The following is a 139932-nucleotide window of genomic DNA, read 5'->3' as shown; positions in this document are numbered from 1 at the left end:
TCAGTGCATTCCCCCTCCCCCATGCCCCTCTACCCCTAGGACTCTATGTCCTTCTGGCTTACTGGGTGGTTGTCATTCTTGCCTTCCTGGCCTCTGTTTCTATGCCCCTCTGGCCCTCTGCCCCTCTAGCCCCCATCTCTATGCCCCTCTGCCCCTCTAGCCCCCATCTCTATGCCCCTCTGGTTCTCTGTTCTCCATCCTCCATCTGTATGTCCTTCTGCCCACTGGACTCACTGGCCCCAGTCTCTGTATCCCTCTTTCCTCTCCTGAAGACTTTTAAAAAAGTACCCATCTTCCCCTACACCCTGTCTTTGAGATAACTGAGGCCCTGAGAGGGGAGGTTTGCTTGAGCCAAATCCACATGTAGAAGAGATAGTTACCCACACACAGCTCCCCAGACCCCTCACCCTGCTGCCACCAAAGTGGAGGCCTCTGGTCTGTGCCTCTCCCTGGATACCCACCCTCCTGTAATCCCCCACACCCCACCTGGCTGGGGCAGGGGGATCCTTGGGCTCTCTCTCTCCATCCTGTTGTCTTGATGAGCTGCTGGTTAGACTTTAGAGGCGGCTGACAGGGCTAGCCAGAAACACTTGTGATGCGGTATGGGCAGAGCCTAGGTTTGGTGAGACAAGGTGGGCTTGGCAGGTCTCCAGCACCACCTGGGCCCCTCAGGCTGGATCTCTACTAGGCAGGACCGAGAATGTTGTGTTTGGTGTTCTGCCAGTGTGCCGTGGCCAGTGCCAGACCTATTTATTCCTCCACCTCTTGGGACCATCTTGGTTGGCATGGTGACTAGCTCTGGGCACGTCCCCTGGACTGTGGGGGCCTTCCCCAGCTACTAAATAGAGGAGCCTAGATTTGAATCAAGGTCAAGTGTTCTCTGAAAATGAGCTTGCAATTCAGTCCTGTGTTCCAAGTGACCCAGGGCAAGTTCCTTAACCTCTCTGCTTAGCCTCAGCTGCCTTATGTGTGAAGTACTGGCAGTACTTACCCATTTTACTGTTCACTAACTCAGTCATGTCTGACTCTCTGTGGCCCCACGGACTGCAGCACACCAGGCTTCCCTGACCTTCGCTATCTCCTGGAGTTTGCTTAGATTCGTGTCCCTTGAGTTAAGGATGCCATCCAACCATCTCATCCCCTGTCACCCCCTTCTCCTCCTGCCCTCAATCTTTCCCAGCATCAGGGTCTTTTCCAATGAGTCAGTTCTTCACCTCAGGTGGCCAAAGGATTGGAGCTTCAGCATCAGTCCTTCCAATGAATATTCAGGGCTGATTTCCTTTAGGATTGAGTGGTTTGATCTTCTTGCAGTCCAAGGGACTCTCAAGAGTCTTCTCCAGCAGCACAGCTCAAAAGCATATGGAGAGGGTTATATATTTATGGAGTGATTCACCCAGGGGTGGAAGTAGGGGTACTAAGTACACATTCAGAAACACAGGGGAGCAGAGAAGTTGGGTTTGTGACCACTTCGCAGAGCCTGATCACAGTAGGTGCTTAATACTTGGATTTTGTCTTGTCCTCCCTACTAGAAAGGCAGCTGCTTGGTCAAATACCCTGGGGTTCAGGAACCTGGCTTCCTATCCCTCCTCACTCTCCAGCAGCTGTGTGACCTTGAACAAGTCTGATGACCTCTTCTTGCCTGGGCAGGCACAGCCGTGGTAGAGTGCCAGGGATGATGCTGGAATTGCAGAACCCTGACTCCTATTCATGCACCTGGGGGACCCTCCCGCCCCCGCTGCCAGGTGCATGGGGGTGTGTCTGGGGAGGTAGAAATGCTAGCCGTTTTCTCAGCCTTGGGCAGCTCAGGGGTGGCTACAAGGGCCCTCCATGCCGGTTGGAGGGGTTTTTCCACTGTGGGCCACTGGCTAACATTTGTGGATTTTCAAACCTAAAAATATGCTCTTTTAGAGTCAGAACCCAAGAAATCTGATCACCGAATAAAGCCGTCAAGACATCACAGTGGAAGTGTGTCCGTGGTTTTTGTAGCTGGAGAGCTTCTGCCTCAGTTTCCCCAGGGGCTGCAGCTATGAGTCTGCCAGTCTGCTCCCCTGTTGTTCAGTTGCTCAGTTGTGTCTGGTTCTTTGAGACCTGGTGGGCTGCAGCATGCCAGGCTTCCCTGTCCTTCACTCTCTCCCAGAGTTTGCTCAAACTCATGTCCATTGAGATGGTTGATGAGTCAATCATCTCATCCTCTGTTGCCCCCTTCTGCTCCTGCTCTCAATCTTTCCCAGCATCAAGGTCTTTTCCAGTTGAGTCAGTTCTTCTCATCAGGTAGCCAAAGTGTTGGAGCTTCAGCTCCAGCATCAGTCCTTTCAATGAATATTCAGGGCTGATTTCCTTTAGGATTGAGTGGTTTGATCTTCTTGCAGTCCAAGGGACCCTCAAGAGTCTTCTCCAACACCACAGTTCAAAACCATCAATTCTTTGGCATTCAGCCTTCTTTGTGGTCCAGCTCTCACATCTATATATGACTACTGGAAAAACCATAGCCTTGACTAGATGGACCTTTGTGGGCAAAGTAATGTCTCTGCTTTTTAATATACTGTCTAGGTTGGTCATAGCTTTTCTTCCAAGGAGCAAGCATCTTTTAATTTCATGGCTGCAATCACCATCTGCAGTGATTTTGGAGCCCAAGAAAATAAAATCTCTCACTGTTTCCATTGTTTCCCCATCTATTTGCCAGGAAGTGATGGGACCAGATGCCATGATCTTAGTTTTCTGAATGTTGAGTTTTAAGCCAGCTTTTTACTGTCCTCTTTCACTTTCGTCAAGAGGCTCTTTAGTTCCTCTTCACTTTTTGCCATAAGGGTGGTGTCATCTGCATATCTGAGGTTATTGATATTTCTCCTGGCAATCTTGATTCCAGCTTGTGCTTCATCCAGCCCTGCATTTCGCATTATGTACTCTGCATATAATTTAAATAAACAGTGACAATATACAGCCTTGACATACTCCTTTCTCAGTTTGGAACCAGTCTGTTGTTCCATGTCCGGTTCTAACTGTTGCTATTTGACTTGCATACAGGTTTCTTTGGAGGCAGATCAGGTGGTCTGGTATTCCCATCTCTTGAAGAATTTTCCACAGTTTGTTGTGATCCACACAAAGGCTTTGGTGTAGTCAATGAAGCAGAAGTAGATGTTTTTCTGGAACTCTCTTGCCTTTTCTATGATCCAATGCTGTCTAGGTTCATCATTAGCTTTTGGTCCCCTGGTCCCTCTTCAAATTAAAAGCCTCTTGGGTTTCTGCAGAATGCCCAGGGCTGGCAAGCGAGACCACCCAGCTACAGATTCCAGCATCTCTGTTTGAGCATCCAGCTTGATTTCCCATTGAGGCAACCCCCCTGAACCTGGGGTCTTCCTCAGTGTGGTTGAATATCCCAGGGAGCTTACTAACAATGCCAGTGTTCAGTATGGGACACTATTGCTTGGCATGAGCCCTCCTTCTCTGGGGTAATTTGGAAATCTTGGTTTATTACCTCTTGGTTTAAACTTGGTTTAATCCTGTCAGTGAGGATCGCCCATGTGCCAGATAGAGTGCACTCTGCAACATTTTTCTGATATGAGTGCCCTGAGCATCTCTGGTCCGTGGATGGTGAAACTGAGGTGCAGAGAGGCAAGGAGGTCTGTCCTGCAGATGGTGCTGGTGGAGCTGGGATGTGCAGCCTGGTAACTGGTCCTCAGGGTTTCCCAGGTGACTCAGCAGTAAAGAATCTGCCTGCCTGCCAATGCAGGAGATGCAGGTTCGATCCCTGTCTGGGAAGATCCCCTGGAGGAGGGAATGGCTAGCACTCCAGTATTGTAGCCTGGAGAATCCCAAGAATAGAGGAGCCTGGTAGGCTACAGTCCATGGGGTCGCAAAAGAGTCAGACACGACTGAGCAGCGACTGAGCACACATGAACGGTCCTCCCTACCCCTCCCACCCCGCCCCCTGCTGCAGACCACCGTGCTGGCACTTGCTTCTCGGTGCTGATTGCAGGCCGCTGTACTGGAGACCTCTCAGGCCACTACACCCACAGGCAGTGCTGCTGTGACAAGGGCAGGTGCTGGGCGGCTGGCCCAGCCCCTGAGCTGTGTCCTCCACGAGGCTCTGGTGAGTGGCTGGGGGTGCCTCCCACCTTCCTCTACCCCAGAGCTCAGCCTGCAGGGTGGGGACCCAGGGGTACAACCGAGGCTTAACTTCCAACCCCACTCCCTTGCAGATGAGTTCCAGCGACTGTGTGCCCTGGGGCTCCCGCTCCTGCCTTCCTATCCAGGCCCCTTCCCCAGCCTCCCTGGCTTCGGATCCAGTGGTGGTGTGGGTCCTGGCCCAGGGCTGGCACGGCACAGCCCCCACGGCTCCAGTGGTCGTCAGGTTCCCAGCCTGGGCCTTGGAGATGGCAGCATTGGTGAGGACTTGGGAGGAGGGGTCCAAGACCCCTCCAGTGGAAAAGGGGATCCAGGCCTCAGGGTCTGGACTGGGCTTTGGAGTGGGGGTCGTGGCCTGGGCAGTGGGGATGGGAGTACTGACAGTGGTCTGGGGGTGGGGGCAGATTGGAGATCCCAGCCTTCAAGGCCAAGTTTGAGCTTTGGGTGAGGGTCTAGGGCTGGAACTGGAGAAGGAAATGACAACCCACTCCAGTATTCTCGTCTGGAGAATCCCTTGGACAGAGGAACTTGGCGGGCTACGGTCCAGGGAGCCGCACAGAGTCAGAGACGATTGAAATGACTTGGCATGCACACTAGGGCTGGAATGGGGGTCCGGGGTCTCAGGCAAGTGGAGCGTCTGAATTTAGGGCAGGACGCTGGGCTATAATGGGAGAGCCTGGCCATAAGGGCTCTGAGTATGTGTCTGAACCCAGAGGTGAGGCCCACACCCAGGGGCCCAGCCCTCAGTCAGGCACCCGCCCCCCTCCGTCGGCTCCACCCGCAGGCACAGCCACACTGAACCAGACCATCGACATCTGCCGGCACTTCACCAACCTGTGTCTCAACGGCCGCTGCCTGCCCACCCCTTCCAGCTACCGCTGCGAGTGTAACGTGGGCTACACGCAGGACGTCCGGGGGGAGTGCATTGGTGAGCGGTGGCTGGGCGGGGGTGGGGGCGCGCCCTGCCAGACTCGGGCTCAGAGTCCTCTGCCCGCAGATGTGGATGAATGTGCCAGCAGCCCCTGCCACCACGGAGACTGCATCAACACCCCCGGCTCCTACCGCTGTCGGTGTCACGAGGGTTTTCAGGCGATGCTCACCAAGCAGGCGTGCCTGGGTATGGCCGTCCCTTGGAAGTGGGGGTGCCAGGGGGCCTGGCTGGTGGAGCCTGCATCTCTGGCCCGAACTGGAGTCTTGGGGGTGCTGGGAGGACGCCTGCTGACCACCCGCCTGCCTTACCCCCCACCCCCCAGACATAGATGAATGCATCGCCAGCAGTGGCCTCTGCCATCACGGCCGCTGTGTCAACACGGAGGGCAGCTTCCAGTGTGTCTGCAATGCAGGCTTTGAGCTCAGCACTGACAGCAAGAACTGTGTGGGTGAGTTGAGGGTGGGCAGGTGGGGAGGGGGCTTCTGGGCCTCAGTAGCTGCCTTTTAGTGTCTCCTTACCTCTTTTTAAGAAAAAAAAATATTTATTAATTTATTTGGCTGCAGCAGGTCTTAGTTGTGACATGCAGGATCTTTGGCTGTGACATTCGAACTCTTAGTTGAGACGTGTGGGATCAGTTCTCTGACCAAGGATCGAACCCAGGACCCCTGCATTGGGAGGGAGCTTGGAGTCTTAGCCATGGGACCACCGAGGGAGTCCCTACCTTGCTTCTCGCATCTTGCCACTCCTGCTCCATTACTCCATCCTGTCTTTGGATGGAGCCTCTGCTTCCCTTCCTGAGCCCAGCCAGCCCATCTGAGAGCCTTCCTGTGGTCTGTCCACTCTCTACCCATGCCTTCATTCTCCCCTTCCTTGGAGTCAAGTGACTCCCAGGAAGAGGCCTCTGGGGTAAGACTGTGCTGTCTGCTTCTGCCCCTGACAAGCCCCTCATCTGCCTCCAAGAGAGGTGGGTCAGGACCATGGAGAGCTCCTTGGTCTCAGATTCCCTGTGGGGTATGGGGGGTGCCAACTAAACTCCCCATAGCTTGTGGGGGCCACTAGGGATCCCCTTTGTCCTCTTCTGTCACCCTGTCTGAGACCTGCCTTAATCTTCCCTCACTGGGAAGGATTTTTTTCCTTTCTGTATTCATTCTTTTTTTTTTTAATTTATTTTTTTATTGAAGGATAATTGCTTTACAGAATTGTGTTATTTTTTTGCAGAGTGTTTACTTTTTATTATTAGATAGATTTAGAAAGTTGATTATCAAATGAGCTGTTTTCTTAGCATTAATGTGAAGTACAGTAATTTATTTCCACGCATAAATCATTATTTTTATTTACATTGTTTTTTATTAGTTAGATATCACCTACTGAAATTAATTTTTATTTATTTTTGGCTGTGCTGAGTCTTCATCACTGGGCACAGGCTTTCTCTAGTTGCAATGAGCAGGGGCTGCTCTAGTTGCTCTGCATGCACTTCTCATTTCAGTGGCTTCTCCTGTGCTCTCTCTGTGGAGCACGCGCTCTAGGGTGCACAGCCTTCTGTAGTTGCAGCACATTGGCTCAGTGGTCGTGGCTCCCAGGCTCCAGAGCACAGGCTCAGTAGTTGGGGTGCATGGGCTTAGTTGCTCCACGGCATGTAGGATCTTCCTGGACCAGGAATTGAACCTGTGTCTCCTGCATTGGCAGGCAGATTCTTCACCACTGAGCCACCAGGGAAACCCTGTACTGAAATTAATTTTGATTAATTCTAATGATTAATTCATTGTTTCACATTTTACCATCAGATCTTTAATGTTGCCTTCAGATCTCTGCATAGTCTGTAACCAGTAAGAGTTGATGAAATCATTAGTTTGGTCTTTTTATTTTCTTTTGATACATATAAACTTTTTCATTAATTTTTTAAAGTATAGGTGATTTACAGTGTTGTGTTAGTTTCAGATGTATAGCAAAGTTTCAGATTCTTTTTCTTTATAGGTTATAAAATACTAAGCAAAGTTGCTTGTGCATTCATTCATTTTTAAAGACCCTTTTAGCTTCTGTATAGCTATGTAACTCTCATACCATAAAAGTAGCCTCTTAAAGTGTACATTTCAGTGGCTTTTAGTACAAGCATGACCACAGTCTAAGTTTAGAACCTCTTCATCACCTCCTCTGCATTGGCAGTCATTCCAGAATCATCTATCCTCCTTCCCTGCCCCCACCCCCACCCCTCAGCAGACTAGTCTACTTTGTGTCCCCATGGATTTGCCTGTTCTGGGCATTCTGTATAAATGGAATCGCACACTCTGTGGCCTTTTGTGACTGGCTTCTTTCACTGATGCATCACATTTTCAGGATCCGTCCATGTGGTAGCACGTGTCAGAATGCCATTCCTTTTTATTGTCAAATGCCATTCCATTATATGAGCAGACAACATCTTGTCTCTACCGGCTTCAGCTGGTGGCTGTTCGGGTTGTTTCCGCTTTTGCTGTTATGGATAGTACCGCTGTGGAAGCTCACCTGCACAGTTAGGTGTGGACCTTTTATGTATTCATTATGTTTTTTCCCTCCCTATCTCCATTTCTCCCTCCCTCCCTTTCTTCCTTCTTCCTGCTTCAATCCTTTTTTATTTAACACTGTACTTTGGTAAACAAATCATTTCTGCACTGCACCGACTGCCGCCTTTTAAATTAAACTATTTTTCAAGAGGGGGTTTTTGGAAAAAAATGTTTATTTATTTGGCTGCATCAGGTCTAAGTTGTGTCATGCAGGATCTTTCGATGCCGCAGACAGCCTCTTGGCTCTGGTGCATGGGCTTCTCTCTAGTTGTGGGATGTGGGCTCCAGAGCACGCAGGCTCCGTAGCTGTGGCACTCCAGCTTGGCTGCCCCACCACAAGTGGGATCCAAGTTCCCTGATCGGGGTCTAACCAGAGTCCCTGGCATTGGAAGGTGGATTCTTAACCACTGGACCACCAGGGAAGTCCCTAGACTATTTTCTTGTTAGCTGATGGGTTTTGCCCTTTCCTTTTTAAATGCAGGTACGATTCACACAAGATAAATTTAATCATTTAAAAGTGAAAATCTCAATAATTCCCAATGTTGTGCAACCACCTTTCTTTGTTTTTTAAATAGCATTTTTAAAGGTTTTTAAAAATAACATGTATTTCTTAAAAGTTAACACTTGCACAATAGGAAACCAAAAAACACAAGCAAAAAGCTAAAGTCATCCATCAGTACAAGCAGTTTACTGTTTGCTGTGTCCTTCCAGGTCTCATTTGTGTATTTACACAACTAAGCATCCATGTTTATGTATTAAAGATCATACAGTTATATATTAATAATGAATATCATGATGTGTGAAACAGCATTTTTAAGTGAACAATTTGGTGGCATTTAGGATATTTCCAATGTCACGCAACCACCATCTCATTTATGCAATTCTTTTTTTCATTTTTAAGAATTATGGGACAATTACACAGTGTAAAATTGACCATTTTAACTCTTTTTTTCCATTACAGTTTATTGTAAAATATTGAATATGTTCCCCGTGCTATAGCGTAGGACCTTGTGTATCTATTTCATATAGAGTAGTTTGTATCTTACCCTTTGTAAGGGAACAATTCGGTGGCATTTTTGTACATTTGTAATGTCATGCAACCACTACCTAATTTTTTCAATTTTTTTGCATTTTTTATCGTGGCGAAATATACACAACTTTTTAATTGTTTTGGATGCTCTAGCTTTTCATTGCTGCTCACAGGCTTTCTCTAGCTGTGGCGCATGAGCTTCTCATTGCAGAGTATAGGCTGTAGGCACTCGGGCTTCAGTAGTTATGGCACATGTGCTTGGTTGCCCCTTGGCACGTGGGATCTTCCTGGACCAGGGATAGAACCTGAGTTCCCTGCATCGGCAGGCGGGTTCTTTACCACTGAGCCACCAGGGAAGTCCCTACATAACATGTTTATCGTCTTAACCATTTTTAAATGAATAGTTTGGAGGCATTTAGTGAGATGTTGTGCAGCCACCACCTGACTTATTTAAAGGACTTTGAACACCTATTCATGGAGCACCTATGTGTGCCAGGAGGGAAGATGCAGATATGAGCTAGTGGTGCCAGTTGGCCCCAGGGGAGTTCACAGTCCTGCAACCTAATACCCATGCCAAACTAGTCTCTGACAGCCATGTCTCATCCTATCAGGCTCCCACAGCCCCGGGAGCAGTTCCTGGAAACATGAGGGCCGGGCTGGTCTACCTGGCAGGACTGGCCCAATGAAAGGGTGGGTGCCAGGACCCTGCAGGGACCCAGCCTCTCCTGGTATCCCCAGACCACAACGAGTGTGCAACCACCACCATGTGTGCCAATGGAGTGTGCCTGAACGAGGACGGCAGCTTCACGTGTCTCTGCAAACCCGGCTTCCTGCTGGCACCTGGTGGCCGCCACTGTGTGGGTGAGAAACTGCAGGCTGGACCATAGGGGAACCCATGGGGATGGGGAAGAAGAGGAGAGGGGAGGTAGCAAGGGCGGGTGGGGGGTGGGGATGCAGTGGCTGGGACCCATTGCAGTGCCCCCTGCACGACCCCTGCAGACATTGATGAGTGCCAGACGCCAGGCATCTGCATGAATGGTCACTGCACCAACACCGAAGGCTCCTTCCACTGCCGCTGCCTTGGGGGGCTCGCGGTGGCCGCCGATGGTCGAGTGTGCGTGGACACCCACGTGCGCAGCACATGCTATGGGACCCTTGACCAGGGCTCCTGCGCCCGCCCCTTCCCTGGTGCTGTCACCAAATCTGAGTGCTGCTGTGCAAGCCCGGCCCATGGGTTTGGGGAGCCCTGCCAGCTGTGTCCCCCCAAGGACTCTGGTGAGAGCCTCAGCTGCCCCACCCCCATGAACTTTCCACGGCCCCGCTTTCCTTTAGTCCTTGCTTGTGGTTTATAACTGCGGGGGGCAGGAGGGGACAGTGGTGGTGGGGGGCTTGGCTCCCATGGGGTGGGGTGGATGTCTCTCCCCCAAGAAGAGACAGAAGGAAAACTGTTCTTCCCACTGGAGCAGGCGTCTTAGTCCTAGACCCTTGCCCAGCCCCAAGGGGCCACGTCTTGGGCGTGGCTTGGCTTCAGCAATGGCCAATGACCGCCCCCCTCTCCCTGTTCCTGCCACCACAGCTGAGTTCCAGGCCCTATGCAGCAGCGGTCTTGGCATCACCACAGATGGCAGAGGTGAGCGGGTTGGGGCTGGGACTGAGGGCCAGGGACGTGGTTGGGAACCCGGTCAGGTCACCGGGTTTCACAAAGTATTACAGGCTGGGAGGGCATTCTCCCATAGCTGTGGAGGCTAAGTGTCCCAGATCAAGGTGTGAGCAGGGGTGGCCTCTTCAGAGGCTGTGAGGAAGAGTCTGTCTCACACCTCTCTCAGTGTCTGGCACTTAGCTGTTAATCCTTGCTTGGTCGAAGCATCTCCCTGATCTCTGCCTTCATCCTTTTTTTTTTTTTTTTTTAATTTACAATGTTTCTGGTGTACAGCAAAGTGATTCAGGCACTATATATACGTATGATATGTATAATTTTCAGTATATATATATATTTTAGTATATATATACATACATACAGTTTTTAGATTTTTGCCCTTATAGGTTATTATAAAATATTGAATTTAATTCTCATGCTATACAGTAGGCCCTTGTCTGTTTTCTGTTTTATATAGGGTAATGTATATATGTTAAGGACTTCTTCCCTGGTGGCTCAGTGGTAAGGAATCAGTGCAGGAGTCATAGGAAATGTGGGTTTGATCCCTGTGTTGGGAAGATCCCCTGGAGCAGGGCATGGCAACCCACTCCAGTATTCTTGCCTGGAGAATCTCATGGACAGAGGAGTCTGGAGGGCTATAGTCCGTGGGGTTGCAGAGTCAGACACTACTGAAGTGACTGAGCACACATGTAGGCACATATATATGTTAATCCCAAACTCCTCTGCTTTCCTCTCGACACAGGGTTCGCCCTGTGTGTCTGTGCCCAGACCTCCACTTTTATAAGGATACAATCATATTAGAATGCACTGTATGTCCATCTCCAAATAAAGTCACGTGCTGAGGTGATCCTGGGGATGAGGACTCCAACCTATGACACCATCCTTTCCTGTTACAGCCTTCCTGCCTGAGCAACAAATAAAAGGATTTAGGATACAGCCAGGTTTCCCATCCACCACTGGGTCATGGGGGCAGGGCAGATGTCCAGCGCCCCTCCCTCAGTTAAAGGGACAGATTCTGGATCCAAATGCCTGGGTTTAAATCCCAGCCAGCATTCTTTTTTTTTTTTTTTTTCATTTTTGATATATAGGGCTGCCTATTCCTCCCCCCTCTTTGGCTGTGCCATGAGGCTTAGGGGATCTCAGTTCCCTGACCAGGAATTGAACCCACGCCATGGCAGTGAAAGTACTGATTCCTAACCGCTAGACCACCAGGGAACTCTCCAGGCCCTACTGTTTACTGATTGAATACTGACCAAGTTACTCCCCATCTCTGCACCTCCTTTTCTGTAAAGTGGATATACTCGTAGGTCCCATTTCAGGGACGTTGTGAGGACCAAATAAGTTAATATACTCGGCACAAAACAGTAAGCATTTTATAACATTAGTGATTATGATTGTGCTTTAAAAGAAATTGTTGCTGATGTAATAACGTCTGTTCCATGAGTTCCACACTGGGGACAGTTTGCCACCTCCCAGGTGCCATTTGGCAATGTCTGGACAAATATTGGGGAGGGCGCTCTTGGCATTTCATGGGTAGACGCTGGAAATGTTGCTCAACATCTTACATTGCACAGGTTCCCCCTTCCCCCTGCACAAAGCAAAGAATGATCCGGCTCCAGTTATCCATGATGTTGAGAAACCCTGGTTTCCAGGGAAAGGAGGCAGGGTCTAGGTTGGAGCTCTGGCCCTGGAGGACCTGGCTTCTGGAGCCTCCAGGGAACCAGGGCAGCTGCTGATGCCATCTTCCTGCTGCAGACATCAACGAATGTGCCCTCGACCCCGACGTCTGTGCCAACGGCATGTGTGAGAACCTGCGGGGCAGCTACCGCTGCATCTGCAACCTGGGCTACGAGGCAGTCGCGGATGGCAGGGAGTGCACTGGTGAGCATGCCGGGCGAGTGGACGGGCGGAGGGGTGCCGCCCCCACTGCACACCCCTCACCCCACTCTCTGGCCCCATGCCCGCCTTGCAGATGTGGATGAGTGCGCCCTCAACAGCCTCCTGTGTGACAATGGGCGGTGCAGGAACAGCCCAGGCAGCTATAGCTGCTCCTGCCCTCAGGGCTTCAGCTTCCGGCCAGACACGGAGACCTGCGAAGGTACAGGGTCCTGGGGGGCACACAGACACGCACACACACACAAGTACTTATGCACACTGCATGCTCTGGGTACACACATGCTGCCAGATGCATGTATACCTGCATTTACCCACACAGACACGCTCAAAGCCATACATGTATTCATAGTCTCACAGTTACACTCTTCGGTACACACTCACACAGTACCCACATTCACACTTACTCTCACTGATGCGAAGAGCCAACTCATTGGAAAATACCCTAATGTTGGGAAAGATTGAGGGCCTGAAGAGGAGGGGGCAACACAAGATGAGACGATTGGATGGCATCACTGACTCAATGGACATAAATCTGAGCAAACTCCAGGAGATGGTGAAGGACAGGGAAGCCTGCGTGCTGCCGTCCATGGGCCACAAAGAGTCAGACATGACTAAGTGACTGAACAATTCTCACTCTTTACACATATACTCATAACCAGAGTTACACCCTCAAAGGCACACCCTTATACAGACACTCTGACATTCACACACTTGATGATCACTTGATTACACACACCAGTAGTCACACAAAACAGACTTACACACCCATATTCACACTCATAGTCACAGTCCCACACATCATACACTCTCATGTGCACACTCTCAAAGACACGTGTGTGTCCACATTTTTACCCTTTCGCACACTTAGGCTCACAGCCACACACACTAATATGTGCAGATACCACATACCCACACAGTTGTGCATTCACACACTTAAATATACTCACACACAGGAATATGTGCCCACCCGCCCTCACACACACTTTCTTGCAATGACCTTGTCCATTACAGACCCCTGGGCACTCACAGATACCTGCACGAGCAAGCGCGTGCACACACACACACACACACACACACACACACAGAGTTAAGCGCAAGCCTCCGGCAGACTGCCTCCTCTCCCACCACAACGAAGTCTCCCCGTCTGGGTTTTCCTCCTGCCTCTCACTCTCGGCCTCTCTTGTGCCATGAGTGACCCTTGCAGGGCCACCGTTCCCCACCGTGCCTGTCCCTGTACACTTTCACCCGTGCGGGCTCCCAGGATCCTGCGTGTCGGCGTGCACGCGCAGGTGCACTGCACAATTTAATGCAAACACGCGCCTCTGCGCCTGCCCAGTCCGTTCCCTCGCCTTCTGACCGCATGCGCCCCCTGCTGTTGGACTTTGGCAGCGGCGGAGGGGAGGGGCCTCAGGTCGCGTGAGGCTCCAGTTCCTGCAGCTCAGGGATCTGACGGGGGTCGGTGGCTGGTTGTCTTTGTAGACATCGACGAGTGCCTGTCCAACCCGTGTGTGAATGGCGTGTGCCGCAACCTGGCCGGCTCCTACGCCTGCGAGTGCGCCCCCGGCAGCCGCCTGGGACCTTCAGGCACCATGTGCCTAGGTGAGAGGCCCCACGGAGCAGCGGGGACCCCGACGCCCGCCCCGGGGAAGTCTGGGTCTCTGCGGGTTAGTGTGCAGGTGTGGGCCTGTCAAATGACACAGCCGGCCCCTTCCTGCAGACAGCACCAAAGGCACCTGCTGGCTGAAGATCCAGGATGGCCGCTGCGAGGCGAACCTGCACGGAGCCACCCTGCGCTCCGAGTGCTGCGCCACGCTCGGCACTGCCTGGGGGAGCCCCTGCGAACGCTGTGACATGGGTAATGCCCTAGGAGGGGCGGCTCTGGGGGCTCCCTGGCCATTGAGAACCATGCGGGGGAAAGGTCCCCTGGATCCGGGTGGAGAGAATGACTCCTCTCCCCAATCACAGACCGCGCCTGTGCCCGAGGCTTCGCCCCCGTGAAGGGGCTCAGCTGCGAAGGTAACTCCCCACCCTGTGCACTTCACCACCACTCCCCCACCACCACCACCAGGAGCAGGCAAGTGTCATGGTGGCTGCCTAAGGCCCTCTCTAAAGTCATTGGAGAGCTCCCTCCTTGGTATCCGGGTCTTCCCCACAATCCCCCAGCCCAGGAGGCTGGCACTGCCTCTTCCCACCTCCCCAAGAACCACGTGGTGTCCTGAGCCCATAGGGAGCCAGCTCCCTGGGAGCCTCCAGCTCTAGCTTCTCCTTGCTTGCTGCTGCCTAGATGTGAATGAGTGTGAGGTCTTCCCTGGAGTCTGTCCCAATGGGCGATGCATCAACACTGCAGGCTCCTTCCGCTGCGAGTGTCCAGAGGGCCTGATCCTGGACACCTCCGGCCGGCTGTGCATAGGTGAGTGTGGGCCTGCAGGGTCCGGTGCAGGGCCTCCAGCCCTTCCTTCACTGCCTCCACTCCCAGCAGCTGGAGGCCCTTCCTAGGGACAGGTGGAGTCTTGGGGGTCCTCTTGTACTCTGCCCACCCCCTTGCTAATGTGTCTCCAAAGACATTTGTTTTTTTGGAGGGGTTGGATCCCCTTAATCAACTGCCCTTCTAATGAAGCTCATTGCAAATGGTACGGTCTCTTGGAATGTTATCTGCCACCTTGGTATATTCTTTCTTGCTACCAAACAAGGTTTACAGGAGGTGGATTTGAGCACGAGGCACCTGCCTCTGTCATGAGTGGTAATTCATGCCTGCAGCCCTTCCTCAGCATCCAGGGCTCAAACCCTCACCCTGAATGGCTTGCTCTTAGGCTCAAAGGCTCTGAGATATTTTCCCCCTCAAGGAGGGCTTCTTGCTTTACACCATCAACATCTTGAACAGGACATTTCTTGGCCAAGAGCATCTGCCAGCCAGCAGGTAGGGCTCTGCATTCTATCAGTTTTTCCTCCCATAGTAACATTGACCCATTAGTGGCCTCCTCGGTGGCACCATGGAGCCTGGTCAACAGAAGGCAGATGGGCCCTGATGACTCTTTTCAGCTTTGATTTTCTTCTAAACTGAGCTTCAGGTGTGCATCAGGTTTTCTTGCTGATCCCAGAATGTGAGCAAGGAAAGAAAGTAGCCAAGTAAAGAAAAAATAAAAATATTACTGAATTCACAGCCAGGTGAAATGCTGTCTGAGCAGCCCTGGACCAAGGCATCGGGTACCCAAGAACTTAAGACGGAGCCCTGTGTGTCGTGGCACTTCTGTTTATCTTTATTTTTTTCTAAAGGTTCTGTAACAGGGTCTCATTTTCAAATGGATCCACTTAAACATATGTTCCTTTTGCAAGAGGTGAAAAATTGTCCTAGTCTAGGGATCAGCCAGTTGTTTCTGCAAAGGGCCAGAGAGTAAATATTTTCAGCTTTAGGAGCCTCAGAATCTGTTGCAGTTACTCAGCTCTACGTGTAGGACAGACATAAATGAATATGACTATGTCAATAAAACTTTATTTACAAAAACAGCAGGCAGTTGGCACCGTGGGCCATAGTTAACCAGCCCCAGTCTTAGACCATCATGTCTGGTATTGAAAGAAGCCTTATCCATTGCCAGATTATTCTGAGGAGATTTTAAAAATTAAACACACACACTCTGGAACCACGTGGCGTAGTTTGAATCTATCTCTACCTCTTACTGTGTGGCCTCAGGCCAGCTACCTAACCCGTCTCTGCCTCAGTTTTCTTGCATGTAAAATAAGCATGATGATAACCATTTTCCTCTTGGTGTTATTTTAAAGACTAAATGGGTTGATGAGCTTAGAACAGTGCCCAGCACAATGGCACCCCACTCCAGTACTCTTGCTTGGAAAATCCCTTGGATGGAGGAGCCTGGTAGGCTGCAGTCCACGGGGTCGCTAAGAGTCGGACACAACTGAATGACTTCACTTTCACCTTTCACTTTCATGCATTGGAGAAGGAAATGGCAACCCACTCCAGTGTTCTTGCCTGGAGAATCCCAGGGATGGCGGAGCCTGGTGGGCTGCCGTCTATGGGGTCGCACAGAGTCGGACACGACTGAAGCGACTTAGCAGCAGCAGCAGCTTAGCAGCAGCACATAGCAAACACCTAGCAGTGCAAGTTATTATTAAAATGTAACTTTGGGGGATTGCCCTGGTGGTCTAGTGGTTAAGACTTTGCCTTCCAATCCAGGGGGTACAGGTTCCTTTCCTGGTCCCGGAGTTAAGACCCCACATGCCTCTCGGCCAAAAAGCCAAAACATGGAATAGAAGCAATATTGTAACAAATTCAATAATGATCTTAAAAATGGCCCACATAAAAAAAAAATCTTTAAAAAATTTTTGTTTTAAAAAAATGTAACTGTTGGGTTATACCCTATTCCAGTTTAACTGTTGGGAATTCCTTGTGGTCCAGTGGTTAAGACTCAGCTGTTTTTATTGCCAATGCCCTGGGTTTGATCCCTGGTCAGGGAACTAAGATCCCACAAGCCCCACAGTGTGGCCAAAAAAAAAAAAGGTCACTTGGAGGACATGGAGTGTCAGCTGAGAAATTCAGTCTCCCCACTGGGGAGGACGTTTTGGACGACACTGCCTGTCCTGGCAGCCAGAGTGTGGCAGGGGTGGGACCGGTGACCACCCCTCCTTGCAGACACGCGCCTGGAGCTTTGTTTCCTGCGTTGGGAGGAGGACGAGTGTGGGGCTGCCCTGCTGGGCAAGTACCGGATGGATGTCTGCTGCTGTACTGTGGGGGCCGCATGGGGCACCGCATGCGAGGCGTGCCCTGAGCCCGAGTCCCCGGCTTTTACCAGCCTGTGTCCCCGGGGGCTGGGCTTTGCCAGCCGGGACTTCCTGTCAGGCCGTCCCTTCTATAAAGGTGCGTTTGGGCTTGGGGAGCCTGGATGGAGGATGGGAAGAGGGCAGAGCATGGGCAGAGGCCTGGAGTGGGAAGCAGGTTTGGGAGAGACCAAATATCTGTGATCAGAGGGGTGAACGCTCAGGAGGCAGGGGACTCAGGGACATGGAGTAGTGTGACGTTTTGTACTCCCGTGCTGCAGATGTGAATGAGTGCAAAGCCTTCCCTGGGCTGTGCGCCCATGGCACATGCCGCAACACTGTGGGCAGCTTCCGTTGCTCCTGTGCGGGGGGCTTCGCCCTGGATGCCCAGGAAAGGAACTGCACAGGTATGTACCTGCCTCTGCCTCCTTGGCAGGTGCCTGCAGGGATGGGGGACCACAAACTAGAGGCGCCTAAAAGGCAAGAACTGGCCTTGTTCCTCCTGCCTGTCTGCTGTGTGACCCAGGGCAGCTCAATACCCTTTCTGGGCCTCCAGGATCCCGGCTATAAAAGGAGGGGCTAGCAAAAGGTGGCATTAGTGGTAAAGAACTCTCCTGCTAATGCAGGAGACATAAGAGACACAGGTTTGATCCCTGAGTCAGGAAGATCCCCTGGAGAAGGGCATGGCTACCTACTCCATTATTCTCATCTGGAGAATCCCATGGACAGAGGAGTCTGGCGGGCTGCGGTCCATAGGATTGCAAAGAGTCAGGCATGAATGAAGCAACTTGGCATGGCAAAGTAACCTCCGGCAACTTCCCTGGTAATCCTTTGCTAAGACTCCGTGCTTCCAATGCAGGGGTCCTGGGTTCAATCCCTGGTCAGGGAACTAGATCCCACATACCTCAGCTGAAAACCCTGCATGCCTCAACTAAGACCCAATGCAGCAAGTAAATAAATTGATTAATTTAAAACTGATCTCTAGGGGCCTGCGGGCTGGAAAGAAATTCCCTCCTCTCATCTGGGGGTGCAGTCACAGCACCTCCATTTCCCTGGCTCTGTTCAATGCCTTGGGTCTCCCCTGTGGCCCTGGGTGTCTGCAGACATGGAGGCCTGGCCCATGCCCACTGTCTCCACAGACATCGACGAGTGCCGCATCTCCCCTGACCTCTGTGGCCAGGGCACCTGTGTCAACACCCCGGGCAGCTTTGAGTGCGAGTGTCTCCATGGCTATGAGAGTGGCTTCATGCTGATGAAGAACTGCATGGGTAGGCAGCCACCCCAGGGCAGGGTGGTGCCCGTGGGTCTTGGGGCCGAGCCGAGGAATGGGGTGGGAGGACATTGCTGTGCTGGATGTGGGTGGAGGGGGCAGAAGTAGAGAGAAGCCATGATCCAGCTGGGACAGCAGGTGTGAGTGTCGTCCCTGAAGACTGCCGGACACTGGGTCTGGCATTCGGAGGAGAAGCATGGGGACCAAGATTTGGGCAGGTTCTCCCAGGGTCGGGGTAGCATGAAAAGAGGAGAGGGCCCTGGAGAGAGGAGCCTCTTCCCTTTTCATTTTTCTCATTCATTCAGTGAACGTTTCACATGCATCTACTCGGGGGAACTATGGAGAGCTCGGATACAGGAGGCCATTTCCTTGGAGTTCAGGACCTAATAGGGAGGATAAAATAAATCCCTAGACAAACAGAAAATAAAGAGCCACTGTCAGAAGCACTTGAAAGGGCTGTGTGGTGCAGTGTGAGCTGAGAACCCCAGGGATGTATCCCATTCTGTGGGGCCAAGAGAGTGGGAGTAATTGTGGTGAAGAAGGGCTGAAGAGTTGTATGGAGAAAGAACAGTGTGTGCAAAGGCCCTGGGGTGGATGTGAGGGATGGAAGGAGCTGCTGTGGGGAGGAGGGAAGGTGGAAGGGGGGACCGTGTGTGCAAAGGCCCTGAGGTTGACATGAGAGATGGGAGGAAGCCCCTGAGGCTGGAGTGGGAGGAGAGTTGTGAGATGAGTGGTGAGGCCCCTGGTTCCATGTACTAATGCCCAGTGGGGCTGGTCCTTGCCTTCCCCCTGTCACTTCTGGGGTGGGGAAGGGGTTCGTCAGGGCCTCCTTTAGCTCCAGGAATGTCAGCCTGTGTCCCTGAAAACTCTGAGAATTCCAGCTTCCCTCCCATTCTGACTCCCCTGGGTCATCCACACCCCAGGGCTCCAGACTCTCTTGGCCTCAGCCAGGGCAACAGGGTTGGGGGATGGGGGCAACAGGGGGGAGCTTCCATGAGCCCCATCACACCAACCTGGATCAGCATCTCACACCTCTTCTCTCTCTCCACATGCCCAGATGTGGATGAGTGTGCCCGGGACCCGCTGCTGTGCCGGGGAGGCACCTGTACCAACACAGATGGGAGTTATGAGTGCCAGTGTCCCCCTGGACATGCGCTGGCAGCTGAGGGCACTGCCTGCGAAGGTGAGTGCAGCTTGCAAGAGGGAGAGGATACGAGTATGTGTGTTTGTGCATCTCCCTGAGTACATACTTGTGTATTTGTGTGCATGAGTGGTCACATGCATCAGGTATTGGGAGAGCACATTTGTGTGTGTTTCTGTGTGAAAACAGAAAATCGAGTGTGTGAGTGTGGGTCAGTGTGCACCCATGTGAAGTGTCACTTGTGTGGTTGTGAGATGGAAGGAGTGTGTATTTGTGTGTCTGAGCATGCAGGTGTCTTTCTGGGAATGCATCTGTCCAAGAGTAAGTGTGTATTGGTGTTTGTGTGAGTCTGTGAGTGTGTAAGTGTTTACACAAGAATGATTGTTCTTATGTAAGGCGATGGAAGTGGTTATTTGTGTGTCTACATAAGGTTGTGAGAGAGTGTGTGTCTAAGTGTGGGGATGTGTTTGCACACGGGTGTGTTTGTGGAGGGGGCTGTGTGCATGTAGGTGTGTCTGTTGAGCGTGTGTTTGTATGTGTGTACACAGGGGGTGGGGCTTCCCCGGTGGCTCAGCGATTAAGAATCTGCCTGCACTACGGGAGACATAGGAGATGCAGGTTTGATCCCTGGGTCGTGAAGATCCCCTGGAGGAGGGCATTGCAACCCACTCCAGTATTCTTGCCTGGAGAATCCCATGGACAGAGGAGCCTGGGGGGCTACAGTCCATGGGGTTTCAGAGTCGGACACAACTGAAGTGACTTAGCACACACGCACACAAGGGTTCTTTGTGAGTCTACCTGGGTGGATATGAAAATGTGACACAAGGGCAAATCCAATGCAATGCAAGGTGTGCAAATATGTTTATGAGTGGGCGTGAGGTGTGTTTGTGAGTCTGAGTGTGCATCTGGCTATGCAGATGTGTGTCTACTGAGGGTGATTGTGTTTGTTTGCGAATAAGTGTGAGGGTGTGCTGCTGTGTGAGCTGTGTGCATGTGGCTGTGTGGATCAGGTTGTGGGTCTGTCTGCTGAGGGTGAGAGTGTATCAAGGGTGGGTTTCGGGTGTCTTGTTAGTGTGCACCTGGGTGGATGTGTGAATCAGGGTGAGGTGCCCTTTTGTACTGGGCTTCCCCAGTGGCTCAGCGGTAGAATCCACCTGCAATGCAAGAGACAGAAGAGACACAGGTTCAATCTCTGGGTCAGGAAGACCCCCTGGAGGAGGGCATGGCAGCCCACTCCAGTATTTTTGCCTGGAGAATCCCATGGACAGAGGAGCCTGGAGGGCTGCAGTCCATGGGGTGGAAAAGAGTTGAATATGACTGAAACGACTTCACGCATGTGTTTGTACCAGGGTGAGATGTAGACTCACACCCATGGCGGGGGGGGGGGGGGGGTGGGGGGGGCGGGCATAGATGCAAGAGTGTGAGTGCATCATCGTGCATGCGTGTGTCCCTGTGCAGAAGGCGGCTGGGCACAGGCCCATCCTTTCCTGGGGCCCCTCCGCCACCTGCTGCCCTTACCAGCCATCCGATTCCCCCGTAGACGTGGACGAGTGTTCCCTGAGTGACGGCCTGTGTCCGCACGGCCAGTGTGTCAACGTCATCGGTGCCTTCCAGTGCTCCTGCTATGCCGGCTTCCAGAGCACACCTGACCGCCAAGGCTGCGTGGGTGAGACCGCGCCCGCCCCCAGCCCCAGCCGCGGCCCCCGCCGCCGCTTCAGTCTCTCCTGGCCTCAGTCCGAGCCCCTGCCTCTACCCTTGACCACCTCCGCCCCGACAGTCAGCCCCCTGCTTGATGTGCCTCCGCCAGGCCCTCACCTCGCCCAGCCTCCCACTTCCACCTTGCCCCGCCTCCCATCACGTCCTACCTCTTACCACACCCTCACTATGCCCCGCCTCCCGCCTTGCCACGCCCCTGCCACGCCCCCAGCTCGGCCTACCTCACCCGGCCTCCTGCCACGCCCTCGCCATGCCCCGCCTCCTGCCTTGTCACGCCTCCGTCACGCCCCCCACCTCGCCTTGCCCTACCTCCGGCGGTGCCCCCTACCTCTTCCTGCCTCCTGCAGATGTGGACGAATGCCGCACCAGGAACGGTGGTTGCCACGTCCACTGTGTTAACACTAAGGGCAGCTACCAGTGCGGATGCGGACCTGGCTACTCTCTGATGCCCGATGGGAGGGCGTGTGAAGGTGGGTGGGTGCGGCACCCTCCCTCCGGCCTGGGATGTGGGAACCCACCTGGCCCGGCCCAAATGAAGCCAGCCACACCCTAGCCAGGCCACTGACCCCGCAGAAGTGTCCCTGGGGTTCCCCCTCTGTCCCTTCCCACCTGCAACCCGACCCCTACCCTGGTCCCCCAGATGTGGACGAATGTGAGCAGAATCCGGACATCTGTGACGGGGGCCAGTGCACCAACATGCCAGGGGGTCACCGCTGCCTCTGCTATGACGGCTTTGTGGCCACGTTGGACATGAGGATGTGTGTAGGTGAGGAGTTGGGACTATATACAGGTGGAGGAGGCAGCTTCACTTCACTCACCAGGCCTTCCACAAGGAGACAGGTGGGCAACGCAGACGCCAGGCCCGTTCCCGGGACACGTGGGCAGGGGAGAGGCAGGTTTGTTCTTGGTGGTCTGCTCCTGGCCACCTGCACCCCGAGGCCCTGCACCGAGACCTGCGGGATCTTGTTCACAGCAGCAGAGACCCCCCCAAACCTTGTTCTTTTGAATACGCTTATTAAACACCCACTGTGTACCCAGCACATACAGCCAGGTGCGTGCCCGGCTTTGAGAGTCACCTTATAAGATCATCAGAGACCAAGGGGTTTATGCAGAGGAAGGTGTATGAGATAGAAGGACGCTGTGTTCTCTGAGCCCTGCTTTGGGACCTTGTCTCTGTCGTCTCTGCCAGGGTCACTGCCATCTTCTGGTGGGGGCTGGTTGGCACAGGCCCTGGGGAGCAGATGTGAACTGGTGACTCCATCAGGGCAGAGCTGGGGCCAGAGTACAAGGATATGAAAAAGGGAACCCTCCCAGGGAGAGGTGTCCAGCTCAGTGCAGCTTAAGCATTCCAGATCACAGCAATCTTAGGAAACACTGAACAAAAGGGGCTTGGGACCAAGTTAAGTAGGAAATGCTGCCTCCTCCATCCCTTCTTGCAGATCCACATCGGCAATAAAGGCTCTGAAAAGGCCTTCAGGCCTTAGCTTTAGCTTAGCATCTTCTTAATGTATTGGTGTAAAATCTTTTTGGAAATGTTTGTCCGATGTGTTCCATGGAATATGAACTATAGAATGTTGACTGAATTCTCGCAGCTGCCCAGGGGTGGAATGGGGGAGCTATAACCAGTAGTGGAATCAGGGGAGCTCCCTGCCCTTGAAGATGGGCAAAAAGAACCTGGACACGGGACCCACGTGGCAGGGCACGCAGCCATGCTGCTATACCCCACCCTCACCTGCTTCTTCTCCTGTCACCCCATAGACGTGGACGAGTGTGACCTGAACCCCCACATCTGCCTCCATGGGGTCTGCGAGAACACCAGGGGCTCCTTTGTCTGCCACTGCCAGCTGGGTTACATCGTCAGGAAGGGGGCCATGGGCTGCTCCGGTGAGCTGGTGGTCAGTGGAGCAGACGCAGAGGGGCGCCCCTGAGGGACCAGCTCAGGGTCTTTGGGGTCCACCCCATCCCTTGGGGCAGAGCAAGGCCAGACCTCATTCTTACACATTTCCACTGGTGGGCCCTCGTGCTGAAGCAAAAATAGGATCTGATCACATGCCCGTGGGGCTCCCTTGATGGCTCTGCAGGGGCAACTCTGGATCCCTTAGATCCACAGCAGTTCCTAAGGCGTGTAAGCCTGATGCTTTTAAGTGTCACAGCGATGAACATTCAAACATGTCAGTCGTTCATGACCACAGACCTGGTGCCTCAGAACCACAGATGTCTCCTCTCTATAGAATGGTTCTGGAGGGCAGAGTCTGAGATCAGGGTGTCAGAAGGGTTGGTTCCTTCTCAGGGGCCCAGAGGGAGAACTGGCCCATTCCTCTCTCCTCATCTCTGGTGGTAGCCACAGTGCTTGAACACATCACTCCAGTCTCCATGTCTGTCATCACGGGATGTTCTTCCCTCTGCGTCCAAATTTTCCTCTTCTTGTGAGATCACTGGTCATTGCATTTAGGACCCCCTGTAATCCAGGAGGACCTCATTTTAATTTGGTTACATTTACAAAGACTTGGTTTCCCAAAAAGGCCACGTTCAGAGGTTCTTAGAGTCAGGATTGAAACATGCTTTCTTGGCAGGGAGAACATAATTCTATTTGCCATCATTATGTAGTTATTTCAATGCATAGTAGAAGCAAACATTAGAAAACAGAGCATCCAAACCATGATTTCTTAGAGATCGTTGTTATACGTTTTTCTTCTAAAGTACATTCACGTAAGTAAAAATGGGAGACAGCGTAAAGAAACTTTTAGCGAGGACTTCCCTGGTGGTCTAGTGGCTAAGACCATGTCCTTGCTCCCAGTGCAGGGGACCCAGATTCGATCCCTGGTCAGGGCACTAGATCCCACGTGCTGCAACTAAGAGTTCGCATGCCACAGCTAAGACCTGGTGCAGCCAAATAAAATTCTCACAAAGGAAAAACTTTCAGGGAACGGTAGCTCACTTAGGTGGTTGATGAACATCGCAGAGATGATAAGGCTGATGCAAAACTGGCTGAGGGTTAGACACTGTGGTTTAGAAGGAAATCCTGCTTTAGAGGGAGAGTGTCTTCATTAAGACAGTGACTTTTTTTGGCTGTGCCATGTTAGTTCCCCAACCAGGGATTGAACCCAAGCCCTTTAGTGAAAGCCAGGAATCCTAACCAAGGACAGTTCCTCTTATTGTCTACCCTGAGTCTCTCATGCTGCCATTTCAGACCATTTCTGGGGCATGCTGGGAGTCATGCCCTGTTGAGTTTGGGGGTTTTCCTTTTGGGCTCTGGGTGAGGGTGGAAGCTCCTGCAGTGGTGAGGGGCATTTCTGGGCCCAGTCCTACCCTAGGGAAGGTCTTTTCTCCTGCTCCTGCCCTGAGTCTCCCCACTCTGTACCTGAAGCCCTGTTTCTACTAGGCCCAGGCCTCTTGGGGGGTCCTCTGTCCTCCACCCCATCTCCTGGTCCTGCCCTTCTATGCCTGGGTCCCTCTTCTCTCAGATGTAGATGAATGTCAGCTTGGGGGACACAGCTGTGACAGTCATGCCTCCTGCCTCAACACCCCTGGGAGTTTCAGCTGCAGTTGCCAGCCAGGCTGGGTTGGGGACGGCTTCAAATGCCGTGGTAAGTGTCTGGGGGCCAGAGGTCTGGACAGAGAAGCAGAGGTGGGTGGGGTGAGTGGGCAGGCTACAGCCGAGCAGAGGTGTCTGGGTTCAGGCATGTCCATGGGGGAGGGTCAGGGTTGGGATTTGGAGGGTCTGCCTCCCCACAGCCCCCCAGCGCACACACCTGGGGGACCCTGGGTTCCGTCTCCTGCAGACCTGGATGAATGCGCCTCCAAGGAGCATGGGTGCAGCCCGAGAGCTGACTGCCTCAACGCCCCCGGCTCCTACCGCTGTGCCTGTCGCCTGGGCTTCTCTGGGGATGGCTTCTCTTGTGAAGGTGAGGTCGGGGCGTGGGATGGGAGGGCTGGAGGGGTCCAGAAAGGATGGCCAAGGGGGCTGGATTCCGAGGTGCCCACGACTCACACTGATCCACTCACTGCTCTGTGGATGCCAGAAAGGATGTACCTTCAGCCCTTGGGGCCAGAGGCCAGGCCCTGAGTCCCTTGAAAGTGCAAGTGAAAGTGAAGTCTCTCAGTCATGCCCGACTCTGCGACCCCATGGACTGTAGTCTACCAGGCTCCTCTGTCCATGGGATTTTCCAGGCAAGAATACTGGAGTGGGTTGCCATTTCCTTCTCCAGGAGATCTTCCGAACCCAGGGATTAAACCTGGGTCTCCCACATTGTAGGCAGACACTTTACCATCTGAGCCACCAGGGAAGTCCCAGAGTCCCTTAGGGGCAGTCTTCTCCCCTGGACTCCAAATGTGTAGAGTTTTCTGGGTGTGGGGACAGGAATACTTGCTTTCTGTTGGCCCTCCACCCCAGATTGTGAGCGACCATGACCCCTGTCCTCTCCCTGGCTCTGACTCAATCACCTGCCCACTGAGTCGGGGTCTGAGTCCCCCCAGGCTACTTGCCAGCTCCCTAGAACTCCAGGTGACAGTGAAGGGTTCGAGTGATCAGGGCCGCCTGCCCCCACCATGTGGGTCCTCACCTGCTGACCACCAGCCCCCCTCCTTTGAGTCCCTTTAGACAGGGACGAGTGTGCAGAGAATGTGGCCCTTTGCGAGAATGGGCAGTGTCTCAATGTCCCCGGCGGGTACCGCTGCGAGTGCGAGATGGGCTTCAGCCCCACCAAGGACCAGCATGCCTGCCAGGGTGAGGTCTGGGGCGGCCGGGGTGCGGGCAGAGCAGGGGGTCCCTGGAGTCGCTGGCGCTGGGGGCAGCAGGAGCGGGATGCTGACCAGGCTGTGCTCACCTGGGCTCCACTCCTCCTCAGATGTGGATGAGTGTGTGCTCGGGAACATCTGTGTGTTCGGGAGCTGTGAGAACCTGCCGGGGATGTTCCGCTGTATCTGCGACGAGGGCTATGAGCTGGACCGCGGTGGTGGCAACTGCACAGGTGTGGGGTCCGCAGGGTTCAGGGTGGCAGGCTTGTTCCATCAATTCCCATAGATCTCTTCTCACATGTCCTCTACAGAGTGGGGGGAGTCCTTGTCTGACCCCACCTCCAATAGTGCCCCTCTCCATTAACCTTCATCATCATCATCATTTATCATCCCCCAAATAAATCCAGTGAATCAGGGAGACTTCTCTGGCAGTCCAGTGGTTAAGATTCCATGCTTCCACTGCAGGGGACACAAGTTCGATCCCTGGTTGGGGAACTAAGGTCTCGCATCCTGCATGCCATGCAGCCAAAAGAAAAAAAGGATGCTGTAAATCAATGAAGTCGAGCTCCCTCCACCGCAACCATCAAAATGGTCTCCCACCTGTCTATCCCAAATGGGAGTCAGCAGACTTTTTCAATGAAGGGCCAGCCAGTAAATATTTTCAGTTTTCAGCCATACAGTCTTTGCCCTGTAGCTTAGAAACAGACATAGGTGATAAGTGAATGAATGGTTGTGCTTGTGTACCAGTAAAATTTTATTTACACAAACAGATAGGGGGCCGGATTTGACCCACAAGTTGTAGTCTGCCAGCCCCTAGCTTGAAACATGTCCTCAATATTGGTTTTTGTATGTTAGCTCGTGGACTCTGCTGGCAAAGGCAAACCTCCAGGCCAAGCAGAAAAGAGCAGAGGAAAGCAGGGGGTTGCCTGGGACAGGCTACTGTCCCATCAGGCTTTCTTCCCAGGGGCCTTGTCCTTAAGACCAGCCCCCAGCAGCCAGGTATTCGACTCCCCAGGAAAAAGGCAGGAGGGAAGTGAGTTGAGAGGGGGAGGATCTCTGCTGATGCTGCCCCCACCCCACAGATGTGAATGAGTGTGCAGACCCTGTGAACTGCATCAACGGCCTGTGTGTCAACACCCCCGGCAGCTACCTCTGCAACTGCCCGCAGGATTTTGAGCTGAATCCCAGCGGCGTGGGCTGCGTGGGTAAGTATGCACTCTGCTGCAGGTGGGGTTCTGGGGTCCACGCGCTGGATGAGGCCACCTGCTCCCGATAGACAGGCCCTTGGCCAGAGCAATCATCCCTGTCTTTTGCGATACAGCCTTTGGGCTCTAGACTGACAGATGGTCAGAGTCACATATGCACACAGACACATGCACACACAGACATACATAGAGTAATACACAGTTACACATACAAGAGGTGCAAACACACACACAGACACACCCACCCTATTTCTCCCCCACCACTTGCTAACCACCCCTTTCTGCCTGTTTAGATACCCGGGTCGGGAACTGTTTCCTGGACACACAGGATCGAGGGGACGGTGGCATTTCCTGCAGTGCGGAGATCGGGGTTGGCGTCACCCGGGCGTCCTGCTGTTGCTCCCTGGGTCGGGCTTGGGGCAACCCTTGTGAGCTGTGCCCGCTGGCCAACACCAGTGAGTCCCTGAGTGGAGTGGGGGCTGGAGAAGACAGAGACCTAGCCCTGGTCCAGGCTCCCTTAGGGCTTAGGGGGTCATCTCTGCTAAGGGAGGGACACTGGGAACCAGAAAGGGAGAAGGACTCGGCCTGGGTCACACAGCATATTCTCAGCAGTTCATCATCTCGACCTCTCCCCAGAATCTCCTCTGTCATCTCTTCCTGCAAATTCTTTGTATGTGTACATTTACTTGCCCACTCAGTCAGTCAACAAACACTGAGAAGTCCTAGGGCAAGGAACCCAGAGAAGGATGAAATACAGCCGCTGCACCCTGCCCCCACCCATAAACCAACAGTCCCTGGACTGTTGAGAGTAGAACTATTCTAAGGGTCTGTTTGAGACATAGTGATGGCCAAAGAGGAAGCCATGGAGAGGAAGTGGGTAAGGGAAGTCTTCCCAGGAGAGGACTTGAATGAGGTTTTGAAGAGTGAGTAGGAGTTTTCTAGGCAGTGTAGGGGGAAGGATGTGTGGTGCAATGGGAACAGCATGTGCAAAGTCCTCAGGTGTGGAGCAGGGAGGCATGTGTATACCTATTCCGGGGCATATGTGTGTGTGAATGTACATGCAAGATCTTCCTTTCATGGGGTAAACTTGTGGTCACATTAGAGTCTGGTTTTGGATCACAAGAATCCTTCCTCCCTACCCCCAACTACCACCACAAAATCCATCTGCTTACATGTTGAAGGTGAGCAAGTGTTTATACACACACACACAGACACCAGATCCTCCATGATTGTACCAGTTTCTAGGCTCCAGAGGCTGAGGAGGTAAAGGGATGTAGTTTCTATGGTAACAGGATGCCAGGCCCATTCTTGAGGCCTTTTTAGGGGACCTCCCCTCCTGTGCTTCCCCTAAGCTTTGCCCAAATGCCTCACCCCACAGCCCCTCACAAGAGCTTCTTTGCCTTGCAGCTGAGTACAGAACCCTGTGCCCAGGGGGTGAGGGCTTCCGGCCTAATTCCATCACTGTCATCCTGGAAGGTGAGTTCCTGGTAGACTATCCATCCGTGTACCCACTGATTGACCTTCCTTTCATGTCCCATCACCAAGGAGCAGAGTTGGGCAACTTTGGGGTGGGGGGCAGGTCCTCTCAGCTTTTCCACCTATTGGTTTGTTGATTCATCCTTCTATCCAGTCCCCATCTACCCATCCATATATCCATTCCCCATCCATCCTTCCACCCTTTCTTCTTTCCTTCCTTCCATCCATTCATCCATATATACATGCATATAAGTACGTTTATCCATCCACTTACCTACAATCCATTCATCTACTCACCTACCCGCCCACCCATCCATCCAGTCATTCTTTTCATCCATTGACCCGTTTGCTTATTTGACCCGTTCTCTGCTTTTCATATCCACCTATCTGCCCATTGATACATCTATCCTCCCATATCCATCCATCCACACATCCATCCATCCACCTACTCATTCCTCCTTTCATTTATTCATCCGCCTACTCACCCACCTATTTATTCACACTCATGTTCTTGTCCATTCACACTGTTGTTTATTCCCTCATCCACTACTTTTCATCTCTGTCCATCTGCTTACCCACCCACCCATCCATCTATTCTTCTATCCAAAGTGGATAATGAGATTGGGAATTCCATCAAGAGGGAGCTTTGTGAAGGATAGTTGGATGGATGAGAGGATGGATGATCCAATGAAGGGAAAGAGGATGAATTCACAGTGACATTGACCCAGGAGAGTCTGGGTACAGCCTCTAAATATCCAACAGCTCTTGGGTGTCCTTAAAGAAGCAGGAGGTCCCAGGGGAAAGCATGGGTGTCCCCCAAGTACTCTGCTTGGGTATAGCTTCCAAGCACAGCTTCCTCACTTCCTGACAGACATTGACGAATGCCAGGAGCTGCCAGGGCTGTGCCAGGGGGGCAACTGTGTCAACACCTTTGGCAGCTTCCAGTGCGAGTGCCCACCTGGCTACCACCTCAATGAGGATACCCGCATCTGTGAGGGTGAGCTTGAGCCCTCTCCTCCCTGCCTGCATTTCTGCCCAGCCTCACCTCTTCTTCAGGGCCTGGGGGCTCACATGCCCCACTCCAGAGTCTGCTCCCTTGCCTTGCTGCCCAGGGCCCACTGGAAGGGCTGCGAAGGCTTCCTTGGAATGCCCCGATCTACCCTCTGCTCCATTGCTTCTTCCCCATCTCCCCATTGCCTGACCTCCAGCCTCCTTCCCACTCAGAATTGATCTGGGTTTATCTCAGCAGCCATGCCCTTCCTCAGGGCAAAAGCTGACCAAGGCCCAGAGCTAAGAGAGGAAGGAAACAGACACCTAAAGAGCAGTCACACCTTTCCTTTAAGCATCCGCTTCATTTGTCTTACGGTCCTCTCTTGCATCTTAGTAACAACCAACAGTTAATTGGTGTCTGTAATTGAGTATCACCACGGAGCTGAGCACTTGCCATTCATTCATTTACCAAAACAGCCTCATGGGGGAGATGTTCCTACTATGACCCCATTTTTCGGATTCAGAAACTAAGGGAGTTAAGTCACTTGAGTGGTGAAAGTGAAAGTGTTAGTCATTCAGTCATGTCTGACTCAGCAACTATAGCCCATTAGGCTCCTCTCTGTTCATGGGATTCTCCAGCCAATAATACTTGGAATGGGTTACTATTCCCTTCTCCAGGGGATCTTCCTGACCCAGGGATCAAACCCAGTCTCCTGTATTGTAGGTGGGTTCTTTACTGTCTGAGCCACAAAACCAGCCAGTAAGTGATAGAAACTGGGTCCCGGCCCAGCCATCCTGATCCTTGAGCCTGAGCTGTTTTCATACAATGTATCAAATTCCTTCCTTCATCCATCCATCTGTCCACCAACCCATTCCTTTTTTTCTTTTCAGCAATATTAACTGAGCACCTGCATGCAACCAGACACCAGCATCAGCACACTAGGACAGCAGACTGTCCACTCTGAGCAGCACGCTTTAGTTGTTCAGTCACTCAGTCATGTCCTACTCTTTGCAACCCCATGGACTGCAGCACGCCAGGCTTCTCCTCTCCTTCTCTATCTCCCAGAGTTTGCTCAAACTCATGTCCGTTGAGTCAATGATGCCATCCAACCATCTCATCCTCTGTTGCCCCCTTGTCTTCCTGCCCTCAGTCTTTTCCAGCATTAGGGTCTTTTCCAATGAGCCAGCTCTTTGCATCATGTGGCCAAAGTATTGGAGCTTCAGCTTCAGCATCAGTCCTTCTAATGAATATTCAGGGTTGATTTCCTTTAGGATTGATTGGTTTGGTCTCCTTGCTATCCAAGGGACACTTAAGAGTTTTCTCATGCTTTAGAGACTCAAGGAAATGGTGAAGGCTGGGAGAGATCTAAGCTCGAAAGCTCCTTTGTATGTGTAGGTGGGAGCTGGCAAACCAGAATCAGAACCCAAAATGCTTGAAAATTATTTTATCCTTCCCTGCTTCTCCTATCCCATAGACTATCAAAAGAAAAGGGGAAAACTTCTGTCATCAAATATGGCAGTGTGCTGCATTTTTTGACTATCACAGGGCAGAAAGATTTCAACCTGAATGTTGGCCTTGGCTGTGGAGCCTTGCAGGGTCAGTTCGTGCCCTTGAGGGCTGCAGTCTTGCAGTACTTTCCAGCTTTCGGGCTCAAGGGCCCTCTACTCCGAAGCCCCCACTCCCCAGCCCTGTCCACTTAGTTTAATGCTCTGCTCTTGCCATCTTGAAATTCTTCATATACTTTAAACAAGGGTTTTCATTTGCGCTGGGCAAATTCTATAACCAGTCCTTGTTGAAAATTTTATCTGACTCCTAGAATCACTAAGTCACATGGTGATTCTGTGTTTGACTTTTCTGAGGAACTGCCAAACCGTTTTCCACAGCAGCTGCACCGTTTTGCATTTTCACCAGCAACATACGAGGGTTCCAATTTCTCCATGTTTGTTATCAACACTTGCTATTTTCCATCATTTAAAGTAATATTATCCTAGTGCGTGTGAGGTGGTATCTCATGGTTTTGATTTGTGTTCCCCTAATGACTAATGAGGTTGAGTACCTTTTCATGTGCTTATTGGCCATTTGTGTATCTTCTTTGGAAAAAATGTCCTTTCAGGCCTTTTGCCCATTTAGAAATTGGGTTGTTTGTCTTTTTGTTGTTGAGTTGTAAGAGTTCTTTATATATGCTGGACAAGACTCCCATCACCTATGTGATTTGCAAAGAGTTTCTCCCATTCTGTGGGTTGTGTTTTACTTTCTTGATAGTGTCACTGATGCACGATAGGTTTAAATTTTTATGAAATCCAGCTTATCTGGGTTTTTTTGTTTGCTTTTTGGTTTGTGCTTTTGGTGTCGTATCTAAGAATCTATTGCTAAATACAAGGTCTTTAAGATTTACCTCTGTGTTTTCTTCCAAGGGTTTTATGTGTTACCTCCCCTGTTTAGGTCTTTGTATTTTGAGTTAATTTTTTGTATTTTGAGTTAATTTGAGTTTTGTATTAATTTTTTTGTATTTTGAGTTAATTTGAGTTTTGTATTTTGAGTTAATTTTTGTGTATGGTATGAGGTAGGATCCAACTTCATTCTTTTGCATGTGGATATCTAATCGTCCCAGCACCATTTGTTGAGAAGCCTCTTTTTTCTCCATTGAATAGTGTTGTTGAAAATCAATTGACTATAGATGTCTGGGTTTATTTCTGTACTCTAAATTCTATTCCACTGATTTATAGGTCTATCCTTATACCAGTACCACACTCTTTTGATTACTGTAGCATTGTAAGTAGTTTTAGAAATGGAGAAGCCTGACTCCTCCAACTTTTTTTTCTTTTCTCAAGATTGTTTTGGCTATTTGGGGTTTCCTACAATTCCATATGAGTTTTAGGATCAGCTTTTCCATTTCTGCCAAAAAAAGAGAAGTCATTGGGATTTTGATTCGAATACATTGAATCTATAAATCACTTTGGGGAGTACTGACATTTTAACAATAATGAGTCTTTTAATTCATGTCTACAGGATGTTTTTCCATTTACTTAGGTCTTATTAATTTTTCTTAGGAGCGTTTTATAGGTTTCTGCGTACAAGTCTTTCACCTCTTGGGCTGCACTTACTCTTAAATATTTTATCTTTTGGATGCTAAGTGGAATTATTTCCTTAATTTCACTTTTAATTACTTTTTGATAGTGTGCAGAAATACAACTGAAATTTCTTGGTCAGTGTTTTGTTGATCTTGTATGCTGCAATTGTGCTGACCTCATTTATAGTTTTAATAGTTTTCATTCTGTGGATTCTTTAGTATGTCCTCTATGTCGGGTTCCCTGGTTTTGTAAGGTTTTGACTGGGTCCCAGAGTCCATCAAAAGTTGATTTTGTCGGTCTTGCCCAGCTCTGTAGCTGCTTTTTGTGGAGGAGTAGAACTTCAACATTCCCTACTCTGCCATCTTTGGAAATGTCACTCCTAGTGAAATAAACTACTGCTTGTTTTTGTGTAGGCCATTAGGAATGCTTTTTACATTTTTAAAAATTATTGGGAAAAAATCAGAAGAATAATATTTTGAGCCACATGAAAATGACATGAAACTCACATGTCAGTGGCCATAAATCAAGTTTTATTAGCGCATCGCATGCTAATTTGTTTACGCATTGTCTTTGGCTGCCTACACGCTCCTTGGCAGTGTGAAAAGCTCATCAGAGACCATTGTTGCCTGACAATGCGAAAAAAAAAAAGCCCTGGTGGCTTAGTGGTAAAGAATCTGCCTGCAGTTCAGGAGATGGAAGAGACATGGGTTTGATCCCTGGGTTGAGAAGATCCCCTGGAAAAGGAAAGGCAACCCACTCTAGTATTCTTGCCTGGAGAATCCCATGGACAGAGGAGCCTGGTGGGCTACATTCCATGGGGTCACAAAAGGATTAGACACGACTAAGCAACTAAGCAGCAATTTGCTTTGCAGAAAAAATTTGCTGCCTCTGGACTAGGGGATTGATCTGATTGAGAATCAACTTTTTTCTTTCAATAATATTTTATTCGAAGGACTCTTGCTTCCTATTGCATCACACTGGGAAGCACGGGATTGCCCCACTCTTGGTGATAATATCATTCATTTGTAAGCTCTGGGCTGCAGTCCATGGGGTCGCTAAGAGTCGGACACGACTGAGCAACTTCACTTTCACTTTTTACTTTCATGCACTGGAGAAGGAAATGGCAACCCACTCCAGTGTTCTTGCCTGGAGAATCTCAGGGACGGGGGAGCCTTGTGGGCTGCCGTCTATGGGGTCGCATAGAGTCAGACATGACTGAAGCGACTTAGCAGCAGCAGCAGCAGGTCATATTTTTTCTTTTTTCTTAATAGAGCAGGGATCATAGTAAACTGTTTTCCCCACCTAACACCATGCTGTGTCTTTCCACATCACTAAGATATCTGTGCATTTGAAGCTGATCTTGAAACTAGACTCAAGCACATAGTAAAGTGGTTCTGGCAGACCTGGGGTGGGGAGTTATCCAGATGATTCCTGGATACAGACAATTCCTCCCTCCCTTGCAGACATCGACGAATGCTCTGCACACTCAGGCATCTGTGGCCCTGGAACCTGCTATAACACTCTGGGGAACTACACTTGTGTCTGCCCTGTGGAATACCTGCAAGTCAACGGTGGCAATAACTGCATGGGTATGAAGTATGATGATGAGAGAGACCAGTAGTTGTGAAAAAAGCACTAGTCTATGGGAGGGGCTTCTGGAAGTCTCCAACCCTTGAAAGAGTGTGGAGAGGCATGTTTATTGGGGGAGAGATGAAGGGTGAGTGTATTTGAAATGCTGCTAGGCAGCAGTGAATAAGGCTGCAGGCTCAGGGCTGCCATGAATGGTTGTCCAGGTTGTGCACTGCCCAAGAAAGGTCAACATGTGAATGGCACTCTTCTGTGTGTTGCCTCAGAGAAGTCAAGCCAGTGGTTTTCAAATGGATTTGTGAATGAGCTTCTGCCTCTCTGGCTGTCTTCCTCTGGTGTCTCTTACCTACATCCTTCTCCCCAACCCAACTGCAGACATGAGGAAGAGCGTCTGCTTCCGGCATTACAACAGCACATGTCAGAATGAGCTGGCCTTTAACGTGACCCGGAAGATGTGCTGCTGTTCCTACAACATTGGCCAGGCCTGGAATAGACCCTGTGAGGCCTGCCCGACCCCCGCCAGTCGTGAGTGCCCCTCCCCCGCCTTCTTTCAGTCTGGCCCTTTTCAGGGCAGTGTTTAAGGCAGCCTGCTGCACTTAGGACTCCTGGATGAGTCGTTGTTTTGATTAGAGCCAAAGAGTTGAAATTCCATCCTGATCAGTGTATGGGGAAAATCAATGCATCCTGATTTTGCAGACTTGTGGAATTCAGGGTGGATCAGCAAGGCTTTCATCTGGGTTAAAGAACTTTGAAGACTCACAGATTATCTAGGGGTGGAGGGGTGTCAGTGAATGCGTGGGGCCAAGAGCGAAAAACAGAAGTGGTCAGAGACACCAGGGCCCCATGAACTGGGAAAGTAGCGACCTCACAGAAGCTCTGGAAAGGATTACAGAAATGTCGATTGGGATGAAGAAGGGTGTTCCAGGCAGGGGACAGCAGGAGAAAAACCCTAAAAGAAGGACTGAGCAGTAGGGGTGAGCTCTATTAGAAAAACTTATCAGCCAGCTGGGCATCAGAAAGAGCTGCAGGAATGGAGTGCCCACCAGAGAGAGCAGCCGAAGATTAAAGTGTATTGTTCAGTCTCTCAATCATGTCTGAATCTGCAACCCCATGAGCTGCAGCGCACCAGCCTCCCCTGTCCTCCACTATCTCCCAGAGTTTGCCCAAACTCGTCCATTGAGTCAGTGATGCCATCCAACCATCTCATCCTCTGTCGCTGCCTTCTCCTCCTGCCCTCAATCTTTCCCAGCATCTGGGTCTTTTCCAGTGAGTTGGCTCTTCCCATCAGGTGGCCAAAGTATTGGAGCTTCAGCATCAGTCATTCCAATGAATATTCAGGGTTGATTTCCTTTAGGATTGACTGGTTTGACAAGCGTATTAGTGCTATGGAATGAATGCTTGTGTCCCTCATCCCAGATTTCATATGTTGAAGCCCTAACCCTCAGTGTAATAATAGTGTTTGGAGGTGGTGCCTTTGGGAGTTAATTAGGTCATGTGGATGGAGCCCTCTAAATGGGAGTAGTGCCCTTATAAGAAGAGACACAAGAGTTGCTCTGTGTTTGCCATGTGAAGACACAGCAGGAAGACAGACAGGAAGACTTCTCACCAGACACCAGATCTGCCGGTGCCTTGACCTTCAACTTCGCAGCCTGCAGAATTATGAGAAGTAAATGTTTGTTATTGAAGCCACACTGTCCATGGTATTTCCTTATAGCAGCCTGAACTGAGACAATGAGTTCCCTAGGGTTGTGGCAACAAATACCACAGACTTGGTGGCTTTAAAAAAAGAAAAATATGGGGGACTTCCCTGGCAGTCCAGTGGTTAAAACTCCATGCTCCTATTGCAGGGGTGGTGGGTTCAATCCCTGATCAGGGAACTAAGATCCCACATCCTGCCCAGTGTGGCCAAAAGCAACCAACCAAACAAACAGAAATGTATTTTCTCACAGTCATGGAGGCTAGAAGTCAGAAGTGAAGGTGTGAGCAGCGTTATTCTTCCCCAGAGGCTCGAGGGCAGAATTCCTTTTTGCCTTGTCCATCCTCTGGTGGCTTCTTTGGTGTTGCTTGGCTTGTACCTGCATCATCCCTGTCTCTGCCTTCAGCTCACATGACCTCTCCTCATGTCTCCACCCATCTCTCCTTTTCTTATAAGGACACCAGTCATTGCACTGTGTGTGGGCCTAGCCACTCAGTCATGTCTGACTCTTTGAGACCCCATGGACTGTAGCCCACCAGACTCCTCTGTCCATGGGAATCTCCAGTCAAGAATACTGGAATAGGTAGCCACTCCCTTCTCCAGGGGGTCTTCCTGACCCAGGGATTGAACCCACGTCTCCTGCATTGCAGGCAGATTCCTTACCATCTGAGCTACCAGGGAAGCCCAGTCATTGCATTAGGGCTACCCTGATCTAGGATCACCTCAACTTGATTAACTCTGCAAAGATCCTATTTCCAAAAAAGGTCCCAGAAAGTCTGGGTGGACAGGAACTTTGGGGGTGGGAGGGTCATTGTTCAACCCAACACAATGGAGTGGGGAGGGGGTCATTATTGGGTATCTCTGGGTGCCAGACCCTGTTCTGAGTTCTAGAAAATAAGAATATGGTAGACCCAAGCTGTGCAGTCTGGGAGGAAACTGCAGACGGCCAAGTCTGGTCATGAGATCATCAAAATAGATCAAACGTCAGTCACAGATTATGTGCTGGGACTCGGGTACCTGCCTGAATTGTGTGCACCTGAATCTGAGCTGCAGGTCGAATACCGATGAGGCGGAGGTCCACACTAGGCTCAATGGCCATCATGTCCCATCATGATGCAGGCAGAAGAGTGAGTGAGGGGCAGGGCAGGGACCTGGGGAAAGGGGGCACCGACCTAATGCCTGATAATGTCTGTCACGTGGGTCCAGGGACACACACCCACCTGGGGACTGAGGTCAGGTAAGCAAAATTTTGGTGTCAGCAGTGGGATATAATTAGAGAGTGAATTGCCCAGGGGACTTCCTAGCTGGCTCAGTGGTAAAGAATCTGCCTGCCAATGCAGGAGACATGGGTTCAATCCCTGGGTTGGGAAGATCCCCTGGAGGAGGAAATGGCAAGCCACTCCAGTATTTTCTCCTGGGAAACCCCATGGACAGAGGAGCCTGGTGGGCTGCAGTTCAGGGGGCTACAAAGAGTTGGACGTGACTTAGTGACTGAACAACAACAGCAACAACGAATTGCCTGGGGGAGCCAAAGGATAGTATCATCCTCTGTCCATGGCCAGAGTGATGAGCTGCCCTGAGTCCTCAAGGCTGAAGCAGACTGTGCTAGAGAACAGCAAAGGGAACAGTATGTGCAAAGTTGTGGTAGCGTAACAGCAGGAATATCCAGATGTGTAATGAAATCAGGGTAACAGGAGGGCAAGAGTTCCTGTTGGCAGAAAGGTGAGACTGAGGGAGAGAGGAAGGTCTGGAGGTCCAGACTATAGAGTCTGCATTTTATGGTGAGGGTGGTGGGGTGTGGCTGGTGGCACTCACAGAGAGAAGAGAGTTGCCTACATGTTGGAAGATCACACTGCACAGGGGCCTGTAACCCTCCCGGTGCTGTTCAGGGTGGAGGGAGTTATCAGAGGCCAGGTGAGCACCGGGCTGCAGGGATGGACCAGGTGATCAGAGAGACAAGAGGAGGGGTCCTCCTAGCAGGGCTGCAGCCCCAGCCCCCACTCCCCTGTTTTCCTTTGCACAGTGGATTACCAGATCCTGTGTGGAAACCAGGTTCCCGGGTTCGTCATCGACATCCACACAGGGAAGCCCCTTGGTGAGTGACCTCCATGCCCCCTTCTCCCCCCTGCCACTGCCTGGAGCCCCTGGTCACTCTGTGCCCTGAGCCCTGCCCCCTCTTTTCCCCTCCCCCACAACTCTTTCCCTTCCATTCTCCTCTACCCCACACCCTCGCTCTTCCATCTCCCTCGGCCAGGAATCCTGCCCCTCAATCCTGCTCCTTTTTTTTCCTTTTTTTTTAAATTAAAGCAGAGAGTATTTTTAGTAAATTGTTCTTCATTTTTAAACATTCTGTTAAAATACCCATAACAGAAAATTGGCCATTTTAACCATTTTTAAGTGTCCAATTCGTAACAATAAACAGATTTACACCATCGTGCAACCATCCCCACCATTCATCCCCAGAACTTTGTCATCTTCCCCTACTGAAACTCTGTTCCCATAAACACTGACTCCCCACCCCTTCCCCCAGCTCCTGGGAACCCCCATTCTACTTTCAAACTGTGGTGGAGGTCTGTGGTGGAGGTCCACAATTTATGGAGAACTGTGGTCTCCGTAAATTTTATGTCACAGAAACAGAATCATACGGTATTTGTCCTTTTTGTTTGCTGCTGTTGTTCAGTCGCTAAGTTTTGTGTCCGATTCTTTGCTACCCCATGGACTGCAGCACACCAGGCTTCCCTGTCCTCTGCTATCTCCTGGAGTTTGCTCAAACTCATGTCCATTGAGTTGGTGATACTATCCAACCACCTCATACTCTGTTGCCCCATTTCCTCCTGCCTTCAATCTTTCCCAGCATCAGAGTATTTTCCAATGAGTCGGCTCTTTGCATCAGGTGGCCAAAGTACTGCAGCTTCAGCTTCAGCATCAGTCCTTCCATTGAATGTTCAGGATTGATTTCCTTCAGGATTTCCTTTAGGATTGGCTGGTTGGATCTCCTTGCAGTCCAAGAGACTCTCAAGAGTCTTCTCCAACACCACAGTTCAAAAGCATCAATTCTTCGGTGCTCAGTTTTCTTTATAGTCCAACTCTCACATCCGTACATGACTACTGGAAAAACCATAGCTTTGACTAGATGGACCTTTATTGGCAAAGTAATGTCTCGCTTTTTAATATGCTGTCTCATAGCTTTTCTTCCAAGGAGGAAGTGTCTTAATTTCATGGCTGCAGTCACCATCTGCAGTGATTTTGGAGCCCAAGAAAATAAAGTCTCTCACTGTTTCCATTGTTTCCCCATCTATTTGCCATGAAAATCAGTCCTGAGTATTCATTAGAAGGACTGATGCTGAAGCTGAAACTCCAATACTTTGGCCACCTGATTCGAAGAACTGACTCATTGGAAAAGACCCTGATGCTGAGAAAGATTGAAGGCTGGAGGAGAAGGGGACGACAGAGGATGAGATGGTTGGATGGCATCACTGACTCGATGGACATGAGTTTGAGTTGTCTCTGGGAGTTGATGATGGACAGGGAAGCCTGGCATGCTGCAGTCCATGGGGTCGCAAAGAGTCGGACACGACTTAGCGACTGAACTGAACTGAACTTCCTTCAAGATTGACTGGTTTGATCTCCTTGCAATCCACAGGACTCTCAAGAGTCCTTTTATTATATGTCTGGCTTATTTCACTCAGCATAATGTTCCCAAGATTTACCCATGTTGCAGCATGGATCAAAGTTAAATGAGGTCTTGTACAGTGTAAGTTAAATGAGATCTTGTACCTGAATGCCAAATTTCAGCTGTGCGGTATTTAATTGATGAACCTACTTTCAGTTGTCTTCATCCCATGGATGTATTCTCCTTATTTCCTTTTTTAAAAAATTAATTAAGTAATTAATTTGGCTGCACTGGGTCTTAGTCGTGGCACACAGGATCTTCGCTCTTTGTTGCAGCATGCGAGATCCACTCCCTGACCAGGGATGGAAGCCTGGCCCCTGCGTTGGGAGCTTGGAGTCTTAGTCCCTGGACCACCAGGGAAGTCCCTCTCCTTACTTTCGACAATTGGAACAGAGCAGATGAGATCTGATTCCCTTCCAGCCACCCCTTCAAATCTCAGTCTCTTTCCCCCTCTCTCAAGGGTTCAAGGTCGTAAATCAGTCCCCCAGTGGACTCTTAGGCTGATTCCAGGTTCTTCTTTATAAACAACAGCTTTATTGAGATACAACTCGTGCTTTATTCCTGGAGTACTTCTTTCTAGTGCCTTCTTCATGCATTTAAACACATATTGAGGTTCCCCCCATTGAAAATGTAGGCATTATTTTCTGGGAGTTGGACATAAATCCTATGCTTTCCCACATATTGTCTGTAGGACAAAAAAAAAAAAAAAAACAACAACAACCTTTCTTTTTCCCCCCAGAAAAGAGTCGTGAAGAACCAGCCAGGCTACTACACACAGGACTGCTTCCTCCTACATCCTACTTTGTAGTATTCCAAGTATGGACACATCCCAGGTCATAAGTCAGTTCCCCGTGGATGGACACTTAGGCAGATTCCAGGATCTCATAGAAATAAAACAACAGCTCTCCTGAGATATAATTCACACACCATACACTTCACCCATCAAAAGTGCACAGTTCAGGGGCTTCCTTGGTGGTCCAGGGTTTAAGGCTCTGTCCTTCCACTGAAGGGGGCATGGGTTTGATCCCTAGTCTAGAAAGTTCCACATGCTATGAGGTGTGGTCAAAGGGAAAAAGAAAAAGTGCACAGTTCAGTGGGTTTTCGTATATTCTCAGAGTTGTGCTCCATCACTTCAATTCAAGTTTAGAGCGTTCCATTGCACACAAAAAGAAACTCCGTCCCTATAAACAATCATTCCTCATTCTCTCTTCCCCCAGGCCCCCAGCAACCACTAGTCTGCTTTCTGTCTCTTTGGATGTGTCTGTTCTGGACATTTCATATAAATGGTATCATACGGTGTTTGTTCTGTGGGGACTGGTTTCTCTCATTAAGCTTCATGTTTTCAAGGTTCAACCACATTGTAGTGAGTGTCAGTGCTTCACCCCTTTTTCAGGCTGAATCGTATTCTCTTGTATGAAAAGACCACATTTTTTATCCTTTTTTAAAAAATTAGAGGATAATTACTTTACAATATTGTGGTGGTAAAACAGATAGCAACATTTTTTTTTGACCACGTGGCATGCAGGCTCTTCCCTGACCAGGGATCGAACCTGTGATCCCTGCAGTGGGAGCACAGAGTCTTAATGACTGGACCACCAGGGAGGTCTGGAGAGACCACGTTCTGTCATCCATTCCTCCTTTGATGTTTCTGGTCTCTTGCTAAATGTCATCGCAGGTCCTCTCATGCAACCTCCTGCTGACACATGGGGCTGCTTCATTCCAGAGACCCCGGAATAGCAGTCTTGCACACACACGCACACACACACACACACACAAATGTGCTGGGTCACAGCCAATGTGCACTTTTGTTGAGAAAGATGCCCTCTCCCCTTCTGCCTTCCCTCTCACGTTCTGATTTCTTTCTGCTGTCAGCAGTTCTAGGTTAGCCACGGCAGAATTTTTCAATTGAAGGCTCGCTTGTGGACACACAAGTCCTCCCCAGTGGCACGATCTCTTAGGTCAGGGTCCCTAGACGACGCCAGGGGCTGGACTGCCCCTGACGGCTGGTGACCTCCCCCAGACATTGACGAGTGCGGGGAGATCCCCGCCATCTGTGCCAGCGGCGTCTGCATCAACCAGATCGGGAGCTTCCGCTGCGAGTGCCCTGCGGGCTTCAGCTACAACAGTCTACTGCTGGTCTGCGAAGGTGCTGCCACCCCCCTACCCCCACCCCCAGGTGGGATCCTGGTCCTTCTCCCACCCTGTCCTCTCTGGGCAAGTCATTTAAATTCCATGAATCTCAGTTTCCCCCTCTGCCTATGGGGCTAACAGCTTTCCAAGGGGCTCCATCCCGTGTCACCCCCCTCCATGTGGTTCTAGCTGCTTCTGGAAAAACCAGGGGGAGGGGGCTGGATTTAGGGTTTGATTCTGCAGGAAAGATTTTCTTTCACTGCCCCCACCTGGCTGGCTGTACTCCCCAGACGTGGATGAGTGCACCAGCGGGGAGAACCCCTGCCAGCAGAACGCCGACTGCGTCAACATCGCTGGCAGCTACCGCTGCAAGTGCGCCCAAGGGTACAAGCTGTCGCCGGGCGGGGCTTGCGTGGGTAAGTGGGGACGTAGTCGGGAGGTGAGGGAGTAGGACAAAGCCAGACTCTGTCTCCTGCTGGGACTCGGGTAGGGCATGGTCCTGTCCGGACTTTGCTCCTTGGCTGCAGGTTTTTTTTTTTTTTTTGGCCATGTCACTTTACAAGAGGGACCGTAGTTCTCGGACCAGTGATCAAACCCGTGCCCCCTGCAGTGGAAGCGCACAGTCCTAATCGCTGGAGTTGCCACCTTGGCTGTACTTTGGGGTGGGGGTGCCGAGGGCATCTGTTAATGGGGGAGTCGTGAGGATGAAATGGGAGGTGAAGTGTCTCCCCTGGGGCAACAGCTCACATGGGGAGCTTCCTGGCAGGGTCGGGCTCCCCCAACTGCAGCATGTGACGGCTCAGGACATGCTGTGGGTGGGAGCCCTGGGGACACTGTGCTGCCTGCCCTCCCTCAGGACGGAACGAGTGTCGAGAGATCCCGAATGCCTGTAGCCATGGCGACTGCATGGACACAGTGGACAGCTACATGTGTCTGTGTCACCGTGGCTTCCGGGCCTCAGCAGACCAGACCCTGTGCATGGGTGAGAGCGCCCACCTGCTCCCGCCTCAATGGCCAGGCCATGAGGAGGCCATGGGTCTATACCTCCCCTGGGGTGGGGCTGGTGCTTCCGCCCATCCTGGTTCATTGACTCACAAGTTTGAGTCCTGGCCCCTGACACCTGGGGTGAATAACTTACTCACCTCCCTGCACCTCAGTTTTCTCATCTGTAAAATGGGGGTAGTAAATAGTACCAAGGATATATTTCCCATCCATGTGGGCAGGGCTGGGTACTGGAGAAGGGGGCTGGGTCCAGTCAGGCCCTCAGTCCCCAAGCTGCCTGTTGCCCTGGGTGAGCTGGCCAGGGGTCGGGGCCTTTGCTCTGGCAGATGTCGACGAGTGTGACCGGCAGCCGTGTGGAAATGGGACCTGCAAGAACATTGTCGGCTCCTACAACTGCCTCTGCTTCCCCGGCTTTGTGGCAACACACAACGGAGATTGTGTGGGTGAGCTGCCCAGCCTCAGTGCACCCCCACTGAAAAGCTGATCCTTGGCTTGAGAGGCACCACCTCTCTGAAATGAAGGATCTCGACCTGGGGACACCTTCAGTAAAACAACCTCAGGAGATTAAAAACTAGTTAACCACAAAGTTCTCCAAACCCCTACAGTTGTTAGGTGCCAGGGGCCCCTTCCTAGAGCTTACACTCAGGTTGATAAGAAGGAGATGGCCGATACAGAGAGGAAGGTGAACAGTGAAAGCAAGACGCTGGTAATTTAGTACAGTGGTTCAAAGTGTAGATTACAAGTTCAAGTGGTATGAGTTCAAATCCCAGCTTTGCCATCTGCCAGCTATGTGACCCTAGGCAAGTCACTTAACCTGTCTGTGCTTTACTTTCCTCCTCTGTGAAAAGGAGACTTATAGAATAGTAGTACCTACCTATCTTAATATCAATCAAATTGACTTCTGGACAAAGAATATTTGGAGAAGGCAATGGCAACCCACTCCAGTATTCTTGCCTGGAGGATCCCAGGGACGGGCGAGCCTGGTGGGCTGCCGTCTATGGGGTTGCACAGAATCGGACACGACTGAAGCGACTTAGCAGCAGCAGCAGTACCTACCTATCTTAATATCAGATCAGATTGACTTCTGGACAAAGAATATTACCAGAAATAGAGTCAGTGTATGTATTATAAGGAGTCAGTTCTCTTAGAAGACATAACAATCATAAATGCTTATGCAGCTAATAATGAGTTTCAAAAGGTAAGAAGTAAAAATTGACAGAACTAAAAATGAAATAGACAAACTCACAGTTATGGTTAGAGACCTCAACTCTCTCCTCCCTCAGTAATAGAGGGAAAAGTAGATCAGTAAGAAAGAATATAAAACACCTCAACAGTACTATGAACCACCTAGACCCAAATGATATTTATGGAGCATTCCAGAATATACACTATTCTTAGGTGTACATGAACATTCACCAGGAAAGATCATATTCTGGGCCATAAAACAGTTTTTTTTTTTTAATTGAGGTTACACAAGGTAGGGTCTCAGATGTAATGGAATTAAACTATTGTAGTAGTCAGTCACAAAAAGATCTCTAGAAAATCCCTAAATATTTGGAAATTAAGCAATGTACTCCTAAAGAACCCACAGATAAAAGAAGAAATCATAAGGAAAATTAGAAAACATTTTGAATTAAATGAAAATAAAATACAACATAAAATTTGTGGGATGCAGCTAAGGTAGGACCTATAGGCAAATTCATAGCATTACAGTGCTCATATTAGAAAATACTGGTGTCTGCTTCATAGGATAGTTGGAGAGTTAATATACAACTGGCATCCAAGTGCTCAGTAAATTGAAGTCACAGCCGTGAAGTCAATTTTTGAATAGAAGTGGAAGGGAGGCTCAGAGCCTTAGGCTCTGTGGGTAACCCTGCTGGCCCATCTTCCCTCTGCAGACATGGATGAGTGCACCACCATGGTGGGGCAGGTGTGCCGATTTGGCCAGTGCCTCAACACGGCTGGCTCCTTCCACTGCCTCTGCAAGGATGGCTTTGAGCTCACAAGTGATGGGAAGAACTGCATAGGTGAGTCTCACTATGGTGTGTGTGTGTGTTAGCCACTCAGTCATGTCTGACTCTTTGCGGCCCCATAGACGGTAGCCCGCTAGGCTCCTCTGTCGATGGAATTCTCCAGGCAAGAATACTGGAGTGGGTTGCCATTCCTTCACCATGGTGCTGAAGCCATCTCAGCCAGCCCCTGCTCCAAGCTGACCTGCAGCTGGTACTTTTGAGACTGCATGACTCCATTTCATAACCATACATTTATTTTAAGGTATAAAAAGAGACAGAACCAGCACACCACACCCATGTTTTCACCAGGTTTGTGGTTTAGAGAATGACTGTCTTAAAAATCCAAGTTTTATGATGCATGAAATAATAGAGGAGCTGCGTGGATGACAAGGAAAGCATGAAAGGGGTCTGCAAGTGGCTTGAGATTAGGAACTTCACTCCCCCTTTCCCTGGAAAACACCTGGCTCCATTTATAACCCCCACCAGGACCCAGAATATTCTTCTCCAGATGTCTTTGTTTTCCCAAGGCTCAGCCCTTCCTCTGGATCCAGGAAGGCTTGTCTGGGGGCCCTCAGCCATTATGCTGTGACCATAGCTGCTGGTCTCAGCCCCAGGCGAGTCCCTGCCCCCCCAGCTAGTGCTGAGACCCCTCCTCCTCCTCTCCACAGACACCAACGAGTGTCTCAGCCTTCCGGGAACCTGCCTGCCAGGCACTTGCCAGAACCTCGAGGGCTCCTTCCGCTGCCTTTGTCCCCCAGGCTTCCAGGTGCAGAGCGACCATTGTGTCGGTGAGTACCTGGCCTCACCTCCCAGCTCTGGGGCCGGGAGGGGAGGGCACCCCTCGGCCTCTGTTCCTCCATGTGTAAAATGGGAATGCCAGCTGGACTGGTGGTGAGTGAAAAGATGCACTTAGGGGACTACCTTAAAGAGTCAGACACAACTGAGCGACTGAACTGAACTGAACTGAACTGAGCTTGGTAGTTCAGTGGTATAGAGTCCTCGCTTCCAACTCAGGGGACGTGGGTTCGAACCCTGGTCAAGGAGCTAGGATCCCACATGCCTGTGATGCAGCCAAAAATTAAAAAATAAAACCGAATCACATACACACACAAGATGCTCTTAGCACAGTGCTCAATGCAGCTCCATACACTTTTACTGTTATTAAGATGGTCTCTCAGCTCAGGTGTCTCTGGGGCCCTCAGGCTTCCTCATGAATCCCATGAAATGGGCATGGGTGTGGGTCTCACTGGCCCAAACGTGGAATCCATCACTTGATGAGTGATGGTCGAGGACTGGTCTGACCTGAGCTCCGGCATTATTCCACACCTGGGTGACTTGTATATTCCATGCTAATCTGGAGCAGTCTGGCCTGACCACCATTCATTCACTTGGATTAGGCTTGTGCAACCTGGGATAACCTGGGCCAGTCTGGCCTTAGCAGATGGACTAGTCTAGTATAATGTGAGCTAACTCCATCCACCGTAGGCTAATGTTACCCAGTCTTGGTTGGTGGCGGTTTAGTCACTCAGGCATGTCTGACTCTTTTCGAACCCATGAACTACAGTTGTTCCCCTGTCCATGGGATTTCCTAGGCAAGAATACTGCAGTAGGTTACCATTCCCTTCTTCAGGGGACCAGTCTTGGTTAGCTCTGTACAAATTTAGTCTCTAATGATGAACTTTTCCTGACCATGATCTCTACCTTGAAGACACCTTCTAGGAGAGAGACACACACACACACTGCCTACCTGGAGCTCTGGCTTATCCTGAGCCCTGGGGACCCCACCCCGCAACAGTCCCTGGATCCTCCCGGGATGGGCCCCCACTCCTTCTGCCCCTCCCAGCAGCTGATGCTGCCCCACCCGTGGAAGGCCTGATGCATCCCCCCTCACTTCATGTCCCTGCCCCTCCAGACATCGACGAGTGCTCCGAAGAGCCCAACCTGTGCCTTTTTGGCACCTGTACCAACAGCGCCGGAAGCTTCGATTGCCTCTGCCCACCTGACTTTGTCCTGTCTGACAACGGGCACCGTTGCTTTGGTGAGTCTGGAGCCAGGGAGCACTCAGGCTGAGGGAAGAGGTGGGAGGTGGGGTGGGGGAAAAACTACATCACCCATAAAGGGGGCTTGCAGTTTCTTGTGTGGGTCTCCAGGAGGCTTGTCCAGTGTGGGCTAGCTTCACCTGGGTTGAGCTGGTCTCTTCTCTCCCAGGTTAGGGCAACTCGACCAGTATTTGTCATTCTGGGAACCAGTGGTGAGCCAAACTCCTCAGTCCGTAAAGCCGAATCACGTCAGTGAAGGCTCAGGCTAGGGAATGGGCGTCAGTAATGAGAATTTGGGGTCTGAAGTCTGGGGTCCTCTGGTTCTTTGGAATGAGTTGCTTTGCCTCTCCAAGAAGGGGATTCTGATCCAAGAATTACATGGCTAGGTTTGACCATTCTGCTAACTTGGGATGACTCCCACAGCTGTGAATGTGGGGTGTTACTGGAAAGGATTCTCAGATTCTGTGACTGTGGGGTGTTGCTGGAAAGGATTCTCAGATTCTCAGCAAAAGCCCCAGGACCGACCCTCATTGGCCCAGGGTGGGTCACATGTTCGTCCCTGAACCAATCACCACGGAGTGATCCTGAACTGTTCTGATTGGCTGCTGGTAGGGTCAGGACCACCCCATTCACAAGAACTGGGGGTGGCTGGCCCTTCTAGCAGTTTCACTGGGGAATCACCCCCACAGACACACGGCAGAGTTTCTGCTTTACCCATTTCGAGGCCGGAAAGTGCTCAGTACCCAAAGCTTTCAACACCACCAAGGCCCGGTGCTGTTGTAGCCAGAGGCCCGGCGAGGGCTGGAACGACCCCTGCGAGCTGTGTCCCCAGGAAGGCAGTGGTGAGGGCCCCCCTGCCCAGTCTCCCTGGTCCTTCCTGCCTGCCCCCTGCCCCTCCCCTGTCTGCTCTCCTTCAATTCTTCTCCAGCCTTCCCCACACACAGGGGATGCTGGGACTGCACCTGGCCACAGACCCTCACCTCCCTTCCCCCTTGGTGTCCAGTCGCCTTTCAGGAGCTGTGTCCCTTTGGCCACGGGGCAGTCCCAGGCCCAGATGACTCCAGGGAAGGTGAGCTTCTCACCCAAGTGCTGAGAGCCCCCGAGGCCACAGCAGCCTCCTGCATTCCTTCCCAGCCCTGTCTGAGCTCTGTCCTGATTCCCCAGTCTCAGGTTCCCTCCTTGACCCATGGGTGGCCCTGGACACCGCCCCCGGCCCACCTCCTTGAAGGGAAGGAAGAGACCCTGATTGTGGCCAGGGTGTGACAGAGGCCTGCAACCCCTGCCGCTTGCAGATGTAAACGAGTGTGCGGAGACCCCTGGCGTCTGCACTAATGGCCTTTGCGTCAACACCGATGGCTCATTCCGCTGCGAGTGTCCCTTTGGTTACAGCCTGGACTTCACGGGTGTCAGCTGCGTGGGTGAGGGACTAGCCCACCCCAGCTTGCTTCCCAGGAAAGGAAGGAGCTGGGGAGGGCAAATGCCACCCAAGGGAGCATCCCGCCTCTCAGCCGCTATCACTCTGCACACCCACCTGTCCATCTCACCAACGTTTACTTGCTCATTCACTCATTCATTCATGCATTTGCAGAGTTATTCATTTATTTACTCTTTCACCTATTCACTTATTCACACATTCTCACACTTATTCATTCATTCATTTACGTACTCTCTTGCTCATTCATTCACTAGCTTACATTCACCTATTTTTAAAGCTTTTACTATTTCTTTTTTAATATTTATTTAATTGGCTGCATCAGGTCTTAGTTGCGGCATGCAGGATCTTAGTTATGGTGTGTGAACTCTTTGTTGCATGTGAACTCAGTTGCGGCATGTGGGATCGAGTTCCCTGACCAGGCATGGAACCCGGGTGTCCTGCAGTGGGAGCACAGAGTCTTAGCCACCGGGTCACCAGGAAGTCCCTCATTCACGTATTCACTTACCGAATGCCTCTGCCCCGAGTCCAGCCCTGATGCGGCAAATCTAGCCCTGTCCAGTCTGTAGACACTCAGCAGGAGGCAGACAGGATCATGTCAAGGGTGGGGGCTCCCTGAAGGCCCTGACCACCCCCTTACCTCCCCACCGCAGACACAGATGAGTGCTCCATCGGGCACCCCTGTGGGGGAGGCACCTGCACCAATGTCATAGGAGGCTTCGAATGTGCCTGTGCAGATGGCTTTGAACCTGGTCCCATGATGACCTGCGAGGGTAAGGCTTGGCCTGCCCAGACCTGGGGCTGTGAAACGGAGGCTAATGGGGGCTGACCTGAGAAAGGGAGAGGAGGTCCTGCAGGCAGACCCCACCCACCCGGCACCTCCACTGGCCTTTCCAGACATTGATGAGTGCTCCCTGAACCCCCTGCTCTGTGCCTTCCGCTGCCACAACACCGAGGGCTCCTACGTGTGCACCTGTCCAGTCGGCTATGCGTTACGAGAGGATGGGGCCATGTGCCGAGGTAGGACCCGCACAGGCAGGTGGCGGATAGACAGGGCGCTGGGGCTCGCCATACCTCGGTCCCGAGAGAAAATGAAGAAATAAGAGCTGTGCCTCCAAGAGTGGGAATGAGTACTAAGTGATAAAGTGACGGGAGAGCTGAGACAAGTGAGGTGCAATGGGTGCTCTTTTGTGAGGGGTGGTTCTGTATTTTTATGAAAGGGGAGCATCTCCTCAGTCTAACAGAACAGGACTGTGGCTCCGGAGGCCTCTCTGGTGGTGACTGGACATGCCCTGAATGGGCTGGCACAGTGGGGACAGTGACTGTTCCCTTCCCCCCTGGGGACACGTGGAAATGTCTGGAGATACTTTTTATTGTCACAGTTGAATAGAGGTGGGGGTTGCTACAGGCATCGGGTGGCCAAGGTTGCTGTTCAGTATCCTACACTGGACAGAAGAGCCTCCCACCACAAAGAATTTTCGAGTCCCAAATGTCCATAGTGTAGAGGGTAGAAACCCTGGCCTGGGACTTGGTCCCTCAAGGGCTGTTTCAGGGTCAATGTTCCAGGGACCATGGTGAAGGTCATACAGATTCAGAGACCCTGATGTGGGCAGGGGATGCAGGTGTTTGGGGCAGTCCTGACCATCCCCTCCCACTTGACTTCCCAGGAAGTCTGGGATAGGTGGGGGAGGAATGGACAGTGGGCAGTGCTTCAGGTACCTCTCTGGGAGGCCATTGGAGGGTGGGAGAGTCCAGATTTTCACAGCCTGGAGCTGAGCCATGAGCACCATCGACCCATGGTCACCCACAGATGTGGACGAGTGTGCAGACGGTGAGCAAGACTGCCACGCCCGGGGAATGCTGTGCAAGAACCTCATTGGCACTTTCGCCTGCATCTGCCCCCCAGGCATGAGGCCCCAGCCAGGCTCCAGGGAGGGCTGCACAGGTACAGAGGGCTTCCCCACCCTATCCCACCACAGACAAGAGAGTTCAAAGCCAGAGGGCATGCGAGGAGGTAGACATGGATCCTGGAGGTGGAGGGCAGACATGGACCCTGGAGGTGGAGGCCAGCTCAGAGGACTCTGGCCTCCCTGCCTCCCTGCCGGCCTGCCTTATCCCTCCTGCCTCAGATGATGATGAATGCCGTGCCCAGCCCAGCCCCTGTGCCAACGGCCACTGCATCAACACCGTGGGCAGCTTCCACTGTGACTGTGACGAGGGCTACCAGCCCAGCCCCAGCCTCACCAAGTGCCAGGGTGAGTGTGACAAAGTCCCAGTGTGGCACCACCACCCGGGAGTTCCCTGAGGCGGGGACAGGGTTGGGGGCACCGAGGGGGTTACCCAGCCAATCCAGACACATGTGTTCATCGCATGCCCCCAGCTTCCCTTCGTCCCTTCGGTCACCCCCCCGAAAGATGAGGGCATGTCCCCACTACCCTATCATTACACCCAGGAAGAGGCCCTCCCCAAGTTCACCACTTCGTGGGGCTAAACCTAGAGCGCGACCCAGTGGTACCAGGTGTCCGGGCGACTTATCTGTCCTGGTCCCCAGTGTCCTTGTCGCCTTCTCTCTACACACTCTGCTCCTGGAGCACAGTCTCCACCCCTCAGCTTCAGGCCAAGGGGGTGTATCCAGCTGCCTCCCGTACCACCCCAGCCTCCATGACCCCCAGATGCAGCTCACCCCAGAACAAGTTCAGTACCTGCTCCCTGAACCCCATCTCAGTGATGCCCTGCTTCCCACCCGGACCCCCAAGCCAGCCTCCCCAAGTAATCTGATGACCTTCTCCCCACCTCCGTGGACATCACCTCTCTGCTCTGGCCCCACTGTCTGTCCTGGAGGCCACAACCTTTTGCCTCCACGCTACCCCTTGACCATCCGTTCTCCCTGCGGCCAGAGGGATGCTGCCGTTTGACCTCAGAAAGCCGCCCACATCTGCAGCCCAGGGGCTACGCCTCGGATTTGGGGTCTCTAGGTTCTGCCACAGTCCAGCCCAGCCGCCAGAGGGCGTTTCACAGAGCTAGGCCAGGGCGAGAAGGGGGCGGGCAGACTTCCCTGGTGGTCCCCTGGTTAAGACTCCACGCTTCCACTGCAAGGAGCTAGGGTTTGATCCCTGGTTGGGGAACTAAGATCTTCCATGCTGCGTAATGCACCCAAAGCAGGGGGAAAAAACCACAGTGCTGGGCGACCACAGTTTAGAAGCCGCCACGCAGTGGACATGCGCAGTCGTGTTGGAGATGCTGGAACCTATATGTAGATTCTCAGCACCGCCGATGCCCTTGGGGAAGGGGAGCCTGGATGGAAGGCTTGTTCCTCCCGCCCGTCATCTCCACCTGTTCTCCCCAGACATCCGGCAGGGGCCCTGCTTCTCTGAGGTGCTGCAGGCCACGTGCCAGGCTCAGTCCAGCAGGGGCGAGGCGGTCACCAGGGCCGAGTGCTGCTGCGGGGGCGGCCGCGGCTGGGGCCCCGGCTGCGAGCCCTGTCCGCTACCTGGCACGTCTGCCCACCGGAAGTTGTGCCCCCACGGCTCGGGCTACACTGCCGACGGCCGAGGTGGGTACTGTTCTCTGTCGTGTGCCTGTGCCGCGGCCAGTGTTCGTGTGTGTGAACCAGTGTGTATGCATCTCTGTGCTGGCGGGTGGGTGGACCAGTGTGAACCACAGCCCCTTCATCGCTCTGTGAGTGTGTGTGCATGAACTTGGGTGGATGGGTGAGCAGGTGTGTGAACCAAAGTGTGTGTGTATGTGTGTGTGTGTCCTTTGTTCTGGGTGTGTGGGGGCTCCTTAGTGTGTGAGAGTGTGTGAGCTGGTGTGCCTCTCCTATGAGTGCAAGCTAGTTGAGCATGTGAGCTGGTGTGTGTTATGTGTGCGAGCTTGTTAGCATGTGTGTGTGTGTGTGCTGTTGAGGGTGAGGCTGGGTGGGGAGTTCACACCAGAAAGTGGATGAGAAGGAGTGAGCTGGTTCAGGATTCTGATAAGCATCTATGAGGATGGGCACATGTGTGAGCGAGTGTGCGTGTCTGACCCAGAGAAACCCATGAGTGTGTGCCCTTGTGATTCTGTAGAAGCATCTAAGCAGGTGACTGGCATGTCCATCTTTGCTTCCATGTATGTGTCTGGGGTGTCCTGATGAGGTGTTGCTGGTGAGGCTATGTGTCCTCCACCCTGAGGGCTCTCAGCGTCCAGTAGGAGGAGCTTCATAAGCCTGAGTGTGGGGATCACAGGGGCTGGGTCTCCAGCTCTGGGGTGCAGGGCGGGGAAGCAAGGGCTGGCCTTACCTCCCAGGGGAGTGCTGGTGGACCCGAGGGAGGTGGCATGTCCCAGTGACCAAGGTGGGTAGCCCCAGCCAAGCCCTGCTTGTCCTCAGATGTGGATGAGTGCCGTGTGCTCCCTCACCTGTGCCCTCATGGTGAATGCATCAATAGCCTTGGCTCCTTCCGTTGCCACTGCCAGGCTGGGTACGCGCCTGACACCACTGCCACAGCCTGCCTAGGTGAGCCCCCCGCCCCTTTCTCTGAGCCTCTCCTTACAGCACCTGGCACACACTTCCATGAGAAAACCAAGTCCAGAAAGCAAAGCAGCTTCGTTTCTTTCCTCCACCCGACTCTATTTGGGCCGCTTTTCTCCTGTTATTTGGTGCATCCTAAGATTTTCAATTACATTGTGTAGCAGGGGTTCATCTAAATCAGGGTCAGCAAACTCCTGCCCAAAGGCTGAATCCGGCCCTCTGCTTGTTTTGTTAATAAAGTTTTATTGTCACACGGCCATGCCTGTTTGTCTTCTCATACAGTGGCTGTTTTTCCTGCTACAAAGAGTTGAGTAGTTGGAATTAAGACCACAAAGCCAAATATATTTACTCTCTCGCTTTTTGCAGAAAAAAATGCTGGTTCCTTGGTTAAGCCTACAGATTCTGGTTGTCTAGGGTCTGGGAAAGAGGCCTCAACTGGGCCTGGGTGGAGAACCCCACCCCTGAGCCCCCAGGAATGTCTGTCTGACCCTCCTGAGTGCTGTGTCCCGTCTAGATGTGGATGAGTGCAGCCAGGCCCCTACGCCATGTCCCTTCCTCTGCAAAAACACTGAGGGCAGCTTCCTGTGTGCCTGCCCCCGTGGCTACCTGCTGGAGGAGAACGGCAGGATCTGCCGAGGTGACATCCCTCTTCCCACACCCACGGCCCATGGGGCTCTGTCCCTGTCCTCCTCAGGGGCTCCCCCTCCCGTTGCATGGGGTGAGCTTCTGTCTCCAGGGCATCTCCCCTGGGAAGCCCCCAGCCCCGGCAGGCCCTACCCTGAGCCCTCCGGGACCTTCTGTGTCACAGACCTGGATGAGTGCTCCTCCAGGCAGCACAACTGCCAGTTCTTCTGCGTCAACACCATCGGTGCCTTCACCTGCCGCTGTCCCCCTGGCTTCACCCAGCGCCACCAGGCCTGCTTTGGTGAGTCCCCTCAGCCCTCCCTGGCAGCATGACCCCAGCTTTCACCAGATAAGAAGCAAAGGCACAGTGTGGGCCAGATGTCAGGGACACAGGGGTGATCAAAGTGCTTGTTCTGTCGCTGTTTACATCCTAGTGGTGTCTTGGACCTCAGTCTTCTTCCTTGCCCTAGGAACCTAGGAGGCCACCCTCAGGAGTCTCTCTGACCTTGGCCCAGGACACCTATCCTCACCTCTGGTGTGCTGAGTCTGTCTTTTAGGGCTTCTCCAGGCTGCTCCTAAAAGCCAAGGGGCTTATACAGTCCACACCAATCACTTCTTAGTGTCTTGTGACCTGGGAGGACCAGATCTCCCCCAAGGGCTGAGCCCAGTCACAGGTGGCTTTGTTTGGGCTCCCATGAACTCAGCTAACAGATACTGAACACCTGTGTACTAGGCAGTGCTCTAGACCAGAAATCAGCAGACTCCAGCCCCCAGGTCAAGCCCAGCCCCCTGCTTGCTTTTGTCAATAAAGTTTTATTGGCACACAGCCATGCCCATTCATTTACATGTCTGTGGCTGCTTTTGCTACAACAGCAGAACCTAGTAGTTGCAATAGGGTAAATGATATTTCCTACCTGGTCCTTTACAGAAGCAGTTTGCTTCATCCTGTTCTAGACCCCAAGGGTATAGGACATGATTCAGTTATACACAGGGTGATTAAGTCGCTAAGTTGTGCCCGACTCGTTTGTGACCCCATGGATTATAGCCCACCAAGCTCCTCTGTCCATGGAATTTCCCAGGCAAGAGTACTAGGGTAGGTTGCCATTTCCTTCTGCTGTTTCTGTCCCAACCCAGGGGTTGAACCTGCATCTCCTGCATTGGCAGGTGGCTTCCTTACCACTGAGCCACCACATGTACACCACATGTGTACATATATACTTATCTATTCTTTTTCATATTCTTTTCCCATATAGGTTATTACAGAATATTTAGTAGAGTTCTTTGTGAATATTTAGTAGGTCCTTGTTGGTTATCTATTTTATATATAGTAGGGTGTGTATATTCGGAGAAGGCAATGGCACCCCACTCCAGTACTCTTGCCTGGAGAATTCCATGGACGGAGGAGCCTGGTGGGCTGCAGTCCATGGGGTCGCTAAGAGTCGGACACGACTGAGCAACTTCACTTTCACTTTTCACTTTCATGCATTGGAGGAGGAAATGGCAACCCACTCCAGTGTTCTTGCCTGGAGAACCCCAGGGACAGGGGAGCCTGGTGGGCTGCCGTCTTTGGGGTCGCACAAAGTCAGACACAACTGAAGCGACTTAGCAGCAGCAGCAGCAGGGTGTGTATATTAATCCCAAACTCCTACTAATTCATCCCTCCCCCTCGCCTTTTCCCCTTTGGCAACCATAAATTTTTTTACTGTGTCTGTGAGTCTGTTTCTGTTTTATATATGAGTTCATTTACGTCATCTTTTTAGATTCCGTGTGTAAGTGATATCATATGATATTTGTGTTTCTCAGTCTGACTTACTTCACTTAGTACGACAATCTCTAGATCCATCCATGTTGCTGCAAACGGCACTATTTCATTCATTGTAGTATTACTAACCACAGTCACCATGCTGTACATTACATCCCATGATTCATTTATTTTTAACTGGAAATTTGTACCTATGATCCCCTTAACGCCTTTCACTCACCCCCCCAAAACCCTTCTCTAACAACCATGAGTTTATTCTCTGTATCTGTGAGCTTGGCTTTCTTATTTTGTTTTTAGATTCCATATATAAGTGGGATCATATGGCATTTGTCTTTCTCTGTCCAACTGATTTCATCTTAGCAAAATACTCACAAGGTCCAACCAACCATGTTATCATGAACAGCAGGATCTCCTTTTTTATAGCTGACTAATAGTCCATTGTACACATGTAACACATTTTTCTTTTTTCATCTGTCTTTGGACACTTAGGTTGTTTCAGCTCTTGGCTATTCTGAATAATGCTGCAATGATCATGGGGCTGTGGATATCTTTTCGAATTAGTGTTTTCATTTTCTTTGGATAAACACACCCAGAAGAGGAATCACTAGGAGGCCTACAATTTTAAAACAGAATTAATGACAAGCCTCACTGAAAGAGGAAATTTGAGCAAAGGTTTGAAGGAGGTGAGCCATGTGCATATCTGGTAAAGGAGTGAGCATTTCCAGCCACGAAATGACAGGCATTCCCCTTTTTCTGTTGTTGTTGTTCAGTCACTTTCCCTCCTTCCTGAGGTGAGCACGCTTAACGTGGCAACTGTGTGTGTGCAGCTGTACACGTGTGCACACAAAGGCTTAGAATACCCAATTCCTCCTGTACCCAAGACAGCTTCTAGGTTCCCACAGGGATGTGCCTGGTGTCGAGAATCTTCATACTCAATGAAGAAGATGTGCTACGTGTGTGTATATATATATGTATATGTATACGTAGTGGAATACTACACAGCCACGAAAAAGAGTGAAATAATGCCATTTGCAGCAACATAGATGGACCTAGAGACTGTCATGCTAAGTGAAGTCAGACAGAGAAAGGCATATACCATATCACATCACTTAACACGCAGAAACTAAGATAAGGCACAAGTGAACCTATCTACAACATAGAAACAGGCTCTCAAACATAGAGAACAGATCTGTGGTACCCAAGGAGGATGGGGTGGGGGAGAGATTGATGGGGAGTTTGGGATTAGCAAATGCAAATTTAGTACAGAGAATAGATAAACATCAAGGTCCTATTCTATAGCATAGGGTATCCTATAATAAGCCATAATGGAAAAGAATGTGAAAAAAATATATATATATATATATAACTGAGTCACTTTGCTATATACAAGAAGCTAACACAACATTGTAAATTAACTTCATTTGAATAAGGTAAATTTTAAAAAATTAAAAAGTAAGGACTTTCTTGGCAATCCAGTGCTTCAGACTCTGTGCTCCCACCACAGGAGGTGTGGGTTCAATCCCTGATTGAGGGATTTAAGATTCCGCATGCCACATGGCCAAAAAAATAATTTTTTTTAATTAAAAAAAATATTAAATGATAAAAGAATCGCCAAACTCAAGGAAGCTCAAATTAGGATTGCACTTCCCTGGTGGCTCAGACGGTAAAGCGTCTGTCTACGATGCGGGAGACCTGGGTTCGAGCCCTGGGTTGGGAAGATCCCCTGGAGAAGGAAATGGCAATCCACTCCAGTACTATTGCCTGGAAAATCCCATGGACAGAGGACCCTGGTATGCTACAGTCTATAGGGTCACAAAGAGTTGGACATGACTGAGCAACTTCACTTCACTTTTTTAAGAAATGTGTGGTTCATTCTGCATGATCCTAGTCCCAGTGCAATTTACCACTGTGGGTCATGACCACCATGCCAATGTTGCCTGGTAACTAGGTTGTCTTGGCTCAGGCTGCCATTAGAAAGTATCATAGACCGGGTGGCTTAAAAAACAGACATTTATTGCCGGCTCTGGAGGCTGGAAATCTGAGATTAAGATCCGCTTGTGGTGAGGCTCTTCCTGGCTTGCAGACAGCTGCCTTCCTCACATGGGGGAGGGAGAACAGGAGTAATCTCTCTGATGTCTCTTACAAGGGCACCAATCCCATCATGAGGGCCCCACCCTCATGACCTTATCTAACCCTAATCACCACCCAAATGTCTCGCCTTCTAATACCATCACTCTGGGGGTTAGGGTTTCAACATGGGGATTTGGTGGTGGTGGTGAGGTGGGTGGGGACCCACACACATTCAGTCCATGACTCTGGCTGATACGCCACAATTTTCAGCTTTCCACGAGGACAGGGTGCAGTGGTTACCCCAGGTCATTTTCCCAGAGAAGGAAAAGGGTCTTTGTTAATTTTATGTTGAGCACTGTCCCAGTGCTTAATGTGATTAGATTAATTTAATTCTTATAAACACAATGAGGTAGATATTATCATCTCTACACTACAGCTGGTAAAGCTGAGGCACGGAGAGGGTAAGTCAATTGCCCCAAGTCACACAGCGTTGAGGTGGTAGAGAGTCAAACGAAGTCCTATTTGTGTGTGATCTCAAATGTTAGTGACGTTTCTGTGAAGTGGTCGCTGTTCTGGATCTCCTTTCACAGTGGGGGAGACTCAGGCCTCAGAGAGGTTAAGGTATGTCTGGAACAGTTGATCAGGTGGTAGGCCCGGCAGCATGGTGCCCTTACCACCCTCTTCTCTGTCCTCTGCAGACAATGACGAGTGCTTGGCCCAGCCTGGCCCATGTGGTACCCGTGGGCGCTGCCACAATGCCCCAGGCAGCTTCAGCTGTGAGTGCTATCAAGGCTTCACCCTGGACAGCTCCGGTCATGGCTGCAAAGGTAGAACTGGGCTTGGATGAGGTCTAGGCCCTCGGGGGTGCCCCTGGGGGCTGCCTGGCCAGCCTCTTGTCCTCTTTCTCAATCTCACAGACGTGGATGAATGCAATGGGCCTCATCGCTGCAAGCATGGCTGTCAGAACGAGCTGGGGGGCTATCGCTGCAGCTGCCCCCAGGGCTTCACCCCACATTCCCAGTGGAGCCAGTGTGTAGGTGAGTGGGGGGCCTGGGAGGAAGCTGACCCCCAACCAGAATCTGTCCAAACTTGGTGACTGGGAACCACTCCCAGGGCAGGATGCTGTGATAAGCAAGACTACCTAAAGGTCTGATGGGCTGGTTTAGAAGTTAGTTGAGTTCCCTGCTGCTGGAGAAGCTAGGGAGTCAGGGGTCTGCAGAGCCAGGGTGGCAGAGTGGTAGTCATTTCTCAGGGAGTGATAGTATGGAGAGCTCAGCGGAGAGTTTGAGATGTGCCTATGATCACTGAGAAAGTGTGCTTGGATTGATTAGTAATGTCTGCCATGGATGTGGCAATGGAAATGGGTGTGTGTATGCTACATCTTTTGTCGTACCTGTTGCAAGATGCCCTGAGTTTGAGGGACTAGTCTTCTGCCTTCCCTCCAGCCTTCCTCACTGCACACTGTTCTTTGCTGCTCCCAATAACAGCGTCATCCTCAGCTCTCCTCTTCCTTCTCCCCTGCAGTCTAGCCTTTACATTCTACCCACGTGGGGACCACTCTCCTGCGACCTCTCCATCACCTTTCCTTGGCCTTTGCCTTCCACCTCCTCTGCTCTGGGTATCACTGTCTGCCCCTCCCAGACTCTCCACCCACTGTGACTCAGCTTTCTCTGTCCTGCCACTACCTCCAGCACTGCCTTCTCTCTGGCTCCTCCTCCTGCCCCTCCTGGTGGGTCCTAAGCTAAATTCCCCATCTTTTGCCCTGTCTCACGTGTTTGTTGTCCCCTGGGAGCCCACAGGTAATTGCCTCGTTGGCCAGTCCCCGTTTCTCAGCCTGTCTCCTGCTCTGCATACTTACTCATTCATTCCTTTGGCAATGGTATGCCCGGGACCTGCCTTATTCAGGCCCTATGGATGCAGAAGTGAGCTGAGATCAGACTCCATTGCTGCCCACTCATTGTCCAGTCTTGAGGGGGAGACAGGGATCAATTATGTCAGTGGTTCTCAACCAGGTGCCATTTCGAAGTGTCATGGAGATACTTTTGATGATCACAACTGGGTGCTGGGTGCTCCTGGCATTTAGTGGGTGGACAGCCACCCAACACAGAGAATGAAATGGCCTCAAACCACAGTAATGCCAAGGGGGGAAATCTTGTTCTAAGAACATCCCACCATTTAGGAATTCCTGGGAAGTTTTTTGGTTTTGGTTTTGGTTTTTGTTTTTTCTCTTTTTCTGGCCACACTGCCCAGCAATTGGGATCTTAGTTCCCCAACCAGAGATCAAACCCATGCCCCTGTAGTGGAAGCAAAGAGTCTTAGCCACCAGTCTACCAGGAAGTCCCTAGGATTCCTGGGAAGTTTTGAGAAATGCTTCAAAGGAGAATCACGGGATCCGGGGTGGGGAGGTGAAGTACAGGGGCCGATAGACCTAGTCCAAGGACTTACAGGAAGCTTGATGGAGGCTTTTTTTTTTTTAATAGCTTTATTTATTTATTTATGGCTATGATGGGTCTTCATTGCTGTGCAGGCTTTTCTCTAGTTTCAGTGAGTGGGTTCTCATTGCAGTGGCTTCTCTTGCTGCAGAGCATGGGCTCTAAGGCCTGCAGGCTTCAGTAGTTGCAACACATGGGCTCAGTAGTTGCAGTTCTGGGGCTCTAGAGCACATAGGCTCAGTAGTTGTGGCACACGGGTTTAGTTGCTCAGCCATATATGGGATCTTCCTGGATCCGAGATCGAACCTGTATCCCCTACATTGGCAGGCAAATTCTTTACCACTGACCCACCAGGGAAGCCCCCTATGGAGGTTTCGACATTGGTCTTGGGCTTGAAGAAGGAGCTGGAGTTGCTTCATGGGGACGGGAGCAATGCAGGTGGAGGGCTCAGGAGATACGAAGGTGGCCCCCCGCCCCCCACCTCCCACCCTCTCTCCCCCTCCCCATCCACAGATGAGAACGAGTGTGTCCTGTCACCCTCGGCCTGTGGCAGTGCCTCCTGCCACAACACGCTGGGCGGCTTCCGCTGTGTCTGCCCCTCGGGCTTTGACTTTGACCAGGCCGTTAGGGGCTGCCAGGACGTGGATGAGTGTGCGGCTCGGAGCGGCCCCTGCAGCTACAGCTGTGCCAATACCCCCGGTGGCTTCCTGTGCGGCTGCCCTCGAGGCTACTTCCGGGCTGGGCAAGGGTGAGGGGCTTGAATGGAGTGAACCCAGAGCCCCCCATACCCCGGGAGTGCACACACACTCACGGGTCCACATGCAGGCATGTATATACATGTACGCTGAGAAATGGTGCAGAGGCCCAACAACACCTGTGGATGTGCATACACAAGCTCACACCCCACTGTAGTGTGTCATTGTCCTATACACCTTCATGTGCTCAGTGCTAATATACTCGAGTGTGCACAGGGCTCACACCTATGCCAACATGCCTGGGTACCCTTGTGCATTCCTGTATCCCAGTGTGCACATGTGTGCAAGCCCATTTTGACAGGGTGCACGCAGGCTCACACACACACACACACGGGTACACTCGGGTGTATATCCACACCTCTGCGTGCATGCAGGTTCACACCCACACCCACATAAGGGTGCACACACACATGTAGGTGCATGCAAAGACACACTGGCACACTCATCCTCGTCCCCATGGGCAGTGTGACTCCAAATGGAGTGTAGGGGGTTGGGTGGCTGGGGATGTCCCACCAGCCTGATTCACCTGCCCTCTGTCCTGGCCAAGGCACTGTGTCTCTGGCCTGGGCTTCAGCCCCGGATCCCAGGATGCCCCAGATGAGGGGGAGCCACTGTCACCTGAAGCCTGCTACGAATGCAAGATCAACGGCCAGCCTTCTCGTGACCGGCCACGGCGCAGCACTCGTAGGGACCACCAGGTGCCACGGGGGGTGCACTGGGCATGGGGAGCAGCCAGGGGATGGGCAGAGATGAGGAGCACAGACTCCAGGTCACAGCTGTCCCCTGTGTCATGGTGCCTGCCTGCATCTTACTGTACTTTCTCAGCCTGAGGATTCCCCTTGGGAGCTCTCTGGGGAACACAGGCCCCCCAAACACCCCAACTTGCTCCCACTGACAAGTCAGACCCCCCCACACACAGACCCTGGGTGTGATGCCTCCCAGGGATCCTTTCCATGGTACTTGGATGCAGGAGAAATGTCTTGAGCCCCCAAACCTGCCTATGCCCTGGGACTTGTCACCTGTCACCTCCTGGCAGGGACAGCCCTCTCTCAGAGTCCCTCTGGGTTTAAGCACCAGTAACCCTCATAATAGCCAGCTTAACCCCTTCTTCCCTCCCCCTCGTTCAGACCCTCTGCCTCTGCACCTCTTTCCAGTACCCATGATGCTCCTGGAACTATGCCCAGGCCTCCTGAACCCTTCTTGTCTCTGGAAATTGCAAGGGTCTCTCCCCCCTCCCCACTACACTCTCAAGAACAGCAGAGCAGTTCTGCAGTTTAGCCCCTCTGTCCCCTGGGGCCACTCCAGCCATGGCCCTGACCCCACCAGGGCCTTTTGTAGGGAGGATGTTTTTGTCACAGATTCAGCTTTCTTGTCCTTCAGCTGAACAGTCTCTGAGGCCACTTCTGGCCAGTCTTGCCACCATCCCCTCTAAGGCATCTGAAAGCTAAGCATTTGCTGCTGGATACATGTGCTGCTCCAAGCACTTCCTTTGCTTTTCTTTCTAGTTGTTGTTTTCCCCTTTCTGGGAAAAACCATGTGGGTATATGCCCAGGAGGCCTGGGCATAGTTCCAGGAGCATCATGGGTACTGGAAAGAGGTGCAGAAGCAGAGGGTCTGAACGAGGCGGAGGGAAGAAGGGGTTAGGCTGGTTGTTTTGAGGGTTATTGGTGCTTAAACCCAGAGGGACTCTGAGAGAGGGCTGTCCCAGCCAGGAGGTGACAGGCAACAAAGGCATTTGTTGCCATTATTTTTGTAAGCTTCATAGGGATAAGGCCCAGTGTCTCAGGTTTGCCACTGTTTCACCAGCCTTTGGAACTAAGAGTGACTGGAGTGGTTGTCAGGGCTTCTAGCATGGACCCAAGCAGATCTAGGCAGAAGCAGGCTGGGTCTTGTGGTTTTGCCTGCAATACCCACAGACTGCCAGCAGGTGTCACGAAGAGTGCATGTCTAGCAGCACTCCTGGTGAAGGGCTAAATCTCTGGAACTGAAAGGGGGGCGGGGGGGGGGGATGGACAGGAATAGCTTTCACTTTCAGGCAACAGCAAAATACCCCCATCAGCATGTAAATTAGGCAGAACAAACAGCTCTGCCCAGAGCAAAGGAGATGAAAACACAGATAACCTCCTGTGGGATTGGACACATCACCCATCCAGGGTCAGCCTGCCATTGAGGTTTGCTGGCTTATTCAGGGGTCCTGTCTGGCTGCCAGGGCCAGGAAGCATTCAGAGGAGCTTAGATAAAGAGGGTTTTGTCATCTGTACACAGCGGGGCTCTCAGAGAGCCCAGATGCAGGAAGTGCAGCGGGCCTCCGGAACTGGAGTGATGCTGGGCAGCGCCTCTGTCTGGCTCCTCTGTGTCTCTGTCACTGTGTGTCTGGGGCTGGCTCTTGCTGCAATGCCCATGGTCATAACTCCAGCCACCCCAGACAGAGTCTTTTCCAATGAGTTGGAAACATCAGATGTTCCAAAACATCAGTCTTTTCCAATGAGTTGGCTCTTCACATCAGGTGGCCAAAGTATTGGAGCTTCAGCTTCAGCATCAGTTCTTCCAATGAGTATTCATGGGTTGATTTCCCTTAGGATTGACTGGTTTGATCGCCTTGCAGTTCAAGGGACTCTCAAGAGTCTTTTCCAGCACCACAGTTGGAAAGCATCAATTCTTTGGTCTGGGTATCTGACGGGGAATCCTCTATTTCTTCTATCCAGACTGGCAGGGATCCAAGTAAGGTCCCTCGGTCGAAACAAGGGGTCTGAAGTCAGCCTGCCTCCCCCTCTTTGCTTTCCACCTGGGAACCAGCCTCCACCTTCACCCTCTGTCTACAGCCCAAGCTGACCATTGGCCTTGTGGGTGGAGGGCTAGACAGAAGTCAAGGGCATTGAGTGGTCCGTTTTTTACTCCACTTTAGAGATTGGCTGAAAATCTCCTCTTGGCCCCTTGCCTCCCCCCATACCCCTGCATTCTGATTTCTCCCAGCCCCTGCCGTTATCCACCTGGTCTTTCTCCCCAGGCGAGCCTGGCCAGCCTTGACACGGAGGCTCCGCTGACCTTGGGACTGAACCTCTCCTGTCTGGGCCAGGCCCAGCATATCTTAGAGCTGAGGCCAGCGCTGGAGAGCCTGGGGGGCCGCGTCCGCTACGTCATTGCCCGCGGCAACGAAAGAGGCTTCTTCCGCATGCATCACCTTCATGGTCTCAGCTCCCTGCAGCTGGGGCACCGGAAGCCAGGGCCTGGCACATACCAGCTGGAGGTTGTGAGTGTGGGCGAGCCTTGGGGCACCCAGCCAGAGGGGCGGCTGGGGGGCCAAGCCTTGCGGCTGAAGGTGCAGTTGCAGCTGCTATAATCCAGGGGTTCCCACACCTCCCACCTGGCCCCAGGCACCCCCTGCAGCCTGATTTTCAGACTCACCACCTGGGCACTGCCCCACCCCTGCCTCCTTCCACGGGGTTTTGGGGAAACTGATGTCACTCTGTTTGCTATGACCTACCCCCGCCCCGGGAGACCCTAGTGACAAGCCCTGGACTCGATGGGCCCCAGGGTCCCCATGTGGTCCTCCGCTCCAGAGGTGGGAGATTTGGAAGGCGGGAGGGTTCAATCCTCTGCAGCAATGGCCGACCAGGTGGAACCCCAAAACTCAGGAAGAGTGAAGTGCTATCCTCTGACCTCAAGCGAGCCCAGCCTCTACCCGAGGGACCCCGACACTGTTTCCTGGAGACAGCTGGCAGCCGCAGCTGCGTGCCCCCTCCACTTCTACAGCCAGGGTCCAGGAGGGCCCTGGGTTTCACTGTATCTGGTCAATCTCAGGCTGAAACTTCTGCACTGCAGGGGGGGCTGGCCCCAGGGGGTCGGGAGGACATGGGAATGGGTGGTTGGGGTGGGCCTAGGGCTCGTTCCTTCCAGCAGAAGAGCCCGCGGGGCCCCAGCCCAGTCACTGATGTGCAGCCATGTTCATCATCCCCACGGGGACTGGGCTAAGGTTCTGAGGATACTTTCATATCAGAAGCAGAGACAACAATAAAGTTATTTTGGGTTAAGTACGTCCCTTGGCAAGTTCTGGCAGTAGAGGCTGTTTTTGGCAGGGCCAGGCGGGGCTTATGAGGAGGGGACCAGGACAGCAGCAGCTTTGGGAAGCATGAGCTTCTGCCCCGGGTTCCGAGGAAGAAGGGTGTAGGTGAGATGGGTGAAGACCAACGCTGCATCTTGGGGCATCATCCCAGGGTGCAGGTAGGTTCTGCCAACTTCAGACCCGGGAGTTTTGGCACAAAGTCAGGCTGCAGTGCTAACCACTGGTTCTCCTGTGGGTTTACCATCGCTGATAATAATGACTCATGAGCTCAGATGACATATTATACTAGGCACCATTCTAAGTATTTTACGATTACTGACCCATTCGGTCCTTCTTACTGAGTCCAAGCTCACGCACTGCTCGCTGCACAACAGGCCGATAAACCGGGAGATGAGTTGCTGGGGCAAAGAATAGCGATTTTATTCGGAGAGCCAGCAAACCGAGAAGATGGTGGACTTGTGCCCCAAAGGACTGTCTTGCCTGAGTTGAATCCAGGCTTCTTTTATACTAAAAGGGGGAGGGTGTGAAGTCAAACCAATTTCCTGGTTCCCGTCAGCCTCCAGAGGGGAGGAGAGGTGTTAATTTCTTCCTTCCTGCAGTCATTCACAGATGGGCCTGGCCTGGATGCCTCCTGTAAGCTAATCGAAGGTATTTTAGGTTTGTGCTCATTACCTGGGAAGCAACGTTCCCAAAATGGGCCATTATGTATAATTTAAGCTTATAGGCAACATCCCTTTACTGATTAACTTGAAATAGGATACAAAAGGTTCTTCCCTGTTACATTTATACGCCCGTGGAATAAATACTGCTACTCTCATCCCCATTTTACAGATAGGAAAACTGAGGCTAAGAGAGATTAAGCAACCTTACCAAGGCAACACCAAGGTATAGATAGAAGAACCGAGTTCAAAGTCAGGGAACCATGCCAGGTTGGGCTGGATCTCCTGAGTTTGATGGCCAAGCTCAATGAACTCATCGTGTTAAGGTCAAGCTTGTGCAGATGCTTTGATGTGTAACAAACAATAGCATATTTAGTCCCCATGAACATGTATGAGGCAGGAAGTGTTACCACCTCTGTTTGGGAAACTGAAGCTTCGGGAGTTTGTGGAACCTGCTCCGGGCACCCACACAGTGTAGTGGGACTGGGACATTCTGCTGAGTCTGCACCTTGGCCCCTGGCCACTTATTGTCCTCTAGGGATGGTGCATTTGGGTCTCATCTGTAACATCCTCAGTCATGGTGGAAAAGGAGGCTGCACAGTTGGGTGGCTCGAGTCTGGGTGAGAGACCCAGGACCCCAGTGTGTGGCTCTGCCTTCTGCAGAGCAGTCACTCGTGCCTGGCTACAGGGCTCTGTACTTATTCCAGTCCTGACTTATCAGGAACCTCTGGGTCGCATCAGAGTGTGCAGAGAACTCTGTCCATCACCCAGTCTCACTACAGCCCAGGGGTCTGGGTAGAGCTAGCATGCTGACCCCAGTGATGAGAAAGGAAGAAAGGGTGATATGCTCAAGGCTGCCACTGGGAAGCACAAGGCTGGACTCACACAGAGCCACTCATACCAGTGCTTGGCCCTTCCAGCCTAAAAGCACAAATCCTGTGGTCGGAGGGCATCGTGTGGGTTTCAACACAGGCTGGAGGTTCGCACCCCATAATGAAAGGTGACAGAGACAAGCATGGCGTCCTACCAACAGTTTATTTAAAAGTTTTAGAAGCATGTCCTGGGAGAAACCTGAAGCTCTGCAAGGACCCAGAGGGATGAGGGTAGGTGTGTCCCCGCAGGCAGGCAACGATCGTGATGGTTCTTTCCGAGAATGGTTACCCAGGCAGGTGTGACTCGTGTCTGGAGCAGGCGCGGGGCTTGAAGTAACAGGGCTCCCTGGTTCCAGTCGCTGGAGGAGCAGGAGGTGGCAGGGGTGACAAGGAGGGACCCGGCGCAGCCTCAGGGATGGGGGTTGAGATTTGTCCTGAAGGATAGAGGGGCTGGGGCAGTCAAGGCCGCAGAGTGATGACTGTGGCAGAGAGAGGTCCAGCCCATCTTGTGTGGGTAGATCCTGGAGTAGTGTGGGCTCACGGTCCCGCTGGAGGGATCAGAGGTGTTGGCGGGTGAGGAGGACTGGAGTGGAGTGAGGGGGGCCCTGCAGCTTTTGGTTCACATGCCTGGCATTTCATTACCCTGCCGAAGCCCCTCTGGACAGGGCAGGGTAATGATCAGCCCCCTAGGACCTGCCCATGTGAACCTGTGAGGCTGATCAGAGACCCCTCATTCCTCACAGCAGTGATGGGGTGGAGTTGGGGCTGGACGGAGGCGCGAGGGGAGGGGTGATCACGTGACCAAGAATCAACCTGGATTAGCAGTTGACAGGAGAGAAGTTTTCCTCTTGTTGTTTCTGGTGGGGCCGCTAAACCTTGACAATGGAAGTGTTGAGGTTCCAGAGCTCAATTTCCTCACCCCAGAGTGAGGGACTGTCAGAAGGCAAGAGAAATAGAAAAAGAGTCCACCTATACCTTTTGAGCACCTGGATCCACCCAAACCTGAAGCCTCATGTTGGCTGGTTATTTGAGCCAATGAGTTTCCTATTTTCTTGAATTTTTCCATCTCTAGCTATTGAAAGTGTCTTGACTTAAAATGCTGCACATTCCTTCAGCCTCCCACTCACCCGCCCCTGGCTCTCTTTGGGGTGGAGGCAGCTGTCAGGGACTTGGCTGTTGTCCCCTCCTTCGAGGGTTGAGAAGTTCAGGGTCTGCAGCTGGGAGGATGGACTTCTTAGATGCTGGCCTGGGGTCTCACCCACCTTGGAAGTTTCTCCTGGTGCCGTGGTGGTACTGGCTGTTTTTCCGGGCATCCAAAATCTTCATCCAAGCCCGAACCCACCTGTCCCCTGGCCTCCCGCACACCATCTTGTTTTTCTGGGGTAAGAAGAATCTGCAGGGATGGGGATGCCCAGGTGAGGATGTAAGTGGAGAGGAAAGTTGTGTGACAGCCCCCACGGACTCCCCCGCGGTCCCACTCACATCACAGCAGGCAGGTTGCAGCTCCCACTCACGTCCTGGCGATGGTAACTCTGGGCATGCCGCAGCAAGGATAGCCGGGCTCGGCGGTGGTAGGCCAAGCAGCAGTCCTCAAAGGCACCTGCGACCACACAGCGGCCCATAGGCTCAAGTCTGAGCACGTGCATGTACGGCGGCGCATGCACTCTGCAGGGCCGTCCACAGACATGGCACCTACGCGCATGTGCGGCTACGTATGCGCCCTGCGGTTTCACAGGTGCCCTGCAGGGATGCCCCAACTGAGGTGTGCGGCCGCGCATGCGCTCTGCAGGGATGCCCACAGACGTAGTTATCCGCGCGCACACTGCAACCCTTCTAGGCACTGTGAAGGCCCAGGGACAGCATAGACAGTGAGGTGGCCGTTGGGCTCATCTTTGGCCCTTGACAAAGGGACAGCTGGTAGGAGTTGGAGAGGGCCCCACAGGCCCCAGCTGGGAAGGGCCCAAGACCGCAAAATAAATCGACCAAGGCCATTTCCACTCCTGCTCCGGTGCAGAGGGCAAGGAGTGGGTGCAATGCCTTGAGAAAAGGAGGGGGCGTGGTTGGAGGTGGAGGTGCCAACCTGGTGCCAGAAGTATCAAGGAGGATGAGAGGGTGGGATGAGCAAAGGATGAATTAATATGGAGACAGTGCTGGACCTTCAAGTTCCTCTGGGATCCATCCCTCTGCCAATCCCTGCCTCCAGGGGCCACATCTGACTTCTGGGAGGGACTCAGGGAGGACTTGAAGGCTCCCTCTATCCCCACCTTGACCCAGAAAGCAAGGAGCAGTGGAGTCAGATGGACGGTATTGCAGTGCCAGGCAGGAAGCTCCCTGGGGCTGGGGGGCAACTCTACCCGAAGGATCAAAGGGCCCAGGTTGGGCCTGGCTCCTGAAGGCCTCTTATTAGAGGACAATGAGAATGAGGCCCAGCCCCATCCTGGGCAAAGGCTAAGGTCTGCTGGGGCAGGGCTAGGGCCTCTCAGACCTAATGAGGGGCAGGTGGGGCAGGTGGGTGGGGCCATGGGGCTTCCATTTGCCAGAGGTTCTGCTTGGCTACCTGCTGGGGCTCAGCTGCCTCCTCAGGCCCACAGGGATGGAGAAAACAGTGGCAGAGCTGAGGGACACTGGGTGGGGGGGGGGCATCCGGAATGAACTTTGGTCCCCAATATCAAGTGCCTAATCTCGGGAGAGGAGGAGAAGAATTCCCCGTTAATAGCAGTAATGGTTATCATAGTAGCTGCCAGGCACTGGGCCAGGAGTATCCAATTGGATCCTCATGTCCCATCTCTGCAGTGGGAATTTGGAACCTCACTTGGCAGATGAAAAAAATGGGGTTCATAAAGGCCAGACCACACAGGTAGCCTGGGTGGGGGAAGCCAAGATGGAGACCCATTTTCACTGGGCTCCCAGGCTCTGATCTCAACACTCCGTTTGCAGGCTCAGGTCACTGCAATGTGTCCTAGGCGGTAAGCAGCCATGGAGCCGTCTGTTCCCCATAGTTCCTGGGCTGGCTGGAGTTTGGAGGGATGCCTTGGGTCATGGACTGTGGGGGAGGCACCCAGGGGCTCTGGAAGGAGAGGCTGAGGACCATCACCTCCAAGGAGCTGCACAAATGGTGGGCGTTTTTGCATGCCTGGTGGGGGAGCTGTCCATCAGAGAATGGATTCAGTGCTGGTGGGATCAGGGGAGGTTTCTGGAGGAGGGGAGAAGCACATTGATAGTGGGAGGCAAAGGAAAGATGGGGAGAGGGGACTCCAGAGGAGGAGGGAGGGATGAACTGAGGCAGTACCTTGAGCGTGGACAGTGGGACCCCAGGCAACTGCGAAGCAGGCCACCAGGCAGACCAGGAGCCACGGATTCATAGTGCAGGCTGGTCCTCCCCTTCTGGCACCTACCTTGAGGATTAACTGGGGAGAGCAGGTGGGTGGATGATGAGGACCCAACATGGACAGCGGCAGGCACCAGGAGCACCCCCATCTCAAGCCAGGGCCCCCTGCAAGGGAGGCAGGTGGCATGGGATGGGGACAAGTGCTGCAGGGACCTGCTGCCGATCTCAGGGAGGACTCACCAAAGCCTATGGTGTCCCTGGGGCTGGCGCCTGCAGGAGTGAACCTGAGCTCTCCTGCCTGCCAGGCCAGCAGGCTTCACCCTTTATAGATGGAACCCCACCCTGCCGCTCCGCCCTCCCTCCTCCTCCCTGCCTCCCCTCCCACTTCACCTCCTGGCTTCTCCCTCCAGCCTTACCCTCCTCTCTTCTCTCCATTTTTCTAGCTCTTCTCTCCAATGTCATGATGCACTTGGCGGAAGTTGGGGGCCAGGGGCAAAAGGATCCAAATCAAAGAACTGGGCAGGAAATGATACCTTCAACTAACTTGCTTGGATGAGGGTGAGAGGTGGACGGATGCAGGTGGACAGACCCAGCCTTGACCTTAGCCAGCCCCCTTGAAGGTTCACCTTCTCCCCCTCCAGGCCCCTTAGCCAGCACCCTGGCTTTCTCCCTGAAGGGCCTTTTCTCCTCATTCTCCTGGCTCCTTTCTTGCTGCATCTCAAGGTGGACCCTGGCTTCCCACAGGCAGGACTCAGGCTGCCTAGAGCAGGGGAGAGCCTTCATCTCTTCTCCCCACTCCCCAGCCACCTGTGCCCGTGGGGCCTTGACTTTATCCCATTTTTCTCTTCTTCCATACAGTGGGGTGACTTATTGTGTCACAGAAAAGCCCTGTTTTTTGAGAACAGGCAAACCCACAGAAACAGAAAGTAAAATCAGCTGTCGCCATAGGCTGGGAGGAGGGGAGAATGGGGATGAGGTTAAAAGGAATGGTACAGATTTCTTTTTGCTCTGAAATTAGATGGTGGTGGTGGTCGAGGGACTCTGTGAATATAGTAAACAGCATGGAATGGTACACTTTCAATAGGTAATGTCTCATGCAAAAAAATAATAATAAACGATAATCAAAAAAAGAGTTTTGAGCCAGACTGAGGGCTAGCCCAGAAGCCTGCTTTCCAGATTACTCTGTGAAACTGCTCCAAAGAAGCAGGGTTTTCAGCGTAGTTTTGTGTCTTGTCAGAACAAAGAATGTCAAACAAGTCAGGGAGACATTTCTTCAAGGTCTCAGAACAGACCACGTTTGAGGCGAGTCAGTATGACCTTGGCACCTGTGAAGTAAGTCTTATTATCAGAGGAGGACCAGAACTGGCATCCCAGCAAGGACTTTAATCTTTATTTTGAACATGGACATCCTTGACTTCTGGTCAGTGCATCCTCTTCTTTAAGTAAAGCAGATGTACAATGTAGGTTGATAAGCCACAAACAGGCTTTTTTAGTTAGCATCAAATTTAAGTTAACAGGGGGACTTCCCTGGTGGTCCAGTGGTTAAGACTCCAGCTCTCAATGCAGGGGACCTGGGGTTCGATCCTTGGTGAGGAATCTCAGATCCCCTCAAGGTGAGTGCCATGGCCTAAAAATAATAATAAAATTGAGGTTAACTCATGTATTAGCCACAATGACCTCTCTCTCTCTCTCTCTCTCTATAATCTTTAACAGTGCAATATATGCAACTTGAATTTCCCCGATTATCATCTTGAGAATAAGGACCACAATAATGTTCTGGTTTTGGAAGAAAAGCGGGAACTCCAGGAAACCACGCCAGCAGGCACCCACCTAGAAGGAGTTTCTTTTTTTCCAGGGTCAGCGTGGTCCACCCGGAACAGGGGGGTGAGGGTGGGGGCCGTGGGGGTGGAGGAGCAGGTAGTGGGGAAGGGGACTCTGCAGAAACCTCACAGCTGATCGTCTGTAACTTTTTATTGTCGACTTCCTTAACTATATAGACCGTTCGGAGCATTTATGACACTCTCTACCCCTTTCTCATCTCTCCAGCTCCACCAGGAGACCCTGGCGGGGCCCCTCACCAACTCCCTGGGCCCGGTCGGGTGGCTAAATGGGTGGGGCTTGGTGCAGGTGCCGGGCCTTGATTTGCACACTGAGCGCCGAGGCGGGGCTTTCTGACTGGGGCTGAGACCAGGGCGGTGCTTACGGACTCAGAGGCCCGGAGACCAGCGGTCCTGCGCCGGTGGCCGTGGCCGCTCCCTCTCCCGGAGTAGGTGAGGCTGGTCCAGGACGCGGTTCCGCGTGGCTGCGGGCTTGGGGACGCGGCGTGGCGGGCCGGGGTCAGCCTCTCCGCTAAGGCCTACCGTCCCTGCCTGCCCGGTCGGCGGGCAGCGGCCAAGACGTGGCGTTACTCAGTAGGGGCGGAGGTTCCCCGTGAGCAAGCCCACCTCCCCACCGCTCACAGTTGGTCCCACCAGCAGCCTTAAAAGGGAGCAAGGGGTCTGAGGAACCAGCACGCAGGGCAGGCAGGAGTTTTTGCTCTCAAGTGTCTGAGCGGCGGACAAGATGCTTCAGGACTAAGGCCCCTGGGTGGAGACCTGGAGTTTCGAGGATCGCAGTTGCTGATTGTGGGGCCAGACCTCCACGGTCAGGGCTCAGCTGAGCAAGGGGAGGCCTATGTTCCCGCAGCTCCCGGAGGTGGTTAGGGTAAACTGTCCCCAGCGAGGGGACCCTCTTCTCTGCATGTGTGAACACAGCGCAGAGGACAAAGCCGCCTCCTGCTCCCCAGTCCCCAGCTCTGAGCATGAGGCCGTTGTGAGTCACCGCCAGCCTGCAGCTGAGCCAAATTCAGGGACTGACCACACCCCAGGGTCCGCAGGACAGGATGCAGTGCAGGGTGAGCGGTAGGGGGCAGGGGCACAGCTCAGTGCACCTCTCGGATGGCCGGACTGCAGAATGGGGCAGCCAGGTGGCTGGGTGAAGGGAAATACCAACCACTGCCTTTGGAGTGAGCTCCTCTCGGGGGTCTGGGTACCCGGCTCACTCATTTCTCTGCTGGAAGACCTCCCAGGTGCTCCTAACAGTTGACCAATTTTACAGAGGAGACTGAGGGTCTCAGAGACCCTTTTTATTTTTTATTCTTTGGCCAGGAAAATCCAACTTTTATTTCTTAAATACTGTGAAGGAAAGGGGGCCATCTCCTAATGGAGGGAAGGCCACTGAGCAGAGGCCTGGGCTCATCAGGAAGGATCCTGGGTGGAGGGCCTCCTGCAGTTGCTTTTGCACCACACCTCCACCTCCAACTCCCCATGCTGCCTGCCTCCTGAACCTTTGGTGCCTCCGGGTCCTGGTTCAGGTGGCCTCTGAGAGAAGCCCCTGGGATGCCGTCCCCACCCCACCCCCCACCATCCTGACTCCACACACCAGACCCCGGGTATCCTGTCTGCCAGGCCTGGGCTCCGGTTGTACCCAGCTGCCTCTCACTCTGGTCCAGATGTACAGTGGTTGCCAGGCAACTGGAGGAAGGAAGGAAAAGTGCTATTTTTTTTTTGTTTGTTTTGTTTTTAAGGATGGCTTGCAAGCCTCTGGCCTGACTTTCAGGGACTTAGTTCCTTGTGTGACCCATTTTACTGTGTTCCCCATGTGGTTGGCCTGCCTCCTGAAAAGTCAGATTTGAAGGGCTTCCCTCCCCAGACCGACCAGCTGCCTCTGTGTTCCAGGGGACCTGGGCAGGGTACTCAGGCTACCACCACTGGCTGTGGCCTCAGTCCTTGTGTTTCTCCTACACCTACTGAACATGTGGGGGCTGGGGCAGCTGGGGCAAGGGTGATGCGGGGAGGGAGGGCGGTGGGTCCTGAGGAGAGGGTCCCATATGGGTATGAGTCCCTCTTTGAAGATGCTGGGGCTTCCCTGATAGCTCAGTTGGTAAAGAAACTTCCTGCAATGCAGGAGACCCCAGTTCAATTCCTGGGTAGGGAAGATCCGCTGGAGAAGGGATAGGCTACCTACTCCAGTACTCTTGGGCTTCCCTTGTGGCTCAGCTGGTAAAGAATCTGCCTGCAATGTGGGGGACCTGGGTTCGATCAAGATCGCCAGGAGAAGGGAAAGGCTACCCACTCCAGTATTCTGGCCTGGAGAATTCCATGGGGTCGCAGAGTTGGACACAAACGAACAATTTTTACTTTGAGGATGCTGAGCTCCACTCAGCCCTTCCACATAGGTCTCTGGGTACCTGTTACATACCGGCCACATTCCCAGGGGTGACTGGAGTGAGCAAGCAGATGTCTCCCAGCCAGGAAGGGGGACGGCGATGTCACTGATCCTCATCAAGCACCTGTTTGAGGCCATTTGTTATTCATTCAACAAACAGGTGGCAAACACCTACTGTATGCCAGGCACTAGGCTGGGTGCCCTGGGTAAGCAGTGCAGAGCAGACAGGTAGCAAGTTATGAAGCAAGATCCTTGGAGACAAGCATCACTACTTCAAATCTGGAGGTGGCAGGAAGATGCCGGGGATGGGTTGGGCTCCTCTAAAGAGAATGACTTGAGGTGACAGCAAATGCAATGGGATTAATATTTATCCCCACTGGACAGGGGAAAAAACAATCATCTGAGGTCTGGAGAGGTTGTTACCTGGCCAAGTAAGTGGCAGCCAGATTCCAAGTTGAGGTCTGACTCCTTCATTCCACATGTACTTTTTGGGAACTGTATTACGCATGTCTTTTTTTTAAATAATGTATTTTGTTTAACCCTATCCATCCAAGATAATGGGCTTCCCTGGTGGCTCAGTGGTAAACAATCTGCCTGCTAATGCAGGAGACACAGGTTTGATCTCTGGGTTGGACAGATCCCCTGGAGGAGGAAATGGCAGTATTCCTGCCTGGGGAAATCCCATGGACGGAAGGAGCTGGGCGGGCTACTGTTCATGGGGTTGCAAAAGAGACATGACCAGCGACTACACAACAACAAGCCAAGATAATATCATTTCAACATGCAATCAAAAAAATTATTTATGAGATATTTTCCCTTTTTTGCATAGGAAGTGTTCAAAACATGGCTCATTGAAAAGTTTCAGTGCACTGTAAGTGCTGAATAGCCACATGTGGCTGGTGTCTGTCTTACTGGACAGTGCATTTCCAGCCACAGATCACAGTCAATTCAAAATTTTACACTGTTTCTTTTCTTTCATTTTCTATTGACTTTTTAAGGGCAGTTTAATTTTCCCAGCAAAATTGGAGAGAAGGTACAGAGATTTCCCATCCATGCCCTGCCCCACATTATCAACAGCCTGCATCTCAGGGCCATGTTCGTTACTGCCAATGAACCTACACTGACCAATCACTATCATCCGAAGTCCGGGGTCTGCATTTGGGTTCACGCCTGCTGTTGTACATTCCATGTGCTCGGTCACTCCAGTCGTGCCCGACTCTTTGCGGTCTCATGACTGCAGCCCACCAGGCTCCTCTGCCCATGGGATTTCCCAGGCAAGAATAGTAGAATGGGTTGCCATGCCCTCCTCCAGGGGATCTTCCCGACCAAGGGAACAAAACTGCACCTCCTGCATTGGCAGGTGGATTCTTTACCATGAGCGCCACCAGGGAAGCCCTTGTACATTCTACATGTCTGGACAAAATGTATAAGGACGTTTATCCATCATCATGGTGTTATACTGAATATTTCACTGCTTTAAAAACCTCTAGGCTCCCAGCATGTCTTTTTTATTCTGATGTTTTGACAGCTGGGGACTTGCTGATTCTGAAGGTACTACCCCTCCTAGGGCTAGCAGATTCCCAGAGATAGTAAATGGCCTCCTTTCAAGGGCACCTTTCATATGCAAACCAGCCAGTCCAGAGCCCATACCCTAACTCCCTCTTCTATCAGGCTCCCACACTCAGGGTCACTATTCTCCAGCCCGGGTCGCCCCAGGGCCAGGCAATAGACAACTAGGGACAGGCTCTAGTCCCAGAGCCTGCTGAAATGATTCACACTAGCAAGTCCTAAGCCTGCTTACCCAGCCTCACTCAACCCTTCCCACGGAAATCACAATAATGGGGACTTCCCTGGTGGTCCAGTAGTTAAGAATCTGCCTGCCAATGTAGGGGACACAGGTTCCACCCCTAGTCTGGGAAGATCTGACATGTTGAGAAGCAACTAAGCCCACGTGCTACAACTACTGAGCCTGTGCTCTAGAGCCCGTGAGTGGTAATTACTGAAGCCCGTGTGCCTAGAGCCCATGCTCTGTGCAACAAGAGAAGCCACAGCAATGAGAAGCCCCTGCTTGCTGCAACCAAAGAAAGCCCGTGATAGCATCAAAGACCCAGCACAACCAAAAGCTGATTAATATTTTTAAAAATTGTGAGTGAAAAAAATTAAAATAAAAAAAATTGTGATAGAGAAGACAGTTTGCTGCTCATAGATCCCAAGAGGAGGGGGCATAACACACCATGCGGGGAAACTTGGGGAAGCACCAGAGTCAGTAGGGAAACAGAAGGAGCAAGGAGAAAGCAGGGCCTTCCCTGGGGAAGGCCAGGCCAGGCAGGGTAAGAGATTTGGGACTGGCCAGTTTGAACACTCTCGGCTGGCCCCAGGGGCGGAGTGGCTCTCCCCGGTTGGCTGGTATAATACCTCTCCCTGGGGGAACTAGGGCAGGGGGATTTTGCGTCCCAGGAGTGTGAGAGCCTGACAACAGAGTTGCCTGGAGTCTGAGCTCTGGATTGGTTGCCCTGCATTGGAAAGGCTCGCTCCGTTACCTGCTATCTCTAAGGATTGCTGTAAGGGCAGTCTGTCCCAGATCAGCAAGGCTGGCAGATGTCAAAACATTATAAAACACAGAAAATAAAACCCACGATGAGTATGCTCATCACCTCTCTCCTCTCATCACCTGTCATCCCCTCTTGCCTGCTTCACAGCCACTCCTTTTGGGCAGTGGAGGAATGCCAAGGACAGCCTTCAAGTCTCTCTGGTGTCTCTACTCTCCTGCCTCACTGTCCCCCATCACCTCCCACACTTGGACTCCTGCCCTGGCTCCCACTGAAGCCTAACAGTGGCCCCTCACCCTTGGCCCCTCGCCACCCCTCCCCTAAGACTGTCACCTCCTTTGGCTTCAGAGATACAACCCATTTTGTGTCGATCATCATTGCTGTGTCAAGAGTGTTTTCCCAAGTTTTCGGCCCTGGTCCCTCTTGGAGAGGGCTGAGGCCACACAAACCCTATGTTGGGATTCTAGCTGCTGACAGAAGGCTTTCAGGTGCCTTAAAGATCATATATCTGTTTGGCTGTGAAATTCTGCAACTAAAGACTCATTTTCCCTTTCAAGTAAGTAAGTTCACTCGCTCAGTCATCTCAGACTCTTTGCAACCCCATAGACTGCAGCACACCAGGCTTCCCGTCCATCACTAACTCCTGGAGCTTACTCAAAATCATGTCCATTGAGACAGTTAATGCCATCCAACCATCTCATCCCGTTTTCCCCTTCTCCTCCTGCCTTCAATCTTTCCCAGCATCAGGGTCTTTTCCAATGAGTCAGTTCTTCGAATCAGGTGGCCAAAGGATTGGAGTTTCAGCTTCAGCATCAGTCCTTCCAGTGACTATTCAGGACTGATTTCCTCTAAGATTGACTGGTTGGACCTCCTTGCTGTCCAAGGGACTCTCAAGAGTCTTCTCCAACACTTCAGTTCAAAAGCATCAATTCTTCAGAGCTCAGCTTTCTTTATAGTCCAACTCTCATATCCATACATGACTACTGGAAAAAAACTATAGCTTTGACTAGACAGACCTTTGTCAGCAAAATACACAGTGGCTCCTTGACCTTTGTCTCTGCTTGTTAATATACTTGCCTAGGTTGGTCATAGCTTTTCTTGCAAGGGGCGTCTTTTAATTTCATGGCTGCAGTTACCATCTGCAGTGATTTTGGAGTCCAGGAAAATAGTCTGTCACTGTTTCCATTTTTTCCCCATCTATTTGCCATGAAGTAATAGGATCAGATGCCATGATCTTCGTTTTTTTAATGTTGAGTTTTAAGCCAGCTTTTTCACTCCTCTCTTTCACTTTCATCAAGAGGCTCTTTAGTTCTTCTTTGCTTTCTGCCATAAGGGTGGTGTCATCTGCATATGTGAGGTTATTGATATTTCTCCTGGCAATCTTGATTCCAGCTTGTGCCTTATCCAGCCCAGCATTTTGCATGATGTACTCTGCATATAAGTTAAATAAGCAGTGTGACAATATACAGCCTCGAAGTACTCCTTTCCCAATTTGGAACCAGTCTGTTGTTCCATGTCCAGTTCTAACTATTGCTTCTTGACCTGCATACAGATTTCTCAGGAGGCAGGTAAGGTGGTCTGGTATTCCCATCTCTTTAAGAATTTTTCACGGTTTGTTGTGATCCACACAGTCAAAGGCTTTGGCATAGTCAATAAAGCAGAAGTAGATGTTTTTCTGGAACTCTTGCTTTTTCTATGATCCAGCAGATGTTGGCAACTTCCTTTGCCTTTTCTAAATCCAGCTTGAACATCTGGAAGTTCTCGGTTCATGTACTGTTGAAGCCTGGCTTGGAGAATTTTGAACATTACTTTGCTAGCAACATCTGATGGATCATCAAAAAAGTGAGAAAGTTCCAGAAAAGTATCTACTTCTGCTTTATTGACTGTGCCAAAGCCTTTGACTGTGTGGATCACAACAAACTGTGGAAAATTCTTAAAGAGATGACCAGACCACCTGAACTGCCTCCTGAGAAATCTGTATGCAGGTCAAGAAGCAACAGTTAGAACTGGACACGGAACAACAGATTGGTTCCAACTCAGGAAAGGAGTACCTCAAGGCTGTATATTGTCACGCTGCTTATTTAACTTATATGCAGAGTACATCATGAGAAATGCTGGACTGGATGAGGCACAAGCTGTAATCAAGATTGTCAGGAGAAATATCAATAATCTCAGATATGCAGATGACACCACACTTAAGGCAGAAATCAAAAAAGAACTAAAGAGCTTCTTGATGAAAGTGAAAGAAAAGAGTGAAAAAGCCGGCTTAAAATTCAACATTCAGAAAACTAAGATCATGGCATCTGGTCCCATCACTTCATGGCAAATAGATGGGGAAACAATGGAAACAGTGACAGACTTTATTTTTTTGGGCTCCAAAATCACTGCAGATGGTGAATGCAGCCATGAGATTAAAAGATGCTTGCTCCTTGGAAGAAAAGTTATGACCAACCTAGACAGCACATTAAAAAGCAGAGACATTACTTTGCCAACAAAGGTCCATCTAGTCAAAGATATAGTTTCTCCAGTAGTCATGTATGGAGGTGAGAGTTGGACCATAAAGGAAGCTGAGCTCTGAAGAATTGATGCTTTTGAACTGTGGTGTTGGAGAAGACTCTTGAAAGTCCCTTGGACAGCAAGGAGATCCAACCAGTCCAACCTAAAGGAAATCAGCCCTGCATAGTCATTGGAAGGACTGATGCTGAAGCTGAAACTCCAATCCTTTGGCCACCTGATACGAAGAACTGACTCACTGGAAAAGACCCTGATGCTGGATAAGATTGAAGGCAGGAGGAGAAGGGGACAACAGAGGATGAGATGGTTGGATGGCATCACAGACTCAATGGACATGAGTTTGAGTAAGCTCCTGGAGTTGGTGATGGACAGGGAAGCCTGGCATACTGCAGTCCATGGGGTTGCAAAGAGTCAGACACAACTGAGCGATCTAACTGAACTTGCTAGCATGTGAGATGAGTGCAATTGTGCTGTAGTTTGAACATTCTTTGGCATTGCCTTTCTTTGGATTGGAATGAAAACTGACCTTTTCCAGTCCTGTGGCCACTGCTGAGTTTTCCAAATTTGCTGACATATTGAGTGCAGTACTTTAGTAGCATCATCTTTTAGGATTTGAAATAGCTCAACTGGAATTCCATCACCTCCACTAGCTTTGTTCATAGTGATGCTTCCTAAGGCCCACTTGACTTCACATTCCAGAATATCTGGCTCTAGGTGTGATCATACCATCATGGTTATCTGGGCCATTAAGATCTTTTTTGTATAGTTCTTCTGTATATTCTTGCCACCTCTTCTTAATATCTTCTGCTTCTGGTAGGTCCATACCGTTTCCCTTTGAGGTTTGCTGTAAAAATCAGAAAAGTCTTCTCCTAGCGAAAAGGGAAAAGAATTGGCCAAGGACATGTTGGAGAACATGGGAAGCCTGTCAAAGTCAGCTACGAGAAGCAAAGACTGTGACTTTGGTGGCTTTATGTGCATACCTTTCTTAATTTGTGGAGAAAAACTGGTCATTGTGTCTGTTTCTCCACCCCAGTGTTCTAAGCCTGAGAAGGTCTGGTCCACCATAGCCTTGACTCCCAGTATTCTCCTAAGTCACAGCGGGGTGGAAGTCCTAGAATCAAGGTGTTGACAGGGCAGTTCCTTCTGGAAGGCTCTCATGGAGAATCAGTTCCCAGACCTTTTCCAAGTTTCTCACAGTCACCTGCATCCCTTGGCTTGTGGACCCTTCCTCCATCTTCAAACCCAGCAGTGTGGCCTCTTTTAACCTGTCTCTGACCTCTGTTTCTGTCATCACATCTCCTTCTCTGACCTGGACCCTTCTGCCTCCCTTTCGTAAGAATCCCTGTGATTAACGCTGGCCCATCCTGATAGTCCAGGATCACCTCTCATGTCCAGAGCCTCAACTTGATCAACCTGCAGAGTCCCCTTGCTGTGCAGTACCATGTATCCCTAGGTTCTGGGCATCAGGACATGACATCCTGGGGGAAGGGAATTCTGTTGCCTCCCACAGCACTCATGGGGGGCAAACTCCTAAGGGAGGGTAGGGAACACTCCTCAGGGGAAGTGATGTGCAGACTTGTGGCAAGAGACGGATGGGCCCCAGGCTGAGCAGCCAGAGTTTGTCCTCTGTGGACTAAAACTCCAGAATAGCAGAAGCAAGAGAGAAGGTGGGCCCTGTCCAAATAAAAGACCACACATTCCTCTGTTCAAAGTCAAGGAGACCTTCCCAACTATGCATGCGCAAAATGGTCAAAAGAGAGAGGGCACCACTTCGTAGTAAGTGATGTCAGCCTACCCATAGGCCTCTTTGCTGGAATCCATCTTGGCTAAGAGATGTGCACGCACACACGGGAGGACACTGAGATCACCCAATACGGGCTCAGAACCAGACAAAGCAAGATGGCTGGCCAGAGGAAACCCAGGAGAATGCCCTATAAAAGTGATTCAAATTACCACAAGGGCGTGAGTCTCTCCGAGCCCACTCGTGTGTCTATCCACACGTATCCCTTTTTCCTCCTAATAAGCACTTCACTTGTTTCACTACTTTCTGTCTCTATGTGAAAACTCATTTCTGCACAGCTGACGGGCCAGGGGCTTGGTCACTGGCCCCTGGTCCCTGGTGGTCTGGTGGCTAGGATTCAGTGCTCTCACTGCTGCAGCCGGACTTCATTCTCTGGCTGGGAACTGAAATCCTGCTTCAAGCCGCTGCAGGCTGAGGTCACCCGAGATCAGGCTCAGTTCTGGAAGGTGGCAGGAAGGGAGGGTGGGTGGGGGAAGAGAGAACAACAGGCAGAGGGAACCAGACACATAAAACAGCAGGCTCCCTGAATACCTGACCCAGATGTGACCTGAGGGCTCTTAACATGAGCATAGAAAGCCAGTGGAGAGGCCACCTGCCCAGGTCTGGAGAGAGAAGAGATTGTCACAGTTGTGGCGGCGGGAGGGAAGCTGAGGAGGCAGAAATGCTGCTACAGATCCTACAAGGCCCGGTCCTGTCTCCAACAGGAAGAATCCTCTGGCCCCAATGTCAGGGAGGAGCCCTGCTGTGGCCACTTTCTGGTCCTATCTATCCAGACCCAGAAGAGCTTCTCCCCTTCTCTCCCGATGGAGGGTTTCTATTCAGTAACCTTTGGCCTGTCTACCCCTGCCCCACCTTTCTAGGAAAAAGCAGTTTCTGGTTCCTCCTGACCCTTGGCCCGCCCTGGATTGGAAGCCCATGAGAGGGTTGAACACTCCTACCTCTGGAATGTGAGGCCCTGGGGGTGAGAGGGACACACAGCTGGGGAGCAGTGCTTCCTCCCCACCCCTCACTCCCCACCCTCCACCCCAGCCCCTATCTGCTCTGGCCTCTGGTCCCTGCCACACCAGGAAGGGCAGGGAGGTGGGCAGTGTGCTGAGGACGCTGGATGGGTCACCGGGTGGGGAACGAGCCGGTTCACCCATGGGACAGCGGACAGGTGATGGGGCTTTTGACAGGAGGGGGGGTGAGTTGGGGCTGGGGTGTCCCCTCCAGCTCCTTATTGCCACCCCCACACCCCACTGTGCTCAGGTTGGTGACATCCCTCAACTACGGGCCCCTGGAGTCTGACAGGTCCTCCTTGGGTCAGGGCAGGAGTGGGTGCCCATCTCACACACTGAGGAGAGGACCCAGCTTGGGTGGCCTAATGGTGGGGGGATGGGGACACGGTGGGCTCTGCCAAGATATGGTAATCCTGGGCTGGTGTCTTACTGCAGTGGACCCTCGAGAGAGAGGTTGGCTGCTGGTTCACTAGGTCAGCAGAACTTTGACACCTACTGGGTGCTGGAGATGAGGGAGGGGTGGCAGGGCTCGCGTTTGCTGACTGCTTGTGGCTCAGCTGGTAAAGAATCCACCTGCAATGCGGGAGACCTGGGTTTGATCGCTGGGTTGGGAAGATCCCTTGGAGAAGGGAAAGGTTACCCACTCCAGTATTCTGGCCTGGAGAATTCTATGGACTGTATAGTCCATGGGGTAGCAAAGAGCTGGACATGGCTGAGTGACTCTCACTTTCACTTAACCAGACCCTGTGCTGGAACAGGCCTAGTGACTGCGCTTCTGCGGGAAAGGACCAGGGGTTGTGGGGGGAGAGGGCTGTGGGGACCTGGGTAAAGAAAGCCCCAGTGCATCAGCACAACGGCTTGGAGAAGTGGAGGAGGGGGAGGCAAACATGTGTTCAGGGGGACTTCCTTGGGGGTGAGCCCAGGAAAACCCCTACTCCTGGGGGGAAGCGGGGGCTCGTCTGGGGAGATGACCAGCCTCCCCATCCCCGCCCCACTGGCCAGCCTCTGAGGCTGAGCTCCTGAGGCCCAGCTCCCCACCTTCCCACTGGAGTTCCAGGTCTGCTCTATCCACCAGAAAATGGGGAGCCCAGACCCCAGAATTCCCATGACCTGTGGAAGACTGGGCAGTGTCGGTGTGTGATGAGGGCCACCCGAGCTCCCGCCCACACCCAGGGTGGGTATGGCAGAATCACATGCTCCCCAGGCTGAACTATCCTCCCCAAAATCCGTATGTTGAAGCCTTTACCTAAATCTTTGGCTTTAGGACCTTTAAAGAGGAATTGGAGTTAAAAATGAGTCTAACCCAGTTTGACTGGTGTCCTTTTATAGTGGGGAAATCAGGGACACTGAGGGAAGGCCACATTAAGGATGCGGGGAGAAGATGGCCATCTGCAAGCTAAGGAGAGAGGCCTCAGAGTGAAGCCGACCTTGACCCTGGACTTCCTGCCTGCAGGACTGAGGAAGTGAGTGTCTGTTGCTTAAGTCCTGGCCTGTGCTTTGTTGTGGCAGCCCTAGTGAACTCATACTCGCAGGGCGCCCTTAAGGGAGGCAGCAGCCCATCGCCGGGTGCCTGGGGATGGGGTTGGAGCAAGGTGAGCATGGGCCCTGCTTCTTTCCTCTCCCGTGTGAGCCTGAAGCCATCACTTCGGTATTTATTTAGTTTTATTTATTTGGCCACACCAGGCCTTAGTTTCAGCACGCGGGATCTCCGATCTTTGTTGCAGCATGAGAACTCGGTCATGGCATGTGGGAATCTAGTTCCCTAACTAAGGATTGAACCTGGGCCCTGCATTGTAAGCAGAGTCTTAGCCACTGGACACCAGAGAAGTGCCAATATTTTTTAATTTTATTTTTTAATTAAAAAAAATTTTTTTGGCATGTGGGATCCAAGTTCCTGGACCAAAGATCAAACCCGTGTACCCTGCATAGCAAGCACAAAGTCTTAACCACTGGACCGCCAGGGAAGTCCCTGAAGCCCTCACTTTAACCATACCACTGAGGATGCCCACTCCTCTCCATGCTCAAGCATCTTAAGCCGCTGCACCCTGCCTGGAAGAGTAGAAGTAACACCCCAAAGATGCCACAGTGAACCCACAACCCCCCACCCCAGCTGGGTACTCCTTCCCCAGAATGGTCGATGCAAATCATCTCCCCAGCCCCTCCCTTCTCCCCAGCTCCCACCCTGCTCTCATCTGCATTCTGCTCAGTCCATCTAACAGGACCCAACTCAGAGACTTATGATGAGGATTAAACTGCCTCCGCACAAGGCTTGGCCACGCTCAGGAGGCGTTCTTACTCCACGTGGTCGCAGGCCTCCTGTCCATTTCTAGAGCAGTTCCCAAGCCAGCTGCCAACACTCGGCATTCAGATCACTGCCAACCTTTTACTCTTTAAAGGCTGTAAGAACAGCCCTTCCACTGGGGGCTCAGGACACTTGTCGGTGGTTTAACCACAGGGTCAGACCATGAAACTCGTAAGATGCTAAGCAAGTAGCTTCCGAAGGTTTTGTAATTTTCTGGTAACCCCAGCTACCACCCTGAGGAGCCAGTGTCCGGGTCTTGGCAGCACTGGAATGGTTTCACCTTAACCAGTTCTCACCCAAGGGCCATTCTGAGGTTTGTCGACTCTTTCTTCCCTGGTGAACTGTTGCTGATCTTTGCTCCTTGAGTTCTTGTCGATTTGCATGAGCTTTTAATAGCTGATAACACACCTGGCTTGTTCCCCTGGTACAACTCACTCTTAACCTTGCATGATCAGAGGTTAGCCCATGTGGAAGGCTCCCAGAGATGCCGCTGGCAGTGCTTTTGAATTTTTCATCTGGGGAACTGAATGGTTTGAGGGTTTCCTGCTATATGGAATGTGGGAGTTACACGGTGGGGCAGAGGCCCATAATGGGCCCACCCTTGGGACCCTTGCCCCTGCACATTGGGGCAGGTGGGAGGCACCTTGGCAAACCCAAGGGGCCCTAGCTGCTTCCTATGGGATGCTGGACGAGGAGCAGGGCTGGAGAATGGTCACAGCCAACGGAGCACCTGCCAATGACTGACAGGCATGAAGTCTCCATCTCATTTACAAAGCAAAGATTGAGGAAAATGGTCTGGCGATTTCTCATAAAGTTACCTTGTCAGCCAGCCACTTTAGTCCTAGATATCTACCTAAGAGAAATAACATACATCCCATCAGACACTTGCCTATAAATGTTCACAGCAGCATGATTCACTAAAGCCACAAGGCTTTAGTGAAGAAACAGCCCCCAAAATGTCCGTCGATGGGTGAACGGATCAACACATGGTCCAGTTACATACCATGGAATATTATTCAGCCCTGAAAATGAATGAGGTACTAAATCATGCTACAACAGAAACAAGCTTTGAAGACATGATGTTCAGACACAAAAGGCCACATATTGTATGAGTCTATTCATATAAAGTGATCAGAACAGGCAAATTCATGGAGTCAGAAAGTGGACTAGTGGCTGCCAGGGGCTGGGGGAGGGACTGTAAAAGGTCATGAATGAATGATGTTAGTTGTGTCGCTCAGTTGTGTCCAACTCTTTACAACCCCACGGCCTGGAGCCCACCCGCCAGACTCTCTGTCCATGGGATTCTCCAGGCAAGAATACTGGAGTGGGCTGCCATTTCCTACTCCAGGGGATGTTCCTGACCCAGAGACCAAACACTACAGGTATACTTTACCGTCTGAGCCACCAGGGAACCCCAAAGGGCATGGGGGTTCCTTTAAAAAAATTATTTATTTATTTGGCTGCACCAGATCTTAGTTGTGGCATATAGGATCTTTAGTTGCAGCATGTGGAAATCTGGTTACCTGACCAGGGCTCAAACCCCAGGCCCACTGCATTGGGAGTTTGGCATCTTAGCCACTGGACCTCCAGGGATGTCCTGGGGTTCCTTTCTGGAGTGATGAAAATGTGCTGGAATGAGGTGGCGGTGAGGTTTGTGCAACTTTGTGGATACACTGGAAACTACTGAATTTCTGTGTAATTTTTTTTTAAGAAGTACTGGAAAAAGCCCAACACATACATGTAAAACACGTAGAGACAGGTCAAGGAGAACACATATGGCATGAAAAATAACAGCTGGATTTAAAGGAAAATAGAAATCTTAAACATGAAAAAAAATGACACAGTGGCTACTTCCCGGTCACTGGCAGGAATGAGGTGGGTGAAGTGACAGGAAAAGTGAAAGTGATCACTGTCAATAGTGACCCTCGGAATTGGAGTCACAGGGCCTGTTCTAACCTTTGATACAGTGGGAGATAAAATGCCACTACTGCTCTTGCTGGAAGAATGCCCAGTGGAAGGGGCATGGTCAGATCTAGAAAGGGAATTCTGGGAACCAGCACTCGCCAAGCTCACTCAGGTCACTGACCCATGTGATCTTGCGCCGTGGTGTGTGGGGAGCTTGCCTTTCGGACGAGCAGGGGACACCTCCCTTCCTGTTCTCCCAGGCATTGAGCATAGAATCTCCTTTGTGGGCCTGTGCCAGGGTGGTTGTCCTGGGCCTCAGCTGCCCTGCTCAATGTGTGTCCTCGAGGTGGCGGTGCCCCTCATCTTTTACAAATAAACAGAGGCTTGGGAGATTATCACACGGCAGTTCCTGGGTGTAAGCTCTGTGCCTGCTCCAGGTCAGGTTCCCTGGGTCAGAAATGCATACGAGCAGGAAGCATGGGGGACCCACGCCCAGAAGGAACCCCTGGCTACCCATTCCTCCAACTCTGGAGTAATCAGGGCCATGAACTCCAATGGGGTTGCCCACTGAAAACAAACTCAACCGTCCAAAAAGAAGTCGATACAGCTTCCTGGTTTTTTCCATCACTCACCGACTCAGCACTAATAATGAAATCAGACTGAAGTTTGGCCCCCAAAGAGCTCCAGTGCTGGAAAATTCTTTCTTCCAGAAGCCAGGCTGCTCGACTTCCATCCTCAGGATGGATGATCCGCTTCGATGCCTCAGCTCTCTTTGGGGGCTGACTGGTAAATGGCTCCCCTGACAATAAAACCTATTACTCTTCTGTTTTGTCTGAGCTATGAGGCAAGTGGGATCTTAGTTCCACAACCGGGGATCAAACCTGTGCCCACTGCACTGGAAGCACAGAATCTCAACCACTGGACCACCAGGTAGGTCCCTAAACTCACTTCTATGTCCCCAAAATAGCCCCCACCCACACTGTGAGCCCTGAAAGTGGTCCAGGTGTCATGGCTTCCCCACTGCTGTGCCTAATAACTGGGCTACCGCCTTGCCCACACCTGACTGTCTCCAAGTCCTGATCCCACTTCTAAGACACTTGGAATCCTCCTCTCTACATCCTGTCATACACCTGCTTGGTTAGCTCTCCCTGGGGCTGTCTTCACAGTCCCCACCCCCTCTTTTGAAGTGTGCATTCCACGCCTGGCTCTGGGGCCCTTCCTTCTAACAAATCAGCAAAGAATCACATTAAGTGTCTCATTTAAAATGCTCTTTGGCTGGGGACTTCTCCAGTGGTCCAGTGGTTAAAACCCCACACTTCCACTACAGGAGGCACAGGTTTGATCCCTGCTCTGGGAGCTAAGATCCCACATGCTTTGTGGCCAGAAAACCAAATCATAAAATAGAAGCAATACTGTAACAAATTTAATAAAGACTTTAAAAAAGCTGGTCCACATCAAAACTACATATATTTTAAAAAAACAATAAATCTTTCTGTCTGAAAGATTCTTTCAGCTGCCCATTGCCTACGGCAGGAGTACTGGGGCCCTGTGACTGCTGTATTGAGTTACTACAACCTTGGTGGCTTAAAGCGAGGCACATTTATTATTCGACAGTCCTGGCAGTCACAAGTCTGAATTCAGTCTTATTGGGCTTAGATCAAGGTGCTGGCAGGGCTGCAGTCCTGGAAGTTGGAGGAGATAATCCATTTTCTGGCCACTAGAGGCCGTCCACATTCCGTGGCTCGTGGCCACCTCCTCCAACCTCAAAGACATCAATGGCATCACTGTCCTCTCTTTGTACTTTCACATCTCCTTCTCTGCCCCTCCTGCCTCCCTCTGATAAGAATCTATGATGATGTTGGTCTCATACAGATAATCCACGACTGCCTGCCCATCTCCAGATCCTCAACTTAATCCCATCTGCAGAGTCCCTTCTGCTAGGTAAGGGGACATCTTCACAGGTTCCCAGAGACCGCTGTTATTCTGCCCATCACAGCAAGACAAGCCTACTTTTTCTGAAAAGGGCCCCGCAATAAATCTTTTAGGCTTTGTGGGCCATCTGGTCTCTGTTGCTAAGACTGCACAATTTTCAGAGCTCAATGCAAGATAAAAATATGGGACTCCTTCATTCACAAGATTAAGAATTTCAGACCAGTGACGGCAGAAGTACAGGCCCCCGCCATCTGAGCAAGTCTGCGTCTGCTCCTGCAACCTGAAAGCGGCCGTGGGCCACACACAGACGACGGGAGTGGGCGTGGGACCAGTAAACGTGATGGACGCTGAAGGTGCACTTTCCCATGTCACAAAATGCTATTCTTTTGGGTTTTTTTCCAATCATTTAGAAATGTAAACGCTGTAAATGTAAATGCTCCCATGCTTCCAATGCAGGGGACACGGGTTCCCTGACTGGAGAACTAAGATCCCATGTGCCCTGTGGTGCAGTCAAAAAATTAAATAAGATAAATAAAATAAAAATGTAAACATCATTTGTAGCTCACAGGCTGTGTAAAAAAAAAGGTGTGGGTGGAATCAGGCTGCAGTCAGCTGGCTTCTCGTCCGCAGGATGAAATCCCAACTTCTCTGCCTGACTCTCTAGAGTCCTTGACAGCCAGAGACAGACACCCTGCCAGTCCCGTCTTATCGTCTTCTTTCCTTGAGACACCTACTACTCCGTGAACCCTCCTCACAGGCAAAGCTGCACCTGTGCTCTGGCTGGTCCACGTGTGAAAGCCCCATCTCCCCCTCCTGTGGCTGGCAGACCCTGGCTCCTGCTGCCCTCCAGCCCAGTGCTGCCCTCATGAAAGGTGGTGCTCTGGACCTGGCCCTTGTCACACTGCCTGGGCTTGGTGTCTGCATGTCCTCTTCTTTCTTGCAGCAGCAAGGTCCTTGCGAGCAGGAACCCAAATGGAGTCATCCTGATCACATGGACCCTGAGAGCATGTGCTTCGAGGCACAATAAGAACAATCAGGAATTTTAGTGGCTGGAGTGTAGTCTAACCCTGACCCTTAAGAACCAAAACCATGCTTCTTACTAAAAAACAAAACAAAGAATTTCTATCTCAAGATCAGATCAGGGTAATAAAGATCTCTGAGATCAGGCAGGCTGGACTCAAATCCCTGTCCTTACTAGACACGTGTACCTGGACAAGTCACCTCCCTTGCTCTTAGGACAGGGTCTCAACTTGCCATGGCCAATCAAGCCCCGTGTGTCATGCCCCTTTCAATCCCATGAGTCACTGGCCTTTCCTAAGTGTGCCACGCTCCTATGGGCCTCAGGGCCTTTGTGCTTGCTGTTCCTGCTGCCTGAACCGTCCTGCTCCCCTTTGCCTGTGACTCACCCTAATGACTGTGCAGGCCCCCCCTGGCTGCCCCTGGGCGAAGTCAGGTCTGCCTGTTACACACTTTGCTGGCACTCTGGACCTCTGCAGGTTGAAATTATTTGTGTCATTTCTTCTTACAATTAATAAGCACTTGCTACCAAGTTCTACTTCACAGATTCTGAAAGTGGGTGATTTCATTTCATTCTCACAGTGCCCTCATAAAGCACCCCCACTTCGTGGAATAGGAGGCTGAAGTTCAGAGAAATTAAACAACTTGCCCAAGGTTGCACGGCGATGGAGTGTCAGAGCTCCCCTCCTAAGCCTGTCCTCGCAGGTTGACTCTGAGCTCTGTGAGGGCGGATGCATGTCGGGTCGTTGTTGTACGTATCCCCAGGGCTGAGCGCCTAGACCGGCTGAATTACAGGCGACTGCAAAGCACTGATGACCTAAAAGAAACAGCACTGCAGTAGCAACAAGCACTCCTCGAGTTCAGATCTTGGTTTCTAATACCATGCTCTAATCCGAGGAACCAGACTCGGAGAAACGGCTGCTTCTAAGGCTGGGATCAGGAAATACACATGAGAAGAACCTACAGCATCTTGCAGTGCTAGAAGGTAAGGAAGTCCTACAGAAAAAACAAACAAGCAAAAAAAAAAACAACTCACCAAACAAAACACATTGATAGGAGTGTGTCAAAAACCAAAGGAGGGCTTCCCTGGTGATCCAGTGGTAAATAATCTGGCTGCCAATGCAGGAGACATGGGTTGGATCCCTGGTTTGGGAAGATCCCATATGCCAAGGAGCAGCTAAGCCTCTAGAGCCACAACTATTAAGCCCTAAGTACTGAAGCCCACACACCCTAGAGCCTGTGCTCCAGGACAAGAGAAGTCACTGCAATGAGAAGTCTGTGCGCTGTAACTAGAGAAAAGCCCTCAATGAAGACCCAATACAGCCAAAAATAAATAAATTAAAAACAAAACAAAGGAGCCAACTGAAAGGGCTACCAGTGGCCAATGCTGGAGCAATTTGAGCAAAATAAAGTAGTATTGGCTTATAATCCAGAGTATAAATAAATATTCAGGAAGCTATACTGATCTAATTAAATGACTGGATAAACTAATAAATGGGGGGAGAAGAGGTAAGCCTTTCATGCAGAAGGATTCCAAGTAATTTATGTAGATATCCATCTTTAAGGAAGGGAACACACATGTCCACTCTCTATGTGGGCTGCATATAGTGACTTCCTTCCAAAGGAAAAAGGGAAAAGTGACTTTACAGTGGAAAAACCTAACAAATACTAAGTTAGCCAGGTGATGAAGGCCAATATCAACACACATAAATAAAGTTGATAGTACATATCCTTTTTTAAAAAAAGAATTCTCTTACTTTCTTTTATTTTGGCCTCACTGCTCCGCCTGTGGGATCTTAGTTTCCTGACCAGGGATCAAACCCATGCCCCCTGAATTGGGGGCACAGTGTCTTAACCACTGGACCACGAGGGAAGTCCCCAGTTGTATGTATCCTTGACATGGTAAGATGAAAATGGCCTTTACTAACTCTTTGGTCTTCCTCCCTCAAACCCATCATCCCAGGGTTACCACAAGAAATATACCAGACAAATGCCAATAGAGGAGCATCCTACCAAATATCTGACCAGGTCTCTCAGAACAATTAAGATGATCCAAATCAAGGAAAGTTGGAGAACATGCCAAAGCTTTTTGGAGACTAAAGAGACAGGACAACTAAGAGACTGGATCTTAAAAGTTCTCATCACAAGAGAAAAAAAGAAATCTAAGTGTGGTGATGGATGTTAATCTTTAACCACCTTATTGTGGTGGTCATTATGTAATATACACATGCATTAAATCATTATGTTGTATACTCCAAAACTAATGCAATGTCATGTCAATTATCTCTTTTTAGAGAGAGAAAACAACTCAGTGTAACGTGGTATCCTAGATGAGATTCTGGATGACAAAAAGGACATTAGGTAAAAACAAAGGAAATCAAAACATGAAGAAGGGTTGACAAGAATGTATCGGTCCTGGTTCGTTCAGTGTAACAAACGTGTCCTGCTAATGAAAGACGGTAGGGTCCGGGAAAGTGGGTGTGGGTGAAATGGTAACTCTGCTTTCTGCGCAATATTTCCGTGAATCTAAAATTCTTCTAAAAAGTCAAGTCCACGAATGACAGCAATGATAAACCATAGGTGAACAATCACAATACTCCACTATTCATCATGGTGACAATGACTGTAGCTCTCTTCTTACACTGCTATTGTGAGCACTCCGTAGAACCGACATAAAGCATTCAGCATGAGGTATAGCTTAATTCAGAGCACTGCACTTGTCACCATTCGACGAAATCTATGCCATCCACTATGGAAGCCATGAGCTCTACATGACAAAATTTAAATTAAGTAAAAATTAACTTAATGGAGTTCTTGTGGCAAGAAACTGGGGTGGTTTGCCATTCCCTCCTCCAATGGACCATGTTTTGTCAGAAATTTCCATGATGACCCATCCATCTTCGGGGGCCCTGCACAGCATAGCTCAAAGCTTTATTGCGTTAACACAAGCCCCTTGACCACAACAAAGCTATGATCCATGAAGCTCCAATACTTTAGGAAAGAGCTGATTTCACTGGAAAAGACTCTGATGCTAGGAAAGATTAAAGGCAAAAGAAGAAGGGGGTGGCAGAGGATGAGATGGTTAGATAACATCACTGACTCAATGGATACGAGTTTGAGCAAACTCCAGGAGATAGTGATGGACACGGGAGACTGGTATACTGCAGTCATGGGGGTGGCAAAGAGTCGGACATGACTTAGCAATTGAACAACAAAAATTAAGTTCATTAAATGCTCGGTTCTTTAGTGCTACCAGCTACATGTCAAGTGCCCAAGAGCCACATAGAGCTCGTGGCTATTAAATTTGGCAGTGTTGATTAAAAAGAAATGCCCATGAGCACAGAATGTTCTATTGGACAACACTGCATAAAACAATGGAGAAGGCAATGGCACCCCACTCCTGTACTTTTGCCTGGAAAATCCCATGAACAGAGGAGCCTGGTAGGCTGCAGTCCATGGGGTCGCTAGGAGTTGGACATGACTGAGCGACTTCATTTTCACTTTTCACTTTCATGCATTGGAGAAGGCAATGGCACCCCACTTCAGTATTCTTGTCTGGAGAATCCCAGGGACAGGGAAGCCTGGAGGACTGCCGTCTCTGCAGTCGCACAGAGTCGGACACGACTGAAGCGACTTAGCAGTAGCACAAAACAATAAACAGCACGATTGTTTGTTCAGTATTCTTGACTCCTTCGAGTCCTTCTGCAAATCTTACCTTCTCAACCTTCCCAACAGCCCTCTTTCAAACTGCAACCCCCACCCCCACCCCCACCCCCACATACCCCATGCCCAATTTACTTTTTGGTCTTACCACTTGCTGTGGAATCCACTTAATTTCTTTCCTGACTCCGTATCTAGCACTGCATGGTTCAATGCTGTAGCTGTTGGTAACCACGGCTCCTGAGCCCTTGAAACACAGCCAGTCCAACTTCAGATGTGCTGTGAGTGTAAAAGACATACAAAATTTCAAAGGCATGTAGAGAAAAGAAAAGGAAAAAAAAAGAATGTAAGAATATCTCATACATTTTTACATTAGTTACAGGCTGAAACAGCATTTTGGAGATAAATTGGGTTAAAGAAGACACGTTATTAAAATTAACATCACCTGTTTCTTTCTTTTTTTTTTAACATGGCTACTAGAAATTTTAAATTATGCATGTGGCTAACATTTGTGGTTGCCTTACATTTCTCATGGGCTTCCCTAGTGGCTCAGATGGTAAAGAATCTGCGTGCAGTGCAGGAGACACAGGCTTGATCCCCTGAAGAAAGAAATGGTAACCCACTCCAGGATTATTGCCTGGAGAATCCCCATGGGCAAAGACTGGAGGGTTACAGCCCATGAGGTCGCAGAGTCAGACACGACTGAGCGACTAACACTACATTTCTCATGGACAGCATCAGTCTAGAATGTCAGCCAAATAGAGGCGGGTATTTTCGCCTGTTCGCTGCCGATACAGTGATCGGCACATAGTAGGCGGTCAATTAAATTTTAATGAACGGACGTTAGGCTGAGCCTCTGGGCACCCGTTAGCTCTAATAATCAACACAGATGGAACACTGACCATGTCCCTAGGTCCGCCTCTTCACTACAGCAGATAAGGAAACTGAGTCCGGGCGAGGTGACGTAACCCCAACCCAACTGCACGCAGTGCGGAAACGTCGAGGCCGGGATTCGAACCCCGATTGCCACCGCAGCCCAGGCGCGCTGACCGTTCCTACCTTGCAGATTGGTGACGGCGGCCGAGGAGGCGGCGGGATAAACAGGCGCGAGACACACACCATGCCCAGGACAAAGGGAGCGACTCTTCGGCCGCCGCCTCCCGTCGGCCTCCGTGGGCCAGGCCACAGCTGGCCCTCTCCGCGGCCATCGCTGGCCACCCGCGCGTCTCTGCCTGCCGCCGAGCTCTTCGCAGGCGGCGCCAGCCGGAAGTCCCGCCCCCGCCGCGCGCCCCGGGGCGCCGCGACAGCAACGCGGGCCAATGAGAAGCGCGCCGTGGCGGACGCCGGCCAATGGGCGCGCGCGCCGGGGGGGCGTGTCCGGGCCGCGGGCCGGAGCGGGTCGTGCGCGCTGAGGAGGAGCCGCCGCCGCCGTCGCCGTCGCCGCCGCTACCGCCAGCGCTACCGAGGCCGAGCGGAACCGTTAGCGCCGCGCCGCCGCCGCCCGCCTGCCCAGGAGCAGCCCCGGGCCCACCCGCCCGCGTCCAGGTGAGGCGGGGGCCTTCGACGGCGCCCGACGGGGTAGGCCGCGGCAGGCCTGAGCTCGCCTGGGCCGGCCGCGGGCGCTCGCGGGCCTGCACCGGCCGAGGCCCAGGCCGCGCCGCGCCGGGAGGGGACGCGCGCGGGCCTCGGCGAGCGGGCGGGGGCCGGCCGGTGTGGGCGCCAGCGACAGGCCCCGGGCCGGATTCCTCGGCCGCCGCGAGGGCCGAGGTAGGGGGTCGCGGCGTGGGCACGCGCCTGGCGGCCGGGCTCCGCGGCCGGGCCCGGGTAGCCTTGCAAGCCGGGTATCCGGGGGCGAGAGAGCGGAGCCAGAGGCGAGGGAGTGGAGTGAGCGCCCTCAGCTCTCGGAGGTCACGGCCCGCGGGCTCGCTCCCCCGGGAAATCTTACACAATCTTTTGTAGCGGTTGTCAGAGGACCGCGGTGGATCTGAGGTCCTCTTAGAAGTGTACAAACCCTTCGGTATGTATGAGAGCCCTAGGGGAAGAAAGAAAAATATTTTTTGAACACCGTTTCTCACAAAACAGTTTCTGGGGTGTGGAACGTCTGGATTTGTAAAATGTGTGTGTGTTGAAAACACAAACTGCACGCAATTGAACAATGGGGGATGGATGCTCTTCCTTTTCCGGCGTCCTCTGCTGCTAGGCATATTAAAAATGGGTTCTGATACCCACTGTGTGCAGGGCAGGTGGAGAAGAACTTCTGCAGGTGCCGCCCCTGGAGGAACAGAGCCCCCCCCCCCCACAGAGTATTCATGAGCGATCTGAATAGCCAAGGCTCCAAAAGTGGGACGTTGGGGAGGCGGATTCTCTCGAAAAGCGTTTCTCAACCTTGGCACTACTGACATTTTGGGTCTGATCATTCTGGGTTTGGGTGGAGGAGGGGCTGTCCCTGGCATCTACCCACTTAGATGCCAGCAGCATCTTCTTCCCCCATTTGTGAAGATCGAAAATATCTTTAGAGATTTCCGAAAGTACCACACATATACTCACATGTGTGAGAACCACTCCTGGACTAAATGAATGATCTTCCACTAGAAGCACTCCTAGCCCTATTTCTGATTCCTTGAAATCCAGAGTTCCCAAGACGTTGGACAAACTCTACTTGTGGGAGCCTTAGTTTGCTTATCTGTAGAATGGGATGGATGAGACTGTTGCTGTGCAGATTTAAGGATTTGGGAAGCCTTAGCATTCTGCATGACCTGTGCCTGAGGAGACACTGAATATATAATGTTATAAATAGTTGACCGTATTTAGTGAGGATTTACTATGTGCTATCCACGGATGGACATTGATCTCCAGCCCTTGAGGTGGGTACTGTCTGTTGTAAGTTCCGTTTTAGGAACAAAGAAGCCCAGTAGGTCGCTTAGTGAGACCAGTCTCACACGGGAAAGTGGCTAATGGCAGGATTTGAACTCAGGCACTCTGACTCAGATTTCTTACCTTTAACGGCCAAGTTTTACCACTCTTATAATCCCAGCATTTGGGGGACCTGGAGAGACGTTCCATTCATGTATCACTGAGCATTTTCTGTGTGCAGAGCTTTGTGCTACGATCTGTTATAAAAATATTTGACTTAAAGGCCCATGAAGAAAGTAAGATATATGAACATCTCAAAAGGTTTATGTTGAAGAGGCGGAGTTTCGGATTGGCTGTGTTGAGTGTGAAGTCATGGGGCAGCAAGTGGAAAATGAGAGGTTTATGAAAGTACCATCTTCCTAAGGCCCTGCTTTTGTGTCACCCCTGCCTCCCATCTCTTATCACCTTTCCGCACTCAAGCAAGGTCTGATTATGTTATTCCCAATCAAGAGTGTTTGGGTGGAAAATAAATTAATTTTTAAACCTTTTTAGGTGGCTTAAAAGCTGAAGTCGAGGATCCTTTGCACATTCTAACCACTGCCCCCCTCCCCGCCCCCCCGCTTCCTTTCTGATTTCGCCTGCACATAGGCCCCAAACTCCGACCCTCATGCCTGTTGCCCCCACTTTCTGGAATGTCGGTCTCCTCCACCTGGAGATCTCCTCCTCATGCTGTGTGGCCCAGGTTGAAGCTCACTCACTATATGAAGCCTCCCCAGACTGCTGCTCTTTCTCTACCCTCACCAGTAGTTCCTCACTCCTGTCCGCATCTCATTCAATGGAATCAGGTTCAGTGCTGAATGGTGAAAGAAGTACAGCCGCCTCCTTTCGCCCCTAGGTGGCAGTAGCTAAGCGGCAAGGCCGACCTGAGACTGAGTCAGGGGAAGAGCAAGAGAAAACCAGCCTGTGGGAGGGAAGTTAGTTTTGCTTCCCTCCTTTAGCTGACTCTCTGCCCTCGACTTCTGAGTCCCAGGCTCTGTTCTAGGCTCTGGGGAGGCACTGGTGATTGCAGCGAATGCACAGATTGTTTCAGCCCACTCTGTTGAGCGTGGTAATTATGGTTATGTGCCTGCTGATGTGGAAACACAGAAAAGGAAACTGTTAACCTAGCCCTGGTGGGCAAAGGTAATCACCGTCCTGGAGGAGGTGAAACAGGAGGGGAGGGGTTATCCAGGCCCAGACTGTGGGGAAGGGCTTGGTAGGATGCAAGAACCACACCAGCCAAGGCATGGAGGTGGGGATGTCTTGGTTTGTTCAGAGACCCACACGGGATCTGGTAGTTCAGAGGCAAGAAAGGTGAAGTGAGTGGTGGTAAGAGGACTCTGATAGCTGGTGTGCAGAGGGAAAGGGTGTTGTCCTGCAGACCAGGCCGAGGGGAACTGTCTGACAGTTTCATTCCACAAAGCGAAGGGGTCAGGTCTGCGCACAAGACAAAGAGCTGGAGGAGAATATTGCTGAAAGCCAGCAAACTGCTTCGGAGGTGATGACTTTCCTGTAAATCAGAAAGGTCAAAAATATGACCCAGGGCTATGGTGGCCTGGAAGTAGGGGGTGGGTTTGAGACCCAGTTAGGGGGTAAAGGACACAGGGCTCAGTGGGTGTTTAGCTGTGGGATGTGAGAAAACACTGGGAAATGATTCGGCGCCCTGCCTGAGTGCCCAGTAGGTGGATAACGGTCACTCAGAGAAACAGAGAAGACAAAAGAAGGAGCAGTTTAGCATGTAGACATAGACAAAATAGCACATCACTTGAGTAGGATATGTGTACCTTCTGTGCATATACAGACCGAAAGTGGGGAGGTGGCAGAAGGTAGCGTCCTGTCTGGAGGTGTCGATGGGACTCGCTCATATGTTCACTGTCCATCCTCACTCGAGGGCACTGGCCAAGTCAGTGAGCACAGTTTTATAGACTGAACATGTAAAACCTTACTGTTGGCTCATTATTGTGGGAAACAGGGAGGAGGGGAAGAAATTGCCTCCTCGAGGAATTGACAACCTGAGCTGGGGAAAAAAGACATAGATGTGTGAAATTAAAGTTATGAAAGGAGGAAGCCATGGGTAGCGACAGCCTGGAGAGCCTTGAAAGAAATTATTGTTTGTTACTTGGGGTTTGTTCTTGATGAAGGAGGCGGTATCCAAACTGGTCATTGTCATCAGAGAGGCTTGGGCAGCAATTTCCAGGTGCCGCCAGCAGCCTAAGTAAGAGAAAAGGTGAATGCAGAGAAGTCCAGAACGCTGAGGGGACCGGTTTGGGCAGGCAGAGGATCAAGAAGGTGGGCTTGGAGATGAATCTAGAGAAGTATGCCAGGATCAGGTGGCACAGGGCTTCTCGACACAGTCAAGAAGTGAGTTTGGAAAAGCGCTTTTCTTTTATTCCTTTCCCCCCCTACCCCCAGATATTTATTTGTTTATTTGGCTGTGCCAGGTCTTACTTGCGTTATGTAGGATCTTTAGTTGTGGCCTGTGAACTCTTTTGTTGTGGCATTTGGGATTTAGTTCCCTGACAGAGATTGAACCTGCGCCTTCTGCATTGGAAGCGCGGAGTCAGCCACTGGGCCACTGGGGAAGCCCTGAGAGTAAGGACAGACAGACCAGTCAAGAGGCTTTGGTAGGACAGAGATGGCCCAGCACTCGCCTGAGGGTCAGGACTGGGACTGCTGTTTTGTCTTCTACACCCACTGCCTTGCTTGTGCTGGCATGTGATTGCACTCTGTGTGTGCTGGGGGAAAGAAGGGAGCTCAGAGGTGACTGGATCCAGCCACCTGTCAGGGAGACAGTCATGCCAGAGGAAAGATTTACAGGAGAGGAAACAGCGCAGAGCAACCCAAAGGCAAGACTGATGTCGCCACAAACAGAAATCAGGAGACAGAGGAATGGGAGTGAACTGGGGGGAGAAGGCCAAACAATGCTTGGTGTGAAATAATCGTGTGGCAGGGAGACTGGATAGGAGTCAGTCTGCCGAGAAGGTGACAGTGACCTGAACAGGGACAATGGCAGAGAGATGGAGGGAGAGTGAGGCATCTCAGATGCAAAACCAGCAGAAACTGGTGCTCACTTAGGCTTGGGGGATGGGAGAGGTGGCCTGGGGGACAAGTGTAAATGGGTGCCACCAAATGAAGTGATTCAGGGGGAGGGGAAGGTTTGAAGAGGGGGGTGAGAACAGAAGGAGACATGAGGATGCTTGCACCTGGAGGTGGGGAGCACAGGGAGACACGTGCTCACCTTGACTTTGTTGGTAAAGTCAGAGTGAGAGGACGAGACTTGAATGAGGTTCATGTTGCTGGTGAACAGATGAGGAGACCCGCCAGTTCGTCTCAGGATATGTGTGTAATTGATGCGTGACTGACCAGGGACTACCACGGATCTCTTCTGTGTCCCATGGGTGCTTGTGATCCCTGGCTCTGGAATGCACCGTGGCTTCCGTGGAACCCAGGCCCGTTAGAAATGGCTTCAGAGGTACGGATCATTTCCAGGGCCCCAAGTGGAAAGGGTCAGTGTGGTCCTTAGTGGGCGCTCACCACGTGTCAGGAACTGTGCTGAGAGCTGAAGCAGGGGGTGACACCTCAGTTTGCAGACAGGGAGACGGAAGCTCCGGGAAAGGAAGTGACGTCCCTGACAGTTCAGCTGATGAGCAGTAAGGTTAGTGTTGGAGCTCAGGTCTGTTAAAGCCCGTGGGTTTTTCCTCCTGGGCCAGGTTGCTCTGCAGTTTCATGTGAGAGCCCTGGAGGGGCCTTGATCAACTGGAACTCCTAGCAGGGCTGTGGGTGTGATCCAGTGCCCTCGGGGTCTATGGAGCGCTCTGGCTGGACTGGACACCCAGCTGCACCCACTCTGCCTCTTTCCTGGGCTTCTCAGACTGGCAGGCATGGCCTTGCTGTGACTTAGCTGTCCCCATTGGACAGCTTTCGTCACCGTGGGCTGTGGGAAGGGACGAGGAAGGAAACTGAGTTGATCTCAGTGAGCCCTTACCTTGCGTAGTGGTTGTAATTGGGTCAGGTAGCGCTGTCAGTGTTTTTCTCTGGCACCACAGCGTTTCCTGGGTGACCTTACACTCCTAAGACTTTCACCTTGAAGAACTCAGGACTTTGCATCTGGAAAGGACGGCAGAAATAATTGAGTCCAGGCCCTGTCGTGTGATGTGTGAGGTGTCAGGGTTGAGCCCCAGGATATATTTGACTTGTTCTAGTTTTGTTCTAGCCCAAGTAGAAAGCCTGTTGTGTGACTATAAACCAAGACAGATGCTCATAGGTGCCTGGTGGAAACTGATCTTGCTGCTTTGCATATGTACCGCCTACATATGCTTTTATATCATTTATATACACACACACATACACTCACATGCATAGGGTATCTCTCCCTTATATACACAGTAGGTATACTACTGATGTGAGCAACATCTTTGAAGTCACACGACCAGAACTTTTGAAAATAGCTCAGTAGGGCTGAAAACCCTCAGAGATCGTCCCAACGGGACTTCTCCATCACAGATCCGTTACCAGAAACATTTCCAAATTAGCAGGGATCACTTTGCTACACTAAGTTTCTCCTTTTGCTCCCTGCAACTGACTTTGGTGCATGGGTTGGGCTGGGATAGGATGACCATAATAAAGTAAGATACTAAATGTATTAAATAGATTGTCGATACAATTTCTAGCCACCCTTCTTTAACATCAAATAATGCATATACATATGATTCCCAGTGTGCCTGTACCCCTCTTCTGTGTGTGCCTGGTATGTTTGCCAGATACCCCTGGGGACCCTTGGCAACAGTGATGTAGACTTGACCCTCAAAACTTTCACTGATGTGGGTGAAAAGCAAATAATTATGAGTCAGAGTGATTTGTGCAACAATGAAGGTTCACACCGGCAGTGTACAGGCACTGAGAACAAGAGCAACTGAGCATCCTGGGAGATTCTTTAAAGATAAATGAAGAGGTGATGGAGAGGGAGGGCTGTCCCTGTCAAGAGAGCAGCTGAAACAAAAGCACAGAAAGATGAAGGTCCGCAGCATGCTGGGGACGGTCAAGTGAAGGGAGAAGGGGGGACGAGCAGGGGCCGTTGTAGCAGGCCTGGCATTTTATCCTTGGAAGACTGCTCTGCAGCAACAACTTGAGGGTTGGTCCTGCCACTAATTAACAGGGTGATGACTGCCCCTGGACAAAGTCGTGTAACCTCTGAGCCTCAGCAGGTGGTGACTCCACTGTCAGGGAGAACCGGCGGGGGCGGGAAGTGGGGGAGCTGGCTTGGTGGGGCTGGGGGGGGGTAACCTGGAGATGTCTACAGGACTGCCACTTGGAGGGACGCTGAGTAACAGGAGGCAGGGTCTGGCGAGTGAGAGATGGCTGGAGTCATCGATTGTCAGGCAGACACCAAGACCAGGTTGTGGTTGGTGCTTCCGGGGACAGCTATGCAGATTTGGAAAGGTCAGGGGAAGGGACGTGAACTGCAGGGTGGCACCGAAGCACCAAGAAACTGCTCTTGGGGTTTGAGTTCTTCAGCGGTGCCAGTTGACCAAGAATGGGGCCCACAGGGGGCTGCTCAGCCTTGACTGGGTATGTCAGGAGGAGGCAGCAATGCCAAGGACAGGGCTGTCATGCAGAAGCTTCACGCTTTCAATCTTTACAAAAATTTAAAAAAAAAATTTTTTTTTTTTTTTTTTTGGTCGCACCATGGCACGGCATATGGGGAATTCCCTGACCAAGGCTTAAACCAGTGCCCCCTGCAGTGAACAGGCAGAATCTTAACCACTGGACCACCAGGAAAGTCCCTAAAATTTATTTTTTAATTCAGTTTTCGTTGTAGAGTTGAATTTTTACAAATGAATATGACCACCACCGTGAAAGAGGAGAGTGAAAACGTTGGCTTAAAGCTCAACATTCAGAAAACAAAGATCATGGCATCTAGTCCCATCACTTCACGGGAAATAGATGGGGAAACAGTGGAAACAGTGTCAGACTTTATTTTTTTGGAGTCCAAAATCACTGCAGGTGGTGACTGCAGCCATGAAATTAAAAGACGCTTACTCCTTGAAAGAAAAGTTATGACCAACCTAGATAGCATATTGAAAAGCAGAGACATTACTTTGCCAACAAAGGTCTGTCTAGTCAAGGCTATGGTTTTTCCAGTGGTCATGTATGGATGCGAGAGTTGGACTGTGAAGAAAGCTGAGTGCCGAAGAATTGATGCTTTTGAACTGTGGTGTTGGAGAAGACTCTTGAGAGTCCCCTGGACTGCAAGGAGATCCAACCAGTCCATTCCAAAGGAGATCAGCCCTGGGTGTTCTTTGGAAGGAGTGATGCTAAAGCTGAAACTCCAGTACTTTGGCCACCTCATGCAAAGAGTTGACTCATTGGAAAAGACTCTGATGCTGGGAGGGATTGGAGGCAGGAGGAGAAGGGGACGACAGAGGATGAGATGGCTGGATGGCATCACCAACTCGATGGACTTGAGTTTGAGTGAACTCCAGGAGATGGTGATGGACAGGGAGGCCTGGCGTGCTGCAATTCATGGGGTCACAAAGAGTCGGACACAACTGAGCAACTGAACTGAACTGAATGATCATGATATTGGAAAATTTTATCACCTGGGAAACAAAAATATTGTTCTCCTTGTGAAGTCAACCCTTCCCCCACTGCGTGCGCCTGGCAACCACTGATTTATCTGTAACCTCTGGAGAAGCTTTTGCCTTTTCCAGAATGGAACCATGCAGTAGCCTTTGAGTCTGTTTTCAGTCACTCAGCAAAATGTATGTGAGAGTCTTACGAATTGCGTGAATAGTAGTACCTTTTTAATTGCTGAATACTGTTCCATCGTATGGTGTACTGTAGTTTATCCACTGGAGGTTCAAGGGACTTTTGGATTGTTCCAGTTTTTGGCAGTTATGAAGAAGAGTGCTCTGCATGTAAATCAATGACATTATTACACACCTTCATACCCTACACAGAAATAAACTCATACTGGATTAAAGACTTATTAAGACATGACACCATAAAAACTCATAGAAGAAAACATAAAGCATTCTTTGACATAAATTATACCATTTTTTTCTTAGGTCAATCTCCCAGGCAATAGAAATAAAAGCAAAAATAAACAAGTGAAATCTAATCAGACTTACAAGCTTTTGCACAGCAAAGGAAACGATAAACAAAATGAAAAGACAGCCTACAGCCCGGGAGAAAAAATTTGCAAATGATGCAACTGACAAGGGCTTACTTTCCAAAATATACAAATAGCTCATACAACTCGGAAAAAAACAACCCAATCAAAAAATGGGCAGGAGACCTAAATAGACTTTTCTCCAAAGAAGACAGGTGGTCAATAAGTACATGAAAAGATGCTCAACATTGCTATTAGAGAAATGCAAAACAAAACCACAGCAAGGTATCACCTCACACCAGTCAGAATAGCCATCATCAAAAAGTCTACAAATAATAAATGCTGGAGAAAGTGTGGAGAAAAAGGAACCTTCTTCCACTGCTGGTGGGAATGTAAATGGGCACAGTCACTATGGGGAACAGGATGAAAGTTTCTCAGAAGAGCTAAAAATAGAGCTACCGTATGATCCAGCAATTCCCCTCCTGGGCATATATCCAAATAAAACTAACTCAAAAAGATACATGCACCCCTATGTTCATAGCAGCAGTATTCACAATAGCAAGACATGGAAACAGCCTAAATGCCCTTAAACAGGGGAATGGACATAGAAGATGTGGTACATATACACAATGGCATACTACTCAGGCATAAAAAAGAATGAAATAATGCCATTTGTGGCAGCATGGATGGACCTAGAGATTATCACATTAAGTGAAGTAATTCAGAAAGAAAAAGACAAATACCATGTGAGATGTCACTTATATGTGGAATCTAAAGTGTGGCACAAGTTAACCTGTGAACAAAATAGAAACTGACTCAGACGCAGAGAACATGCTTGTGGTTGCCAAGGGGGAGGGAAGGGATAGCAGATGCAAACATATATATATAGGATGGGTAAACAACAAAATCCTACTGTATAGCATAGGGAACTATATTCCATATCCCATAATAAACCAAAATGGAAAAGATTATGAAAAAACAAACACATAAAAAATAAAAACTGAATGTTTAAAAAAATGAATAAAGCTGCTATTAACATTACTGCATAGGTTTTATATAAACAAAAGTTTTTATTTTCTGTGTGTGAGTACTAGGACTAGGGTTGCTGGGTCATATGGTAAGTTTATGTTTAATTATAAGAAGCTGCCAAGCTGTTGTCCACAGCGGCTTTAACATTTTTATATTGCTACCAGCAATACATGAGAGTTCTAGTTTCTCCACTGCCTCACCAGAGCTCAGTATGGTCTGTTGTCATTGTTTGCTTTCTTGCTTTTATTTTTGTTTTAGACCTCCTATAGGCCTAGATGGGTAACAGTGTTTTGATGTGGTTTGTCTGTCTTTTGGTCATGCGGGATCTTAGTTTCCCGACCAAGATTGAACCTAGGCCCTTGGCAATGAAAGTGTGCAGTCCTAACCACTGGACTGCCAGGGAATTCCCTTGATGTGGTTTTAATTTGTGTTTTCCTGATAACTGATAATGTTGAGCATCTTTTCATGTGTTTGTTTGCCATCCATATATCTTTTTTGGCTTGGTATCTGTTCACATTGTTTGCTATTTAAAAAATTGAGTTGTTTTCTTACTGTTAAGTGTCAGAGGTTTTTCTTTAAAAAAAAAAAAAAAGTTCTGGATACAAGACCTTTCTCAGACACATGATTTGCAAATATAATCTTCTGGATTATAATTTTCCTAGCAGTGTCTTTTTTGCAAGAGCAAAAGTTTTCCATTTTGATGATACCCAGTTTATCAATTTTCTTTTAAATGGATCTGGCTTCGTGCATGGTACCTAAGAAATCTTTGCTTCACCCAGTGTCACAAAGATTTTCTCCAAGAAATTTTTCTATTTTTACATTTTAGAACAGAGGTCGGCACACTTTTTCTGTAAAGAGCCAGATGGTAAATATTTTCAGCTTTATGGACCATATGGTCCCTGTCACAGCTACTCAGCTCTGTCACTGGAGTGCAAAAACAGCCATAGACAGAACATAAACAAATGAGAGTAGCTATGTGCCAATAAAACTTTATTTATAAAAACAGGCTGTGGTCTGAACAAATTTGGCCCATGGGCCATGGTTTGCCAACCACTGATTTAGAAAGCAAATTTTTTGCCAGGCATTGAGGACAGCCCACTCTGGTAATTACTACCCAGTTTATTATCTGTGAAATCCATGTGAGAGAAAAGGCAGAAGAGTAAAACAAGAGTGGAGAGGGAGATAGAGGGAAAAAGGGGGAAGGAGGAAGAAAAAGATTTGACTCACATTTTGACCAAACTTCAGCATGCATTTTAATTCTTTAGTTAATGCTTGTACTTTGGTTCAGGCTTCAGCCAGTGTTTTTGTTTGTTTCTGAGCTGCTGCTGCTGCTAAGTTGCTTCAGTCGTGTCCGACTGTGAGACCCCGTAGATAGCAGCCCACCAGGTCCCTCCATCCCTGGGATTCTTCAGGCAGGAACACTGGAGTGGGTTGCCATTTCCTTCTCCAGTGATCTTAAAATCTCATGGCTACAGACAGTTTAACAGGTTTGTGGAGTTTTTCCTGATCAAACCTGTTAATGCCATGCTTTTTACTGAAAATGGTATTTATTTAACCATCTCCCATTAATACATATTTATGTTTTGTTTGGCCTTGAGGCATGTGGGATCTTAGTTCCCTAACCAGGGATCAAACCTAGGTCCCCTGCGGAGTCTTAACCACTGGACCTCCAGGGAAGTCTCTAATACATGTTTAGATTATATCCAGTGTTTTACCAGCCTTGGGGTCAGCATGTTCCTTGCACATATTTCCCTGCACTTGTGTGATTATTTCTGTAGAGCAGTTTCTTGCAGCTCTAAGTCAGAGGGTAGCGTTCACATTAAATATTTTGATAGGCCTGCCATGTTGTCTTTCCAAAAGGTTGCACTTTGCACACTCATATTGGTGGTATATAAGAGTGTTTAAAAAAAGGTGGGGGAAGGGTGTGTTTTTTTCTCCACTTATCCTTACTTACTGCTAAGTCACTTCAGTCGTGTCTGACTCTGTGCGACCCCGGAGATGGCAGCCCACCAGGCTCCCCCATCCCTGGGATTCTCCAGGCAAGAACACTGGAGTGGGTTGCCATTTCCTTCTGCAATGCAAGAAAGTGAAAAGTGAAAGTGAAGTTGCTCAGTCGAGTCTGACCCTAAGCGACCCCATGGACTGCAGTCTTCCAGGCTCCTCCGTCCATGGGATTTTCCAGGCAAGAGTACTGGAGTGGGGTGCCATTGCCTTCTCCTTACTTACACTGGGTTTTATCCATCCTGGATTGTAGTCCCTCTGACTGACACCAAGTAGCATCTACTTTTATTTTGCATTTTCTTCATTGTTTGTGAACTTGAACCTCTTTTCTTGCCTTATTGGCTGTTTAACTGCCAGCATCTATTAGTTTCCGCTCATATCCTTGGTCCATTTCTCTGTTAGTGATACATTGGCTTTTTTCATATTGATTTCTAGATACCTTGAATCAGTTTTTCTCAGTGTCAGCAGTACTGACACTTTAGATAATTTCTGGTTGTGGGGGCTGTCTTGTCCTGTGCCTTATGGAGTGTTTAGCAGCATCCCTGGCCTCTAACCACTGGGTGCCAGTGGCACAAGGCTCTCCCATCCTGTTGGCCAGCAGCGCCCCCAGATGCTGCCCAGTGTCCCACGGAGGACAGGGCAAAATCACCCAGGGTGAGAACCCAGCTCTAAGTGAGATAATAAGGAGCTGGCACTTTCTCCCTGTCAGCCTGCTGCTTGCCTGTGATGTCTTTGCCGTCCACGAGTTTCTAACCTTGTGAAGTCTCCCTTTCCAATCTTTTCTTTTATGACTCTTGATGCTAAACTAACTGCTTTTTAAAGAGCAGGAAGCATAGACCATTTTCAAAAAAGAAATACTAGGAGACAAGACTGATTCTGCATGTTGTGTACAGTCTGAAGCAAGTGAGAGCTGGAAGGTAGAGAAGACCTGAATGTCTCCCCCAGGAAATTCAGAACCAGACCTGATTCCTCTCTCCGTGTTGTTATGGGGCAGGCGGGAAATCCTGTGCAGGAGATGCGTACTGGTTTTTATATAACCGCTGGCAAGACTATTTTTAGAGGAGGCGAAATGCTCTAGACACTGGGCACTGGGTTTTGAAGCCTAAAGTCAGAACTGGGCAGTAAGAATCTGGAGAAAGGGTTGGGCTGCCCTGGAGACCTCCCGACTAGTGGGCAGCAGGGCCTTTTTCTCAGTGATGACTTTCAGCTCCATAGAGATGCCTGCTTCTTTAGAGTCAAGGACACAGGACTTCACAGCAGTGCCTGTGAGCAAAACCTCGAGTGAGTGGTGCTTCCAGAAGAGCAGTTTTGAGCCAACTTTCCTCTGAAGCCATCTTTGTGCCCTGCTGGTGTTGCTGAAAGTCAGGATTTCTGTAGGCAGCTTAAGGTGTTCCAGAGCCTGCCAGCTTTGGAGACAAAGGTCCCCTAACTGGTAGAGAAATCGTAACCTCTTTCCTAGCTCAGTCACTCTGTCTTGTGAGGAAAGCAGTGCAGAGGCCCTCTGCCTGCTGGCCGGAGGACAGACAGGGTGTCTGGGTAGACTGCCCCGGCGCTCGTTGCAGGCTCCTCCATGTCCCGCTGCATCAGTAGTGCACATGGAGACCGGACAAAGCAATCCAAGATCTTTAGAGTGTTCTCAAGACGCCCCAAACACTTTTCCCAGAGGCTCCAATCGTGGTACTGGAATTGTTTGTGGGCTTGCTTCTTTAAAGCCCTCTTATTAAGTGCAAATGGTTAAACTTGGACTAGTTCTGGTTTTGTTTCAGTAGACTTTATTTTTAGAGCAGTTTTAGGTTCATAGAAAGATTGTGAAGAGAGTCCAGAGTGAATTTCCCTATACCCTTCCGCAGGCACAGTTTCAGTCCCCTATTACTAAATCTTGCCTTAGTGTGGTATTTTGTTGTAATAGATGAACCCTTGTTGTTACCTAACTAAAGCCCAGGGTTTGCCTTAGAGTTCTCTCTTAGAAAAAAAAAATCTTCTTTATTTGTTTATTTTTGGTTGTGCTAGGTCTTCCTCGCTACATGTGGACTTTCTCTAGTTGCAGTGAGCAGGGGCTCCTCGTCATTGCAGTGCATGGGCTTCTCATTGCAGGGTCTTCTCTTGTTGCAGAGAATGGGCTCTGGGCCCACGGGCTTCAGTGGTTGCAGCTCATGGGCTCCAGAGCACGGGCTCAGTAGTTGTGGTGCACAGACTTAGTTGCTCCACGGCGTGTGGGATCTTCCTAGACCAGGGACCAAACCCATGTGCCCTGCATGAGCAGGCAGATTCTTATCCACAGTGCCACCAGAGAAGTCCTAGACTTTACTCTTCACTTTAAACCTTCTGTGGGTTTGGTCAAATGTATGATGACGTGTATCCCCCATTATACCCTCAGAGAACAGCGTCGCTACCCTAAAAACCCCTGTGCCCTACCTATTCGTCCCCCTTTCCCTGAAACTCCTGATCTTGCAGTCTCTCTGGTTTTGCCTTTGCCACAATGTCACATACTGGAGACCCCCTAGTATGTAGCCTTTCAAGCTTTCATTCAGCAGTGTGCATGTAAGGCTCCTCCATGTCTGTGGCTTCCTGGCTCCTGTCTTCTTGGCACTGAAGAACTTTCCACTGTGTGTGTGTTACCAGATGACTGGCGTGTGTTTCTCCATTCACCCACTGAAGGGCATCCTGGCTGCCTCCAGTCTGGGGGCGGTTACGAATAAAGCTGCTATAAACATCCACATGCAGGTTTTTGCGTGGACATAAGTTGAACTTGTAGCATTGAAAAGAAAAATGTCTTAAGTGCAAACACAGTCATGAGCATTGCTTTGATATCCTGCAGTGGGAACGTTTGGAATTTACTTCATTTTTTCCTCCCCCTGCAGATTTTTTTAAAAAAATACAATGTCTAATGGTTATGAAGACCACATGGCCGAAGACTGCAGGGACGACATCGGGAGAACAAATCTGATCGTCAACTACCTCCCTCAGAACATGACCCAGGATGAGCTACGAAGTCTGTTCAGCAGTATTGGTGAAGTGGAATCTGCAAAACTTATTCGGGATAAAGTGGCAGGTAAAGAAACAGAGCCATTTTTGTGTGTGTTGGGCGGGGGGGGGGGCGGTATCTGGGGCAGTCCCACCAAGCCCTGTTTCTTAGCCAGGAAGTTTCATTTTTATCTCAACTCTGTTTTGCTCCCTTCCTGGTGTAAGATTGGCTGTAGGTTCCCAAAGGAGGAAAAATCCATCCTGAGATGGAGAATATGTACAAAACAAGACAGTGGGAGGGGAGGGAAGATGAGGAGACAGGAAGGAGAAACAGGGATGCTGTGAGAGCTGGAAGGGGCATGGTTCCAGCTGCAGAGGGACCCTAGCCAGTGTCCTGCCTGGGGCAGGCCCAGCCCATCTTCTCAGGCAGTGCATTCAAGGTCAGACCTGCAGCAGAGCACTGAGTCAGTCCCCTGTGGGCAGCCCTTCGCTAGGTTTGGGCCACCCTGACTCTCTGTTCTCATGCTGTCAACTTGAACATCTGAAACTGAGCTTGAACTCTCACAGAGGTTGGAGCAGGGGAGCAGAGGATCATGGGTGGGCCGTGGATTTGGCAGGCAGGCAGGCGCAAAGCTCCACCCTCCCACAGCGCCTCAGTGTCCCCATCCACGAAGTGGGGTGGTGGCACCTGCCTTCCTCACGATGCTACCTACTGCCTAAGGGTTTGCAGAAGGCCAGTACCTGGTAAGGCCCTCTGTAAGGAGGCCTCTGTTCTGAGAGCAAGGTTGCAAGGGTTCTAGAGAGAAATGTGAAGAGACCTGGGGCTGTGAAGCACTTGCTTTCTTTCCTTCCCAGGGAGGTACGTTTGGGGAGCCCTCCTTTACCTCCCCCTCCCCCCTCCTCCCCCTCATCTCTGTCCAGCTCTTCTGAGGAATGGCCAGTCCTCTCAGCAGTGCTCTGGCTCCCACCCTGGCTTGTAAGATCTTGATTCCCTACACTGAAAAATAATTTCAAGTCAAAAGTCATATTTATTATGGAAATATTATATTGGGTTGGCCAAAGAGTTCATTCGGGTTTCTCTGTAGCATCTTATGGAAAAACCTGTACTTTTTGGCCAACCCAAGATTTAAGTTTACATTAGAGTAATTCTATTGAACCCCATGTACCCATTGTCCTGTTTCATCAACTCTCAGCATTTGCCAGTAACTCTAAGATGCCTGTCCCCAAGGCGAGTCCCGTAGAGGCTGGCTGACCACGGTACAGGGAGTTAGTTCGTCAGGGGAGGATTTTGGTTTTTTGTTTTTAAAACAAGGTTTTGTTTTTATTTGATTGTTTATTTGGCTGCACTGGGTCTTAGTTGCAGCATGTGAGCTCTCAGTTCCCTGACCAGGGGTTGAATCCGGGCCCCTGCACTGGGAGCTCGGAGTCTCAGCCACTGGATCAGTAGGGAAGTCCCAGAGAGAGGACTTTGAACTCAGAGTCCTTTAATGATCCTCCAAATTCTGAGAGTCTGCAGTTTATTACATGTCTTCAAAATAGGGGCTTTAGATAATACACAAAATTGAACAGTGTTGGAATGTCAGACAGAAATTCCTCTCTGTCTCCAGTTCCAGAAGACCATCCTTAATAAGAATCCTTGTTCAGAGAGGTTTTGAAGTTCTTCTGCGCTGCTTCTGAGTCTTGCCTTTCTCCTCTTGTGTTCTGGCAGAAGGAAATTTTCAGTCCCGGCAATATTCCTGACTCCTCTGTCTCTTGGCTTGTTGGCGTTTTTCAAAGGCATTAGAGCTATGTTAATAGGAACACCTAGATTTGGTGAGATGAGTCCAGAGAGAACTGGTTTTGAGAACCAGTGAAATCAGCACAGGCATGATTTGGAAATTATTTCAGTTCAGAAATAAAGATTTTCTGCTCTCTGGGCAAGTTTGAGTGTAATGCATTGGGAGTTGTAGAGTAGATGAGCCTGGGTTGACATTTCAGCTCTGCATCTCGCATCTTATAGTTCTTTATTTAAATTTAAAAAATATATATACACACACACACACACACGCATATATATTTATTTATTTATGATTTGGTTGCTCCAGGTCTTAGTTGCAGCATGTGGGATCTAGTTCCCTGACCAGGGATCGAACCTGGGCTTACTGCATTAGGAGCACAGAGTCTTAGCCCCTGGACCAGGGAAGTCCCTGCTGCTGCTGTTGTTTAGTCTCTCAGTCGTGTTGACTCTGTAACCCCATGGACTGTAGCCCGCCAGGCCCCTCTGTCCATGGGATTCTCCAGGCAAGAAAACTTGAGTGGGTTGCCATTTCCTTCTTCAGGGGATCTTACTGACCCAGGGGCTGAATCTGAGTCTCCTGCATTGGCAGATTCTTTACTGCTAAGCCACCTGGGAAACCGCAGTCCTTGCTAGTAGTTCTTTAAATTGAATGAACTTAATTTTATGGAAAACTTACCTCATTCGCTTTTCTCCTCTTGGCACCAGTGTGTGATAACTTCTTCAAGGCTGGTTCTCACTCCATCTTGTCCTCTGTTATATTCCTCTGGTGAAGCCCTGGACATGGTTACCTTTCTCAGTCTGCTTTCTCCCAGCCTGGCTCAGGTACCCATCCCAAAAAGACTCTTGCATCATGGCAGACAGGCACCTTGTCCAGTCAAACCTCAGCCAAGCTTGCAACACGGACATCTCCGTGCCCTACATGAGCCGTTTCAGCACATATTCTCCCCTCAGGCCCCGATTCCTCTCGTGTAACAGCCATTTCACCTCTGTCCTAGATCCCTTCCCATCTCAGCATCCAAAGAACCTCAAGTTATGCAAGTACCTACTTTTCTGGGTCTTTCCAGGATCTGCCACCAGCATTCAAACACGCTCCAGTCTCTGTTGTCTTTAAGAGTCCTTGCTCGATGCCCGGACCCCCTGTAGCTCAGGGTTTCTCCACTTGACGTTTGAAACTGGGTAAGTCTTGAGGGAGGGCCATCCTGTAGGTTGCTTCCCTAGCCTCTGCCCTGTAGGTGCTGGGGGCGCCTTCTAAGTCGTGAAAACCAAAAGAGGTCCCCAGAAGTGCAGAATAGCCCCCAGATGAGAAGCTCCTCTGGCTGACATCCACCCTCTGCTGTTCACGGAACCATGTCTTCTGTCTCTTCCTTACAGAAAGAAGCTTCCTCTTCCCTCAGATTCATGAGCTTGGCTTTCTCCTACCTCTGAGGCACCCATCCCACTTTCTGTCTCTCTTGCAGCTCTTCCCAGCCGTTGACCTAGGCAGTCCTTGACTTATTCCTTAGCCTCCTCTTCTTCCTAGGCCAACACTAGGGTGAGTGGATACACCCCTGAGCTTAGCCTGACATGCAGCTGTGCCACCTCTCTTGGCAACCAGAAATTCTTCCAAGCTCCAGGGCCTTCAGCCTCTCAGTGTTTCCCAGACTGACCTTGAGTCTCCCACAAGCCAACCGCTTGTTTCCCAGGTTTCCATCTTAGCCGATGGCACCACTGTCTACTCAGTGGCTCCAGTCAGAAATCTAAGCATGACCTTTGACCTGTGTCCCTGAATGTTTCCATCCCTTTTCCGCCGTCCCTCCTGCCATCACCTTAGAGCAGGCCACATCATCTTCTGCCTGACCTGCTGCTTTAGGCTCTCCGCTGGCCTTCCGTGCTCCTTCCAGACCATGCTCCTGACTGTGACAGTGGGATCTCTAGCACCCCAGTGACAGTAACGTGTCCTGTCACTCACCTGGGCCCCGTTTGCTCTGGGATGTCTTTCCTGGCCTGATCTAGTTGACGATACAGGCTCCTCTGGGTCCCCATGGCAATCAGCCAGCATGGGTTTCCACAAGGCACTGAAGTTGGAACTTCCTCATCCAGTAGGTCCTTATGGTTCTCAGAGGCATGGACCCTCTGGTATCCCCAGATGTGACATAATCAGTTTTTGTGGAGTGAATGAATGACTGAGCGGGCCTGGGGCTGGGGGAGAATGCAGATTGGCATGGGCAGTCATTCATTCAGCAAGCCTCTTATGAGTGCCAACCGGGGGCCAGGCACTGGGGGTGGGAGGCGGTGGGACAAGATGGTGGCTGGATGTGGGGATGTTCAGTGTGCTGGCCTCGAGATACAGAGTGTTTCTGACCAGCCGGGCCCCTCCTGTTTTGTTGTTGTTTGTTCCATCCACAGTCACTACTTGGCCTTACTGTGCAGCCTGCCCTGCTCTCTGTCCTGGTATCTAAGCCCGTCTGCAGATGTCATGTGGCCCGCGGGGCACCATGACCAGTCTGCACCCTCCTGGACCGTGTCATACTGGTTACTGGTCACTGGTCCACAGCCTTCAGCCTTCCGACTCAGCTTCTGTCTCATTGGCTTGCACTTCTGGTCAGGATAGAGCCCACACCCCAGCCTGTGTTTCCAAGCCTCCTTGAGACCCCTCACCCCTAGCCATTGCAGCCCACACTCACCCTCCTCTTGAGTGGGATCCACTGCTTGTCATCTCCCAGACACACCCTCCTGCCACACTCCTGTGACTTCAGTACTGCTCCCTCCGCAAAGATACACTTCCACACCCGTCCAGCTGACCACTTTTTTTCTCAATAGAAATCATCTCCGTCCTTACAGAAAAAGAGTTTAACATGAGACAAGCAGGAAGAAAAGTTTAAATTACGCATAATCCCACTACTGTTAGCTTTTTGGCTCGTGTCTGTCCATAGCTTTTTCTTTACATATTTATGGTTGTGAGCAGTCATGTGCTTTTACAGAAATCGGTTTGCACCTCCCAAGCTGTCTCTTCCTCCTCTATCTGTGAACATCTCTCCCTGTCACTGGACTTACGCTGTCTTGTGGTCACAGTGGTTACAGGCTATTCTGAGTTTATGACAGGTTGTAACTGCTTTTCTATAGCTACAAGCCCCACTGAGGTTAATACCCTGGCACAAATCTTGGCTCACCGGTTATTTCTGTAGGCAGTCTTCCTAGAAGTGAACCCTCAGAGGGGAGAGCGGGTACTGTCTAGAAGCTGTTGACCCGTATTGCCAGCTGGCCCTCCAGGGGCTTTCCGGTTCACATGCCCTCTGCTTGGCCCTGGCATCCTTGATGCCGGGCAGGGTTTCTCACATCTTAAGTGAAAAATGACATCTGAGTGTGGTGACAGTCTGCATTTCTTGTGAAGTTCATCCGTTCTGGCTGTTTATACTCTTTTATGTAAGAACTCTTTTTGTCCTTTGCCCATCTTCTTTCCTTTGGGGACATTTGCTGTTTCTTATTTATCGCCTAATTAATTCACTCATCGCCCCCAAGACAGAGTCTCTCCCTCAGTGATGTCATCCCTTGAGCCCCCGTGGGCCTTTAGAGAAAGGACTCGACTGCACCCCAGTCTCATGCTGCAAAGGAGTGCCCTGTCCATGGGGTGCTCACCTTCCTCAACTGGGCACCCCAGGTCAGCATGAGGAACACTGAGGGGTTAAAACATGATGTCTGGCTGCTCTGGTCTGCAGAAGCAAGGTGAGATGCCGTGGAATCGTCTTGTAGTCTTAACCCTTGTCTAAAAAGAGAGGAGACATTTGGAAACAGGAGGGTCCTGGCCCAGGGGTCGCCCAGCCCAGCATCTGAGCGCTCTGCATGGAGGCGGCCTTGCTTTCTCCAGGGCAGTGGCTCTCGGCCAGCCCCTGAGCATTAGCGGTGCCTGGGGACCAGGAGAAACACGTCCGAGGCCCCACCCAGATCCACCGAGTCAGCCAGCTGGGGAGTTTGAGCCTTTCCGGAGGGGGCAGTGCTGGTACCGGGCAGTTGGAACCCCAAGTGAGGGGAGCTGGCCTCCCACGCGCCTCCACCAGGCCCAGGGTTTGTTGGCCCTCCTCCCCTGCCTGTCCCCTTTCCGCTAGACTCCACCCTGGCTCTGGCAGGCTTCAGCCGCCTGAAGCCCAGCACCTGTGCAGGATCCACGCCCTGACCACGCTTACCCCAGAGTGCCCCTGCTCGCCCACCAGACCTCAGCCCCCTTGTTCAGGGTTGGTCTCCCATCGCCCCTCAAGGGGGTGAGGGGCAGCCACTGACCTGCCTTCATGGCACTGACTCCAGTGACCTCTAGGTCACCGGAAAGTCATCTGTAAGGAGCTTGGAAGTGGGGATCCCCACCCTACCCCACGTCCTGGATTCTGGACTGAGGAGCACCCTAAGGAGCTGCATCGTTTCCCCAGGTGGCTGGCGGACCCTGTTAGAGAAATGGTAACTTGGGAAGTGAGGGCCTTCCCCCAGTTGCCTGCTCTGAGCACAGCCCCTCCAGTCTGGCTCTTCTGCATAACTGGCCCACTCCCTTCAGGCACTGCCAGCGGGAGTTCTCAACCTGGGCTTGGCAGTAGAGTCCTTGAGGGGCTTTACAAACTGCTGAAGCTGTCCCTGCTCCTGCCTCCCCAGCCCCCTGTCATTTCCTTGGTCCGGGATGTGGCCTGGGCGGTAATGGTTTGTAGCAGCCGTCCTGCTGATTCTAACAAGCGGCTGGAGTTGAGAGCAGTTGGTTATGGTGAAAGAAAGGATGCATGGAGGTGGGCGTTCACCACTGTTGACACTTTAGTCTCCAGCCTTACCCAGTGGGCAGAACCAGAGGCTCCCCTTCATTCCTCACCCACCTCCCTCTCGGCGCACAGAGGTGCCCACCACAGAGAGGAGAGCAGACTAGGGGACAGAGCCAGTCCCAGCCCGGGAGTGCTGGTGCTTTAGGGACCTTTGCTGCCAGAGCTCCCTCCCCATCAGCCCACTGGCAAGTCCGCTTGGTGGCTCTCCCTCCTGCTCACCCCTGCCTGCTGGGGTCCTCATCTCACATCTGGTGTGGCTCATGGGTTCCTGTGGTCTCTACACTGGCCTCAGCCCTGCTGCTGCCGTGCTCCACCCAGCAGCTGCCTCCAGGCCAGGCCCCTAACTCATTGGGTTTAGCCGCCGGCCGCCTTTTGTTTCCTAGAGCACTCCTGAGTCGTCTGTGCCACAGAAGCTTGGTGCTTGCTCTTCTGCCAGAATACTCGCCTCCAGCCACCGCAGGGAGCGGGTATGCTTCTCATACCCCCTCCTCAAGGGACACACACTCCTGACCACCTGTCTCCCCTGGACCCGTCCTGTCCATCCTTTCACTCCACCATGGAGATACCCTGGTAGCACCTGAGTGTAGCTTTGTCTGTTAGTTTCTTGCTCATTTGTTGTCTGACTTACTCAGTGGGATGTGAATTTCATTATGGCAGGAGCTATCCTTGGTGATGATCATTAAACCCCTGGCCAGCCTGGCACGCAGCCCAGCACATAGTGGGTGTTCAGTGAGTACACATTGGCTTGTTGAGAAGAGTGGAGGGGGAGCAGGGGAAGGAGCCAGTGGCCATTGTCAAAAGTGTGTGACTTCCTAGATGACATTGTTAGCTGTGGCCACACGGTGGTCAAGGAGGTCACCCAGGAAGCTCGGATAATAGGGATAAGGGCAAAGGTAGAGGCTTATGGACCATCTTGATGGAGTGAGCAGAGGACGAGGAGCCTGGGGAGGGTCAGTTGGCGTTGCAGTCACATTCTGGAGGAGGTGGCACCTCAGGCAGGTTGGCAGTGCCCAGGGCCACTGAGGGTTTCTGGAGCTGTGTCCTAAAACTCTGTGGGCACACCCTGAGGGCAAGTTGGTGTTGGTGCGGCCGGCCAAGGTGGGAGGGCAGGGAGGAATCGGCAACTGAGGGTGGGGGGCGGGCCCTGTCCAGACGCCAGGAGGAACCAGTTGCAGCAGAAGGCACGAGAACACGGCCTGGCACCAGAAGTGCCAGGAGCCATGGGCACAGGTGGCCCAGCCTTGGGATTGGCCTTGTGGGAGGGGCAGGAACATGAAATGACAGAGAACAGCGAAGAAGATGGCCCGGACAGGGCAGGAGAAAGTAGCCCTTGCAGAATCACCAGTAGTTTGTGTAGCTTCTCTGCCCTGAAGTGGGGAGGGTGTGACTCCACAGGGCACTCACAATGTGCAGGCCGCACACAAAGAGACTGGTGAGACCGGGGTCAAGGCCAGCATCAAACAGGATGAGCCCTGTGGACAGCACACACCCCAGAACGATGGCATGAGAAGGGCTCTTCACTCTGTGGCCTTCCTCCTAAAAGCCCAGTATAACCCCAGTCTGACCACAGGAAATCTTCCGACAAACCCAAGCTGATGGAGAGTCTACAAAATTTCTGGACCAGTCCTCACAGCTGTCAAGGTCATCAAAAACAAGAAAGGTGTGAGAAACTGTCCCTGCCAAGAAGAGTGTAAGGATAATTGGCAGCTCATTGTCACGGGGAACCCTGGATGGTGTCCTGGGACAGAAAAGGACATTAGGGGAAAATTCAGGCGGTCTGGCTCAGATGTGAACATCGGTACCAATTCACTAATGTGACAAATATACCATCCTAGGATGAGATGTTACTAATAGGGAACATGGGTGTGGAGTATGTGGGAACGCTGCATCATCTTTGTAATTTTTCTTTAAATCTAAAACATAAAGTATTGTTGTTTGTTTCAAGGTGACGGCAGTGGGTTAGGCTCTCATTAATGGCAGGTCTCATTAATGGCAAGATGAGCCTGGGTTCAGCTGGTGAAGTGGGCAGAGCCAGCTCATCTGCTGTGCAGATCTCTGCCTGCTGGTGGCTCACGCCTTCTGTTTTAATCATCCAGTGGGCACGTGTGTGTGTACAGGACTCGGGGAGAGCAGTCGTCTCTCCTGCTCACCCACTGTCTCTGCTGAGAGCAGAGGCCGGTGCACGGGGTGTGCCCACTGACATGGCGCAGGGAGGGGTAAGATGCGGGCTTGGTGGCCGTTCTCTTCCCGGGACCTCCTCCTGCTCCTCTGTAGGGAAGGCGTCGGGTTCCTCCCACTCTGACCGTCACCCATTGCTTCTCTCAGGGTCTCCTAGAGGCCCACAGCTCCTGTCGTGCCTGGTCGCTCCTGTGCATCCAGTTGGTGGTCACCCCACCACTTCCCAGTGGTTACGTGAGAAGGGGTGGGATACCCTGCCTGTAACCCTGGATTTCTTTGGGAAGAACTGAGGTTTGCACTGGCCTTATGATGCCCCTGGGCATCGGCTGATGATGCTGTCACTGTAGGAGGTGCTGCCAAAGGGGACTCTGGTGGCCAGGCTGCCCTCAGCGCTGGTTACCCCTGTACTTCCTCCTCCTGCAGCTGGACTTTCAGTTCAGGAAAGTGAAGGGAACCGACACTGGGGGGCGCCAGAGCCCAGCAGACCTTCCCACTCCAGCACAGCAGGGGCGGAAAACAGCCTGGACACTGACATCTGGTCATCGGCGGGTTCTCCCCACCCGCCTGTCCTGTCTGCTGCCGTGACTGTCCTCCATACCCCCCATCCCAGGTCCCCCCCACTGGGGGCTGCACAGAGCAGCCAGCACCAGTGGAACAGATCCTCAGCCCTGCTTTGGTGATGGGCTCCCCAGGATGCTCAATTACAAAAGTCACATTTTATAGGTTTGTTCTTTGCAGAAAATGTGCAAGTTTGCCAAGGTGGTGTCACGAATAAACCATCAGTACAGACTCTTAACTGTTGACCTCTAACCCCTCCTTCCCAGAAGCCATGGCTTTTAGCTCTTGTGTTTCCTTGGTCACCTTCTCTCTGGTCTTGTCCTTTTGAGCCCAGCCAGGTGCAGCCCTGTCCATCCTCTCTGTCTCTCTCTCCCCTCCTTTCTCCCCTACCCCTCGCTGGCTGGCTGGCTCCCAGTGGCTCACTGATGTGCACATGTTCTCCACACAGGACACAGCTTGGGATACGGCTTTGTGAACTACGTGACTGCCAAGGATGCAGAGAGAGCGATAAACACACTGAATGGCCTGCGGCTCCAGTCAAAAACCATTAAGGTAAAGAGCTGCAATCATCATCTCATTGGTTCCGAGCTGCACAGAGATTTGTGTTGAGCCCTGGCCTTAGTGAAAGACCCAAGCTTTTATCTCCCCATCACTGTCTTGGCACCGTTAGCACAGTTGCCCCTCAGAGCCTGGGCACTTCCAGGGCATCTCCTGTCGGCTTGTGTGAGACCCGTGTCGGGTGGTGACTGTCCCAGCCCTTGTTCCTCTGGCTCCTCAGCCCCACCTGCAAAGGGAGGATCCCCGGAAAGGACTTGCATGGGACCGCCCCTCCCCGACCCCGGTGTCCCTGGCGTGTTGGCTCACAGCAGCCCCCTGACATGAAGACCTCCCTGCCAGTCTCCTCTACCGGCCCAGCACTGCTGTCCTCCTGCCGAGTGTGCATTGGGCCAGCGCCACCTTCCCACTTGGACCTGGTCATTGTTGCAGCGGTGGCAGCACTGCCCATCTGCCCCGGCCTCAGGCTCCCCTTCCTGCCCCATCCCAGCAGTTACGGTCCTCCTACCAGCTCACTCAGCAGTCACTGGCAACATTTAGGAGTTGCCCACTGTGTGCCACTCAGTGAACAAAACCATTTCCACGCCCTTGTAGGGCAGGCTGAGTATCTGCATGTGCACAGGTGCACACAGATGATAAATATGACACCAGGTGTGTGCCAAGGTAGGTGTCACCAGTTGGGGGTGCTGTGTCCTGTGGGGGTCTTCTTGATGACTTGAGGTGACTTGAGGGAAGGGAGAGAGCCATGCAGCACGACGGGGTAGCCTGGACAGACTGTCAGAAGCGTCATTCCCTAATCAGGGGCTGAGGTGGGTTCCTGGGACAAGTTGGCGAGTCCTCCAGGCCTCCCCGGACAGACCCTCCCACCTTCCTCTCAACCTGCCATCGCTGACCACACCTTCCTTTTCTCAGTCTCACCCCTCCCCACCCCCAGGTGTCTGTCTTCAGGCTCTATCCACCCCTGGACCAGCTTTGGGTTTTCCTGATCTTCACTCCGTGCCCAGCCCTGCTGTAGAACATGCCCCCTCTTCCCACTCCACGAGGGACCCTGGCCAGGCTTCCTGCAATAGCCCCTCCTGTGCTGTGCCCACCAGCCCTCACCCACAGACCTGGCGAGGCCCTCATGCCTGAGACAGGCACCCACCAGAGTCTCCAGAGCATCTCCCTCAACCCGAAGCCCCTGGAACAAGGTTGCCTTGTTGAACCTCTGCATCTTCCAGATCCTCAGGTAGCTCGAGGGGCCAGAAGTCTGAGTGCCCTCTGAGGGCCGTGAGCTGTGTGAGAGGGTCTGGTCCCTGCCCCTCCCAGTGCCTGGTGGTCACTGGATCTTGAGTGGTTCTCAGCTTATAGAAGTGTCACCCCAGTCTCTGCCTTCGTCTTCACACGGGGTTCCCCCTGTGTGCATATCTGTGTCCAGATGTCTCCTTTTTATAAGGACCCCCCATCATTGATCTGGGGCCATCTTACTCTGCTCTGAACTCATCATCATGAATTGGATCTATCACGATCCTGTTTCTAATGAGGTCACACTCCGAGGTCCTGGGGTCAGGACTCCCAACGGGAATTTGTGGGAGGATGTAATTCAGAAGTCTTGTGTTCTTTAAAAACCTCTCACAGGAGGGTTTCCCAAGAATAGGACAGTGGACCTGCCAGAGGCAAGGGAGCAGGTGGTGCGGGAGCTTAAGAGAGGGTTCTGGGCAGTGTCGCGGATCCAGTCGGGCGTGTCTGCCACGGGTGGACGGGCTCACTGCTGCTGTCTTCTTGGATTCTGATTTGACTCTGATCTGGACAGTAGCTGGAGAGGACAGGAAGCTGCAGTAGTCATCAGAGTCCCTGGAGACACCAAGGCTGGAAGGGACTGAAGTGCACTTGGCTCTGAAAGCATTTCCTCCCCGGGCTTTATTAAGAGGTGATCGCAACCACGGCCAGCACCGGCCACCACAGCACTCCCCTGGCACTGGTCTGGGAATGTTCTTTCCCACAGCGTCCTTCACCAAAAGCCGAGGGCAGACCCCAAATGCAGCCTGTTCCAGGCGGATCTGCAAGGGGCCAGGCAGGACATCCTGGGGGACAACTTCCTGCTCGCCTGGCCCAATCCCAGGAAAGCGCAGAACAGCCTGAGTCCCAGCTCCTGCCTTCAGCCATCCTGCCTGAAATCTGACACGAAACAGTTGGAGTGACTCCCTCTGTCAGGAGTTTGAGCGAGGTGTTCTGTGGGGGGATGTAGACCCAGAAAGTTAAGGTGCAGACATAAGAGTGTGGCCAATATTCTTCTTGAAGTTGAGACGCATGGCCACGCCCACCTGGTGGCCTCTTTCTCTGAGGGCAGTGCTGCTTCTGCCCCAGGTCTTGCCCCAGAGTGTCCCCAAAGTGCCTCAGGCCTGGCTGCAGCGCAGGGACGCGTCCAGGGGATGTTGTCACTGCTGTTCCACTCTCCCCTCAGGTGGAGCTGGGCTCTGACCACACCCCATTTTCTCCTTTCACCCTCTCTCTCTCCCTGTGGCCTGTGTCTTGCTTTCCAGGCAAAGGCAGTGCCTGTCGTCTCCTTTTCTGGAATATTCCAAATGTGCCTCAAGTGTGTGAGAGTCAGTGAGCGCGTGAACAAAGGGATGTGTGTGGGGGTGTGGCCTCCGTGTGTAGCCCTGCACGCCTGCCCTTCCTGGCAGGCCTGAGTGTTGTGGTGGGAACACATCTATCGTTTGTGCCCTTGTGCTGCCCAGTGACACCTGAGAGGTCGTGTCTGCTACTGTGTTATGTATGGTCTCAGTTTTTTGACCCCCAGGGAGGAGTTCTACTCAGGTCTAACTGCTCCCCCTTCCAGAGCACATGGTTCTCTGCTGCTTCTACCTCCTTTGTCCCCCAGCCTCCTGACTTGGTCCTGACTCCCTCAGGTGTGGGGTGTGACACAGTCCTGTCTGCTCAGCCAGAGGTGGAAGGGCTTTGTCCCAGGGACTCCGTGCCCACAGAGGTCTGGCCTTGGCCCCATCCCTCCGTGGCCCACAAGATCTACCCTTCTCTCACCCCAAACGGGAAACACTAAAGACATTTCCTTGCCCCCAGCCTCGGACGTACACACCGTTTTATCTAAACTACTGCAAAGTTCCTATTAGTCTTCCTTCAGTTTTGCAAAACAGAAGCCCCAAAAATCATAGGGTCATTTAATGTTGAGCACTCACCTGTGTTCCCCCAGCCACGGGGCCCCATCTGGACTCCATGTCTAGCTGGCCTGCTGCCTGGTGGGCGTCACACTCCCAGAGCACCCAGCTCTCTCCCCAGCCGTCCTCTGGGCCCCTCCCAGGTAGGACAGAGTCCCCTTCCAGCCCTGCTTCTTGTCCAGAGAGGCCCGAGGCCAAGGTAGGAGCACGGGCAGCCGGGCTTGGTCCCTGCCCTGCCCCATGCCAGCCACGCACCCCCAGACTCTCGACTATGAGATAGGAATGACATCTGCATCATCATGGCACATGAGGGTCCCTGCCTGGCCCAAGGCGGGCTGCCAGCACGGGCTGCCACAGGTGACCTCCCACAGGGTTGACTTTCCCTCACCTGAAGGTGTAACACCCTCCCTGGATGCCTTGGCCATGCACCTGCCCTAATGCTAGCAAGCGGTTTTGTTTTCAAGGTGTCATATGCGCGCCCAAGCTCTGAAGTCATCAAAGACGCCAACTTGTACATCAGCGGGCTCCCGAGGAACATGACCCAGAAGGATGTAGAGGACATGTTCTCTCGGTTTGGGCGGATCATCAACTCACGAGTCCTTGTGGATCAGACCACAGGTACGGTGCCTGGCCTGGGATGCAGTGTGCGTTCCTCTGGGTAGAGCTCGAGTCTCCTTGGGAAGGCAGATGGCTGTCTTTAGTTACTCCAGCCATGAGGACAGAATCACAGTGAGAAGACATTGGCTTTTGTTTAATGAGGCCAGGAAGGTTGGCGGGGGCGGGGAGGGGGGGGGCGGGGTGTTACGTGACATAAAAGCTGCCCCAACATGAAAGTTGAGGGGCGGCCAGGCTTTTACAGTGAAAACGCTAAGAGATCCTGGCACTATCCACAGGCACCACCCATCCCAGCCTGGACTCAAACATTGCCCTCCTTACTGCAGGCAGTAGGGTGCGGTGTGGTACAGTCTCTTTTCCAGGTCCAGAGTCCCCACCTGTCATTGTCCCAGAGCTCCAAGGGGACTGTTTCTGAGGAGTCATTCTTGAGTCTCCACCACTCAATAACCCCCACCCCGGTAGCACATTCAGAGCTCGAATGCAGCATGATGTCCTCTCTCAGGCTGTCCTGGCCACTTCACTACCCGCCCTTGGGTCAGCTCAGCTCAGGACACAAGCAGCTCAGGCTCTGGGCTTTGCACACAGCACTCAGGCCCCACCGAACTGAGTACCACATGCCCAGAAGCCGCCCCTCAAGGTGACCATCTGCTCCACCAGCCTTGGGCCTGGGTCGGGCCAGCCACACACTCGGCTCTGTCAGGGAAGCAGTGAGCTTGAGACGTCTGATGTTTGGGCCCCTCGGCTCTGTTTTCTGCAGGAGTGGGAATTTGCTGACCAGCTAGAAAGTAAAACCGCTGCTCCCAGAGCTCGGTGAAACTGATAGACTTGACTGGTCGTTTTTTCATGTTCTTCCAGCACTGAGCATATTCCCCACCTCCTTAGCTGAGGTAGTCAGCGCACACTGGTAGTTGGGCTGCAGCAGCCGTGGCTCCGAGGTGACCTCCCCTGGGAGGCTGAAAACAGACACGGAGCAGGTGGGTGGGGTGTCCCAGCCCGTGGCAGACAAGAGTGGGGGTGCATGTTTTCCCGTATCCTCCCTGAGCTGCATGCTCTGGGGCCCGCAGCCTTGTCCCCAACTCTCCCTTGTCCCGTCTCAGCTGGGTGTGGGCTGGAGCCCAGCTTGGAGAGGGGCAGACAGCTTGAGTCCTCCAGGGCCCCGAGAAGGAGCAGAGGCTCCTGGAGTGTGGTCCCCAGGTGCAGGTCGCTGGCAGATCTGGGTACCCCCCAGTCTGGCACTGACACCCGCTCTGCTACAGGGACATGGACTCCACCCACCTGGCCTTTCTGCCCCTGGCTCTGGGCCGGGGATGGGCATGAGGTGACAATGCCATGTGCTTGGTATAAACCCCTGCGCCAGGCTAGTTCCTGTGGTCCCTCATTTGGCCCCTCCCTTACCTTCAAGTACCAGTCAATCAAGTGACCCTGCTGACTGGTCAGCGCCTCTGTTTACCCTCCTGCACAGGAGCGTCTGAGTGGGGTGTCAGGGGACCTGGAGCGGCCAGTGATGGTGGCCCGCATCCCACTTCTGTGGCCCTGCTTTCCCCAGTCCTGTGTGGACTGCTGGCCTCTGCTCATCTCGGTCTAGCCCTGCACTGCTGAGCAGGGCCCGGCTCCCACTCTGGAGTCCACCCACCTTGAGGGCACCTCCCCCACCCCTGGGCCACGGAGCTTTTGTCCCCAACATCCTGAGGGCGGTCACTCCTACAGGCAGTTCACTCACCTGTTTGCTGGAGATTCTGCCCTCTTTCCCTTTGCAAGGCTGCTGTCTCCTAGATTTTGGGAGACCCTCAGGCCTCCCCACCAGCTTCTGCCACTTATATGTGGGCCCCCACTCCACACCCCTGCCTGTCTTTAGGAGCTTTGCAAGAAGAGGGTGCAGGAGATGTGAGGAGCCCCCAGGGCCTCCTCTCCACAGCCCTCCCCTAGGCCGGAATGTGACGCTGGAGAGTAGAAAGCAAGCCCGTGGGCCTGTGGGCTCCCCTTCTCTGCTCTGGAGGATGCCACTGCTCAGTGCTCCTCTGTTGGGACCCTCTGGAGCCCAGCAGCCAGGCCGCGAATGACACAGAGCAAGTCTGCATGTCAGGTTTGCTTTCATGTGACGTATGTTTTAAAGAAACAGAGACGCGCTCAAAAAACCTTAACCCATAATTTTTTTAAAAAATGGCCTGAGTAATTAAAAAGAAAAAAACAGATGGTCTGGTTAATTAAAAAAAGAAAAAAAGAAAAAAGAAAAACCATAATTTCTGAGCTGACAGAAGTGTTTTTTTGTTGTTTTTTTTTTTCTTTGCTTCTTTATACATTGTAATTAATGACTTTTATAGTTGGCTCATCTAGAGATGGTGCCATTTAGTGGTCTCTGCTCTTAATCCAAAAACTCTAGAGGAAAAATAAAAACTCATCTTTAAAATGTATACATTCATCCAAGCATTGAGTTTATATTCCCTCACTTTAAGTAACTTTCTTTTACTTGGGTTTTCTTGCTTTCACTTGGGCAGTTTTCATTTGATAGTCATTTTACAAAACCAGACAAGGAAGCCACACTTGCACACACACACTCTCTCTGCTTGATCGCAAGGTCTTCCTAAATAGAGTGAGACTGTCCCCTGCAGGCAGCTTTCTGTGGGAGCCAGCCAGCCGCGGCTTCCAATGAGATTTGCCTGCAGTTAGATCTCGTTCGGGTTCCCATCTGTCTAAGCCATCGTTCGTGTCGTTAAAGAGTAAATAAAGAGTGTATGCCAAGTACTTGTTTTCAGGTGTTCCTTCTGAACTAAAATTTTAAAATGGGCTCAGTCTCTAGACTGCGCCTGGCACATGTGAATCTCCGGATCTGGTCTCACTGACTCAGTGAGCATCTCTGGCTATGTCCATTTAAAGTTCATACTTACATAGTCATGGAGCCATGGTGGGGGCAGCCTTGAGACTGCCAGGGGCCACTGTGTGGCCTCCCAGGGTGCTGTGCTGGGGGCGCCCCCAGGAGGGAGCATTTCCCAGTTGGAAAGTTGGGGTGTGTGCTTTAGGACTTGGCATTCACAGTATGTTACAGTTGTGGCAGAAGAACCCCTGCCTGAATGCCCCTGACTTCCGTCTGCTTGTTTACATGGGGCCCACGATGTCTCTTCCCAGTCAGAACAGAGCGTGGGATTCTATTAGTAGGCCCCAAGGGGACACCACTTCTGGCAGTAGAACTTGTCATTGCTGCCCCTGCCTGGTATGCCTGAGTCCCCCACACCCCTCCTTGGCCCCCACCCTGGGCCCATCCTGGGGACTATCGATGGGACCCTGTGGGACATGGGAGCCAACTTGGGGGTGTTCCTTACACTCACTTAGCCGGTAGTCCAGGGCCCTGGGCTCTTCTGCTCTGATAACTGTCATTCACCACCTGGTAAAGGCCTCAGGACAGCCTGTGACTGGCCGTGGAGAGTGAGAACGTCCAGGGTAGGGCTGTCTGCCACAACCTCCTCTCCAGGGTGCTCCCCCACTCGCCCTCAGCTGTCACCTCCACACTGCGACCTCCACCCTTGACCCCAGGAGAAAGAGCTGGTTCTCTTCATGGCTCCACATTGCTTCACCCCAGCCCCACCTCATTTCTCCATTTCTTCAAGGGACCAGCCCCTGTCATTCCTCCCAGGCCCAGAATGTGGGCAGAAGGAGGGTAGAAGGTGACTGAGCCCACTCCCACCTGGTTTGTTCAGGTCTCACCCTCATGCCAGGCTGACCTGGCCCTGCCTTCAGCAGTTGGGCCTGGGATTCAGGCAGCCATGTTCTTGTTCCTTCAAGGGCTGGGGCAGCAGCAGAATCGGGGGCTTGCCTTCAGGAGGCCCTGTCCAGGGACCCAAGGCAGCTGAAGGCAATGATGAACATACCCAAGGCAGGGAGCCTATGGGTGGGTGTCAGCACTGCTGAGGGCCCTCAGAGTCAAGTGAGGCCAGACTTTTCCCAGAAAACTTAGAATATCCAAGAGGTGAGTGAGGTGTTGGCGGCAGGAAAGAGCCACCAGGGGGCAGCTGGGTTACTCAGACTCCACGTCCTTCGGAGACTCAGGAGGCTGAGTCAGGCACTGAGCAAATGGATTAGATCAGGCCAAGCTGGGAAGGTGACCTGTGAAGGCCTGGCGTGGGTATGAGGCCGGATGGCCGGCAGGCCACGGGAGGGAGCACCCTGGGGCAAGGGAGAATTCCTAACTGTCCGCCCACCCCTCAGCATGCCGTGCACCGGCACTGTGGTGGGCCCCGGACCTCCACAGTAACAGAGGATAAAACGTGGCTTCCTTTTAAAAAAGAGGTCTGGGGCATTTCTCCGGGATGTTGTGCCAAAGTGTCTTATTGCGCAGAGGCTTCATTGTTTCTTCAACTCAGAAGAAAGTTTGAAACCTTAATCTTTTATTAGTCATTGTTTGTTTTAATTTGTTCATGTTTCCATATTTAGGTTTAATTTTTGTTTCTCTCATTAGCCAAGCATCCAGTTTAAACCACAGTAGGCTGACTGACTTGACTTTTGCTTTTCAGTTTTAAAGCTCCTTGCATTTTTTTCCCCCTAACTCCATTTTTGTTGGTTTGTTAAAAAGGTTTGTCCAGAGGGGTTGCGTTTATCCGGTTTGACAAACGGTCGGAGGCAGAAGAGGCAATTACCAGTTTCAATGGTCATAAACCCCCAGGTTCCTCCGAGCCCATTACAGTGAAGTTCGCAGCCAATCCCAACCAGAACAAAAACGTGGCGCTGCTCTCCCAGCTGTACCACTCACCAGCTAGACGGTTCGGAGGCCCCGTCCACCACCAGGCGCAGAGATTCAGGTGGGTCAGGAGGGTGCACTCTTCCTGCCACGGCCACACGTGCCGCATCCAGCTGCTCGCAGCCTGCTGGGCAGGCACTCCCGGGCTGCAGGAACTGCTGCACACTGGGCTGATCGTGTCCTGTCTCTGTGTCCCCTGCCCGCCTCAGAGGGCTATCTGTGTGGAGCCGTGTGTTTCCATCTGAGTATGTCTCTAATGGGAGTAAAAAAGGTGGCACAGCTCCAGCTAGCTCCCAGCGCCTGGCACTGCAGCCTGCAGTTCCTCAGGACAGGCAAGCGGACCGCAATACGGAGGAGCATCCTGTATCTGGGGAGGAAGGTGTAGCCTGAGTTCACTGGAAGGCTGCTCTCCTTCCAGAGTTCTAAACAGGTTTTAGACTTTTGATGAGCAGCCCAAGGGCAAACCTTTCTTGTCCACCTCCTTGTGGAGTCATTTGGTGTCTAAATATTACTAATTCTGCTGTTGAAAAGCCCCGTCCTAGAGGTGGACTGTTTACCCGCCTTCCTTAGCCTTTCCACATAAAACAGTTCTAGTCGCCAGGATGTAGTAGAGCAGAGACGAGTAGAGCTGGTGACTTGGACTCTGAAATCAGCTGTATTACTACCTCATGAACAACAGAGAGGCCCACAAGCTGGCCTGTCTTCGTTGGCTTTTCAGGTTTAAAGGCACAGCTGGGGAAGTGGACAGAGGTGAGCTTGATCCAGTTTGAAAGTCAGATAGCGCAATCAGTGTCACTGTGGATCTGGTGGAGGGTGTAGATGGCCAAGTTCAGGAAGTTACCTGTGAACTCTGGAAAACCAGAGAGCTCGGGGGAGAAGAGAAAGGGAGACACGAATTCAGGAAGGGCCAGGCAGGAGAGTGACCATGACCTCCAGGGACAGACAAAAGGAAAGAGCAAAGAGGGGAGGTAAGAATAAGAGGGAGGAAGACCCAGAAGAGGAGAGAGTTTGCAGAAGGGCCCCCAGATCTAGGATCGGATGGGTCAGTCTACCTCTGTACCATCAGAGGTAAGAACGGGGGCAGTTCACGAGAGTTGAGATGGTCAGCTACCACTAGCAGGAGACTCGGGAGTGAATGAGAATGAACTACACTGTCAACAAGACAGCGCAGTCTGTCTTTTTGAACAGCCTTGGATCGTTTTCAGTTTAACGGATACGTCAAGGTTTAGTGAACCACTATCATAACTTGGGTCCACATCCTACAAAAGTTAGAGGAAACGAGGTTCGTTTAAAACTCAGACCTCTTTCCAGTTCTCACTGAAAAGCAACTTACACAGGCACTCTGGGGCCCTTACCCACCCCCATTTCAGTGATTCTGTGGTCTCACCACTAACAAATCATTTAACCAACTCAGACATCCGGTGTGTCTGTTTAACGTCATTCCCGCAAATTCAAAATCACGGCCCACGGCACGCCTTGATTCTTCATCAGTGGTCACCGTTCTGTCAGTGGGCTGCACCCCAGGGGGCTGGCCACTCTTCTCCAGAGTCTGTCCAGGGAGTGAATCTGTTCAGTGGCACTCGAAGGCACCCTGCTCACCCCTGGGTCAGACCCACACCTCAAACTTGATTGCGTTTTGGAGCAGGTAGTACTTTTCCAATTGCATTGTGGGGCTTCAGAGATGCTGTGTCATGCTCAAGGTTTCTCAACTGGTCCTCTGACAGTTAACTTTTGTGTTTTTGAAACATCTCAAGGGCCACATGGCTTCAGTAGCAATTTTGTCATCTTCCTTCATCGTTACTGCCACGGCCATGATTTGTAGGCTTATTTTTATATGACTAAAAGTGTTTCTTTAGAAAGGGGGCCCCAGGGGCTTCCCTGGAAGTCCAGTGGCTAAGACTGCCTTCCAAGGCAGGGGCCATGGGTTCGATCCCTGGTCAGGGGACTAAAGTCCCACATACTATGGGGTGCAGCCAAAAATTTTTTTTAGAAACTGGGTGGTCTCACATTTTTGGTAAAGCTTGGTGGACTTGCAGTCCACAGCCCAGGCCCTTCTGGGGTGTTATGAGCCAGCAGTGGAAGGTTGTCCAGAGCTGTGCTCTGCTGCAGTGGCCTTCATGGGTGTATGCTGTATGCAGACACTGCTTGGCTGTGAACCCTTGGAGAGGGAGGGTCCTGACGAGGTGGGGGGTACAAAATTCAGAGAAACAAGAAGATTCAGCCCTCCCCCACCCCAGGCAAACACACATACATACACAGACGTATAGGATAAGGAAGGGTTTCCCTAGAGGGAGCTGGGAGTGTAACAGTACCTAGGAGGATGTAGAGAAGTTCCCATCTTTTAAAATGTGGGAAGTACAGGTGTGACTAAACAGGACCCCCCTCCCCAGAGTGGGAGGGGTGGAGGGAACAGCTGGTCAGAGGCCACTACAGGCCCCCTCAATGGGGGAGGCGGGTTGAGGCTCTGACCCACTCCGGGCAGCCAGTGTCTCCTCAGATCCCATTCCCTATGGAGCAAGGAGCCCGTGCCCTCCCTCTGACACTGTATTGACTTCCGCTCAGTGAAAAACTCTGATGGTGCCCGAGGTGGGGGGCTGCCAGCCCAAGCGCCCCCATGGGCCACGTGTCCACGCGCGGGCCCACCTTGACCCTGACCTGAACGCTGTGCTCTCTGTTTGCTAGGTTCTCCCCCATGGGTGTAGATCACATGAGTGGGCTTTCTGGTGTCAATGTCCCGGGCAACGCTTCTTCGGGCTGGTGCATCTTCATCTACAACCTGGGCCAGGATGCCGATGAGGGGATCCTCTGGCAGATGTTCGGCCCGTTTGGCGCCGTTACCAATGTGAAAGTGATTCGCGACTTCAACACCAACAAGTGCAAAGGCTTTGGCTTTGTGACCATGACAAACTATGAAGAAGCTGCCATGGCCATAGCAAGTCTGAACGGCTACCGCCTGGGGGACAAAATCTTACAGGTTTCCTTCAAAACCAACAAGTCCCACAAATAACTCGCTTACGCTTTTTTTTTTTTTGTACGGAATAGATAATTAAGAGTGAAGAAGTTGAAACTTTTTTGTTAGTGTACAACTCATTTTGCGCCAATTTTCACAAGTGTTTGTCTTAGTCTAAATGAGAAGTGAAAAGGTTTTTATACTCTTGGGATGCAGCCGACATGTTCAAATGTTTGAAATCCCACAATGTTAGACCAATTTTAAGTTTCTTAAGTTATTTCCTTTAAAATATATATTAAACAGAAATCTAAATAGACTGCATTGACTAACCAGTCCCTCGGGATGGTGGTGAAACTGAAGCATGCTTTAACTTCCGAGACTGTCTAACACGCGTTTCATTCAATGTCTCCACAAACTGGATAGAAACCAACAAGCAAACAGAAATGATGTTTTAGTTTTAGTTCCTAAAGATGTTAGACAGATGCTGAGTGCGTGTTTTTCTCAACCGCTTCCACATTTTAAGCGATTTCTGCTTCGGTTGACAGGAAATTGCTTTCCCAAGCAGGTCCCATTGCCACCTGCTGCTCACTCAGCTGAGGGGCCCCGGCTGTGGCAGCGGGCCAGTCTGCCGTGGGCCACCGGCGGGAGGGGGACCGCACGCCGGGCCGGGCCAGGCCCTGCGGAGGACACGAGGGGTCTCCTACGCCCAGGCGCCAATGGGAACGGACCAAAGAGTTTCAGGGGAACTCCAGTGTATTCCAGAGTCAGATCTCAGCTGCAGGCACGCCTCAAGATGCCTTGCTCCTCCGACACCCCGAATTCCTGTCCACACGTTGCATGCACAGTGCCCCCACAACAGCGGATACTGTCGACCCCTGTCTTCGCTCCAGTTTCCGAGCGCATTGACCACAGCTCCAATGCGTCAGATAGCTCTATTTTTTAACGACACAGAAACATTTGAGCATTGTATTTCTTGCATCCCTTCTCGTGAGCGCTAGGCTTTTTTCTATTTTAGTCGGGTTTTGTTTTGAAACTTTGCTCTCCTGTGAACACTCAACAGAAAAGTACTTACTTCCTGACAGTTACCTATTAACAAAAAAAACAAACAACAACAACAAAAAAACACCCTTTGATTTGTAGTTTTAAAGATTAACCCTCAAAGTTCTCTTCATAACTGCCTTGACGTTTTGGGTTGTTCTGTTAATTTTCTTTTGCTTTTTTGTGTTTTTTGTTTGTTTTTACTTTTGCATTTAAGACCATTAAATTTGATTTTGTTTTGCTCGAATTTTGTTTTGTTTTTTATTTTACCTTTTCTTTCTTTTTGGCTAGGTAAGGTTCAGACAGCCCAGCATTCAGGGAGGATTCGTAAAATTTTAAGCAACAAATATACTTGCCTCAAGACAAAGCATTTCCGGATCTGTGATGTTAGGATTGCGCCCGCACAGGTGGAGTTTTTTCCCAAACGGGGAGTGGGCAGGGAGAGTCCGAGAGAGGGCCTGAGAGGTAAACAGGCAGGGCCCCAGGCTCCGGGCAACTCCTCAGGAGCGTGATGTGATTTTTTTTATAAATAACCAGTGTATGAGAGAGTCAAAACCACCATAATTTAGTACCAGCGGTTTTTAACCTTGACACGAGAGACTAATAAAGCATGTGAACGATAGGCTGTTTTTTAGTTATCGATATCATGGAATTGCGGCTTTATTTATTTATTTATTTATTTAAGTGGAAGTCACTGGGCTGTAGGCACAGCCTTCCGCAGAGTGGGTCAGTGTTCTGAAACACCACCCCACTCCCGCCCTCGACCATTTGAGGCTGCCCGTCCCCCCATCCCTTCCCTCATGCTTTACTGAGGGACTGCCAGCCGCTTACCTGAGCCTCCCCAGTTTACCATGCAGCCCTCTTCTTACCCCACAAAGGGCCAAGTTCATCCCTTGAGGTCTTGTCTCACAAGTTGGCCAAGTGCCACGGAGGGCCTCCTCCCTCCTGTAGGATCTTCCAGATTCTAAGTCCAAGCCAGCTTACATGCCTCCTCCTGGATCCAAGGCCCATTTGCCCGGACTTGACATGAAGAGGGTCCCCACTGTGTGTACCCCAGAGCACTCCACACCCCAGGCCTGGGATGCTCTCCTAGAAAAATATACCATGCAGGTGGTGCCAGCCTCGGGCTAACATCTTCTCAGAGCAGGTGAGGCTCCCCGTCCTCAGGGTGGCCCTTAGGCCTCCTCGCTGACACAGCCTGCCAGCCCACGCTGGCATGCAGTCTCCTACGAGAACTCTGTCAGAGGCCTGCACTGCGGAGCGACAGGCTCACAGCCAGCACCATAGCCCGTCCCCTCGTCCCCTCTGTTTTATTGGGATCACATTGGTTTTCCTGATGGTAGCACACATGAGATGGAAACGTGAAGCGCATACGGACCTCTGCGAGTTGCCCAGAGTATCTCAGTAAATGTCTCGTTTTACGCGGTCCCCACTCTGAACAGCCTTCTGGCTAAAAACCCTCATGTGTTTCTTTGGGAGTTTTAATTTGCGAGCGTGCAGGAGGATACTGCCTTTGACACGTTCTACTTCCGAAAAGTAATCGTCACTGCCACGGAAGTCCCAGATGCTGGCCCTGTGTCCGAAAAATTCATTACATCGCTAAGCTTGTTTGCAAAAGGAAGACCTCATTTTTTTTTTTTCAAGTCACAATCTGAAAGAAACCATGTTTAAAAAAAAATTTTTTTAACCTAGATCAGTCATATTTGTATCTTGTGAAACGAATGCTCTCCTTTTCTTTAAGAATTTTGCTGAAAAAGAATTGAGGATAAGATGATGTTAATTTATGAAAACTTTGGTTTGGCACATAAATACCAAAGAGACTCTGACTGAATTCTCTTGGCCTGTGTGACTGGCCCTCCTAGTTGTTCACTCAGCAGCTGCACCTCTGTGTACCTGGTTCCAGTCAAATAATCCACTCTTTACCCCTCAGCTCTGCCTTTCTTCAGCTTTTCAATGTCATACGCCAAGCTGTGGTTTTCTGCGCTGGCTGTGCCTCTGGTCACACATCCCGTGACTGCGACATCCTCCCCCACTGCCCCCCCCCTCTTGCCAGAATAGCCAAAGGCTGGGCTTTCTCAGCCGGCGGCACCTTCCTTGTTCCCCCAAGGTGAGTCTTTCCCTCGCCAAGGGCAGCTGCCTTAACCTCCGAGAGTCTGCGCTTGGCGTTAGTGCTGGAAACCCACCTTCCAGGCTCTGAACCTCGCTGCTGTAGGGAGCCGGTCCTTGTGAGCTGGCAGCTGTGGTGGGGAAGCCCTGCTGGATCAGACAGACGTGAGAAGCCTGAGACAGCCATTGGCAATAACTTAGCCAGTTGGCCTCCAGACTAGGGCCGTGGACTGACCCCAGTCTGCCGTTGGCCTTGAAAATCAGAGTTAATGTCCCCCTGGCTGTCCCATTTTGCATCCATCCCTGCCTGACACAACTTCCCTGTGCTTTCCACAGCCGTCCTGGGCTGGATCACAGAGAATGAGACCAAGCCACCAAGGGCCCCTCTTCCCACCCCACGACCCCCACCCCAGCCCTCCTCCATCTGAAATCCCTCCCATCTTCCCAGGACCCACGGTACCTCCTGGGACCTGAGGCAGCACCTCAGGAAACACCTGCTGCTCATCAGATTCCCAGGCCCAGCCCTCACCCCAAGTCCTGAGAGCCCTCCGCTGAGTGGCAGCGGGAACTGACGCTTTCTTGCAACGGCGGTAGGACCCCCAGCAGGGGTCACATTTCCACGCCTTTTGAGTTTGCCTCTGACTTCTTAACGATTGTATTTTCCCACAACCTTTTGGTGACAAGAGTCAGTTTTCTGCTTGGTCGTTAAATAACTTAACTCCTCGTAAGTCCCCGTGAGGACTGAAGTTAGGCTGACCGGTGGTCTGCAGCGACCCGGGAGGACTGTGTTTCACTTCTGCCAGGAGAGAAGGCTTGTCCGTTGGTCGGGGCCACGTCTTTACTGTGTAACGTTCCGTGTATAGTGACTTGCTCTGGGCCGGTGGGGGGCACTTTCCCAAGTGGTTCCCACGTTGTACAGTAGATGGGTAGACCTTTTGTATATTAGTATGTTTTAAGTTATTGGTTTGTTTTATATAAAATAATTTATTTTTCAGGTACCATTTTTCATTTTAACTTTGTTTTTACATGGGTTTGTTTTCAATAAAGTGTGACACTGCTGTCCAAAAGCCAACAATAAAATGAATCCCATTGTGTTCTTTGGAGATTGCTTATGTAACTAGCTTTTTTTTTTCTTTTCTTTTTCTTTTTTTTCTTTCTTTTTTTTTATTTTCAGGGAAAAAAAATGTCCTCCTCAGTTTTCCATCCCCCCAGTTTGCCTTTTTATCCTTGTGAATAAATGTTCTTTAGTGTTTTAGGAGGAAAAAGCAAACCTAGATTTTGATAATCCAGAAGACTTCAGATTAATAAAGAAACTTTGAAAGAAGACCATTTTTCAAAATTTTAGTGAAGTGTGAATATTTTTTGTCAATGGCTTTCTCAAAGAGAATGAAACTTTTGCACCATTTTCAGAGTTTTTATAGAGATGCCAAATTGATATATTTACATGTAATGAAAACATGAAAAAGTTTTATTAAACAATTGTTCATAGCTGTGTAGACATTTTAATTCAGTTTTCAAAGCTCTCAGAGTGTATTTTTGGAGTACGGAGTGCTCACAGTGTGGGGCCTTACGATTCCAAAACAACGCGATTGTCCGAATACATAGTCCTTCCCGCAGGTATCAGGTTTGTGTTAATCTCTGTATGTTAACTATGACTGGAATTCTGTGATATTTTGGTAATAAATGAAGTGGGATCGTGGAGACGTGGTGGTGTGGGGGTGACGGTGTGTGCCTTGTAAAGCAGCCATCGCCGAGTGAAGCGCCAGTGATAGCTGCCGGTGACTCCCTGCTTCCTAGTTCAGAGGCTGCCCCTCACCAGGCTCTGTGCTCGGGGAGGCAGGGAGCCCTCGGGACAGCCAGCCCCAGGGATGACTCTAGGATGTATCCTGTGCCCAGCTCCCTTGCCACACACCACTCTGCCTAGATGCCACCCCCCCACCCCCACCCCCGCCCCCCCCACACGAATCAGCTCCCTCCCCTTGGAGACCTAGAGACCTCTCCCTTCTCCAGGCTCAAAGATTTGTGAGCCCCCTGTCTTGTCCCTGAGTATTGCCTATCCATCTGAGCCTCTGGCCATTCCGAATGTCTTCTGACACTTATCCCCTCGGGGGAGGGCAGGTGAGTTCTGACTCCCCTAGAGGCAGGACGATGTGTCAGGGTCTCAGGGTCAGGGTCTCAGGTTCGCATCCTGACTCCACGCTGTCCTCAGTAGGCAAGTCCTTGACTCTCCTCCCCCAGCCTCAGCATCCCCAGCTGTGAAATGGGGTCCATAGGATCCTCGTGGAAAGGAAAACAAATCAAGTAGGTACCGCAGTCACCACAGCTGCTCTGAATCCAGGGGCAACGCTGGGGTGGGCAGAGAGAGCAGCCCCCACCTGACCCTACCCCTGGCTCCCCCACGCTCAGTGGGCTCAGCTAAAAGCCTTATGTACTTCTCCAACACTTACGGGGCCTCTTCTGAAGTCATTGGGTTTCCTTTTGTGAGTGTGTGTGTGTGTCTTATGGTCCTGCATTGCGCTCCCTCGGAATACCCAACCCGTGTCCCTCCCGGATGGTAGAGGCAGGTCGGCACCACCTGGGGAAGGGGGCCGGGCTCTGGCTGGAGGTGACTCTAGGGGTATCCCTGGGATGTCCTGGGGCCTCCAGCAGCTCCTGCGGCATCACTGTGCCCCAAAGAGGAGGGGTCTGTGTGTCAGCCTTTCCTGGCCAATTGCAGACCTTGGTGTGCATCCCCTTCCCCAAGGGGTCTTAAAAAGCAGATTTGAGGACTCCTGGCACTCTGCTGGTCAGTGGTTAGGACGCTGCAAGTCCACTGCAGGGGCCATGGGTTTGATCCCTGGTGGGGGAACTAAGATCCCACATGCCTAGAGGTGCAGCCAAAGAAGTGGGGGGAAAGGCAGACTGCTTCGGCAGTTCTGACGCCCACTTAGAAGCCAGAGAGGCACTGTAAGTGGGGGTGTGCTGTAACACAGCCCCTCTGCCCCCACCTCCACGTCGTGCCCGGGACAGCCTCCCTGACTCCAGAATTCAGAGCTAAGAGGTTGAGACCGAGTTTGAAGTGGGGGCCTCCTGCCCGGGGCCAGTGGGTGGGGGCTGTCTTCACAGTTCCGTTCAAGGTTAAGGCTCTGAGGGCCTATGCCTGCATCCCTTCATCTCTATGTCTTGTTTCACCTCCATGCTTTCCTAGCTCATTTGGAAAGGATTTTCAGAAGAGAAAAAAAACCATAGACAACAGTGTTGTCCTGGAGAACCTAGTGATTGGAGTCTATCACTGGAGATTAGTGTCCTGGAGTCTAGTGATAGGAAGGACCAAGTTGTGCCATGAGGGTGGTTTTCACTGCAGAGTGGGAGGCACTGGGGCAGCAACCCTGGCCCCTTGCCCTCTGCCCCCAGCCTGGAGCCCACTCAGAGTAGGACAGGTAGGGATGATGTGGAGCTGCGAGCCCTGAGCTCTGGGAAGCCACACACAAGTCCCACAGTAGAATTCAAGCCGGCCCTGGAGCACGCCTCCCCAGCGAATGCCTTGCTTTCCCCATCCAGGGCTCCAAAAGCACAGACCGAAGCCCCCCACCATCCTGTGTGTGGGCGGTGTTGAGTGCTGGGGTGAGGGGGACCTCAGGGAGGTAGGAGGTGCTGGTGGACATGCTACCTGTTAGCTGTTAGTGTGCTGTTCACCTTAGAGTCCTTCACGGCACCATGAGGAAGTTGTTGGTATTGTCCCCGTAGTCCTTTAAAGGTGATTCCCTGAAGCCCAGCCAATTGGGAAAACGGACACCATTCAGTGCTGGTGAACTTTTTTCCCCCACCAGTTTGATAACGGAGCATCCTGGGTTTAGACCACCCGTTCCCTCTGTGCATCTGGGTTGTCTGTCTTGGGGTTCAGCCAGGACAGGAAGTTGGGGATGCGGAGGGGACACAAGGCCTCCCGCAGGAGGGACATTCTGCCTGTGTAACCACACGGGGGTAGGAAGGGGCTCAGGTACCCATGGGCACATGCCGGGGCCTAGACCCAACCCCCAGCTCTCCTGGGGATCTTTCAAGTCACCCCAGACAGTTGAGGGAGGGAATTCCCATATTGTGAGCACACAGCCAGCCCCTCTGCACCTGGAGCTCCAGGAACAGTGTCCCTCTGAGACCCCAAGGGCTTCTAACCTCCACCAAACTGGGGACAGAATTTGCAGAGCCTCTGATTCAGAAAAGTACCAAGAACTTCAAGTCGTTGACCTCAGAACACTAAACCGAGCACAGTGGGGCTCTCTGAGTGTGGGGTCCTGTGTGGGCATGGGTCCATGTCCTGACACCCTTTCTGTTTAGGAGCTTTCTGGTTAACTTTGGCCTTCCTGTAGACTCTGAAACCTCAAAATTCACCTTCGCTTTGTTCCAAGGACCAGCTTCTGTCCCATTGGTTTTCTCAAAGTTGAAAGATTTGGGGACTTCCCTCGTGGTCCAGTGGTTAAGATTCCACGCTTACAAGGCAGGGGGTATGGATTCCACTCCTGATTGGGAAACTAAGATCCCACATGCTGCACAGCCAAAATCAATGTTTTAAAAGTTGAAGGATTTGGTTGAGTCCTAGAAGACACTGCAGCTCAAAGAGCCTCAGGGTGGCTGTCAGGGAGAGGGGCCAGGGCTCGAGGCAGGCCACTGGAGGGTCCTTTCCTGCTCAAGGGACCCTGGACAGGAGGTGGGGGTGGGCACAGGGCAGGGGAAGTGGTCTGGTGGCACATACATGAACCCCCTCCTCTCTCTGGCAAGTGAAGCCTCATGGCAAACTCTGGCAGGTCAACCGTGTGAACCACCCACTGCCCGACCCACACCAAGCAGCCAACCCCTGGGAGCACCAAGAGACGGGGCAGAACAAGTCCCCAGAAGCAGTCTGCGGTGGTGGAGCTCCAGGACCACCAGGGCCCCACAGGAGAGACTCCAGGGACTCCAAAACTAAAACCAGTCCTGATTTACAAATAAATACATGTGAGCTTTCTCTTTCCTCCATGTCCGTAAAGTCAGACCCAGTGCAGCTAAATAAATATTTTTTAAAAAGAAAGGAATGTGTCCAAGACAGAGGTTGCAAAGTGCTTTGCAGAGACGGAAGGAGGGCAACTGACCATGGAGGCATCAGGCCCCAGACTCACAGAAAAACCAAAGTATAAACCTTAAATACACTTTTTCAAAAGGCTTGCACTTTTTAATTTTTTTTTCTAATTTCTTAAAATCTGAAAAGATTCATCTGCTTTCATGACCAAAGAAGAACATTAAAATGTATTATTTTCAAACGCTTTTGGCCACGTGAAGATGCAACCTGTAAACGTTTACAATTTAAGATGTGTGTAAAGCACCCACTTCCTGGATTTCTCCCTTTGCAGCCGCTTTGAGTACCCTGCCCCATGCCCAGTGCAGATTAGAGCCTTAAAAAGCCAGACATCAGGGAATTCCCTGGCAGTCCAGTAATTAAGACTCCGTGTTCCCAGTGCAGCGGGCTTGGGTCTGATCCCCGGTCAGGGAACTAGATTCCACACGCCGCAGCTAAGACCTGGTGTGCGTGGTTTAGTCGTTAAGTTGCGTCCGACTCGGCGACCCCATGGACTATGTAGCCCACCAGGCTCCTCTGTCCATGGGATTCCCTAGGCAAGAATATTGGACTGGGTTGCTGTTTCCTTCTCCAGGGGATCTTTCCCACACAGAAATCGAACCTGGCTCTCCTGCATTACAGGCAGATTCTTTACCGACTGAGCTACAAAACCAAATAAATAAGCCAGGCATCAAGGCATCAGGGAATTGCCAGGTGGTCCAGTGTTTAGGACTCAGCATTTTCACTGCCTGGGCCCTCGGGTTTGATTCCTGGTCAGGGAACTAAGATCCTGTAAGCTGTGCCTGTGGCAGGGCAGGGGTGGACGGGGTGGGGTGGGGGAGGGGGAGGCGGGAACAAGAAGCCAGGCATCAGACAGGAAGGTGTGGGCGGCACGTCCAGGGTGACAATGGAGGAAGCCGATGGGGAAGGGGGAGGCCAAGCCCAGCCATCCCCGAGCCTCCGTAGGCAGGCCGATTCACAGGGGCCTGGGTTCTCCCTACCTGCTCTATGTGTGCCTCTTGGAGGAAGGGGTGCAATCCTCCACTCGTGTGCCTGTCTCGCTGTATCTCTTCACATCGTTTCCGCTCTGTGCACATCTGACTCTGTGTCCAAACCTCTGCTTTTTATAAGGACATGAGTCCTACTGGATCAGGGCCCACGATGATGACCACGTATTAATTTTATCATCTCTCCCAAGACCCTACCTCCAAAGAAGGTCACATTCTGAGGTCCTGGGGTTTAGGATTTCAACATACCTTTTGGGGGGACAGTTCAGCCCATGAAAAGCCTTTCAAAATCTGCCCTGGTGGTCCAGTGGCTAAGACTCCATGCTCCCAATGCAGGGGGCCTGTGTTCAATCCCTGGTCAGGGAATAAATCCCACGTGCCTCAACTAAGAGTTTATGCTGCAACTAAAGATCCAGAGTGCCACAACTAAGACCCAACACAGCCGAAAAAATAAACGTATATATTTTTAAATGTGTCACTGGGTCTTTTCTGAGTTCTTCCCCAAAGCAGTCAGGGTAGGGGGTTGGGGGTGGTTAGTCGACTGCCACTGCTGAGTTTGCTTCTGGGACTTCCATGGAAGAGGGGACTGAGTAAGCTGGAAGGATTCCTCCTGCTGGATTCAGTGTGACAGGGGCTAACAGGATGAGCTATGTAATTTGGGGGCCTAGTGTAGCATGAAAATGCAGAGCCCCCTCTTTAAAAATTATCCAGAATTTCAGATACACAAAATGCAGTGTATCCGTAAAATGGAACATTATTCATCCTTTAAAAGGAAGGAAATTCTAACACATGCTACAACACAAGTGAACCATGGTAAGTGAAATAAACCAGTCACAAAAGGACGAACGTGGTAAGATTCCATTTACGTGAGAGCCCTGGAGAAGTCAAGTCCATGGAGACAAGGTAGGATGGTGGGGGCCGGGGGCTGGGGAGGGGATGGGGAGTCAGCGTTTAGTGCAGACAGTTTCCACTGAAGATGAAAAAGTCCAGGCAATGGGTGATTGCAGGACAGTGTGAATGTACTTAATGCTGCTGAGCTGTGCACTCTTTTAAGTGAATTTTAGGTTATGTGTAGTTTACCACACTTAAAAAATAAAGTTTTAAAAAAATGTATTAGGAATTTCAAGATGACGGGACTTCCCCGGTGGTTCAGTGGTTAAGACTTTGCCTTCCAATGCATGGGATACAGGTTTGATCCCTGATCGGGGAGCTAAGAATCCACATGCCTCATGGCCAAAAAAAAACTGAAAAAATAGAAATTAAAAAAAAAAAGACATAACATAGAAAATTCAATAAAGACTTTAAAAATGGTCCACACCAAAAATAATCGTTAAAAAAAAGGGTGGG

At 51.3% G+C, this 139932-nt stretch overlaps 3 protein-coding genes across 22 annotated transcripts in view; 2 read left to right on the top strand and 1 right to left on the bottom strand.

The window, feature by feature from the left end:
* FBN3 (fibrillin 3) overlaps positions 1-64305 on the top strand; it is a 71066-nt gene extending 6761 nt beyond the window's left edge. The window contains 56 exon segments of the mRNA XM_086409659.1: positions 3938-4090; positions 4200-4385; positions 4910-5053; positions 5123-5242; positions 5379-5504; positions 9362-9484; positions 9623-9898; positions 10200-10253; positions 12036-12161; positions 12253-12378; positions 13656-13775; positions 13894-14031; positions 14142-14192; positions 14461-14586; positions 16822-17046; positions 17228-17353; positions 18086-18214; positions 19274-19399; positions 20898-21023; positions 21421-21543; positions 21714-21839; positions 22832-22957; positions 24538-24660; positions 24856-24978; positions 25674-25799; positions 25921-26043; positions 26893-27015; positions 27309-27470; positions 28423-28491; positions 29363-29488; positions 34017-34142; positions 34516-34665; positions 37860-37931; positions 41530-41655; positions 41930-42055; positions 42496-42621; positions 42968-43084; positions 44540-44668; positions 45322-45441; positions 46566-46691; positions 47382-47534; positions 47696-47761; positions 47985-48110; positions 48778-48897; positions 49022-49144; positions 49935-50069; positions 50254-50379; positions 51471-51677; positions 52491-52616; positions 53146-53268; positions 53440-53556; positions 57786-57914; positions 58005-58124; positions 60033-60267; positions 60822-60972; positions 63282-64305. Coding sequence (XP_086265785.1) covers positions 3938-4090; positions 4200-4385; positions 4910-5053; positions 5123-5242; positions 5379-5504; positions 9362-9484; positions 9623-9898; positions 10200-10253; positions 12036-12161; positions 12253-12378; positions 13656-13775; positions 13894-14031; positions 14142-14192; positions 14461-14586; positions 16822-17046; positions 17228-17353; positions 18086-18214; positions 19274-19399; positions 20898-21023; positions 21421-21543; positions 21714-21839; positions 22832-22957; positions 24538-24660; positions 24856-24978; positions 25674-25799; positions 25921-26043; positions 26893-27015; positions 27309-27470; positions 28423-28491; positions 29363-29488; positions 34017-34142; positions 34516-34665; positions 37860-37931; positions 41530-41655; positions 41930-42055; positions 42496-42621; positions 42968-43084; positions 44540-44668; positions 45322-45441; positions 46566-46691; positions 47382-47534; positions 47696-47761; positions 47985-48110; positions 48778-48897; positions 49022-49144; positions 49935-50069; positions 50254-50379; positions 51471-51677; positions 52491-52616; positions 53146-53268; positions 53440-53556; positions 57786-57914; positions 58005-58124; positions 60033-60267; positions 60822-60972; positions 63282-63614 — 7559 coding nt within the window. The 3' untranslated portion in view covers positions 63615-64305.
* A 1707-nt stretch (positions 64306-66012) lies between these two features.
* Positions 66013-93354, bottom strand: CCL25 (C-C motif chemokine ligand 25). Of its 20 annotated transcripts, none has more exons than XM_086409644.1 (11): positions 93140-93354; positions 92232-92359; positions 89070-89416; positions 78992-79309; positions 73436-73526; positions 69613-70823; positions 69158-69275; positions 67351-67468; positions 67131-67261; positions 66682-66801; positions 66013-66416 (listed from the first exon to the last, which is right to left on the bottom strand). In XM_086409644.1, the coding sequence occupies exons 7-11, from the start codon at positions 69228-69230 to the stop codon at positions 66406-66408; spliced, it is 453 nt and encodes a 150-aa protein (XP_086265770.1). In that variant the 5' UTR covers positions 69231-69275; positions 69613-70823; positions 73436-73526; positions 78992-79309; positions 89070-89416; positions 92232-92359; positions 93140-93354; the 3' UTR covers positions 66013-66405. The 20 variants fall into 20 exon arrangements, with proteins under 20 accessions (XP_086265770.1, XP_086265765.1, XP_086265773.1 ...); XM_086409639.1 differs by having other exon boundaries at positions 89070-89237; XM_086409647.1 differs by lacking the exon at positions 73436-73526.
* Positions 93355-93481: 127 nt separating this feature from the next.
* Positions 93482-130651, top strand: ELAVL1 (ELAV like RNA binding protein 1). The gene is made up of 6 exons (XM_086409626.1): positions 93482-93625; positions 107975-108165; positions 117811-117914; positions 121537-121690; positions 126252-126477; positions 129099-130651. Exons 2-6 carry the CDS (start codon positions 107994-107996, stop codon positions 129421-129423), a joined length of 981 nt encoding a protein of 326 aa, XP_086265752.1. The 5' UTR covers positions 93482-93625; positions 107975-107993; the 3' UTR covers positions 129424-130651.
* Positions 130652-139932: the final 9281 nt, after the last annotated feature.

Source organism: Bos grunniens, chromosome 7 (genome assembly GCF_055505025.1).
Source record: "Bos grunniens cultivar Pamir isolate PY7600 chromosome 7, Bosgru_T2T1.0, whole genome shotgun sequence".
NCBI lineage: Eukaryota > Metazoa > Chordata > Mammalia > Artiodactyla > Bovidae > Bos > Bos grunniens.
This window is presented reverse-complemented; position numbering and strand designations above follow the sequence as displayed.

Excerpts from the sequence above, each read along its gene's own strand:
- CCL25 (XM_086409634.1), bottom strand. The coding sequence starts at position 68,390 with ATGGCCCCACCCACCTGCCCCACCTGCCCCTCATTAGGTCTGAGAGGC. Across the intron at positions 67,469-67,948 it reads CTTGATACTTCTGGCACCAG|GTGCCTTTGAGGACTGCTGC; the intron begins GTTGGCACCTCC and ends GTGTGGTCGCAG. Across the intron at positions 66,802-67,130 it reads CACCAGGAGAAACTTCCAAG|TCCCTCACTCTGGGGTGAGG; the intron begins GTGGGTGAGACC and ends GCCTTCTGACAG.
- ELAVL1 (XM_086409626.1), top strand. The coding sequence starts at position 107,994 with ATGTCTAATGGTTATGAAGACCACATGGCCGAAGACTGCAGGGACGAC. Across the intron at positions 117,915-121,536 it reads TCCAGTCAAAAACCATTAAG|GTGTCATATGCGCGCCCAAG; the intron begins GTAAAGAGCTGC and ends TTTGTTTTCAAG. Across the intron at positions 126,478-129,098 it reads CACCAGGCGCAGAGATTCAG|GTTCTCCCCCATGGGTGTAG; the intron begins GTGGGTCAGGAG and ends TCTGTTTGCTAG.